This window comes from Neodiprion pinetum, chromosome 6 (genome assembly GCF_021155775.2).
Source record: "Neodiprion pinetum isolate iyNeoPine1 chromosome 6, iyNeoPine1.2, whole genome shotgun sequence".
NCBI lineage: Eukaryota > Metazoa > Arthropoda > Insecta > Hymenoptera > Diprionidae > Neodiprion > Neodiprion pinetum.
Genome location: NC_060237.1, coordinates 28,832,661 through 28,943,441, shown reverse-complemented (window position 1 = coordinate 28,943,441; position 110,781 = coordinate 28,832,661). Strand labels below are relative to the sequence as shown.

At 47.3% G+C, this 110,781-nt stretch overlaps 1 protein-coding gene across 2 annotated transcripts; it reads right to left on the bottom strand.

Annotated features, from left to right (window-relative positions):
* Positions 1-2,156: 2,156 nt before the first annotated feature.
* kn (EBF transcription factor knot) lies at positions 2,157-68,739 on the bottom strand. Of its 2 annotated transcripts, XM_046631908.2 has the most exons (15): positions 67,922-68,739; positions 60,451-60,604; positions 57,604-57,667; positions 53,358-53,413; positions 46,325-46,398; positions 45,653-45,721; positions 10,455-10,536; positions 9,223-9,355; positions 8,929-8,970; positions 6,074-6,228; positions 5,852-5,978; positions 5,457-5,756; positions 4,995-5,228; positions 4,125-4,276; positions 2,157-3,437 (listed from the first exon to the last, which is right to left on the bottom strand). In XM_046631908.2, exons 1-14 carry the CDS (start codon positions 67,990-67,992, stop codon positions 4,146-4,148), a joined length of 1,692 nt encoding a protein of 563 aa, XP_046487864.1. In that variant the 5' UTR covers positions 67,993-68,739; the 3' UTR covers positions 2,157-3,437; positions 4,125-4,145. The 2 variants fall into 2 exon arrangements, with proteins under 2 accessions (XP_046487864.1, XP_046487863.1); XM_046631907.2 differs by lacking the exon at positions 8,929-8,970.
* Positions 68,740-110,781: the final 42,042 nt, after the last annotated feature.

The following is a 110,781-nucleotide window of genomic DNA, read 5'->3' as shown; positions in this document are numbered from 1 at the left end:
GTTCGTTTTTCCTCGTATCTTCTTTCCCGTTGAACCCACGCTCCTTTTGCTGCGTTTTCCGAGATCCTTGGGGTCCAATTGGTCGGAAAAGAGTCATACGAATCAATTCTGAGACGAAAAATTTTTTGGTCAAAAAAAAAGTAAGGTTAACCCTTTTGTATTTTTGACGAAAATTTTCGCGATTTCCGGAAGTGCTGGAATCAATTCTTTCAGGCACTATTTCGACGTAATTTTGCGAGAGAAATCGATTGGGCGCAGTCCCAATACGCTGCGATCAACGCATGGAAAGTTACAGCCAAAAAACGAAAACCTGAATTTTCGGCATTTTTCAGCGGGTGCTTTTTTCCTCGTATCTTCTCTCCCGTTGATCCCACGCTCCTTTTGCTGCGTTTTCTGAGTTCCTTGGGGTCCGATTGGTCGGGAAAGAGTCATACGAATCAATTCTGAGACCAAAAATTTTTTGGTCAAAAAAAAAGGAAGGTTAACCCCTTTGTATTTTTGGCGAAAATTTTCGCGATTTTCGAAAGTGCTGGAATCAATTCTTTCAGGCACTATTTCGACGTAATTTTGCGAGAGAAATCGATTAGGCGCAGTCCCAATACGCTGCGATCAACGCATGGTACGTTACAGCCAAAAAACGAAAACCTGAATTTTCGGCATTTTTCAGCGGGTGCTTTTTTCCTCGTATCTTCTCTCCCGTTGATCCCACGCTCCTATTGCTGCGTTTTCTGAGTTCTTTGGCGTCCAATTGGTCGGGAAAGAGTCATACGAATCAATTCTGAGACCAAAAATTTTTTGGTCAAAAAAAAAGGAAGGTTAACCCCTTTGTATTTTTGGCGAAAATTTTCGCGATTTTGAAAAGTGATGGAATCAATTCTTTCAGGCGCTATTCCGACGTAATTTTGCGAGAGAAATCGATTGGGCGCAGTCCCAATACGCTGCGATCAACGCATCGAAAGTTACAGCCAAAAAACGAAAACCTGAATTTTCGACATTTTTCAGCAGGTGCTGTTTTTCTCGTATCTTCTTTTCCGTTGATCCCACGCTCCTTTTGCTGCGTTGTTCGAGTTCCTGGGGGTCCTATTAGTCAGGCAAGGATGATACAAATCGAACTCGAGACCAAAAATTTGTTGGTTCCAAAATGAAAACAGAGTAAGGTCAACCCCTTCGCATATGTCTCCTTCAGACATTTGACTATCTAATCAGTATAATAAGAGTCTTTACGAGTCGTGGATCACAATTTTTCGGTTGAAATAAAAGCAATGAAGCACGTTAGGGACCCTACAGTTTGAGAAGCTTTCTCCACATGGATTTTCATATATATCAATTTTTCACCTAAAAATAGTATAATACTTAATTCAGGTTCCGGTTATTGAGTTGAAATAACAGCTCTTTATATTTTCAAGTTGAAACGGTCAACTCCGTTAGAGTCATCGCTGATAAACGGAGAAACGACGATGTATGTTTTTAGTCGTGGATCAAACAATATTCTTGTTATTTCCTCAGAAGTTCACCAGTCTTCCGAAGAAAATACTCTGCTTAGGATCGCGGTTGATCGAAATGAATATTGGAGAAATTTCCATCGTACCGTATAATGTTGCAGTCTTAACAACGTAAGGATACAGCTATCATCGTCAGGTTCCAATTCGCGAATCAGGAACGCTTTGATTGAAGTAAGCAACAATAATACTCATAATTAAAATCCAATCATGAATATCTTCATTACAAAAATAACAGTATCAGTAATGATCGTTTTTGTAATCGTTAATACATAGCGCTAATAATTGCAATAAACTAATCTATACACTGATTTTCGTATACATCTTACATATGATAAATCATAAACAGGTTTCGTCGACAAATGCGTCGGAAAGTTCTGATGTCTGCGTTGAAAAATAATTTCTCCAAAATCGAACGTGCAATCCAACAGTATCCTTGAAACTTCTTGTTTGCTGTTTTGTATGCAATCAATTGATTGTACAATGCAATTCACAAGAATGGTTCATATTGGCCTGCTCTTAACGAAGAGGGGACCGCCATGATTTTTGTTAAAATATTTTTCGGCTACACAAGAGTTATAGGTGGAATAAAATCATTTACATCTATTTATATGCTCAGAGTCAAGTTTTATTTTTGAATCCGTTAATTAGCGTCATTCGAATCTACAATCGCTTTTATTTAAATTCACCCCCTCCCCCCGTTTTCCCTGCCCCGTTATATTCATTTTTCGTTGAGTTGGAAATAATTTGTACATTGTAACAATATTTACACGTATTTTACAAATCACATCATAATATATAATTACATACGTATGTGTATAATCTACCTAACTATGTATAATATATGTATATTTTAAGGAGTTGTGTTGTACTTACGGAAAGAATAATTTCATCATTTCGAAATCGATAACATTTTTTATTAATTGGTTGTTTTTTTTTTTTCACCAGTCTCTCTTTCATTATGTCACATATTCATTTGGTATTTTTTCTCTCAGATTGAAAATTACCGTGTTTCAAAAGCGATATGTCTCCGACTACACAGCGTTTCACAGCTGTTTCAGTCATTTTAGAATTCAGTTAGAAATATCCATTCCGTACAAATTGCGTAGCTATACTTATCGTACGTATGCGTCATTCAGAAAAACCTTTCTCTTTTACGAATACAACCTATCAAATATTATGCGGAGTGGACGAATTAGAAAAAAAACAAAATCACGACTCCCAGAGAAAGAAGAAACCAGCAGAGAAACGGTACTGTAATAATTGCGTGTAATAAAATTATGATGCATCATATACATACATTGACATATGTGAATATATCTTTCTGTAAACCTATGTACATACATATCTGCATACATATTTGTCGATACAATAAACTATTGGTAAATACTAACTCCTCAGTAGCTGCGATATGTATATTCCTTATTTCTTACTCGCTACTATATATAACGCTTTATCATTATACATGTGTTGCTTCTTATACTTCTAATAAATTTGCACTGGTATTCTTCGAAATAACGTCGATTTAAAAATTTCGTAAAACAAATGAAAACAAGAACACAGAAACAAAAGAAACTTTCCTAGCTATCACTAGCATAAATTTATCATCTTACTGGTCACTATTATACATAAATACATGTACCCATAAATTCATACATAATATGCGTATGCCGAATTTTTCATTAATGTGTACACATTCATCGCGATGGTCTGCTCCGGGTACTTCATCTTCTCTCTTCATCGCTCGTTCACCATCTAAGCTTCGCCTAGGTCAGCGATCCACCCGGAAGTCGCCACTCCTACAGGAAGCTTAGATTTCGTAACACTATTTACCGGAAGTTGACAGCAGAGGACTACCAGCGGCTGAGTAGCCCTGGCTGCAGGTTGGCAGCATGAACGGGTTCATGTTGAACGGCGAACCCACGACTCCTCCTAACCCTGCAACATGGCCACTTTCAGTCATACGTTAGGTGCTGTCCTCCCTTACGAACTTGGGATAATACATCGCTAATGATCAGCCGTTAATTCACGGAGGTATGAAACGAGGAATGTACATGCCTAGTGCTAATTTTCCATACCCTTCCGAAAAGCACATTGAATTTGGGTAAAAAGCGAAAATTTATACTTCACGATCAATTAAAGATAGAATAAGCGATGTCAAGGTCAAATTTACCATTGCAACGGATATCTATTACTCGAGCTCTTCACACTCAACGTCAAATAACTTGATTATACCTTTCGAATGGACGTTTTGTATCCATTGACTAAAGGGAAATATCGAAACACGAAGGCTTCGACAAGTTCATTATACAGCGAGTCGGTCAAGCCACGGTGGTAAAAGACAGTAAGTAATTCAGTGAATACTAGGGGAAAATCTTCGCGAAACAAAATCATATCATTCCTGATACCCATCTGTATTGAGGACTTATTACACGAGTCAAACGTGCGGTTCCTGTGGCGTCAAGTTCTACCTGCTTCTACGTTTCTTGATACGAGTTTCCCCCGGACTTGGTAAAATTATTCCAGAATCGTTGTGCATGCATGCTTAAGTTTCGAGCATAACATAGACATGCGGGTAGGCTGCAGGGTAGTTGTTGCATTTACGTGTGTGCCTGGTATACGTACGTTGTTGAATTAGTATATCGGTTACTGTGCTGCGGTAGCGAGGTGATGCTGGGTGGGCCAGTGCGACGGGACCGAGGAAGTCGGGGGTCTCAGGACCGGGGCGAAAGCGCTGGCGTCGCCGGACGAATAGAAAATGCCGTACTGTTCGTGCGCTAAAACGAAAATCATTCGAGAAACGATAAGTGTACGTGCAGTTAAAAACAACTTAAATAAGCGTGTCACTCGCGCTGCGGGTGGTTTTTCGTGAGCTCACATAATCATGCATTCGTCTAAAAAGCTTTTCACTTCCTGCATTTATAGCAACGGGTATACCAAAACGCGAAATATATGCTATTCAACATCGTGCAGGTTAGGCGCATGCAATTAATTATGTTCAGCGTGATCGATGGTGATCATTCTGTTCATCTTGACATTTCTCACATGATTCTGTGTTTCCACTTTTATTATTATGTTCACAACTGTGATACAGCATTTTGCAATATTACCAATAAAATTTAGTAAGACAAACCTACATGGGATTTTGCTGCTCATTTATTGCTGATTAGTTGCTATAACTGAATTTGGATCTCAATAAACAAAAAAAAAAAATTCATCACTGTATTTTTTCTCGTTTTATAATTTCTCTAACGGGTAACCGTGCCACCCTTATTCAATCTGATACCCTCGTGCTTTCACCGAAGGGCCTTAGGAATAATTCCCTATATTCGTCTGAGTATTATACGTGAATCTTTCGGTGCTGACTGACATGTACATATCAGGAACTGCAAGTATAAAATTTGCACCGGGCGACATACGGGAATGGAAGAGGCCGGACGAAGCGTCAGTGAGAGAAATAGGAATAAAGAGTGCGCGGGGATTGGAAATACTTACGGGAGTTGTAGAGGGTCGGACTTCCGGGTAGGGGAACCGTGTAGGGGTTGGTAGCGGCTGAGTAGCTTCCGGCGGTACTGTGACTGTGTGGGGTGCTCGCGCTGCTCCCACAGTAGCCACCGCCAGTGCCACCCCCGCGGGGGCTGACGCTGCTGCTCTGCCGGTAGGCGTCCGCACTGCCCCCGACGCTGCCGCCGCCACCTCCCCCGGCTCCCGTCGTCACCGAGCCACCGTCTAGAAATAGAAACCTGCACGTCAGATCAACGCATCAGTATCCGATCACTCAGCTCGAAGACGTTGCCTCATCAGTACGGTAACGAAGAATCGATCAACCGCGTCGGAAGGTTGTTTGTGATTGGGACGGAAAATGTTACTCTCAACGATAGATTGACAAGTTCGAAAAAAGCGACGAAAGTTCCGCACTCCGGCAGTTTGGGGAATTGATACGAGACGCGAACTTACCGTCGGTCCATTTAGCGCTACCGTTTTCTTGCACGGTGACGGCTAGCTGGCCTGTATAAGAGTTGAAGGCTGTGGCGGAGGTGGACGTTGGCGGTGGCGGAGGATGACCGGAACCCGGGCTTCTGGGCGCCCCGGTGATGCCCGCGTTCCCACCCCTCGGCATGCTGTACAAAGCTTCTGCCAGGTCAGCCGCCCTCTTCAGTATTATTTCCTTCGGAAGCTTTTCCGGGTCACCGGGATGCCTGGGGATGAGTTTCTGCAACCTCTGGAACCCGTAGTCGATCGTTGGTTCGTTCAGTGCTGCGGGGCGGGTGAGAAATGGTATTTCAGAGTTGGTTTTCGCTAATTCTTAGGTCGACGGGAGAAGCTGATTGTGAGAAGCGCAGGATACTCACAAACGTAGACAAACCGGCCCGGTGCTCCTTTGCAAAGTTGTTTGTTCTTATAAGATAGCGTCACTTCGACGACTCCCGGTATGTGCCGTGGTGGCGTCTGGACCCTGATGGCGTGCGGTGTGATCAGCTGAAATAGATTATGGTCTTTCAACTCGAGACATTCTTTCCTACGACATACCGGCGGACGATAAAAAAATAGTGTACTTGAGGCGTGAGGCTTACCTCACTCCAGACGAGCATGGTCCCGAAGACGACCTGCAGTCCGTCGAAGAAGTTGTCACCGACGATGATGACGGTGGAACCGCCGGACGTCCATCCTTCGCTGGGCGATATCGCCTTGATGCATGGGCTAGCAACGGACACGGGTTGATAAAGGCCTGAAAAAATAGAGAGTACCGTGTCTCGCGTCGTAATAGAAGTGCCCTCGTCGGAGAGAATTATCTGAATATTCTGTTTATTCGTTTGAGGTAGGGTGCAGGCAGATATATTTTCTGGCGCGGGGTTCTCGGGATGGAAAGAGGACTACCGTAGAGCCGGAGAGAGGTACTCCGTGAGATAGAGAGACTAAGAGAAAGGGAGGCAGAGAGAGAGAGGGAGAGAGAGAAGAAGAAGAGAGACGGGACCCACAGTCAGAGAAGGGTTGTACCAAGAAGGAGAGGGCGATCGGGCCGGCGGTGTCTCTGCTTGGAATTTATAACCCAATGATATCATTTTGTACCCCGGCAAAGCCAAACCAGTATCACCCTCCACCCGCCCGTTTTCTTCCCCTCTCTCTCCCCCACCTCCTTCTCCCTCCCTTGGTCCTCCGCGCTCCCGCTGCCAGAGCCCAGCCACGCCGGAGTGGTTGACATCATGGTATATTGCCCTCAGTGATTCTCAAACACTTTCCTCGAATCTAATAAATCTTTCACCAACGCAAACAGTACCGCTGTACTTTATCAACCCGTGGATACACACAACGTGCTCCACGGATTCAGTCGATTCTGATGGTCCGTGATCAGGCTGATGGTTGTTTTTGGAACTCGCGCTCGTTTTTCCGCTGGTTCAGGCTGAATCGGGTCCGTCGTCAACGATATTTTGGGTATTCAGGTAGTCCATTTATACGAAACAACTTGAAGTTGCTGATCACTGTGGTGCGTCCTTTCATTTCGTTGGTAACCGCCTGGCTCTTTTTTTCTCCTTTCTCTCGTTTGCAGAGGAGGTAGGGAACTGTCGTGCAGGGGTAGAAATGGTTGCAAAGAGGGCGATGGAGAGACGCGGTGGTTGCGAGGGGGCTGTGGAACCCGGAACAAGCGTACCGTCTCGGAATAAATAAAATCCTCACAGTTCTTCCCCTCGCCGTTCTTTCTCCTCGTGGATCCCAGAGGCTACGATCTTCGGCTCCTCTCGATTCTGCTCACCGCCGGAACGCGCGATTAACTATGTTCAATTGCAAATTTTACGAAAGATTTTCATCTCTGCACAGCGGAGACTAGATGAATGAATATTACCGAAAAGAAGAAGGAGAAAGAATTTGCCTGAAAATGGGATTCGGTTTTCACGAGGTAATGGCTTGAACTCACTCGGACAACAAGTGTTTGGTTCAATCCTTGATTGGCTTCACAGTTCCAACTTTTCGGATACCAACTCAGTGCGCATGTATGCGTAGCTGGAATTCAAGTGTGATTTATTTCTCTCCAGAATCGGAACAAGGCTTGTTCTTTTCCCTTTTTCATGCGGCGGCTGCCTGCGTTGGGGTGAGATTATAGCGGGTTGAAAAAAGCACGAAATGCCACTTTGTCTCATTGGTATGCCCGTTTTGCCCCGGTGTATAAGGGGTGCTCTGTGTGTCTGTACATTATACATGGGGAGCTAAGCGTAGTGGGCGCATGCACGATCGGGGGATGACGGTGTTAGTGTCCGAGGGCACGTGGCAGTCCCAAGATAGCTTAGACTCAGGATTCGCTAGGCAGCGGGTCTTGGGCAGCCAATTCAGCAACGTCTTTGGGCGACTGTAGCCAACCAGACAAAAGAGGAAAAGAAAAGGGAGACGTCGGAAGACGAAGAAAGAAAGGAAGAACAAAAAGTAGAAAGCGGTGAGAGACCGTTTCCTCCTTCTCCCTTCTACTTTCTCTTCCTCTCGCTGCCATTGATTTACATCTTGTCTCGCGTAGCATTGGGAGCGAGTTGAGGGGTGCTTCAACGATATCGGCCGTTTGTATGCGCGACCGACGCCAAACTTTGCTGAATTGCCTCACGACTTCTTGTACTACCTTATAGGCTCCGGTACGCCTTGTGATCCATCCCAGACACTCACCCTCTTCTCGTTCAACCCTGACGCATTAATTCTCTAACGATTAATTTCACCCGTATACTTTAATCGTGTGTGAACTGGGTGACTTCGAGAGGATTCATGCACGGATCACGAAACCAGCCAAGTAAAGATAGGGCGTAACTTTACTTGCACCGGAGTAATGATTCGTTATCACCCATACTATACGAACTCCTGAAGGATCAAACGAATTTCGAGAGTTTAATGCTCCCACGGTATGGACATCCGCTTCGGTAACCATTGTTGAAAAGAGTTGGCAGTCCTCCTGCGTAATAAATGTGCAGATTTGTAACACGTGAGTTTTTCGAATGTCAGTCCACAACCAAGAGTAAATTTTTGGCTAATATCGCTTTCTCGGGGATTTGAACGGTTGTTACTTTTACTTGAACTCACGACTTACTTCGTTACACACAATGGCGAAAAGATTTACTAGTGAGATGAAAAAAAGGGGAATGAATTCAGTTGTTGCCCAGTATTCAGCAAGTTGGTTTCATCTGAACTTGGGTGGTTCCAAATGGCCGAGCCATTTCCCAAGGTGCACCTCATGGTCCATAAAGGAAATTTCCCTCCGAGTGGCACTCTCATTCTAAACTTATTCTCGGCGGTTATACGAAAGAGAGTTGTTACATTTCGGTGAACTAGAACGCGTTGGGGCTATGGAAATTCGGGTGATTTCGTACATATAATGTATACCGTAATGCAATAGTTAACGGCCGCTTAAACTCGACTACCACTGGCGTATGCTAGTAATAATATTTATAATCACCTTTGTAATGCATCACTCCGTCAAGGGCACAGTACATCAATTCTGCGAACACACCGAATTTAATTATAAAATCAATGCAGGTCATCGGACTATTTACTAGGTAATTCATCTAGCCAACTATCCATGGTGCCATGGGAAGCAAGTTTAAGCGGACTCTTACTGATCAGACTAAGTGTTCTTTCGCTGAGCGAATATTGGACCCGGTCTTATCGAGAGCTCGGCGTAGTGTTCGCTGGGAAATCAACATCTGTCGGTACGCGGTTACCTAAAAATCTGTAGGGTTGATTTACTTACTGTTGTACTCGCCGGTCTCGCCCGGGTTGAGGCGTTTCGCCCTCCGGCCGTGTTTACTGTTGTTGTGGACAAACATATTGTCCGAAACAGCTAGGAGAGGCCCTTCGACTCCGATTTGGGTCGAGATGATCACCTGCCAAACGTGAACGAGCAATTAATATCCGGCGAGTGACTTGCTTGGCACTCGCGAATTAAGGGTGGCAGGGACGGGAGAGTCTGCGTTTTGCAAAGAAGAAGAGTCAAAGTAAACGTGGCAGGATTTGAGGAAACCGGTAGACCGAAGGCCAGCTGCGCCCTGCGTATAAAACTTTTCTCCCTTTCCCGACGCTTTGTCTTTTCTGCCCCTGGGTTTCAAGATTTTTTGAACTTGCGGAAAGCTGCGAGTGAAACTCGACGTTAAAATGACATGAACTCCGTGGTGGGGCAGGGGAAGTGCAGAGTGCGGTGAAAATTTTCCAACTTAGAGCACCCCGCCCCGCGTACATTTCTGCCCTGGTAAAATTTTAATCCACAACTTTTCGGCAATAAGCAATTTCTAAACAAATTCAAAACTGCAATAAATATTTTAATTCCGGTTGCGGCTTAGCCGAGCGGAAAACAGGGAGAGCTCAAGTGAAACAGGAACTGGGGATGAGAGAGAAGAGAGCGAAAGTGAACAACTGGATTGCGGGGTGGCTTGGTTTTTGGTAATTTATTTTTTAATTCTGTCTTTTGTTTCTGGGGCGAAGGGGACGAGATACTCGCGGCACTGTGCCGTCCCGTTGCCGCTGCCGCCGCCGCCGACCCACCTCGGTTACAAACGGGCGGGATGAAAGTGGGGGTTGTTATAGAGGATAAGGGGTGAAACGGGGTTGTCGGTTGATGCCGAGTCGGGCTAATTGCCAGCCTCCCGGATTACAAGTCCTCCCAGAACCCACGGCGCTCAACTTTCAACAACTTTTCCTTAACTCGAGTGCTCGACTAACGCCACGCTGCAGTATCTGGTGAAATTTTTTCTCCCCGCAGAAAAATGGTCACTGTCTATAATACACTTCCTCTCCCCGTCCCACCGCTGTCACCAGCTCCAATTTGACCAAAACAGAAATAGAGAGAAAAAAGAAACTCGAGAGAATGGATCGAAAGCGAAGGAGACAAAATTCCTTGAATCATGCTGTGCTTTGTTGCAACGCTTGCGGTCGAAAGATAATTGAAAGATTCTGTGTCGTGGATAATTGGGAGAATTTCATGCTCACCTGAAATCGCCTCATGTCTCTCGGGTTCCCGGCGTTCTTGAGGCAGTTCTGGTTGCACTTTAGAAAGAACTTGAGGAAAAACCTGCAACCGAAATACGAGATTTTTGGGTGTAATAAATTAATTTACAAGGTGTTAAACACTCCTAACGTATATTCTAGAGATTTAATTAGGTTACCGGGTGGTAGAAGAGGAAAGGAAGAGAGAGGGAAGGAGGATTTGGTCAGGGTCGGCGAGGCACGCGTGAATTCTGCATGTACCAATCGCAACCCTCTTCTCAACCATACATTATTCAACATTTCTCTAGATTAAACCAGCCACGTGTTTAGGTCCGACCGCTCGAGGTGCGGAACCCTCGACTTGCAGGTCTGCTTTGTTAGGACAAAAGCGAAAACAAGTTGAAGAGCCAGCGAAGTAAGAAGAAAATATAGTTGCAGAGACCCGACGATTATCGTTCCGAAAAACGCAGCTTCCTCCTCACCCTTCTTCTCCTCCTCGGCGGTACGTCTCTATAAGGTATCCAAGAATTACCGCAGGAGGTCTTACCTCGTCGTAATATTACAGATTTCGAGGGAAAGTTCAATCGAAGATAAAATCGGGGAGAGATCGAGACCGAGATTGGAAGGCGCGCAAGCCTTCGCCAGCTCAGCAACATCAGACGGGATAAGAGGCTGACGGGAGGCGTGTAATCAATAATTTAAGCGTGCAAAGTTCGAGGAAGAACGTAGTCTCTATATTTTCTTAAATAGTTAAACTTCGCAAGACTATTTCGATCCCCGCGGCACGTTTAATTTCACATACCTACGTATCTCGTCTACGTATACGTACCACACGCAGGAGCCAACGATCAGCCAAACTGCGAATGATCAAGCGAATAGAGTCCTGACCATTTTTCCGAACACTCCGTTGCCATACGCATTAAAATTTACAACTCTGTTAATAGAAAGTGTAAACTTACATTGCACCTGAGAGTATCGCTATCGACGAATAAATTTTTAGTCTTGATCAGGCAAACGGGAAATACGTTACTCTAAATTCACATTTCGGCGCAGGATTTGTTAAGTTTTTAGCTGCTGATGACAGTGTTATGATTCCTCGAGTTAAGTGGATCAAAAAAATTCACTATCGAACGTACATCCAACATTTGAATTCGATAAAATCAAATGATACGGTGTGAATGTTCATCTTAATTTAAATGATTGATTCTTTTTCTAGACCAGCATGGAAATTATAAGCAATACGGGGGGTGGGGGTGAATGATTTCGTCTGATGGGAAGAATGTCTCTCAGAGTTTCTTTCAATACCTGGTTGCCATTGGAGTAGGAATAAGAGTAGGATCAGGAGTAACGGGTGACAACCACGAAGCAGCTGTGGGGCTGCAGAGAGATAGGTATAAGGTGTATAAACCGAACGTCGGTCTGGAATCGTGTGGATATTCGTCGGTAACGCGTAACGGGGGGCGGCGAGGGGGGCAGGGAGAGTCGTCGACACACATAGGTGGCACAGCCGAGCGTCGACGAGGCAAAGAGCCGGCGGGCTCAATTTTCATGAATTATGTAGGATATCGGGGGATATTGAATTCGGGAATTTTTTGGAGAGAACAGGGCGATGGCGTTTCAGGGTGTAGTAGGTATACCGTTGCAAACGCGGGGCGGCTGCAGGAGCAAAGGGGGAAGAACGCCGCGTCGACGTCGGGAGATTCTCGACGGGTGTGCGTGATGCCATGGCACACGAGTCGAGGACTCGTGTGCGTTATGCGTGAGGATCGCGGGAAGGAGGCGGCGGAGGCGCAGCGGGCGACGTGGATTGGAGGTGGAAGAGGGACGCTGCGTAGGAAACAATCAGGAGGGCGGGATGGGGGATGAGAAAGGAGAGAAAGAGAGGAACAGGGGAAGAGAGGGGCTGCTAGTAGGCCTTCCCTCCCCAGGGACGCCATTGTCAGCCCCCAGCGGAGAACGTCGCGCGCTTCATCCCTCTGGGAACGGAATGGGAAAAATCAAACGTGTACTTTTTGAATCAGCCAACGTTTTATCAACACAGGTTTATTATATGCCTGCACACCACCTGACTTCCCCGAAAAAGTTGGACACCATTCGCCGTGTCGTTTCGGGGGTGTTTTTTCGTCGTATACCAATTATTATACAGGCGTTGAAGAAGAAGGAGGATCAACGATTTCGACAATTTTACGGACAAATGTCGCGTACTGCGTTACTATGTATTTTAGAATACCGAAACTTGTTACGAAAGTTGTTCCGATTACACTTATGCCACCCTTAATCAAAACAAACACTATCATTCAAGTTATCGTTCGACCAACGTTTCTAGCCACCAGTTAACATCGAAGTCTCACTGCGGTTAGTTCACCCGAAGCTTCGTTGTAAAAGAGGTAAATTTCATAAAACAAACAACGTTAAGTACCCCGAGTTGAATTGGCCAAAAAAAAGTTCCACCCAAACGAAATTAGTATTTTTCTTCGTCACTGTTTCGTCTCGCCGAGGGCTGAAGCTCCGAGTTCTGGAGCTGTGTGGCATTTCGAGGGTTGCCTGGAGGGGGTGGGCTCAGGGGGGCGGAGGGGTGGAATTTAATTTTGTTTACTCTTAGGACGTTAAGATTTTATCGCGATGCTGGATGGGTATTCAAAGGCATTGTACCGGTTATCGGAGGCTCGATCGGCGCTCTGTAAGCTCGCCGTGTCTCTCGCCGAGCAACCGAGCTTCGCGGACGACGAGAAGGGAAACGGAAGGAACAAGTAGCGTAACCTACCTACCCGCTGTTCTCTCTTGCTCGTATAGATAGTGAGCTCCATCACCAGACAGACACACGGCTAAACAGGTGCTCTCCGTCTGACGATCTGTAGAACCGATAGTATCGCGCTTCTAATACAGCACCTCGCTACCCTCTCGGGTATGCCGCCTACTTTTTCTATTGCCGATACGACATGCCTCCTCCTAAATTTCAACCGTTCCCTTTACAAAAAAAAAAACAGCCGTGAAATATTTTGCAGCACATCTCAATTTCTAGACATTTTTCAGAGTCCTTTAACCTGTGGACAAATTTCTTTCGCAAGTTTTTTGAGGTCTGAAGGTTGTGTGTTTTATTAGAAGAAACTTGTTTTTCTTCTTTCTATTCGCAAATATGCAACGTTCGTGCTCGGGGGAATTAATTTGTAAGGAACACTGAGTATCTCTTTGTTTTTGAATGAATTAAATTCGAGCAAGGTGTTCACGTGAAACTTTATCGAATTTTCTTAAAGCGAGTACCTAATCGAGTTTTCACCGAGAGAAAGAATCGTGGTATTGTGATAAGTTATCTCTGGTCACAGAGCGGCTTTAAAAATGTTTGCAAATCTGATAACGTGGAGATTTTTTATTCAACGGAATAAGGTTGTCTGAAAATCTGGATTTCATAAGTAGTCAACGTTAAGTTTTTTTTTTTTCTCAAGCGACACTGAATTCCAAAGTTTTTCACATTCTGCGATAAAAACTAACCCGATTGATTAACAAACGAGCCTTTCTCAAAATTTATTTTCACGGTCGTACTCTGCGGAAAAATCATGGTATCGAATACGCGGTATTGTCGTGCAGTCGAGCCAATTTGTTCGCATCGCGATGCGCGTATCGACGGTATCGGATTGCTCGAAAGGTGCAGAGCGCCCCTTGTTCTGCCACTAACGAATTGACGCGAAATAATATATACAGAAGCCTCGTGGAGGGCCGATTGCAAAACGATCCCCAACCCCTTCAGGGGTGACTCTGCCTCTCCGGTCGACGGTGATAGTGCTTGCCTGTATGACACGAAGAGCTTTTACACAACGCGAATTCTCACAGGTACAAATACCGAAATACGGTAGGCGCGCACCTGCACGGCACGATATCCACATCGGTCCAGCGGGGTGCGCCCCTCGATACTGTGCACGGATGAAAATCAAACAAACAAGAAAAAAAAAAAACAAAGAAACGGAAAAAACAAAAAGCAACAAAACATATACTCGCGGCGAGGCGAGGCGGCAAATGTGCACCGTTTGCTGTTTCGGTATAGGTACGGCTTTTACATTTCGCACGACTTTATCACAGAACGGCTGATCCTTGTACCGGGTGCTGCAGGGTTCGGTTTCGAATCGGAAAATAAAGGCCGGTGATTAAAAAAAAAAGCACCATGGATATATCGGTCGAAGGGGGGTCCTGCACTCGCGGACGAAATTCACCGAACTCTCGATGGATCGTGTGCAAACAAAGTTTGGATAAATTCAATCAAACCTTGCGCGATAAATCATCGACTCTCGTACTGCGGTTTTAGTTTATTTGAAGTTTTTTATAAATTTTTTTTTTCCTAGGTGTGAATGTATTTTCTTGGATCATGATTGGATTACGGGTTGGGTAAATTTGTCAATTAACGGTATCCTGATATTTGCGCTCTGAACGTTTCTGGAAAAATCACTTTTGCCCACCGATCGTAATTCAATTTTCAAGTCTGTTCTCATCGTCCTAAATATGTACGCTGACGAAAGAATCCTTGACAGGAGAAATTTCAACAATTTCTCCGGCCTTGGGAGAGGCCTGAAAACCGACCGGCTGAAAGAGGTCTAGGAAGTCTGAGACTCGGTGTAAGAAGAAAAGCTACGTCGGCGAGGGAAGGAAGGAACGTTTGGTTCTCAGGCGAGGCGAGGCGAGGAGCTGCAGGCTCTCCGTGAGGAAAAATCTAATAGAGTGTGCGAATCGAGTTTGCTCTTCCCCTCCGAGTAAGAAACTAAAGCTCTATCGATGCCGTCGCCCTTATACTATCGGCTTCGGAATGAAATCCAGTTCGCATTTGAATCAGTCTGTAACGCAATCCATTAGCAGCTAACAGCCAATACTTTGGGCCTGAGGAAAGAAGAAGGAATATAAAGCTCGAGGCGTTGACGCGACGTCGCGACGCTCGGTTCAGCCCTGGTGTATCATAGTCGCGCGACGCGGGGCGTCACGAATGATTAGTATATCCGGCGCTCGCACTCGCCACCCCCAAATTTCCCCCATCCGATACCCGCTCACACGAGACCAGCAACGCTGCCGATATTATCCACCCTCCATCACGAAATCCCTTTTATCTGCTAGCTACTGCATTTCCTCGCAGACGTGCCTCACGTTTCTCTATCACTTTTGACAGCCTCGCTCGTGTCTGCAGGGTATTCGTGCTTGGCTTAAGGAAATGCACATCTGCAGCGGGGAAACTCAATGCCCGGATCCGAAGATTCTGCGAGAAAAACGATCATTTTTCTTAATTCTTACGAGAAATGAGAAATTTCTATAACTTTTCATGATTCAGGAGGGAGAAACGAGCAGCCGTTGTTTCTGATGTATTTTTCACGCACTGCACGGGATATTTTTCAAACTCACCGTTCTGACGATATTTTACTCATAAAACACCGTGACTTCTATCGTTTGTTTGTAGCAAAATTGCGATGTCTGATAATAATGCTCAATATCCTGTGCAAATAAAAATTACACGAAATGAACGTCTGTTACCGTTACCAAACATAATTTGAGCACAGAAAGCGTTTGAAACTGGCGATGATTAGTCAAAGAAGCGGCAGAGAATGAGATCGGGATGCTGTTCGTCCTGGCGACAGCGTCAATTTCTGTCCGATAGTAAGTAGCCTCTGATCTAGTAAATATATATCCAGGAAGGGTGGGAGGAGGATGGATGTAGGTGGCTTAGCCCGAGCTTACGCGTAATAGTTCCAAATAGGGTGGAATTACCCGCATCAGAAATCCATTTTCTCTCTCCCGCAGCAACGCGGGCGAAATCTTTAATCATGTTTTGAGGTCCCCTTTGCCGCGGAGCGCAAGAGACTTTCTCTTCTTCGCTGGGGGTATAAGGTTGTACATATATACATAAAACGTTAGTCGGGAGAATATCAACCGGGATGAAAAATGCCTGAGATCGAAAAATGAATTGGGCGATGTGCCCGTATCCTCGGAACCCGCGATTTTCGCCTCTGTTACTTACTCCACCTACGAACCTGCCGGTGGAGCGAACGAAAAGAAAAAGGAAAAGGGAAAGGCTCCGGACGAAGTGGTAATTCATCTTGTCAGGGTCGTTAGAGTCTGCTCCGCCATAACGGGGTGGCAAACTTACAAATGCGTGTTCGTTGCCCTCGTCGTTTATACCGCAGTCCGCGACGCGAGGTTTCCGCTGCGGATAATATTGGCGCGGGCGTTTTGCTGATGGAAAAAAGCCCGAGCAGCGTATACTAACGATTGTAATGATGGCAATAATAACGACGAAGACGCGGCCGGGGATCGGAGATCAATTTCTTTTCATGAATTTAAAACCTATACCTTTTTATCATCATCCTCCTCGTGAATTGCTGATACCGCGTGTATTCCATTCCTGCTTGATGATCTGTAGGTAGATATTATTCCGAGAAACATAAAGTGAGAGAGAGAGAGTGAGAGAGAGAGAGAGAGAGAGGGAAAGGGAAGAGACATCATAATCGATTTGCCATTTCCTATAGGCCGGGAGGTATAACGACATCCTGTACATTGTATACGTTATATGCGCGTGTATAATGACGTTGAGAAAGTAGAAATATTATTCAACGATTCATTTCTTATGGCAATTAAAACCGACGAGGACTCTCGGTCCTGCGGTATATCGAACCCTCCAGCGGTTCGTTCCATACGTCTATACTCGTTTGAGCAACGCCTACCGAAGGAGCCCCTGAAAAACCTTGCAGGATCAGCGTATTGGAAGGCGTGTTCAATCGAGTGGCTAATCACCTATTAATACAACCCGCGACTTTCTAGACTGCTTCGGTGACTGGGCAATTACAATCGCCAAAAGTGATCCTGAAGTAAGAAGGACCACCGCCTTTTCCTTTCTCCGTAAGCTAATTGACACGGAAAATTTTTAATATTAAAGTCTAACATTAAAGTCTCAAAGAAGTTGAGAATCGCGAGAATTTGGAACAAACGGTCAAAGGACTTTTCAGCGACGCTTCCAACGTTTTCGATGTACAGAATCCCAGATTAGCTTCTAGTCCCGAATGCGTTATGCAGCACGGGGATCGGCTGATACGTCAATTAATAAGAATGTGTACTGTGGTCCGAAGTCCGCGTAGTAGGTATATTGGCCCAACTGGCGAAGAGCGGTATCCTTGAGGCCCACGTCGCAGAATCTACACGTACCTACTTCGAGTGTGTGTGTGTGTGTGTGTGTGTGGATGTGTGTCTTGCATAAACTTGAACAGGGGTTTGGGGGTATGGTCGGGTATCGCAAGGGATGTTTAATGTTTAACCAGTCTCCATTACGTCCAATCCACTCCTCAACCCGCCTTGTCCTTATACCCTTGCCACCTCCTAGCTGCTGAACCAGCTTCTCTGTGCGGATCTTACGTATCTCCGAGTGATTTTGGGCGAAACTAACGATGAGTTCCAATACGCGGATCGACAATCATTGACGTTGTTACATTGTATTGTTACTGTTATTATTATTATTATTATTATTACTTAATACGGTATGTCTGACCATTCTCCATTTGGCGAATGAATGACATGCACGCTGGTATGAGATACGTAGACATAATATAATATAACGTGTCGTACAAGCTTCTGGACGACGGAAGATACTTGGGAAAATAAAGTGGAAAAAAATAACATTGTCACACGACAGGTTCTGTGGGTGGAAGGTGAGCCCGAGGATGTAGAATTAACATTTTCCGACTGCGGAAGCGGCTAAGATAACACGTGCCTCAACGACCGTTCCAATTTGTTAAAGTCCTCTGCATTTGACGTTCTCTTCAATATTTACTGACAAAATTTTGCTAATCTGTAGCTGAGCAACGGATGATAATGAATTTCAGCACGGCTAGGTTTACACTTTGTGTTTCCTACGAAATACAAGTCGTGTTATTTATAGGGTTCGATGGTCGGTAATGAATCGATCAGATGATTTGAAACCAGCTTCGTCATCATCGATCTCCGAACAATACACTCGCGTACACGTCCGGGCAAATAACGTGTTAATTACTTTTGCCCTGAGGCAGAGGAAGCGAGAATAGCGGTGAACCACCCTTGCAGTACCTCCGCCTCCGGAAGGGCCCAAGGTACCTACTCGCGCTAAGTCTATGTAAGACGAGGTTCAGGCTATTCACCGGGTCCGCAGAGCCACTACCGATGCCTTGCATAATTCATAGCTAAGTAATACGTCTTACTGGATGCCGTATTATACCTGCGAACCGCGTCCCAAGCCGCCCTGCCACGTTTCCGGGCTGCCGCGGCGGAAAATCGTAGCGGAAATATTTTTCCACGACGTTTTCGAGTCGGTTTTGTTGCACGCGGAGGTAGAGGTGGGGAGTTTCGAAGCGTCGAGTCAAGTGCACAGGTATTTTCCCAAGTTGGAAACTCCTCAAAGTGAGATCGTGCCGACAGGGAGCCGAGTTCCTTAAGCCAGTTAGGGGGCAAGTCACGAGGAGCGGCGAGGAGTCGCGACTCAAAGGCAAGAGGCAACGTCTGGCTGTGTGGATCACCTGAAATACGAACTCCCGTATACACGTATATATACACACGGGCGCAGAGGCGCGGGGAAATATGAAAATCTCGTTTAAGCCTCATTTGAAAATTTACACGGGGAACGAGGTTAGTCACGATTAAGTAAACCGGGGTAAACGCGTTTGCTCGCCTCACGCGCGGTTCTTCCCACTCTTTACTTTTCCTCTCTTATTTTCAGCCGGCTGCTGACGCTGCCCTCCGTTTCTTGCCGCGGCTCCTTCTTTCTCTCGGACCTTTCACTCTGCGGGCAACAAACTTTCACCGATATTTTTACTCGCGAAACATCTTTGAAATTGGAAAAATTTCATCATTCACAGGTCTGATAAGTGATCCGGAATCACTGAAACTGGAAATAGAATTGAAAGTACAATGACTTGAGTTTGTTCGGATACTTGGTTAATTTGAAAAGAAATCTCTTCGGGCTATCTATCACGAAATTTTCTAAAATAATGCAAATATTCAAAGATTTTCAAGTACCGTTGCGATGAATGAAAATTTGAAAAAAAATTTGCATTCATTTTTATTCATGAATGGCGGATAAGTGATGGGGATAAAATTCGATTCATCCTCTTCGAATGACAAGTGACAAAGTCATCAAACATTGAATACAGCTTGGATGAAAAAAGACACGTGTCAAATCTTTTACGATGCCGCGAAAATCCGGCTTATCTGTCCCGCTTGTTTTCCAACGATAGTTTCAAGTGAGTACTAATACTTGTAATCTACGTGGGTCTTCCTCTTCCGCCGGGCCACGTGTCACCCGGAGGCGGTGCCGCGGTGACGTATGACCGTTTTTGTGAATGTTTGACGCGGAGAACTTAAGAGGGTGGTTAGCGGTTACCGCCTGCATTATAACCGAGAAATTCCCAGGGGTTTAAGCCTTATCTAAATACAGACATTACTAAATCGTTCTCTCGGAGTTGTAAGCGAGGCGGAACGCGTCTATGCAACCGTCGCGTCGTTACTTTTTCGTTTCGAGCCTGCACACGACGAGCCCGTAAACGCAGGAAACGCTGGGTTTCAATTAGTTCGTAATTTGAATTTCCCGCGCTCGGAGATTTCCAAGTTCGAAAACTCCACCCTGCATATTCACCCCTCGGGGCGTAGGACGCGCTTAATTTTTCACAATCCTCTCCGCGTGCCTCGCGGCTACCCGGCGCCGGGGTTTCAGGCAATAACTCGATTTTTATCGCGGGCTTTATTAAAAAATATTTCCTAATTTTTTACCTGCAGAGTGAAACGCTTTTTTAATTTTCTCCCCACGAAACGGGACAATTACATCTCATTGTCGGTACAGGGTCTGCGTATAATAATAACAATAGTAATAACAAACCCTACGGCAATTCAGAACGTTTTTACTGTAACTCGAGAATCTTTCTCGCCGCGACAATTTTCATTCGCTTTTATAGTTCACGGCTTCACCCTGATCGCTTCTCGCGAATCATCGTGTAAAATTGAGACAAGGAAAACAAAGAAATCTAAATTATAGACGTGACACGACAAAATCAAATTTTTAACGAAAACAAATCGCAACTTTCCAATTTGATTTGCACTTAGTAACCGAAAACAACGCGCCTCCTCGTCCTTCGCTCCAGGTATAGTCAAAGCGGCTCAGGACTTTCGCAGGACGAGGTTAGCAGTCGCCATGCTGGCAGGGCACGCGAGCGGCAGGACAGGACGCGGTGTCGGTCCGCGCGCAGGGGTTGCTATGACGACGAAGGGAGCAACGAGGGGAGGAAGGCCGAAAGCCCTCACTCACCCTCGCGGAGGACGAGGATGCAACGAGCTTTCGGCGGTTCGGTGGAATCATGAAAGCATGATCGGCGGATTCGAAGTTGCGGAATTTCCACGACGGAAAGGGATATACCGCAAGGAGCGGGTATTTATCGGCGGAAGAAAAGGAGGCCTGCCCTGCTCGAACGAGTCTTCGGCGCGAGGTGCGAGTCGTATTTTTTCTTCCTCGAGGAAGAGGCGACAGCCGTCTTCGGCCGGAGTGGATCGTATTTTCGGTTTACAACGTCCACCGCCTGCCGGAATACTCGAGGGCGTACCTGACCGTTTCGACGGGTTCGACGCGCCGGCGGAGAGCCGACGCCGTGCAGGAATACCGGTCCCAGAGGCGTCGTTACAATTAGACAGTGCCACCGCTCGCCCGCCCGCCAGCCCCCCGATGGCCCTTCGCCGCGACCTCTAAATAACTTAACGGTGCTGACAACCCGATCGCGCGTGACTTTCACACTATCCTAGCCGCTAATGCCTGCGTCAGAAGTTCCGGGAGGACAATGAAAGGGCGGCAAGGGGATGTGCTGAGGAATTCAAAGGAAAACCTGCCGATCCTCTCCTCGATAATTATTTTACATCGGTATGAATAGGGATGTTTCGGGAATTGTTTCAGCAATTCAGTTTTGGTTAGTTACGGTAAGCAGAATTTGATCGCGTGTTTTTATTTTTTCAAATTTGAAACAGCGTTGAGGCAGATACGACAAGTTAGATACGACTTCACCGACGCTGTACATCTATGAAAGCAGTGGAATTCAATGACGTATAATTTTTGCAATAATCGTTTCGATCAGAGGAAAAAAGAAAAAAAAAAATGTTGCCAAATAATTTTTAGAAAATCTTACTTTTTGACTTGCACATGAAAAACGGATCTTTTATTTTCAATCAAACTTATCTATTGATTCTACCTGCAGCTCATACGGTAACTATTCAGACCCAAATATTATTGAAATTTGAAATTTTCATAGATCTCTAAAAACATTTTTTGTCTGAAATTGCCAAATTTTATCGATTACACGTGACGAAAGAAATGTCTGCGTGTTTTCATCTAAAGTAACGTATTTTTATGAAACGAAAAAGTAATTTTATTTTACTCAACGAATCATTGCTTCCGTAAGTCAACAAATCCCGGATATCGCATTACCGAATTATTTTGGAGGTGAAAATTGAATTTTTACTATTCTTGCCAGTCAAGTCCCGAGAATCTCTTAAAAACAATTCCTTGATTCCTACTTCCAAGCACACGTCGAGGGTGTTTTGCTGACGAGTTTAGACCACTTGCGGATGTCGGGTAAGAATGGCGAACACCGAGAGCGAAAAGGGGGTTACACGAGGAGGAGGAGAGAAAAGATGAGACGAGCCGTGTACCACTTACTGAGCCTGTCTGACGGGAACGGGACTCTACCACTTGGATAAATTTATAATTCAGGTGTCTCTGTTGTTACATTAATTGCCTTCAACGTAGCTCGACGAATCAACGCCGTCCGAATACTTCCGGCTCTTATTTGCAGCCGAGTTCTTTTCGAAGCAATTCGTAAAATTTCATCATAATTTTTCATTTCACTCCTATACTTTCGTATATTCAAGACGTAGAAGAGCCTGAAAAAGTTCAAAAACTGTCACACAGTTCTATTTCAGTACATACCGGTATCGGCGCTAATTTGTTGTATCTTTTGAGAGCTGTACGGCTGAATCGCGTTTCGGCGCAGTAGTGAAATAAGGGTTGTAACTTTATCCGATATTTTTACGGGCGGATGCTAAGCGGCAGAAAACACCTGTCTGACTCTCGCCGTATCCCTTGTACGATACAAGCCGTATAATTTCGTACAATCTTGGAAAGCTCCCTTCGCCCTGCCCCGCATTGCCCGCTCGCTGCCGCTCTCCTCTCTCCTTTCTCCTTTCTCCTCTCTTTTCCCTCTTCTCCTCGTTGCGGCGCTCCCGAGCGACGCGAGCAAGCGAGAGCCAGAGGCTCCCTCGGGACTATCGACTGCCAGGTCCCGTGGGGCAAGTCGATACTCCAGGGACACTCGCCTCCTCTCGCTCTTTCTCCTCCGGGGCTTTGGCTTCTAAACATCTTACGCACGCGCGCGCTTCCCCGGCCCTCTTTCTCTTTCATTCTCCCTTTCTTTCTTCATCCTCCACGCTGTGTTTTACCGTGGATGAAAACACCGGAGAGGAACCTGAAATTAGTTTGAGTATAACTGAATCGACGCGGTCGCGGTTAACGCTCTCGCCTGGATTTTCAAACCGACGCGACCTTGACGAGAATTATCCGCCAGCGAAATCTTCGGGTCAACTACTTTCCGAACTTTTTATCCGAGTCGAAAAACCTACTTTCTTGCGCGGAGAAAGCGATCCAGTGATAACAATAGAGAGCGAGAGGGAGAGATGCGAAGAAACAACAAGGACATCGACCGGATCAGGAGTTTCGATAGAGGTGCTACTCAGTGTCGCGCATCTGACCGGAAAATCTCTCCTAAAGGTCTTAACCAAATTTAAAACTTGCCCTAATCCGGATGTATCCACGTTCAGTTTTTTTCTTCCCGAGACGATATGGCGTAGCTTACCGATATACGAGCGAAATTCATGAGCGTCAAAAAAGCTCGCTGAATTTGACTCCTCGTGAAACAATGTAGACTAGTTTCTTTACCGCTTCTTTTGAAATAGCCGCGGTAGTTGTTTTCCGTCTTCCCGTCAATCGGAGTACTCTCATCATTCGCATTAACGCTGAATGGATTTTACGCTGGTTAAAATCGATCCGGATGAGCCGCCGTAAGATCGAGGCGTCGTTTGAGGCGCTGCGCAACATGAATTATCCATAGTTCCGTGTCTGCACCCTGCAAGTAGAGAAGAGGCGCGGTACCGCAGAGGTTGTGGACCTTCTATGAGGGCATAGCGCGGAGGGTGGTTAGGGGTGCGTTGGTTAGGGTAAGGAGGTCTCCCCCGTCCTCGTCCTCGGCGTCCCGCACACCCTTGCCTTGGGCAGGGCGGCGGTAGCTCGGCTCTCGGCCTGGCGTAGGTATACGGCAAAGAAAGAAGTCATCAATATCGCGTGGCTTTCGGTTGCGCGGCACTACGTTTCAGGGGGACAAAACTTCAGCCGTGGGTGGGCGGAGTCAGGCGTAATCCCCCAGAGTCAAAATGGAAGTCTCAAGAGACGTTGGCCGGGTTACCGTTGTCCCAAGAATCGGTCCGAACCGACCCCCGAGTTAACGGCGGACAATAGTTTGCCCTCCGCCCTTACTTAGGTATTACCAAAGGGAGGACATTTTGGGATTTTCTTCTGTTTTTTTTATTTTCATTTCTTACCATCTTTTTACTTTATTTTTGTTTTCCGTTACCTTTTTTACTTCGGGGCAGAAAACTCCGTTGCAGCGGGTGATATCCGAGGAGAGGGTGCCTTCTTTCTCCCCCTTCGTATCCCGCGGAAACATCGCCCGTGCCGAGAAAATAGAGAACTGGCTGCTTTCCATTTTTTATTCCCCCAAAGCGTTCAGCCATTTTGATTCGTTCCTCGCAACGCGTATTGCGAATCACGATTTCTTCAAATTTCACTCACGCTGCAGCAGAGGAGTGGCGTAAGAACTTCCGTTGTGGAAGATACAACGAGACCCTCAACTCGCGGTTCCTCGAGAGCAATTTGTAAACTGGTGCAGGAAGGTGATGCAGTAGTTGGACAACAGCGTCATAAGTCGGGAGTGGTTCAAGGGGTTGGGGGGCTGCTCGCGGGCTCCCCAGAGGCGGCGGGCTAAATATATCCACCCTTGACAACCCCCGAGGGAGAATGTCAAGACAACATGGCCGACGCCCGACGCTCGACGCCCGTCATCCGACTACGAGCAGCGACTCCGACCCACGAAACCTCCACCCTATGTGTGCACTAGCCTTGTATTGGACAACCCTCGCCGTGGAAATCACCCCGGTATACCTTTCGCGTATATAGGAATAGCGGTGTGGTCCTCGACCCTCGCCGCCTTCGCCGCCACCGCGCGTGTAAGGCGGACGAGAAATCGCCCGGATTTATACACGGTAGAAAATTTTCCTCCTCTTTCAGAAATTGAAATTTATAAGTCGGGAATCAGATCTGTGTTACACACACACACACACATAGAGAGAGAGAGAGAGAGAGAGAGAGAGAGAGAGAAAACGCTGCAGCTCCCTTTATTTCAGCCATTTTGCAAATCAACCGCCTCCGCACCGGAGACTAAACTTACCGGGGGAGACACGGCGAGGGGGTTGAAATTAGCCGCCTTTAAGATTACACTGAATTAACAAATTGAAAAAAGACCTCCTCCTCCTCCCCTTAGCCGCCCCTTGAATTGTTCTTAAAGGTGGCATGCCGGGCGCCTGCCGCCGCGGCACTTAGCCTTAAACTTAAAGCGAGATCCTGCGCAAGGATATCACCTCGACAAATTCATGCAAATGTTACTGCCTGCACGGTACATGCCTCTCTCCCTCTCCCTCTCCCTCTCGCGTTTCCTCTCTGCACACGACTGCCTCTGTACATCCTCGTATAAATTATGGCCCATAGTACGTGTATGGAGAGCTTTACACCTATCTGATATAACGGTAACTATAGGTGGCAGGGCTGCCACCTTAGCCTCGCTGTAACTGTTACTACTTCTCCTTTCTCTCCCTGTCACATACGCCTCTCCATGCGAGTACATCAAACTGCATATCATCGCGCTTACCGAGATGCCGTCTCACAGGTAAATATGTACTCCGTTTCTGACGCTCCTCGTCAATTGTTCTTCTCGATACTGGATTTCACATTTCCATGGATGTATTCGGAGATTTTTCCCTTATTTTTTACACCATGAAATTATCAGGTTCGTGAAAATAACTTCGAGACAGTGTAACGACGGTGAAAAATCTGGCAATTCGTGTCCGCTGGTTCAATATCGAGAGTCTCTAATGATGCACAGGAGTCCTCTGAATGGTACGATTTTTTTTTTTTTTTTCACCGTCAAAATCGACGCATGCATTTTTAAGAGCATATTTTTCTCAGCTTGGAGCACATAAAAACGCTGTTGTGCGTCGCTGGTTTCCGTAGCTCGTGCGTTATTTTTGGAACTCGAGATAGTATAGGTTTGAAAAAACTTTCTTTATTCTTTCTTCCTTTTCTTTGTTCACTTTTTATATTTTTTCTCTTCCGTCGTCGTTGTTGTTGTCGTTTTTTTTTATATCGACTTGGTTCGCAGCGGAACCGGACTACCCGTGATTGTTTTTAAGCTTCGGAAAGCCTTGGGACGTACTTGAATAATACAACGGATTCAGTGATTTCTTTCTCTCTTTCTCTCTCACTCTCCTCCCGGATTCTCACCCCTCATCCCCCTTCACACCGGTATTTATTATTTCTCAACAATCAGGTGAATAAGTAAAATAGGCCTGTTGGTGTGCGAAACAATTCGGTGAACAATATAGAAAAGACGAGTAAGAAAACTTTTCGGCGACCCATTTTCGCGTGGTAGTCGTTTATGCCGATCTGGAAAAAGAGCCGAACGCGAATATGGTGCAGGGCTGCAGACGATGAGGAAGTCCTTTGTTATTCTTCTATTTTTCTCTTCTTTTTTCGTTGGTCTCGAAGAATCAGCCTTTTCGCAGAGGGTGTTCGGATGACGGGGTCCGACTTCCTCCCCGTGTCTGATTGGCGAACTTTTCGTATCGATTATAGTCCTCGGTGATCTTATGCAACCCCTCGGCACCCCCGCAAGCGCCGGTAGAGTAGCTACTCTAGTGGCTGCGAATGTAAACTTTAGGGGTTGAACTTCGTCCCGGTGGCAGGAAGGGAGAAGGAGGAGAGAGATACGCGTATAGCGACGACACGGAGAGTGAGTGGCAGTAAACTCAGGTGTCGTTTGCGTTTTCTATTTAGCCGTTTCAGGGTTGTCTGCTATAGGTCGGCGTTTTACTGCCTCCAGGAGGGCAGACGCCAACTTTAACTCGATTTGAATTGAATTCTGAGTTTTACGTCCGATGGGCAGGCGTCTCTCTTACATTCTCCGTCCTCTCCTCTCCTCGCCTCACACCGGCCCTTTGCTATCACTATAACTCACTCGAGATTTCAACCAATATTCGATTGGTCTACCCACTCGGACACAACTCATCGTCACCTGCACCCGCAAACTCGATCCAATCTCACTCGAACTCGACCCTGACTTGTGAACTTGAAATTTGCACGAGTGCAGAAGGATTGGAATGCAGTTTTTTCCTCGGCGTTTTTCGTCGTTGGAAGTACAACGTTTTTCGTTAAATTCTCGAGAAAGAAATTTAATATCGTGAATTCTACCATGTCATAAAATTATTTTATATTCTTCTCTCGGGAGAACGAACGATCATAATTGGGTTCTGTAGATCTTTAACACGCCTCAATTTCTATCACGTAGCGTATCGTTCAGTAGCATGGTCGTTAAGGAACGTAGAATTTTTTTGGGATACGCTAGGATATAAGAAAAGGTGAAACTAAAAGTTGGAAAATTTGAAAGAATCGTTTGAGAAACGAGAGAGGAAACGGTTGAATTCTGAAAGTGTTTGCGTGGGTTTTTTGCCTCCAAGATCGCCGCAGCGCTTTCGGGCTTTCGCTCTCCTTTTCCTGAATATTGTATTGTTCAAAAAACATCGTCGGCCCTCCCACGCAGGGATAGGAGCCTATCGACAACGGCGTTCCTCGTACATTTATTGCCTCTTGGACCCTCTCCCTTGTCCCTCCCCCGTGCCGTTATCCTGCCCGGGTTACGACGTTATATTTGATATTGGATAGACTCGGTATACGTATCATTGATGTCGTAAAACCTGCCGTAAATAATATTTAATAAATGTAATACTCGGGGCAAAATGCCGTTTAGCCTCCGTACCTATCGCCCATAACCCCCTCCCTTTTTTCTACGCCTCGCTCACGTCATCCTCAAGAACCACCGGGTTACACTGCGCCATTATTATACTCGCCCACACAAAACCCCGTAGCGCATTAACATTCACATCGATCACCCCGATAAATCGAACCGTAAGATTGCAATAAATTTAAAAACATCCCAAGTTCGAGCTGTAAGCTTACTGACCGTACCTCTGCAATTATTTTGCACCTTTTTTACTTTTCCACGTTTTTTTTTTTAATCTTTAGATCAAATTTTTCATCATTTCGTCATTTTTTCTCTCCGAGCTGAGAACCTCGGTCAAGCCATAGCTCTTTTTCACTCCGTTGTTTTTTTTTTTTGCTATGATTTTTGTTAACTTTTAATGCCGTTATGTAACGAATCACCGACTAGCCTCGAGTCACGCGATATTTTACTCGATAGACCCAATGCTCTATAGGAGCAATAGAGCTTCAGCAAAAAAGCACAAATTTGTATATTTGTCTGATTGCAAGTATGGAAACTAAGAGATCCCAAGTTTGATCTTGATCAATTTTCACATCTTTGACATCACGGCTGGTTCTGTTTTACTGTCAAGTCGGTTAAAACGTTGTTTACAAAATTGCAATACAGATGTAACGAGATGAACGAAATCATCATATTGCAAATTGGAAAAGCTTGTTCTTCCTCTGGCTAACCGCAGCTGGTCTTCCTTCCGAAGAGTGTCGGTTGCTTTCGAAAATGTTGGAGTCAATCCAGACACCGTTTTACAGGATGATTTGAACGATTTGTAAGGCGACACCGGGTCGTAGGCGTTGGTCGGTCGCCTCGAGGAAGCCGGGCTTCAGTAAAAACGTATAAATATAGGAAATGTCTTTCAGGGACGAAACGCAGGACACCGAGAAGGATTTCGGTTCCCTCTAAAGTCCCGGTGACTGTGGTCGGGAAATTTTGGTACCCGTAGTTGACCAGACGCGCATTTGTCATCCAGTCTCAACGCTGTCTGTCCATCCGTCTCTCGGCTGTATCTCTCCTTCGCCCGTTGACAGCTTTTTCGCGCCGTCGAGGAAAAAGGGAGGAAAGCGGTAAACAGTCACACCCACGAGGAAATTAGTCGTTAAGTGTTTTATGTATCCGGCGAAGCGAACACGCCCGAAACCGAAGTCACGTGGCTCGCAGCCTCGGCGTCGAGACGTCCTACGACGGTTCCAACCGACGGGAGAACACCGGCTTCCAATTTGTGAACGTGTGAACAATTTATACACCGGCTCCGCAGCCTTCCAGCCCCCTTCGGCCCCGCGCAGACGCCACCTCCGCAACCTCACCGCTGCCCCAACGAATTATCGTGAAACAGTTCCCTCTTATCACTCCGTACGAACCGTTCCAGGAAATGCACGGTCTCCGTTTTTTCGCTATTTGTTCCAGACACGCGCGACGTCCGAGTCACGTGACATAGGAGCTTGATTTTTTCAATTCATATTCTGCACTTTTTCGTTTTTGCCGCTCAAAATTTGTCTGTAAAGTTCGATTCATTTGTTTAGAAGATTTGCTGCTTCTTCACTGTACCGTGTTCACATATTGAAATTTATGTTATGGACTACAAAATAACCAAAACTGAATGTCTTATATTTCCTTGACACTTTGATCTCAGAATTTTCAACGAAACTGCTAATTAAATATCAATTTATTGAATACTTATTGCCTACTCTACACACTTCACCGTTTAGAATGAACGTTCACCCTCGGAGAATTGAGTTATTCCACTGGTTGACGTATATATTCAAGGATTTGAAATACATTTCTTTACAATGTTTAAGACCGTGCATTCATTAGTCGCAAGAGACCGGAGTGGAAGTTTTTATTAAGTAATTCAATCGCGATGGAAATTATTTCACGAGACAGCAATACTCATATTTGCAGTTTTTTTTTTTCTTTTTCTATTTCTCACCGTAGGTAATGCAATCAAATTAGTAAATGCGGTTCTGTTTTGGATTACATGTTATTCCGTCAAACTATCAAAGCGAATTGGTAATTATGAAAAACATTTGAGAATAAATCGTCGTAAAAAAGAAAATATACGGATTTACTATCGTCCTCATGACTGCGTATATTTGAGGTAAATAATAAAAAGCGAAACCTCAGCGTGACGAATAAAGCGGCCGTGAAACGGCGAAGATCAGAATACAGAAATCCGTCAAAGATCGGGCCTGGCGTATAAACGATGGCAAACTATCCCCGCATCTAATGCATACATAAGAGTAAAGGGATCCGCGAGTTACCTGCCGGAACCGATCCGCGGACCAGGAATAGCCGCAGGAACGTGTCCGGCGTCGAGGAAAAGATTTACAACCAGTTCTATAATCCGCTATGAGGATATCGGGGTCGACCTTCAATCGCGTCGGATTAATGAGGATGGAAAGATTCGACTTCGCATCAGAGTCCAACTTATAACAGCGTCGCGACGACGGCGTCGTGCCGCCTCCTGTGCGGGCCTGGATCTCGACGTTAGCGAGGTGAGGCCCGGCTCGCTTGGTTGTCACTAGCGGGGTTCGGGGACTTGTTTTTAGCTCGTCGGGCCCCTCGGGGCCCCCCGTCATCCGTCGCCCTCGGGAGCGCCGCGCGTTTCCAGTTTTTTCCCTGGATCCAGCTTCCAGGCAACAGCAGCAGCAGCATCGAGCTCGATCTAATAGCTGAGCAACTCCTCGGCCCGTCGAAGACGTCGGCGGACCCGACGACGAGAGAATATACCAGCCTCGACAGACGTACTCCTCGGGATCGACCTAATGAGGATAATTCCTGCATTGATTGCCGAGCGAATGGTGCACTGGCTGCTTGGTTGGCTGGCTGGCTCGCCTGCAGCCCAGAGCCGTCCGACCAGGCGGTAAATCATTCCTAATTAAACGATAGATATTTAATTAGGAAGCCTGCAGGATTGAGTTAGTTATGAGGTATTCGACCGTGGCTAAATAGCCCGTTATCGCAGTGGGAGGCTTCGGATGGACGCATGCATGCATGCGCGCCCATCAGCATCGACACGATCGGCGCGAGGAGACGCTCTTGGCATCTGGCGAGATCGGGGGCGTCTGCGACGACCGGCGAGGAAATAAATAAAATTACAAGAAACAACACTCTGTCAAAATAAAAATATAAGGAGCAATATCTCACGCCGAATCACTCGCTCGTCGCCGTACCGACGAACCGTTGCTCGCTTCACTCGTTTCGTTATTCGTCTTTATCCCAGACGCCCGACGTTTTATCTCGACACGTGTACCGATCGGTGATACGAAAACGCTGAGCTTCTGAATTCACGAATAATCCAGGATTTGGTCAATTAACGGTCGAGTTCTCGCGACAAGTCATCGACGTTCAGAAATCACTGTTTCAAGAATGGAAATAAATCACGCAAGTTATCTGTTGAGGTACGCGGCACTGCTCAGGTCTGGCGCATGGGATACTAAACAGCACACCGTGATATCCGAGAATGATTTGTGACCGTGTGACTATGCACAAATCTGTGAATGCACGGGCGGTTCACATATCCGTACAAGGAGAGCGATTCTCGTTTATTCACGATCGATTTTGGAGCGAGAATTTCCGGAGATCGGAGCCTTTGGCACTTCTCGAACTCGCTCTTTGCCACCTGCTGCAAGTATATTTCAGAAAGAGCCCCGATGTCGCGTGACGTATAACGGCGCGATAACCTCACGGCGGCTATTCTAAGTTGCCAAATTGAACTGGCTCGTAAATAAATATGGTTAGTGGGCAAGCCTAACCGTACAGATCCCTTTTGCCTTGGGGCAGTGTGGGGTAACTGGTAACCAGTAAGTGCCTGGGGCGGCCATCTGTGCCCTGGCTGTTCCAGTGCAAGCCACGTGGGCCGGGCAGCAATGAGTATTACCATTTACACGGCATTTGTTGTACCGTTTCGAATACATTAGACTCGCCTTTGATAAATCGTGCCTCTTTAACCGACCCCGGAAAGAATGCCGGTTATACCGAAAGAACAGAAGCTCGGGACATCAGCTGGAGCGGTACTAAAAGAGAGTCGGAAATGGAAAAGTGATTTCTAACGTAAACGAGGAAACTTTGATTGAGATGAGAATCTTGAAGAATTGAAATCGAACCTACACTGATAAAATTTTAATATATATGTACTACACAATTATTGCATAAAAGAGTTATGAATTTACGACATCAGATTACAAAATTACAAATTCGGTGTAGAAACGTAAATTACTATGCATTTCTTTTAAATTCACAATAAAAATTTTTGGTTTTACTAAAATTTAGAAGAATAACACAAAAAAAAGTAATTTCAATTTACTACGTTGTGTAGTAAATTTATTGTATTTGTAAATCCGGAAACTTATCACAACATGGGTCATTAAAAAATTGTAATTTTTTTAATTTCCGTGTAACTATATTATCTTCTATAACGACATTCTGTTTCATCGACACAACTGTGCCGTCAAGTTTTTTACAAAACAAGAGCATTGTAACAGCACGCCTGAATCAGTGTTTTCCCCATTTGTCAAATTGAACCGAAGCCGTTTCCTTTAACGGCGTTCCGATCCTTTTGTCAGATTGCTCTTAGGCCCGTGATGGGTCAGGGTGTATACTGTATAGATGGAAATTCAAGCCAGCTGAAAGACATTCGAGACCAGTTCAGTAAAATGGCATCAGAAGGGTGAGTCGACGATGGCGTTGGCAAGGGGAGGCCTCGCGGTACGTCGGACGGAACAATTAACCGAATTTGCATTATATCTCTATCAAATTACTAGATTCGTATTATTGATAAAATTGCCAATTTGAGGGTGAAGTGTGCGGCGGTATCCGTGCCGGGGAAACTGGGGGTCGCAGAATGAATGCTCCTCCAGTGTTCATTTTACGTCGATATATATTCCGGGGTGGCTAGCTAACTCGGGAACGCTATATAGCAGGGGTGGACTTCCTTTTACACCGATTACGAAGGGCCCCAAAACCGGGGGGCGCCTGTAACTCTTCGACGTCAAGATTCCTGATCACGTCACACTTACGATTTTCTAAATCTTACGATATTTTTAAAACGATGGCAAAACTGTCCAATTAAAAAAAAACTGCGGTTGTTGAAGATAAACGAACCAAAAATACAATTATAAATGTCTCGGACCAAGCATTACAGGTTTTTTTTCATCATTCATAGCCGACGATGTTAAACACTTGTTTCTGGTTACTGGCCGGATCTTTTTTTTTTTTTTGTTGTACTTTTCAGAAACTTTCGAGCATATCCAGGGTGCCACTGGCGCTAGGGCCGGCTCTGACCACTTGGCTAAGCTATCGGATATACAGGAACGAGATCTCTCAAGCCGGGTAGGCCAGGACGATTGTAGTGTCACCGGGTTGTAACTTGACACCCTAGCGCGCATACGCCCCCCCTCACACATTGCAGGGAACGCAGTCGACGGTCTGCGCGCACGTCAACATTAGGATTAGTGGTGGTGCGCTATCAGCGAGCGCACGGCGCACACGCGCGCGTTTCGTTTTTCTTTCTCTTTTTTTGCTCGTGCTTTTTCATCCCACTTTTCGTTCGTCATATCCCGATTTGTCCGTGTACGTACAAATTAGTCACGAGTTAGTTCGAGCTACGAAACGAGGTAGCCGCGACGAGAACGAAGGTTGGGCAAAATTTTTTCGCAAAACCAGATGGATTGGAATACAAAGAGGCAAAAAAAGAGGCCGTTAATCATTTCATGATAATTGATTAAGCTCCTGTTCCGTACCCCGCGGTGATCGCAGACACGATTTTTTTACTACCGGATAATTACGCGCACAGTGTATACGCGTCGCGTGAGAGTTAATCATGATCAAAGCTCGCGCAGAGCGACCAGCGACTGGCTACTCTAGAAGTTTATTAAATTCGTTTTTGTTTTTTCTCCACATTATTTTCACTCTCTGTTTTCTAATCGCTCGATTTCAGGCGCAGTGCTCGTTTAATTAACCTGTTACCGTCGAGACGAGGCAAGGCCCACTCTTCGTGCAAGCTCATCAATTTTCAACCGTATAATTGTAATGTGAAATAGAAAGAAAAATGAATTGTGTTCAAAAAGGATGGGAGGAAAATGAGGCAATAATAATGAAACAAAGCTCTGCGTCGTTAGTCCGTACGCTTCGAAACCTGCGAGCACGCATGCCACGTAAATACGGAAATGAAGGGGCGCCTATGCCGCGCTCACGTGACGAAATGCCCGCACGGTGCTTTTCATAATTAAGTAATCAATCCTCAAGTAGCTCCTGAGATGAGGAATTAATGGCTACACGTGGCGAACACTTCACCCTCCGATCTTTCGGTCGCAAATTGTTTAGCGATTGTGTTTTTTTCTCAAATTTTATTCAGATATCTTCGGGATTTTTTTAGTCTCGAGTAACCTTGACACTAATTTTGAAAAATAATCGTACAAAAAATTAAACAAGGATAAAAGTATTTCGAAATCCCAGCTCCCCCTGATTCCGAAAGCTAAAACTCCCGAGCTCGGGCAACTTTTTCTATCAAATTTTGGCCATTCTTAAAGTGTCCCTGCAGTCAACGGGGTTTGCCCACCCCTGGAGCCAATAGAGCCGTGTGCCTGCAGGACAGGGTCGAGGCATTGGAGGCGAAAACAGGGACTATCCGAGACTTATTATTTTCCTACGGCTCATTGGATTTGTAGCGACACTGTGGCACTATCAATTACACGAGGTTCGCGCACCCCGACACGCGGGAAACTCGTGCGTACCAAGTTGGACAAACGAATGAGAAGGCGCATGCGGCCTTCGGTAGCACATCTGGCACCCCTAGTTCTCCTCGTATTTTGCGGGGCAGAATTACCGTCGGAGAAAATTTAGAGACAGAGAGAGAGAGAGAGAGTTGGAGAGAATATTTCAAATCAGATTAGAGTCCGAGAAACGAACGTGAACTGCAGATCCGTATATCGCGGATGAGAAATTGTGAGGTTGTAATTTCATTGAACGATGGAGCAATAAAACTCCCGCGTCTCTGAATTTATAATTCAATCCATACGCCGAAAGCACCGCACGGGAGAATATTGCATTGCCGTAGCTGCACCGGACCGAGGAAATCGAGGGATGAATAGGTCAGGTTAATCGGAAGCTTCGTCGAGATATTCCCCGATGCACTTGGGTGCACCCTGCAGTGCAAATTGCCGGCCATCCATGATTTAGCGAGGAGTTTCGTGCGAGCACGGATCATCCTCCTCGGTTTCCACCTCGAAATTACACGCAATGTTGCCGATGCAAAACCAGGTCCGTCAAAAATAACTATTTGCCAAATTCCATTTGCAGAAGCTTTTGCTTCGGTGTCAATTTGTTTTTCTGCAACGGCGAGAAAATCGAAAGCACAAGTGTAATCGGAAAATAGTTTCAATCTACCAGCCAGCTTCGTCTTCGAGATATAACCCTTACACCGTTTTGAATTTTCCTACACCCGCAAAGCGTCTGTCAGCCAAAGTGTCAAAGTCCTTTGAAGATAAGCGTGGTAGCTCCGGTTGATCCCCGCCGGGTTCGCCACCCCGTCACTCGCGCCCTTCGTCGTTCTCCCTGATCTCCCTTTCTCTCTCTCTCTCTCTCTCTATTCTCCTCATACCTCTCCGCACGGATGACGAAGTGTCGTTGCTCGGGGGGATTGGCGAAGCCCCCGTTTTCAGATTAGATTAGATTAGTTTAGATTAGCCAATCAAAAATTACAATGGTAGTTCTAGAGCAACGCGAGAACCCAAGTTTCGTCCTTCGGAGGGGTTGAGTCGTGTACAGTTCTTCGGGGGTGGTTCGCCTTGACACTCGATACTATGGACACTTTATTAGATTTAGTTCGGCGGAGCACGAGCAGCTGGGGAGATCGAACGAGATCCTAACCCAATCGAACTAATTGACGAATAATTGTCTGCTTATTGGTTCCCCGTTTTTCCCACACCGTCGACGGTAACTTGCCGCTCGCAAACTTCGCCGCGTCCTGTAAATAAGTAATCGAATCGTACCGGGTTCGGCGCGGCGAAGGCAGTCCGGTGAAGTTGATGCCCCACCGAAACCCTGATTTTTATTACAAGCGCCTGGATAACTCTTCGCCTTTATTTCGCCGCGGTTATTCCTCGCCATCCAATCCGCGGCGTTTCCGACGCAGTTTCGAAACGTGCTACGCCTTTCCGAGTGCCATGCACCCGAGTTCAGAAGTTCAACAGTGCCAGCCTACGGGCCTTTGGATGGACCGGCGCGTTTCACCCTCCGCGACATATGGCGGCGTCGAAAAATGCGTATATCATTTACTGCGGCCATATGATGCCCCGCGTCATTGACGCCCTGGCCTGATTTTCCTACTCTTGTCTCAGGGTGCGAGATAAAACTAGATTAAAGTCGCTCAGACCCGCTATCGACGAACGAGTCGAACGAAATTCAAGAGAATCCTGATCACCGGCTACCAATGGTCTCCATGCTCGTCGGCACGAGTATCTGCCCGATGTAGGCACATACGCAATGTCGACGGTGGTTATACATATTTGCAGTCTGGGTACAACGGCCGGGAGGAGGAGCCGTCGGATTAGGTTAGCCGGCTTGTTGTTTGCCGTATTAATCATAGAATCAACCCTCTACTTCCTCATTCCGAACCCTGTTCCTCCTTGCGCATGACCGTCGTACGCATAGCTACATACACATATGTGTATATTTACTGTTCTCCGTTCCCTGTTTACCGTTTACGGGTTACCATTGCGACCGAAAATTCACGACGACGTAACTCGAGCCGTCATTCCTTCGCCTAAAATGCAACATAGGGAAGAATTTTCGGCGGGACGTAATTGCCCGTAGGAAATGATCAATAACGAAGTGCGCGTATTAACCGACTGCGAAAGGTAATTAGGAGGATACTTGTTGCGGACGATGGTATTGGAGCGGGAATTTACGGTGAGCCCGGTACGGTCGTAATAAGATTCCCTCTAATAGCATTACACGGCTCATTGAGACTTTCGAAGTCCTAAACTCCGGCCGACTTTGCATCGGTGTTTGACTTAACCGGAACTTCCCTCGGCAGATTCCCGCGTGTAGCCTGTCGAACGGAACGGTCGAGATGTTCGAGACGTACGATCGGGGGGATCGAGCCGACTAACCAGATAACCAGATAAGTCGCGGGTGACTCGAGTAGTCGGTGGATCGAAGTTGGTCCCGTGATCCAATGCACCGCCGTCGATCGGACGAACGGCCGATCAGAATTCAGCGGACGTTCCTTCTTAATGCCTATAAGAGACATATGCCCGGTTGAAAAAAACTTAAATACACACATTTAATAGCTTAATTTATAATTCTCGCGGTAAGAAGTGGAGTCCTCGGCCCCGTTCGGGAGACAGTCGAACCGCGCTGACGACGACCGACGGAGGAATCGTTCCATAATGCGAACAGTCCTGGTGCTTATAAGGAGCGTCATCGCCGTGGGTGGTCCGTCCCTCGCCGATAGACACCGGCCCCCGGCTCTCACGAAATTTCCCAACCGTCGAAGATGACGCGGTGAGAACCGCTTGGGCCCAGACCAAGGCGAGGCGAGGCGAGCCGGACTAGAACCGACGACCCTGCACTGTTCCATAATCTACGCGGCAAGACGAGCGAGTTCGAGCAACGACGCGCACTGAATCACTCATCGAGGACTGACCGATACCGTCGAGTCCTCCCCGACTCGGGCCTGCTACCTATTAACTCCGGATCCGGTGTACACCCAGCGTTCTACAAGATTACATTATTTACTACACCGTTTCTGTCCGCGGAAACTGATTATCGGGCACTCGGCGATGGCCTGTATAGGGCACGACACGTTCCTATTGCTCACTCCGTAAGGCTACCAACGCCTTTTACCGACTATCCGGTACCCGGCGAGGTGCGTGATGGATGTGTCGTTTTCAACGATGGTGTAATGTACTCCCGGTGTTTCCCGCGGATTTCTTTTTTATCATTCTTATTCTTATTATTCTTACTCCTTTTCGTCGTGAGAGGTGTTATATGCGTACAGGTATCCAAGCTGTCCATACTTAGCTCTGCAGGTCGAGGTTTCCAGATGGAAGGTGCTCCTGTTCGAGTGACGTTTGCTGCTTCGATGGTGCATCGCTGGAATTAACGATCCTTCGACGATGCCGGGTCGTCCGAGTGTCGAATCGACTCGCAACGTTTCGGTTCCGCATATCCGCGGAAGAGGTTCGAGGTGGCCGAGAGGAATGCGTGTATTTCTTGCCGGGATTCTGGCCATTCTCTAAAATCCGGTGATTCTTTCGGGCGTCTTCGGGGATGATATTTGCCCGGATCAATCCATATGGTCGCCATGGCAACCGGTCAGCGGCCTTGCTTGTCCACCCCTCTTGGCTCGGCTCTGGAGGCCAGCCGAACGAGAGAACGCCGAGCGAACGCTGGACCCCTTCGAGTCCCGCATGATTCCTCTCTTATTCGCCTCCTCTCTCGCTCCCCGTCCGAGGGTAAACCGCTCTCCCTGAGCTTCCTCTCGCTCCCTCGGCTAGGAACTTTCTCCGCGAGGTCCGGGGTGTCTTGGAAGGTCTTGGAAGGAGAGAAGCTGCACACCGTCGTCCGAGGCGAGCGAACGAGCGTCCGGAGCAAATGTATTCATGAGGCTTTGTTTGCGAAACTGTCTACACAGCTCCTTTGTCCTTTCCATCTCGACCCATCGCTGGGCGTCCCCGCACTCCTTGCCGGCACTCGATCGGCGTTGTTGCGAGACGCCGTCGTTACAATCGGACAAACTCCTCCTCGGCTCTTACTCCGATTGAGTCGTTCCTCCGGAAAGAGGGAAGAAGGGAGGGTGGCTGCCAAGTTCGAAAGGGCCGCGCCGATCCTTCCTCCTTCCTCGGGCCGCCGCGGACGATCGGTTGCGGCTCGACGGATTGCTCGACGAGGAGCTAACGAACGAGCGACAGATGCAACGGACCGCGGTAAGAAACGTATCGATTTTGAGGGGACCAGGTCGCCTGCAACACGCGGCAGGACTCTCGGAGGACGCACGGAGGACTATGAAAGGCGAGCTATCCGTCTCGTGAGAACCTCCCGGCTCCCCACGCCTCCGTTACATTCTACATGCAAATTTATAGAGATACTTCGGACAGGATATGCGCGAGGGTGTGTATCCTCAGGGGAGTACAAGCCAGGACTAAGAGCTCTTCCTTGTCCCGTCACTCCGCACCGCAACGCGTTTTCCAATCAATCGGTGTAAATATCGAGGTATCGATCCGGCTTCCGGTCACCTGGAGGAAGAACGGGATCCTCAATCGTCCCGGCGATTCGTATCCGTCAGCCTCCGCCGGGGTTCACCGACCAAAACTAACGGCTCGGGTCCCCCGGTTTTACCGACTAATTTGTGTCCCGAATCAGCGATTCTATTCGCGAGTTGCCGATTCGGAGAAACCCGGTGATTTTCCGCCGCGGTCCGATATCGATGCGTAAAAAGTCGAGGGAACGTGCCGTAATTGGTGAACCAATTACGATACTCCAATGCCGAAAGCGGCCCTTACGAACGAAATCGGCAAATCGGTTGCGAACGTTCGCTCGCCCCCTTCGGCTCGGCTGTCTCCTCGCATAGCTTGGCGCCTCGCCGGTCGTTCATCACCTCTACGTGCTGCCACCGCCTCGCGGAGCGGACCGTTCGACGGCTCGCCGAGAAATTGCCGAGGTTCCTGCCGTGGTTTATACCGGGAACTTAAACCGGGCTTAGGAAAAACGGGAAGTCTTTGCGCACTCCTGTCAATCAGACGTCGCCGGTTTTGCGCCATCCGGTTAATGATGATCCACTGCTCTATCTCGCCTGACTTTTGCAGCCCGTCGCGTGCGTGTGCGCCTGTTGTACACAACCGTAAAGAGAGAGAAAGCGAGAGAGAGGGAGAGAGAGAGAGAGAGAGAAACTGGACGTGTAGGTATATTCCCGCTGAGTGGAAATCAGCTTTTGAGAAATCCCCGTGATTGCTCGTCGCGGTTTTTCACGACCCCGCGTTCCTGGGAGGGTTGCACACCTGTCGATCTTAAGACGTGGTCTCGGGTAACGCGTGTTGTTCGTCATCGAGGAATGAGGTCCCGTCGACGGACCATAAATCTCCGCTGTCCGATACGTAACAATTATCCCACGCTTCCGACGACCGACGAGCAGCCCGCGTTCCTACCGCTCCGTTCCGTTCTCCCGTACAGTCGATAAAGAACAAGTGTAAACAAATCCAGGGCGAGCATGGTCCCCGCCATCCGTATGTTACCGGCTATCGCAAGGGTTGCGCAGTCTTCACAATCACTGTGGGTTCGATTCAAAGGCCCCGGTGCGCCTTTATGGACGCTGCCACTCAAAACAGGTGGTTACCAGCGGCACCGAGGGGTGCTGAGAGCCTCCCTGGGGTGGGAGGCACTCCAAGAGTCGCGTGCGGCTGACTCAATTATTATCATCTCCCGCCAAGCTCGCTAAATATCCTCGTCGTTCCATTGTCACGGCTCATCCTCGCTTCTGAAAGACATTTTTTTTTTCTTCACCAGTGACAGTTGCATCGTAATCTGTCGTGTCACGTGTCCGATTCGCACTCATCACTTCAAAAACAGCCTGATAACTCCAAGGGTAATTGTAATTTTGCAGTATGGAAGATGGTCTTGTACTGTCCTTTGACTTAAGTCCGATAACGGATGAGTTTGATTTCAGACGTATAGATGATCAGACCACCGCACCGTGCCGATCGACAGGACAGTCCAAATCTCTGATACTGGTCTCGGCACTTGGTCCTCTTCGCAATAACGATACTCCAAGACTTTCAAATTGATGGTTTCAGCTACCCTTGTTCAACTAGTACCTGGTCTGGATAATAGAATTAAAAGATCAAGTCCGAGGCGCCAGTAAAAATTTGATCGTTGTCGTTTAAAAGGACGCCCTTCCTTCTGGTCGGCGACGACCCGTGACGTCTGACATCTGTTCCGTAGTTCCGTCTCCGTTCCTCATCAGCTCTTCACCCTCGTTCGCGACCCCCGCTCCCCTCGCATAGGCCATTCCGGTGAACCACTGGCTCCATCAAACCCCGGTGCAGTTTCGTTTTCTCGAAGAGTCGAATCACGCAATTCTCCTTTGGCTTTCCAAACGATTTGAGCCGGTAATCGGGCGGAAACACTCGGTTCGCGCCCACGTCCCGACTTATACCCGCGCCGTCGGCGTCGGCGTGTCCGCCCCCCGAGTAAAGTGATTTGATATAAGGGTATAACCACTCGCTTGAGCGAATTCCGCGATTCGCTAAGCGCCCGCCTGCCAAGGTTAACGAGATACTGTAAATTTAAGACTCTGGCAGCGCCTTCTAAAAATCGGTGTCTTTCTTATCCGTTCGGCTCCGTTCATCGTCGGCCATTGCCTCGCCGCAATTGCGATCGGTTTTCCATTCGAGATAGGCGTCTCGTTGTTCCGTATGAACATTGCACTACAAGCATCCGAGTGTAATGGAATCATGTAACGGACAAATAATCTACCGATAATTCGGATCGGCGAGTCATTTACCACGCGAAGGATCGTAAAGCGGCCGGTTTTTAGGGGCTGTTGATCGGCAACTCGGTCAGCTTGCAGTTTCTTAAGAATTCAGCAAATGGGGCCAGGCATTAAACGGCCAAAAATGGCCTCGCGGACATCGTAAATTCAGCCAATTAGGGAAAGACGGAAAAAAAATTTGCGATCCCTGCCACAAAAGAGGGGGGCTACAAGCGCGTGGAGCCTACGTCAGGAATGTGTATTCGATATTATCGATATATACGTATATATAATCTGGTTCCGATCTATTTCGCTTGCTAATGGAAAACTTATGCCGAATCATCGATCCATTATGTATCAGCTACGGAGAGCGGTGAAGAACCGCAGAAAGTGCGGGGGCCTCGAAACCGTTTGGCACACATTACCGCAAAAAGTTTGTCAAAACTCCCGCGACGAGAATGAGGCGAACGAACCATTTCTACGGTGAGTCTGCGCTGCACCGCCAAATCGGACGAGTGCAAATTACGGCGACCGTTCAAGGTGTAATTCCGCTACTAGACGGCCGACGAGTTCTCTAGGTCATAGATGATAGCGGCAGGTTCTGGCAGCTTTTCAAGAAACACCCCCGAAAGCCTCGTAACCCGTCTTGAAATCTTAACGCCCAGCCTCCCCCTCCCCCCCCCCCCCCCTCTCTCTCTCTCTCTCACTCTCTCTTGGTACCACGGCGTCTGGACCGATCTTGTTACGGTTATTTCGCGTCGAGAATTACCCTGATATGGGGGTGGTTCTACCCCAGCCTATGCTATATACGTTTCCTCGGAATATCTTAACTCGTCTGGTCCTCCGGTTCTCCGGTTCTCCGGCTGCTACGCGTTTCTGTTTCGCCGCTTTTCTCCTCGCTCCGCGACTGTGGTTTATTATTTTCCTTTGTACACCGATCCTCGCTTCTTATATTCTCGTGTGTTCTCCTCTCTTTCTCGTTATTAATGTCCCGCCTCTTCGGCTGTCCTTGTTCCTCTTCGCTTCCTCCCGCCATTCACCCCATCCTCACCTTCGAGGCAGATCCTTTCCTCGTAGCAGAAACTCAATAGAGGGCCGATCAGCTTAATGCATATTGATGCGCGCCAAACTAAGTGAGTGAAAAATCGCCATCGATCTGTCCGGGGCATATATCCCTCTGCTCCGCAAGGGTATACTATACGTCGGGCTTCACTTTATTTTATTCATTCGACATTCAACCTTAGGTATTCATTTTCTCGGTTATCCTGCAAGAGATCCCGAATTTCTCTCAGTCCCTCTATCCCTCGGTTATATCCACCGCCCCATCTCTCTCCGCTACACCATAATTGCTTTCGATTTATCCTTCCTCATTCGTGAATCCGCGCCTTGACCCCGATTCCTCCTTCGATTCTCCCCCTTTCCCGGATTCGCAACAAATCAACGATATTCACGGCGCGCGACGCGGTGACTGGAAGCTAAAAAAAAAAGGAGAATTTGAAAAAAATGAAAACGAAAAACGAACGAGTCAACAAATGAACGCCGAGCGTCGATTGAAAGTATCCCAGGAGGGAAAACCGTCGGCCCTTCGGCCCTGCGTGTGGTTTCATCATATATTGACCCAATTTCGAGATTGGGAGAAGCAAAAATAATTACCCGGACAAATATCGGGCGATGTGGTTATTTATCCGACGATTTTTCGCTCCGGCGAGCCTGCGCGGTCGACGAGCCGGCCCCCGCACACTTCGGACCTTTTTATTTTCGGCTCCTTTGGCCGTAGGGATGCTGCAGCGCGACAGACTTGGGGTTGGTTCGAATGCATCACTCCCCGCGGTATATCTATACATTCTCTCCGGACCCCCGGGGCCCCATATGCTACTCGCGACGCCCAAACCCATCGCACCAGCTGAGTGTGTTTTGATTTCCCTAATAGACAGACGCCGGGGACGCCAGGCTTAGGTGACAAAGAAGGCCTGTCGGTGGTCGGAAGCTTGCGGTTTGCCGGAGAGAATATGCCGCGCCTACGCGATGCTCAGTTTTTCGAGAAATTCGTCCAAGTTTTTCTTTCTTTTTTAAAACTTTTCCTGAAAATGCCGTAACGCCTTTATAAATCAGTGTACTTTGTGTACAGAAGATATTATTTTCTAGTATATATGTAGAAAAAAAACAAGGATTTCAAAATGTAACGAGGCAATCGCAAGTTATAATACTATTTTCTACGTTGTTACATTATATATTTCTCGCAAATCGAATCGGTCAATTAGAAGCACGGGTTATAGTAGTCTGTATCAGTATTATCCGACGTATTAGGTTCGCGTGTCTATCCCTTGTCAAGAGCTGGGTAATATCAGATGTTGGCAAGCACGCACGACACGCGTTAAAAAAAAAAAAACAGAATGAAAAAGAAAACAAACGGAATGTGAAAAAGAGCGGAGCGATGCGTCGATATAACGTCCGGTAATGACGAGCAAGGAGTTATTACTCAACTCAGGGTAGATGGCGGGAGGGGGGGGGAACACCCTCCTCGTATCGCGCGACCCGTAAAAATCATTAAAATTACCCGCGTGTTTCGAGATAAGCCAGGCTTGCGGGGTACATCGGCCGACTAATGACAGGTTTGCAGTGTAGTGTGGCATCGTGCCTAACAGATGACACAGATCGATAAGATGAATCTTATCCAGGCGTATGTGTGTATATGTGGTAATGAATGCACACAGGCGTCCGTCCAAAACTGCTTCAATCAACCTAAGTAAATAGGCATCGCATGACTCTGGTCGTCCTCCCCCCTCCCCCCTTCCCCCTTCCCCCTTCTCCCCCCTATAATCCTTCTCCTTCTCCTTCTCCTCCCATCACTCTCACTCTCGCTCTCTTTCTCTCGCTCTCCGTAGTTCACGGACGCATCACGAAACCACACGCGGCCGATTGTAGGTGTATAACCTACTGGTGCCAATACACGTGACGGGATGGATCGGCTCGCGGATTCCGACGGAAATCGGACGTCGAACACAGTGTCGGATGTGATTTGCATTCATTAACTGCAGCACAAGCGGGGACTGATTGACAATCCGTACGTCATTGTGACGTCACCCTGCGAGCCCTCTGCAGCCCTCGACCAATCGTAATCAATTACGATAACGATTGATTGTTACAGCGCTCGCGGAATTTCCTCCTGCTACGGAATATCGTTCCATCGAATCGTCGCGTTATGCCGGCAGGTTCGTTGCCGTTTTCAGCTCTATGTGAAAATCGAATGCATAAAATTAATGAACCGGCGTATGCGGCTATTCTCGCGAATTGTTCGCAGGTGCGATAACGATCTAGAAAGTTTAAGGGCGATCGTATCGACGACGGTGAGGTAGGTACGACTGGAAGATCGGGACCAACGCTAGGACCAATTCCGACGGCAAAGTCGGTTACACAGAAACCTGTATATCAGAAGGGATGTCAGCGAGACTGCAAGGACGACGGGTTTCATTAATCTCGCAACGTACAGGAACAAAAGAGTGTTGAAATGGCGTCGAACATAGGTACGGAGAGTTTCGTATGGTCGGTTCTAGGGTTGGTTGTTTACCGGGCACTTAACGAGACCTCGAAAAGCAGGAACGAAATTGCGGTGCGGTGCGATGCACGCCTGGATGAACACGTCACAATCGACCGTGGCCGTCTCAATCAACGAGCAGGCATTGATATCCATCGCGGGGCTTTGTGAGGGATGTAATAAAAAAACAAAAAAGAAAAAAAAAAACAAACAGCAAAAAAACAGACGATAAAAAGAAAAATCAGGGGGGGTGGAATTTCCCACTCGAGACGACGATCGCGAACCGTCCGCATGAACAACGGTAGGTACCAAGGCAAAACACAACAGCTTGTCGCAACTATATTGCACCGCCGGCAATAGCAATCAATGTTGAGTGTGTCTACTAAATGAAGGGCACTAGCGAAGCCGGGGGTTGTGGCGTAAGGACACGCGACCACCCCTGCACACGCCGCTGCTGTTACGTACGTCGTCCTTCCCGCTGCTGCTGCCGCCGCCGCCGCGGGGGCATTTTCGAGATTAATTCGTGTATCGCTTACCGCCCCTCGACTGTCCACCTCTTACGTTCTCAAGGCTGACTAATTGAGTGGACGGAGAGCCGGAATACGATCGGTCCCGATTTCCCCGCTGCATCGGGACACCGGACGGCCGCGATGAGCACCGCTGGCCTCAAGATGTCCTCCTCAAGACTATCTCGGCTATTCTCCCCCGGGAAAAGGATCTCCTTCCCTGTTACCACCCCCAGCTACAACCACCCTATCTCGGCCGCTCCATGGCCCGGCTATTCAAAGATACCCGTACCTACACAGCCCTGCTTTTGCCTCGGTGCAAACACAACGGGAAACACGTTTTCGACGAACGGATCAAACCTGGTGTTGGATACCGGTTGTTAACGTATCGCCGGTCCGTCAAGTGCCGCGTAATCGGCTACAGAGGAGTCACTTTTTTCGAACCATCTCCGGAATCCGGGAAAGGTGGAATATCTTAAATAATGTAAATGAAAATAGTTGTTGCTCACCGATCGATTATCACCGGATCGCTCGGTGTTTCGTTTCGGTTTCCGCAGCTCTTCTTGTCGCAGCACCGACTGTAATCAGAGAAGGATAAAACTCGTTAGCGAAGAATGATTATCTCGTCAGGTTTACACCGTTGCGTTTGAACGTCACTCGTCCCATCCACGCGATTATTCGCGACTAGTTCAAGGCTGCGAAGCGTACACTTCGAATGATCGAGAAATGATCTCTGAGAACCTGCTTCCCCGAATCTGGATCTTAAGAAGTTAAACGCGTATTGAGATGCCGAGAAGCGCTGCATCGGCACTTCATTAGCGATGCGGAGGAACTCTGGTCCCTGCGTGCGGCATGTGCGGCATGTGCGGGGAACTAGATCGAAAAAAATAGCGAGTTCCCGTGGGATTCGGAAGGGTATCCCCCGCGCTCTCTACCCGCCGACATCAAGTCCCACGGGCCAGTGACTCAGCCACCCCCGCGCAGCGCACGGCTCGTTACGTTTATGGTTTACTGCTGCAAGGGTGGCTCGGCTGGCTGACTGGTTGGCTAGCTGGCCGACGGTACGACGCGCCACCCCCTCAGGAGGGTGTGGAATTATTTCGAATGGCGTTGGGGAGTGACGCGTAACGCAACAGCGTATCTCCGAAAAGCGGAGCGCGTAATTCGCGGCTTCGACTCACCTGCACATCACTTCGTGGGTCAGCAGCACCCTGCACATCTCCGGGTTCTTGTCCTGTCCCTCGTACATGATGGCCTGAAACAAAAAATATACAAGAACGTCTTACGAGATCTGCTTTTACGAGAGAGAGAGAGAGAAAGGGAGAGAGTGATAAGAAAATTAATACGATTGTTACAATTAATAAAAAGGAAAAAACAGAAACAAGTAAGCAGACGGAAAAAAAAAATAACTTGAAATATGTAGTATCAGAAAACAAAATAAAGACCAGAAATTAAAGCAGATTACAGTGGAGAGAAAAATAGAGAGAGCGAGAGAAAGTATTTGTTTTTCATCAACGACTATAACTTCACGTTTGAACAAATTCATAAAAATGCCCAATAATACTTGCTCAGTTAATAGTTTCTAGCAAAATTAACATTTATATTCAAAACGAATTTTCTTTAGACGAAGAATACAATTAGTCATGAAATCCCACACGGAGCAAATTATTGTCGAAAGAATAAATATTATCCTTATGAAAGAAGTCGTAATTGTTAATAAGGCATTCGGTAGTGCTAATAAAATCTTCATCCAATTTTCTGGTCTTTTTTTTCCATCGTTAGTCGGAGAAAGAAAGTGAAAGATGGGAATATCGGAGAATGCCTTCTCGATGTTTCGGGGGTGCCAAACTGTTCTTTCGGCAATTACTGCTTCCCGGAAGGACGCGAGTGCCTGGAGAGCGACGCAGGACCCCCACCGGAGCCAGGACCCGCACTCGGCTAAGCCGGGGGCGTTACACGCAAATCCGTTAAGCCTACTCCACGATCTTCTGATTGATTTTTATTTAATGACAACATACTTTGCTGTCCCGTATATTCATGTATTTATGTATAGAGGGCTTCGGCACCGGATTAGCCTCTCCTGGAATAATGACGTTCCGAGGGGGGGTACAACACCCGAGCTTTTGACGTTTACAAGATAGTGCTTACCGCGGAACTGTGACCCAAGAGCTTTTTCCCCCCCTTTTTTTTTTATTTCCATCTCGAAAAATTGTTTTGACGCGCCGGAAGAGAGAATCGAATGGTTGAAAATGTTCCCTTAAATTCATTCCACCCCGCAACGCGGCGTTTAGGCAAGCTGTATAATAACGAAAATTTCCGTATAGATGTTTCCGCTGTGATAAAATGTAAATAGTTTGAAATACAATATCCAAGGGAGTTTGTGCGCGAATGGCGCGGCTGTGGGAATGGCTGGGGCGAGCTACGCCGGGGTGGTGATAACGATATCAAACACACACCGCGAAAACCGGGGATTTAACTTTGCCCCGGGATTTTGCGAAAACCAGTGTCAAATATTTATGCCGCTGATATAACGAAATTGCAACTCAAACGTACAGGCGGGGGGTCGGCATCCCTCCTCCTCGTTCTCCGCGCAGGTTAAATCAGGGATCCTCTCGGGAGGAAAGGACGGAGAGACGAGGCGAGCCGAGGCGAGGCTCTCGTGTGGAGAGATACTTACAGGTATACCTACCTGCGACGAGAATTAGACGTACCTATACACTAATAGGAAAAAGTCATGCGAGCCTATTTGTTCTTTGAATAATTAAAACTAGCAACCACGATGCGTACGTAAGCTGTCATGCCCCTTGCATTCCACGCTCCAGGCGGACTCTTGGCGAAATAAATAAAAGCTCACGATCTATTACGTACCGTGTTTAATTACCGCCTATCCACGATTCCGGGTGATTCGATGGGGAGATAGATTCGTGAAATTATCAAAAAAGTTGAAAAACAAAAAAGAAAAAACAGATTAATAAAAACGCCCGGTGTCTAGGTGCGGACAGGAACGAAGTTTAAACAAAACTAATTTCCCCGACGACCAGGCGGATCCGGTGTGTAACATCGGGAACTAGTTCGTCACTGCAGGCGAGTTTAAAGAATAAATAACTACGGTACTGCTGACACACTCGATGTACGGTGTATAATACTCGCTGTGCAAACATCAGTCGCGTGTCGATTCGGTGTCACCGAGTTCTTTCGACCTCTCGTGGTTCAGGGTTCATTGTATTCCGTGTGTTTAACCGGTGATTAACCTTCCGAAGGTCTGAAAAAACAGCGGAAACGCGTGCGGTTTCTGTTTGTTAACACGCGCCCGCCTTTCGACACCTTAAAAAACGACCGATAACCTCATAGGTGCTTCAACCCTTCGATCTTCCGCCGGGTCCAGAGGCACGCGATGTTCGACTGGGCCCCGGGGACCCGGAAATGAAGCGGAGGTGGTCCCCAGGTGCCATCCTAGCCCAGACGATGTCTGGTGTTTGCGATACCGAGACAGATCCACCCGCGCGGAAGAACCCGCGACGTTGACTACACGACGTCCTCGTTCTGAGGGTGCGACCAGTCAGCAACGTCCCCGTGGGGCTGACTTCCACTTCCGGCAAGTCCCAAAAGGATTTCTTACACTTTGCCCCCCCCCTCGTATAATTCCCACGGGAATTACCAACGAAGGACTAATAGCGATAGATCCGATTACGGTTTTCGTTTAGTATTTTACCAATCGCTGCTGGATGCTGTGCTCCTCGCAACATTTTTTCTACGAGGAAAGAAGTATTCTGTCAAAAAAAAAAAAAAAAGAGATTGAGAAGGTTTGAAAAGTTCCGTCGGACTGAGCTCTCTTTTCACTGAGTATATCAATTTTTACTATTTTAATTGTCACTCTAGGCAATCAAAAATTTTTTCCAAATTGACTCGGGAGATACTGATAATCAATAAGTTGCTGGTAAAAAATTTGCGATTGACGAAACATGTTGTTGGAAAGTGAGAAAGAAATGTGTGCTGACTCGAAGCTAATGAGTTATGACAAATGTAGATAAAAAAAATTGCACTTTTATTCAGGGTGAATTTTGTTTAAGGAATCTTCGTTCTAGAAAAATGAATCTGAAAGCAAATATAAATTGATAAAAATAACGTAACAACGGATGATATGTTGATTATTACACAAAAAAAAAAAAAATTATCAGAACAATATACTACATGTTCAATAAATTCAACGACCGGCTGTCGCCGTACATAACAGAGTCAATTTCCGACAGCATTTCTTAGTTAAAGGGTCTACAGTGAACGTCGAAGTCGAAACGCGGGGTTGATTGAAGTAAAATAATTCAAGCAGCCGGTAAAACCTTCGAAAATCGAATCCGCGGAGTATCTGGAGGGGTTGTGAAATTTCGAGGCAAACTTCTATCTCGATAAAATTAAGAAGAAAGGCCAACAGACGACGCAATGCCAATACAGACGGTGAGAAGAGGGTAGACGCGACAAGCGTGGATCTGTAGATTTACACACTCTCAAACACACAGGCACAGACAAACGCGCGCACAATGAAGCGGAGGAATAAAAGAGCCTCAGATAAATGCGGAGATAGGCATTCAAATGCGGCGTAATGATTTCTATCGCGAATCGATTCGGCTATCCCCTGGGAATCGCTCCTATCGGTGGACCAGCCCCTGCACACTCCCTGTCCCTGTAGAACACGCGTCGAGCTAACATCGACTACAATCCTCCCTCCCCCTTCACCGTGTGGCGCCGGTTTGGGGTCGCTCTTTTCTTATCTATCCAAGGATTAACTTATCTCGAGCTTATTATTTCCTTAATCTATAGTTAAATACTCATATTTTAGCATTAGCCTTGCATATGGGGCGCGACGCCCCGGGCCTGAAACGACACATACGTGATCTGATGAGCCTACGTCGGGTCTGACTAACTTGTGTCGTCCCACGCGAAGGAAGTTGCGAATTTGCTTTATCGGGCCCTCGAGACGCTGAGAGCTCTTCGTTCGAGATTCTCAAGCTTGCGAAATAGTTCCGTCAAACACTCGTGTGAATGAGAATTGATATTTGAAATTTTTAACACATTTTCAGAGAAAATAACAGTAATTAATAAAAATTTGCACCCAAGTTGAACGATGTATAAAAGTATTAATCAACCGCGGCGATTTTTTTACGATTACGAAAAGTTTATTACCGCATAAATAACTTCGAGCTCGTGTAGATATTATTATTACTGTTGTTATTATTGTTGTATTTAACCGCAGAGCAGAGATGCGACAGGGATTTTTCAATGCGTGACAAAAATGAAAATCACCGATTAAACTCGTGTATTATAGGTGCGGGTATACGTAATTATTGTTGTTACTTTACGCTGCGATACTTTGCGCGATAAAGGCTGTAAATTTTTCGCCGGGGAGATAAAAGCTTATACGTGTGTCCTTGCGTGAAGCCGTTTGTTTCTATAATTAAGGACTTCATCCCCATATCCGAATGCTGCGAGAAATGCAGAGCTATAGATATTCTATACGTGGGTAGAAAATGAGACATGTCAATTGTTAAAACAATTAAAATACTTCACTGCCGGGAATTTTTATAATTATATTTATTAATGAATAGACCAAATCAGTTGCCTCAAGGAGGATTCCAAGACAAAAAATATATCTACTATTCAAGACGAACGCAAAACCTAAACGGCAAAAAAGGTTTCAGTAATTTCAAGGAATTGTGGCTCTTAAGCTTGGAATCAACTACAAAACGCATCAGAATTCTCTACAGAGCACTTTTAATTATCGAATGATTAAAAAAAAAAATTGTTTTTTGAATATAAAAATAAAAATGACAGAATGCGAAATAAATTTTTGATCAAAAAATATGACGCGGATCGTACGTCATTCAATTGAAATCTATTTTTGCAAATATCGCTGGGACGGGAATTCTTGCTACATAAAGTTACGACAGTTCAACTACTCGATAAAAAATTTATGGAGAAATGGAGCTGGTCTGATCGTCGGGTAGTTAGTTTATTATAATAAAGCCTGCCGTTGTTTTTATTCGAGCTGGCAGCAGCGGTTGCAAGTCGTGTAAGACTTGCGAGTTGTGCTATATACGTACATCTGTATCTACAGAGTCGAGAACGGGGAGCTGAGCAGAGTAACACTGTTACAAATTCTGGTACAATTTCGCGTTGTTCATTCATTTAGAATAACAACGTTACTCCATCCCCCACCATCACGCCGCTCCCGCCGCGCATCTAGACTATAAATGTTTTGCCTCCCCCCTACCCTCTCTGAAGTAATTAGCATTTAACATTTTTAATTTTAAAAAAAGAAGCTAAAGAAAAAAGTAGTAGATGCGAAAAAGTAGATAGAGAAGAGAGAGAGAGAGAGAGAGAGAGAAAAAATGTCTTTCAACATGTAACAATTCGCTAACCACGCGTAAGTATTAAATTTTAAACGCATGTCCGTGTGTCTCCTTTTTTAATTTTTCAAATATCAATTCCATGTTTTTCGTGCTCTTTGAATGTTAATATTCGTATTCTTCTCTTAATTTTATCCGTTTTTTCGATCGTTGCGAATTTATGTATACCTAGATCGAACGGCGAAACGGGAACGGGAAAATCGTATACTATGTAACCGTGCAAAACTCATTATTCTTGCGGTTGATAAACGGAGGGATCGAGAAATCCTGCACTCAATTATTACAGATTTACAACCGGCATTCTAATTCAACACTGCGTATCCACAAGGCTCGAGCCTTCCAAATGCGGAAAATTTCCGCGGATGGTAGGTATAACCGAGTTCGTTACTGCCTCGCCGACACAGGTGCCTGCCCACCTTCCTACCTATCCTATACGTTGTATGTGGCCACGAACGACAAGATAAATCGCTGTCCGTCCCGAGCCGTGGAGAGGACGATTTTTGAGGGAATAAATCCCCCGAGGTAAACTGGATCTGCAATCGCCGTTCCTTCTTGCTATTCGCGGGAGTTTTAGAAAAGTGTCACGAGGCATGCCGAACTCCCGTTTCACGGACGACGAGCCCGTTTGTTTTTTTTTTTTCTCTGTTTTTGGAGCAAAAGACGTGAACATTTTTTTCAAATTTACAAAGACGTTTTAGTCGATCATGCAATCTTGTCTCCTATGAATTGCACGGATATGCGTGAATATTTTATTGAGACTCGAATCTACGGCGAATCGAACGGAGTGCGGGCAGGAGCTACAGGATGCAGAGAGAAATACAGGATATAGGAGAGGAACAACGAGGCGGGAGGCACGACGATGTTAGTTTTAGCTGATTAAATTACTAAGCCGTGGCAGTACTGCGCGGGCATAGAACGCTTTTCAATTCGCGAATCCATCCCGTTTATTAGTCACGTCAGGGGGTAAAAGGACGGTCCGGAAATCGGGAGGTTCCACGAATTTTATCACACATGCAGATCACTCAGGGTGGCAGGTTTTCGAAAATTCTGATATCGTTAAGCGACTTGTAACGATTGGTTCTATTGTTTCGTTCGCATGATTCCACCGGCCGAAAGCTGAAGAACATCCTTTTGGCGTCTGTAGAAAAAGGTGAGATTTCGGGGGGAAATAAGGTTACTTTTGTCTTGAGGGAAACGAGAGTCGGAGGCTGAGGTGCGAACGATTTACGCCAGGGCTTCGCGGCTTTGAGAATCCTGGTGATATCCTGCCGCCACTACCACCACCACCACCACCGACACCGCCCTTCACCCGTAAACCTCTTATCCGTTGCTCTAATCTGCCGGCTTTATTTGTGTTTGCTCGGAAGGTTATGATCCTCCTTCGCTCCTATCTACTCCCCAGGATCTATCCGCGCAGACCGGGCCGACGGCAGGATACCCGGTTTGGTTGACGCCACGTGGCTCCGATAACAATACGCCGCGACGCAGTGCGGCATATAGTCCTGCGGAAATCGCGGCGGTCAAATTATTGAAGAGAAAAGTTCTTCCATCGATTCTACTCCGCGCTGATTAAATTGATAAAAATTACAAACATAGATGCAATAATATTTTGCTAGGTATGAGCAACTAGAGGAAAAATTTTACAGTTTACAAATTTATCACTTCTCTCTTTATTCCCTTCATTTTATTTTTCTTAGACCGATCCGTGGAGCTGGGATTTAAATCTTATTTAATAGCTGAATTGATTTTACCGTCTGATTTTTTGTGCGATGATATTTCGTAGGACTAGTTAAAATTCATGGTCGTTGCTCACCTGCTTGGTGACGGAGTCGATCAGCCTGACGAAGATGTCCTGTTCTTGCCTCACGCCTGAAACATAAATTATTGATACATTGTTTTGTAGTACTTGCGGTGGATCAAGCGAAAACGATAATTCACACCGACGTGCAAACACACTGTATGGGACTTTGTCTGATTTACATGGAATTTCGGTTTCCACGATCAATATTCTTTCTCTTCGTCCGTCTGTGCGATAAAAATATTGGAAATCAAGTTTTGCACAAAACCGTGATCAAACTTATTCGCTTATTGAAATCAACTATCAGTATGCATCTATCACCTATCTCGTCTGGTTTCCGTTAAAATCTGACAAGAATTTGTTCGAAGGACAGAAAATTCAAGGTAATACCATCTCACAATGTGTACATATCGAATCAAATCCAGTAATCTAAGGTAAGTGAACCTGGTATTGGCACAAGGAAAAAGCGCTTTCGAATCCCTAGAATTTCGGGATGGTTGAAACGAGCGTTTGGCAAAAAAAAGTTTCCCATTAAAAACCGTTTACGACTGACCGCAGACTCCGCGGCAACACGTCTCTCTCGGGACTTACGCGTGCCCCATATCCCGGCTCGTTTTTCACCATGTGGTCACTCAAGAGGTCCCCCTTATACCTCGAGACGTACCTCCGCATAAAATTATGCCTCCTCTTTCTCTCGGTGCACCAGAAAATCACTTTTTCTCTTCACCTTATCTTCGTTGAACGAGAATTCCTCAACTCCTGGTCGGAAACTTATAAGATGTGACCGAAAACTGACCTTTGATTAGGTAAAACAGTTTTAATCGCCGAAAGAGGTCCTGAGAGACTTTCGCATATTTTTTCGTCGTTTATCCTGATAACGTAAATTCAGCCAATCCGCCGTTGGTGTGGTTGAGCGTGCTTTTATCGGAATAAAAACTATGGCCTGTGCTCACGGGTCCCGATTCGACCCTAGCTTAAGCTGAAAATCCGCGGACCACGTAGCACGGACTTGTAATAAGCCGCGACGGGTTCTCGAGGTAATTTGTGAGCTAGTTTGGGGCCAGATATAATAATCCACGGCTACATAATGCTGCTCGGTCTGGTTCTACGGGTGTACATCTAGCTGCCTGCACGGGTTCTCGCGTTGGGCTCCTCTAGACCAAGTGCGGTTGGTTCAAACCTGTAGAGAGATGAACGCCCTACAACCGCCAGCCAACATCCTCTCCTATCCTACGAAGCACACCGGCGAACAACTGGATGCTGTCCAGAGGGTGCAGACTACGGGGCGCCAGTCTTATATCGGGATTACAGAGGGTTTAACGGACACCGCGGTATATTCCAAGCTTCGAGTGTAGTCGGGCTGCATCGAAATTACTCACCCCAAGTCGGTACAACGTGAGGAAGAATAAGAATCCGGGTACGCGAACATTCGAGCGTTTTATGCCCGAGTCTGTTTTCTGGTGTCAGCGGTGGGATACGGGAAGTCTTGTGAACGGGTAACTACGTAACTACACCCCCGAAATTTTCTGTTGCCGACGTGATTCCCGGTTTACAAGCGGCATATACGAGATCCGGGAGCCCCGCTACACGGAAAAACCGTCGTAACCCTTAAGCGCCTGATCCCTTGCCCTTCCACCCAGCTGTCGTTCCTCTCGACGCAGTTCCGACCCGCAAACCAAGACTGATCCTGCAGTTCTGAAGTTCGTTCGAAAGTATTTTAGTCCGATGAGCAAATCGTGCGTGAGGGAGTAAAAATTGCCATTTTTATATCAAGACGCCGTTTCGGATAGTCCGCGAGTGTTTCGCCGTCTCGACTCGTGCGTGACGTTGGCGTAAATTGGTTGTGAAGATAAGCACGGAATAGGTACTCGTTTCATGGAATAGCGCGAAGCGGAAAGTCCCGAGGATATAGTTCTCACTCCCTGGTGCAGTGTCCGGAGGGAGGAGGACCCGAAGATAGTTGAAAAGAGTCTGACAAGTGCCTGAATACACCGCGCTTACACTCGCACTTGCCTACAAGTTTGTCCTTCGCGGTTAGTGTTTAAGCAACAGTTTCCCACTTCGGTACGTTTACTCTGCGCTCTTCTACCGTTCTATAGATATCCCATTCTCTCGAGCATTAAGTTCTCAGCGTCTAATCGAAGCCACTTTTAACGCTGGGATGCTATGTACCAGAATCACTAACCGATCACTAGAGTCACTTTAACCAATGAATGAAACTCTATGTTCTACTGATTCCGAAGATCCATTCCAGATTTCGGCATTGTCGGTGAGCAACAAGTTTGATCATCAATATATTTTATCATCGGTTAACACGGGTCATGAATTTCAAATATTGATTGAAAAATCAACTAAGTTGGACTAAAAAAATGTACACCATGTAACAGCTGTATACAAGATCTTTTGAATGCGGTATGTTTAGCTTAATCGACACGAATAATACAAGGTCGTAAAATTGAAGTCCGTGGAGATGTAGATTAATATTACGATGATCGAGGTCAGTGGATCGTTTTTTATTTCCAATCCTTGATTTTTTTTTCCACCGTCACCTTGCGTCTCATTCACGTACGTCCGATCGCCTCTGAGAAGACAAATTGGCGGTGGGTTGAGAAGCGTCAGGTGTCTGAGTCCGTCATCGCGTCACCATCGCGGCAGGCGAGCAATAAATCGATAATTAAATAATAAATAAGGAGCGAGCGTGGATCAGCGATGCTGCGAGGATCGAACGGAGCCGGCGGGCGACCCCCGAGGCTCTCCATATCGGGGCATGGTTTTTGCCCCCGGAGAGGCCCCGGAGAGTCGGTCGACCGACGAGACGAGTGAGCGAGAGAAAGAGAAACAGAAGGAGTCGGTGATAAAAAAGGAGGAGAAAGATGAGGCACCAACGATCGAACAGGAGTGCAACCGATTAAGGATCGAGCCGATCGGCGTACACGATCGTCCTGCAGGGTGCGGTCGGTCGAGTTTTTCCCAAAGTATCACTTTTGAACGCCGTCCCAACTCCCGGCGGCGCATTACGGGCCCAGTTATGCTAAACTTCTGACAGGTGATTAACTAATAGGGATCGGACCTCGAGGCGATCACGCGGGAGTCCCGGAGTCCCGATCCCGAAGGACTAGGACAAGGAGAGCCACGGCTACCGGGGGCCGAGAGTCCTGCGCCGCAGGACCTAACAGATCACCTTCGCGTTTCTATCTTTGCAACACAGTCAGTTGTTTCTTGTCCGCGCTGTTGGTTACACGTTTTAGTTACCGTAGATGGAGGGGAGGCCTCTCGATCCCCCCCTGCGTTGCAAGAATCACACATTGATCGATCGGAACTCGGTATGAAGCCGATCCGGACCCGAGAAACTCGAGGTCGCTGAGTATGGAGTGCAAAAGATTTATTCTACTTATGTTTCAGCGTTCGTTGCAAACGGAAACTCGAGTCAATAGCGAGTAATTTTCAGACCACCAAGACACCAAGAGCCACCTAACCATACGAAATGGAAACGGACATGCGTGAAAACAAATTATCTACGCTCTTGACAGGATTTTGGGAAACCGATCAAGCACGGCTACGATCATTCTTACTGGCAGCTAGCGTCAATCGGGACATTTTCGATGCGCAAACGTGAGGATTTTGTGGTCATTCTTCACCTGCAGGCATTTCGTTCGAAAATGCGAGCTATTCTGCTGCACGGACGTCGCAATGTGCCTTTTTGCTCGATCAAACCGCAACACCCTTCTCCGATGCGGGGTGACGTAAAATATGTCTCTGTTGCGGCTGGTTCTGTCCGTCGGAATGACTGACTGACTGACTGACCGAGTCGTTGAAAGTTAGAGAGGATGAGAGCTTTTTAGAGCCTATAAGATACATAGATATGCGACCGATCGTCCGGTGTCCGTGCGGAATGTTGATGGCCCGTCTTGATCTTGGCGTCAACACTCGATGATAGCTCCCAACTCTTCCGTTCAGGTTCAGGTGACAACTTTAGGCGACGATGTATTAATTTGTATAGTCCGATGGATCGATCGTCCGATAAGTGATCGAGATAATTTAACAAAACGAATCAAATAACACCTTGGAAACTCAGATCTACGAGTCACAAAGAAAAGAAAAGTATGGTTTCGAAGATGTGAACTGTCAAAATGTGAAAACCTATCTTGTAATTGCATGAAGGATCTATGATACAGTTCTGCTATACCTAATCGTTCATAATCGATGAGCAGAATAGAAGTCACAAACTATGAAAACAGCATAAAAATGTGGTTTTCTTTACCATTTGCGTAGAGCAGCTGAAGCCGGTACTGGATCCCATTATTCGTCTTCTGTCCCTCGGTTTCCTGTAACAAAAAGATGAGAATAATTTATCAGCAAGACAATGCATGACTGGAGTGCAGGAGGATAAAAACCCGAGTATATTGTCCGTGATATCGAAGGCCTGACAGTGCACGCATAAACCGTGCCGTTGTAGCAAGGTTTTACAAAGATAGCGAAGAAGCGTGCGGTTTCAAGTAGATCAAGATGATTACTTTGCCAGGAGTAGGAGGGGGTGGCCCCGCCTCGAAGCACTGACTGCACTTAATTAAATGCATTTTGATGTATGTATGGGACATTGTACGTGTACTACGCTCGTCTAACGTCACTCGCTAATTATTAATTCCTTGATGAACGCGTATATAAGAGCTTCTGGCTGGAGCATAGTTACGTTATAGTTACAGATATAGATACACGCGGGGTATGCGGTCGTACCTATCCTCGCGTGGCGTGCGATGCATAATTATCCCCTATGCGCTGGCTTCCTGACGAGTCACGCGTGCATTGTGCCATATGCCGTTGTACGGAGCGGAGCGTCCTTAATGCATTTTCAACAACCCTGGACGCGCCGCTGCATGTGCAGCGGTAAGTAACGCACGTTGGGCGGGGGTAAGATATCAAAAAACTTTTATACCCCGATCGAGTAGTATACAAGTATTTCTCGAATGGCAGTTACAGCTCTGCGAGGTGAATTACAAGCGGCGTGCACGATATCCATTTCATTCCAAGAGATGCGCGGACCGGACGAAAATATGTAAATAGGGGATGATAGCTCGCGACGCCGGCTCCCGGCTCATACTCGCTTCGCCGTCCACCTCGGGGGTTGATGTATGCCCTCGGTGCATGACCCTAATTAATAGGATACCACGCGATGCAACTGTCTACCACCCGTGAATTATACAGGCCAACTGCGAGCGCACGTGCATAACTACGAGCTTGCTGCTCAGCGCCAATGCGCTTTGCCGTTGTTAAACGCGAGCACACCAACTTCCGTAATTAGTTAAGTAGGCTCGAGAGTCTCGGGGGTTGATTCACACGTCGATGCGAGTCGAGAGCTCGTTAAGATACTCCGACAATGCCGTACTCGGACATTTTTCGAAGCGACCAATCCTCCCCTCTTACACCCGTCGCGATTGGTGCGTAGAAAAAGCGCCAAAGATAGAACCGACTCTCGACTAGACTTCGGGCCCTTATTGCTCCTCTGAGGGTGAACTTCCGGAGATGCGTGTACGCGGCTTACGCTGTGAGATGTCTTATATTTAGACGCAGGATCCCTGCACGTCTCGTCTTGAACTCGAAGGTGAAGTGCAAACTCGTAAAACATGTTTGACTGGAAGTTGCGCGATTCCCAGCAATTAAAAGGCAGAATTTAGTATAACTGATTTACGTAGTGGGATTTTCTAAGAAGTCTGTCACAAAAAATTTTATCAGAAACGACCTGCACACCGAACCGTAAAGCCGACTTTTCATTCACCCGCAAGATCTCGGACGAGAAAATATCAGAGGCTGACTGGGACTCGAATTGAAACGAATGCCTGGAGCTGCACCGGGTAAGGAAGACGGAGATGATCCTGACGCCTCGGCCAGGGTGTTCCATAGATAAATGGAAAGGACAGGTGTCGGAGGGGACGATTGCCGATGGCTATCAATGGACAATAACAACCGGTATGCACGCGTGTCGATTACGAGTATCGAACGCGCAGGTTGCGGCTTGATTTCACCAAGCCGGTACATCAATAATAACCACCACCGTATATACGAAAGCCTTGTATTGCAGGGATGAAAGGCGGATATTTATTAGTCAGCTTTGGATCACGAGTGGCTGGCTTGTCGTTACGACATTTTACGAAGGGCACTCAACCGACTGACTCCACCACCGAGTTCCCCTCTGTCCCTCTCATTGGTCACGCAACTTAATAGCACCCGATAGATCAACGATGAGCTGTGCTGATCAAAGATTACGCCTGGTGTATAAGTCATTCGTTATTCACCAATGCTCAAATACGGAAAGTCAATAAACAGGTAGTGGATACACAAGGCATCGTGCTGGGCGGATTACGAGCATTTATTTATACACCGTAAAGAAAACCTCGGTATATTATTTGGATTCAAATTTTTTTTTCAAATACTGTAGCCCGAAGCAATTTCCTCAGTTATTATCATACAACATTGAATTTGAGATAAATTCACGGTGGCTTTCCAACAACAGCGATGTGCTTCGAACGGAATGTATAACAATTTTTTAAATAAAATTCCACGATGACGTATCGTTGTCAAGGCTTGAACTAATCTAAATTTGCACGTCAGTTGCCTTCGCCGCGAAGTCATAAATACCAGGTACATTATTTTTCTGAGGAGCACATGGCCATGAGCATTGATATTATTTAAGTCCAGATAGATATATCTCACAAATAAAGGCGACACAGCGGCGTACGTTATCTAATGTTCGGTTTAAACTGCATCTACAAACTTCACCGCAAGAGGAACCATAGTAGGATGAAAAGTAGGCTTACTCCGGTGGTGTAAGTCGAGTCATGGCGAAGAGTCAAGTATACGTCCTGCACGTTGAAAAAGGTTCCTTCGCGTTCTGGGCGTTTTGTCTTATTGTTAGAAGCGGTGGTTAATAATAATAAACACCATGGCTGCCGGCCATGTCGGCGAACGTATCGTTTTGCACTATCCTCGTCCTCCGTCTTTGCCCATCCTCGCATATCGTTCAACGCGGTTTATCTTACGCCTGATGCCGTGTACCCACGACACAATTGCAGCAACAGCTGATAGGGAATCGGTGTAATTAATTTCAGCTTACCTGATCCTTCTCGACGAATCCGATGAAGGCCGTCCTCTCAATTTCGATTGGCTGTCCCGCCCGGTCGTAGAGCGCGATAACAAAATGAAAAAAATTACTCTTTCTGAGGTTGCTTGGTGGCTGGTGTTCGAAGTGGGCTCTGCCGACACCGACTCTGTAACAAGACGCAGAGATGCCGGATCAGATATAGCCACTGGCAACTTTCCTTCCATCGAAATGAATGAAAAGTGATCAAGATACTACGCGAAAGCGGATCCAGAGGCTCCGTCGAGAGGGAAGAACGACGGAAGTATAAAGGAAAGACAAACGAGCATGGATGGGGCAGTGCGCAGGTGGCCTCAACGCCTTAAAATCCCATTAAGGTCTCATGTGCCGAGATTAGGCCGCCGGACTCCAGTACCATCTTTGAGTAATGGCACGGAAAGACCCCTTCGCTACGCGATATAATAGCCAAAGCGACTGTACTATCGGCCACGGGATTCGGTGTCGTGACAATGGCGCCAGGGTCCCAACTTTGCCCGGATTGCCCGTAATCCTTATATACAGCATCGCTAGCTCGAATCCGCTGTGGAACTCGATCGCTCTTTCGGTTTCAAATTTAGAACTCGTCACCGCGCCGCAGGTAAAGCCTAAATTTTTTGTAATAAAAAATCAGCTTTTCAAAATTTTACGATCTGAAATCATCGAGAGCTGGAAGAGTTGGCACGTGGCGTTGTTTTCAAAACGTTACCGCTCAACGTGCCTCGACTGAACCCGAATGTTTAGATCGCTGTACGTACGTAAACAGCCGGAGAGCCACGTTGGCTCTGGATTATTAATTGAGTGCGGCGTTAAACGCGTGTTCACCCTCTTTACGCAATCAGTCAGTCACTTCAACCCCATCATCGCTCATCCGTCCAGCTGCGGGTAGTCGAGCCGGTTCAACGATTTGTAAATCAGAATTCCGACGTGTCAGGCATCGAGTTGTTGCTTCACATCTCGAAGCGCCCTATACTTCGTCGCAATTTAATACCCGATATATTTTATTGTTTTTGTATCAATTTTATGGGGGGATGAAGAGGAGTGATCTGGCGGTTTGTTCGCTTCTTTCCACAGAAAATGCCCCCCGTCTTTTTTTTTTAACACCTTTCATTTAATAACTTCGTACACCGGTGATCATCGGGTGTAATCTACGTACCTGCAAACACCTGTACGTAAAACGCATTATGTAGAGTGTGAACGTCGCAATTACGTATAGGCATGATTAATTGGCAGTGTGAAGTTATTTCACCCAGAGGAATTTACTAATGAAATGGACGCGTTGGACGGATATCATTTTCGTTATGCCATAATTTAAATAGCTGGGTGTATGTGAAGAGTGAGCGCGGATAGCCGTACTGTAAAACATGCCTTTGTTCCGCGGCGTAAATTATGCCTATTAAAACGACAAATTGGTGAAAATAATTTCACTTCCAGGTGCGACGTTCCCGTGCCGGATATTTTAAGCTCAAGGTAAAGAAGAAAAAAAGGACAACCGAAAGTTCCGCGTAGAAGTTAAGACGATAAGTTCTCTGTACGATCACCTGCAGACGTCAATACCTGAACGGCGTCAAGGGGTTCAGAATATTTTGACAGGTTGAAAAATTGTTGCCGCAAATCCCATGTTTCGAGGGATGTTTCACGTATTTCTACGGTCAGACGAGTATACATGAAAAAATTTTCGCCTCTTCCCCTTTTCTTTGCAATTGTGTTTCCCGAAAACTTAGAAACCCGGCTTCAAGTTTCTCCTACGGTATATAATGTATACCTATGTGTGTGCGATACACGTGCGAACGGACGTTGAGTGATGGGCTGTCCCTCGTGATTTTGAGAATTTGCGGTAAGCTCGGCCATGCTGCACGCCCCTTTTCCTCAGCGCGTGGAATTCCGATTGAAGAACCCAAGGCGCGGTTTCGAAAGTGAAAAAAGCGCTGGTGATATAACAGCCGTTTTTCAATTTCACCCTCCGATCGTGAGTCTTGAATCCTGCAAATCGTTGTGATGAAATTTGCAAGACCACCGCGTGATTCCGGTGCGGTTTTTATTCGTAAAGAGATTCGTGCAAACGAGTTAACAACGTCAGCGAGAAGAGTAAACGTACGGGTACGATATTCTGGAACTACCCGCAGGATCCGCAACGCCTGCGAGAAATTCGCAAAGAGCGCGAATCCTGTAGACCGAGGTATATAAACGGAGTAGATTCGTGTTGGCAAAGTGTTAAATATTCAACCGGGTAGCTTAATTGCGGGAAAAAGGTGACAAGAGTCGGTTGGCCCTGGTCTAAAATGCTTTACTCAACTCTCTCTCATCTCTCCACCTCCGGGAAGGCGCAACACCCGCTTCTGTGTAGGAAAAACCCCCGCGAATGAGAAATTATTCGCAAATCGCGCTGCTCGCCTCGTATTATCATGCTGAAAATCGTTTCAGCAATTGTTGCTCTGCTTTTCTTTTGGTTTTTCGGCGATTTGAGAAAATCAAGTATTTTTTTCCGTGCGGAAGTTCGTTATCAAGAAATCGATAATTATTATTTATTCGTTATATTCAGTCATATACTGAGAATTTATGTCAGAATACTCATGTTTGTAAGCTACGAAGAACTCTTTGAAAATACAAACATCAAAAATACAGGAGTTAGAAACAAAAGCTTGGATATCGATGCGTCGTTTCAAATCACTTCCAAATGGTTGAAAATCTAATCCATTTGTCAGATTTTACTTTACGTTAGCTAATTTTATTTAGACCACTGTTCTCCACAAAATTACTGTAAAAGATTTTAATTGAACATTGCAATTTTCCGATCACAATCAATACCAGTGTAATATTGTAAAATTAAATATTGAAAAATACCGAGACGATAAAAAATATGTTTCAGGAAAAATTGACAGAAACTTTACTCTTCTGGACAAAACGAGCCATCGTTGATTAAAGTCGATTAAATTCTACGAGATTTTCAACAATTTCGCAGCAATTTGAACTGAACCACTGTCGTCTAAGCCTTTGTAAATAACTGGAGTATATTCTATTCTTGTATCTTTGACGTCTTGATCATAGTTTTCGAAAACAATTATTTGACTAATACTCAACGTGGAGCTATCTCTCAGTAGAATTAATAAAACGGTATCGACGTTCGGCCAAGCAGCCTCCTCAATCCGAATAGACGCGGCGTCCGGAAATGAATAGCTCGAGTTTTGCAGTAGATTTGTGAAATAAATGACGGGATCGGAGGTCCGTTTGTCACGTCCGGTCCGCCGGTGTATTATCGGCATGGTGATCCAGGGTGGGCCTTTAGGGGGTGTCAGGCTGGGGCGGGGGATACGAGGAGGGGTGATGTACGGCCCGTGTCGATAATTATCGGTGGCTGATTAACCGGCCGCCGGTTCGCGCCCCATAACTCTCGATGTCCGATTATTTTGCCCCGTTTGCCATGCACCAATTCCTACCTCTATGTACCCCGAGTTCAGCGCTACCCCGAGTTGTCACTGCGCACCTGCACTACACTCACGTACATAGGGTTCATACCTGTACTGATTTCCGAATAAATGATATACAAGTTTGCATCTTGCAGGGAAAATTTGATGAGACCGTATACGTGTAATCAAATATGCATGTATCACTTCCGTTCAATCGATTTTAAAAATGTATCACTGATCTTTTTTTAACACTGTTATAGTTTTATCCATTTGCTAAGATCGTATTAAGAGGTGTCCCACCACTCAGAAGAAAAAGAAGAAATACCGTGTTTTATTTATTTTTTTTTGAATTCTCGCGTTTGAAATCCGAATAGAGAGATTGTTCTAAACATACTTCTGCGTGTCTAGTATTGTAATATTCAGTTTGTAATGTTAATTATTTGAAATGTACTATGTTTCTATTTTGAAAAAAATTCATCGTGTATCTACGACATTCTAGATCATACTTTTCGGACATAAAATTCACTTCTTTGAACCATCGAGTCAAAGTAGTAGTTGGCGTTATTTCAGAGCGGACTGTACAGTGACCTATACCTGTTTCTACAGGCACGCATGTGCTTGGCGAGTATCTAGGTATCGGTACAGGTTGTACATACATCCGTGCACATAGAAAAGCAGGTAGTTGGCGACACAGCGAGAGAGAGAGAGAGAGAGAGAGAGAGAGAGAGAGGGAGAGCCGTTGCACATAGAGGCAATTTAGCAGCACGTCGGAATAATTATAATCGGCCACAGGATGGTGCGGGGGTCAGGAATGAACGGGGGGGGGGGTCACCGTCAATTCTCGCCAATATCCCTCTATTAAATGGCTGTTTTTCGCGTCATTTCATACCGTCTGTATATCGTCGTACTCATCGCCCCCTCGTAGTCCCCCCCCTCCCCCCTGGCCGTTATGGTTATAGACGTGTCGAGCGCGTTATCGAGTGCCTATCGCCGTTGTTTGCCATCAGCCTCGCTCACTCTTCTTTGCATACGTATTATTGTATATGTATACACTCGCGTTTATGAGTAAACGTAGGTATACGAGTACATGTATGGACCGTTTCAGAAAATACCGCTCAATTCAAATGCTCGAGTAAATTTTAAAGGGAAAGCTCTTTGAGGGAATTATTTAGTTTGGAGAAAAAAATGTCATACTGTCAAAGTAAGTTGAAAACCCAGGATAACGCCGATTTATGACTCCATGCACAAAGAGTTGATCAGTTTCCGATTCTGAGAATAACCCATATATTATACAAGGGCAAGCTAACTCGACGGTATTAGACTCACACAGTGTCAAGAGCGGTGCAAAGAGGAGGGAATGTGTCATGGCGGAAGGAAGGGAGGAAGGACAGTGGTACTAATTACGAGGTTGATTCACGCCTGTCCCGAAATTCGCGATAATTCAGCCGGATTACGTACGTTATGTAGGTTGTGTCCTTTGGCTCGAGGCGTTTCTGACAGTATCCCGCGATTCCCGAATCATTATACCCACAACAGGATGTAATCTAACTTTAAGTCCATCACGGCCAGGCTGACAATTGGATGCATGGTACGTTGATTTTATTTTTTAATTTTTATTCCTGTAGTTTAAGAAAATCGAAATCACACCCAGAGGTTAAAAAATAACTGATCGTATCGACAATTTAATTTTTACTCCTGAGCACATTCCGAGTGATTGAAATTTTCAATTAGCATTCGGAGACGGAAGTAGAAAATTTTGAGTCTCAGATGCTGAGAGAAGAATCAAACGGCAGTATAAACGCGTAATTTCGAATTCCCGGTAATCGTTGCGCGCACGTGATCCGCGACGCGGAGAGCTAATTCCTAGTCTGTGCGGATGATCACAATTTGCGGTGTGATAAAATATGTAGGTGTGGTGGGCGCAGAACGCTCAGAGCCCGTATAAGCCATTCGTATAAATTTGTTATAGCTAGTAATATTCGGATACAGTTGGAGATATCCGAAATACCGGGTTACACAGTCGGTTGCTGCAGCGTTCCGGAGCGGATTTTAGTGGATAGGTACGCGAGTAAAATTGTTGCGGATATCGCGGATTATACACCCGTGCAGAGGAACACCTATGCGCACTCTGAGAATAACAATAAATAGACGGGAAAACGCCCCCGCCACTGTACAGTCATGGAAGCTCGGAATTCCGCAGTTATTATACGACTCGGTTCTACGAATGCACCGGAGTCTGTTTACGGGCTGCAGCCACGACTCGATTAATAATGCCCGACGAGATAATGAGCAATTCGTTACACATCTGGCTGTGAATCCCCGCGCGTAATTTCTGTACTTCATCGTCGGATGCGACTCTGCTATTCTTATCGCGATTGCCGATGCACCGAGAAATATTCGTACAAGAATGCTGATAAACCCAAAATTTTTGAGTATATTTGAAGGGACGTTTTTTTGCTCGTGCATATACGTGGTTTTTTTCCCGCGAAAAGCGTTTGTGGATCTAACCGCAGAGGGAATCCGTCGGTACAAGGTAAAACGCGGGTCCTGTAAAAGGCGGTAAAATTCTCAATTACATTAACTTGATTTCGCTACGTGGGTCGTGACACGCCGGGAAGAGGAGGGTTAGTTAAGGGAACCGCTATTGGATTAGAGGTCCGACCCCCAGCGAAAAGCTTCGGTATACCTTAGCCGCCGTCGTCGCTGGCTTTGGCACCTTTGACCCTGCAGCATCGTCGCGGCAAACCGTCGGTTTACACGTCGTACAAATCCGTTACAGAATTAAGCTCCGGCGTTCTTCCGATATTTTCCCCGCTGCATGTGCGTACGTGCGACCAGCTAGGATCGTCAAAGACTGGTTTCAATTAATCCCGTAGCCGTCAATGAGTAGCAGGTGTCCGATTCCGAGTCAAAAAGAGTGGCGGAATTTACGAGGAGCGAAAACCAATCGACCCTCTTCGTCTTCTGCGGGCTTCGACGAGGGCCGGAAGACCCGTTTTGCGGAGGAAAGAGGCAACAGGGGGGCGTGTTTTGGGTAGGTACGTAAGAGGATTAACCTCTCTTAATTCGGTTTAAAGAGGATTACCGGCATGTTTCATTTCCCCGTGACCATTACTCCCTTGGTTCTGGGTTTAGCCTCGCGCGCCAAATTTGTCACAAGAATTGCAATGGCATTCGAATATTGTCTTTGGACTCCCCTTCTCTTCTTCGCATATTCCCGCGATTATTATACCTAGGCATATATCGCAACAGAAAAATTCGTCCGCAGTAGTCGAGCCCTGGCGCCGTCCGACGGAAGCCAGTAGTGAGAGTCAGGATAGGCCTAGCCCCTCAAAATCGGGCCACCACCTCCATCGCGACCGAATAACCACTGCTTGAGATGAGGAACGAAAGAGATTCTTATCTTATTGTTAGGTCGAGGAAATAATATCCCGAATGCCATGGTAGGTGGAAATCTAATTCGTCCAAGAACTTGGCAGGGTGTAAAATGCCTGTTCTTCTCACGCGCTCGACTTTATAAAGGATTCAGGAGGACCGTAATACATATTCTCTGATAACTCACATCGTTCAGAATGATCCTAAAAGGATTCAGCGCATCGGTATTCGTTCAGTGTTACTAGTCGTGTTTTACATAATCTGTTTATAATGTCTCGCGGAGTTTGTTTTTCATTGAATGCTCGGTCTGCGACTGTTCAAATTGTTCCTCAGTCTTTAGTCTTGTTTATTTTCAACGATTGAACGAACCTGATTACGACGAAACAAGACTCATTTTAATAATTGACAACTATGACACCGATGGTATTGCAGGTGGTTTGAAACCCCATTTTCGTGTGCAGTAACGTCATCGACAGTGAAATACACGGAATCAAACATTGATCACAGCTCAAAGTCGCTAAGTTGAGGATCCATCACGTACTGTAACACTCGGGTGACATGCAGTTCAAAGATGCCTGACCGTAAGGGCGACGGTTCAACATTACAGAACAGACTTCTAATATCCCAAGTAACGCGTGTACAGCATTGACAGGTATGATTCGACTTACGTTCCATTGTCGGCGATGGAAGGCTGCGACCAAGCCCTGGGCACCGGTTCCTCCTTAAGGGTCTGCCTCATGTCCTGAAGAGGAAAGGCTATCGGTGCCCTGGGGTGATGACGGGGCGGCGGTGGCGGCGGGGCGACGCTCGCCCCGTACAATTTCCGCCCCCAGTGACCCTCGAGTTCGACGGGACTTCCGCCGCCAGTCGTGGCTCCCGCACCGCCGCCAACGCCAAGACCGAGCCATGGTGACCCGCCAGCACCCACGATGGTGGAGCTGGGCAGGAGTCCGGACCACTCGTCGGACCGCGTGGTGATGCCGTGCGTTATCTCCTGGGGCAACAATTCGCCGCCGCTCAGCTTCTCGCCTCGACTACTGGCCTCGACCTCGACTACTGGCTACCGAAAACGGAGGAGTCGCGCTCACTGCACATTCGTCGAATAGGATATGTCTCTGCACCCAACGAGCTCTGAGCACCTTGAGCTCGAACGCACTACGGTGCCTTGTTCACTCTGATCTGCATCTGTCCAATCGTCGCGACACTTTTTCCACGTGCCTCTCGGAGCGCGGAAGAAATCACAAACGTCACAATTGTATCACTTGTTATACGTCTTTCCGGCGGAAAAGTCGCACTGGCCTAAGGAGCTTCGAGTCCCGCACGCCTTGCGGTTCTCGTTCTCGTTCTTTTTCCTCCTGACGTCGTCGTCGTTGTTGTTGTTGTTGTTGTTTTTGGAGCCTCGGTGTCTCGCGAGAGGACGTCTCGCGTGGCCTCGTCTCGTTCTAGCCGGAGGTCCCTAGCCGCGCGTTGCTTCCAGTTACGACGCCGCTTGTCGAATGTGTCAGGGAGCCGGCGAGCGGCGTGCTCCTGACTCCCTCAGGGTTTGTCGGGAGGCCGGGGGCGGATCCGAGCGACACCACGTCCCTCCGAGTGCTAACCGGACGCCGGGCCGTGTTGCCACCCCCGACGCTCGTTGGCTGGCCAACCGTTTCCTAGGGAATCCACCAATCCCGTTTCGACCACGTGACCGAGGAACCGCCTCGAACCGGATGGCGGGGACGGTGGCGCTCTGGTGGTAGACCAACGAGGCTGTCATTACGGCGGATGCCGTCGTACCGTTGGGGCTGGTCGTCGATGTTCATCCCTTAGATACCCCGTGCTTGACCGATATCGTGTGTCCTTTCCCGCTGACCGATGATTCAGTCAAATTTTGAAAATCATTCTCACGGTCCATGATTTGGAATCTGATTTTTCCCTTCGATCACGCGTAGAAACCAATTCACGTAAAAATTGATCATCAAGGATATATTTTGTATCTGAATTTCACGGAGTGACAGGAAATAAAGTTATTGCACTGGCTGATTATTTTAACAACCTATCTCATAATTGAACCATTTTGTGTGATAATTTTCACCTCTCAAGCTCGTAAAATAATGTAAAATAAGAAAATATGTAAAGAAGCATTCTAACAAAATTGTATTCCATTGTCTCATTTTTGAATATTTCTTTAAGAACAAATTAACCGAATGTATTATACTGTAAAAGTTGAAGCATAAGATGAAATCGAATGAATAAAAGTTAATATATCCACATATTTTCCCTTGTAAAACAAAAAGTTCACTAGCTATAGCAACAAACTTTTTTTTAGATGTATTACGAACGAAGGCAATGGTGAGCTAAGTTGGCACACACGGTTTGTCACCGAGGTTTCTTCTACTTTTTACTACTACAACAGATCGAGTAATTATTTCAGAACTCTGCACAGATAATTTGTAAGATACAGAATTTACGTTTTTAATAGGTCGATTATATAAACGTGCAGAACGATCTCGAGATTAGCTTTTCGAAGAATCTTAATTTCCCATGCTTAATTAGGTCGAGTAAAGAAGTGAGTACGATATATTTCCAGAACGAAAAAGCAAAATTGAGAACAGTAGAAATGCATACTAAACCTTGAGGCATAAGGTTCGAAACATTATTCAAAAAATGCATCCATGAACAGGTTCTTGTACGGAAGAAATAAAATATATTGAAGTATGACCATATGAGGTACAGTCTTTACCGCAATCATATGAGTAATCCACAATTTACGAGAGTTATCAAACTTCAAGACGTACCAGCTACATCAGGCATCCCACGGTGTACAGGATCTAGTCTATCTAATCCGTTCTTCGAATAATTGTCCTAGACCGAAATGACCGTCTTACATCTGGAATCATCTACGTCACGTATCGCAAGTAGACACCTCACTTTGCTAAGATCGGCTCGGAGCGGCATCTGGCCCAGTTTTTGCAAGACGCAATCAAGTACCGGGAACTGGCTGATCTCTCCCTCAGGACCAGCGGATGAATCCTCGACGTCCGCGGCCAGACGGTGACGCGGTTGCGGGTTTCTGTCGTTCTCTCTTAGCCGCGGTGGGGACCTCTCTTAATTTCTTGTCAGGTCGGTCGGGGGCAACGATAGGAACACAAGCGATCCTTCGTCGAGGCGAATTTTTTTCCGGGAAAAAAGAATTACGAGGTGAGTATCGGGGAACCTCAAGGAAGGATATCCACGTACACGTCCATAATTCGCAAACACGCGTGTCGAAGCATCGGTACCGCGCTACCCGCGACGTTATGTTGCGTTATGCATAAGACACGGGCTAAGTGATGGATCGGAGTTTTCGCGACGCCGGGGACGGCTCTGCTCTGGGACCGAACAACCCCCAACACGAGGCCGCACTCGCATTCATTACCCTGCCGCGCGAAACCGCGCCTTAAGACACCGTCGGGTCTGCCGTAGCGATATGGCGTGTCCGGCGGTGCTGGAACATCGAATTTACGAAGCCATCCCCACGAAAGTCCTTCAAGCAGACGCGACACGCCGTTAGGTGAAATATCGGCTCATTTTATGCCGTGGGACACGTAATTGCTATGTCGAATAAAAATGCTAAGAGAGAGAGAAGAAAGCGGATCGGGGGTGGGGGAAGCGGCGGTGGAAAAGGAGCAGTGACACGGTCCATAAATCTCGAAAGAGAGAGAGAACGAGGAGCGAGTTAGTTTCTTTCGAAAAAAGTAATTATAGAATTTGTTTGAATAAATTTATGGTGGCCGACGGGGGCTGCAAGTATAGCAATCGCGAATTTAGGAGGGAAAATGAGCCGAACTGGTCCTCGTCTTCAGTGGCTCTCCCCGTGACTACTTTCCTCTGTTTTATCGCCCACTTCATCCCCCAATTCGTTCTTTTCGCGGAGGAAATCGACTGAGAACCACCCCCTTCTTTCCGGGGTGGTACGGGGGTGACAGCGAGGGTATATCAAGTGGAGATAATGCGTTCTGCTCCGGCTAATTTCGTGCTGGTATTTCGCCGTGGCACCGAGCGATTTGTATTTTCAAGAAATTCGATGATGCGACTTGATCTGCACAGCGGTTCTAAACCGAAGTGCGGATATCCTCCCATGTCCAAAACCATGAAAAGACATTTTTGGAGATGAAAATTTTCTCGGTACATAACGCGAGCGAAGACCTCGAATATGGTTTTAAAACTGCAGTGTTAAATTGCTGCAGGATTTATTGAACTGGGAATACGTCCGCGAACGTATCGTCCGTATATGGTAAGCATATGGATCGAAAACTCGAATGCGGTATCGAGGAGCCGTCGCGAGCGGCGCGTTATCATAAACCAAATTATTTTTATATCCCGGGATATCTCCGAGGGCGTGAATTAGTTACGAGATGGGGTGGACACTCGGTCTTACGCCGGACGCTCTCGAGCCTGGTGCCGTATGACTGGTACCACATATCGCGTGCCTCAGTTGGTCATCCTAATCGAATTCGCGATGCGAGGGAGATTTGCAACGGCCATCGACGGCTTATACTTCGCCATTTACACGGGTCACTACACCCATGGAAAATTTCGTTTCCATATTTTTATCACGTCCGCGTCGTGGATATATCTCACACTATGATCAATTACTCCTTAACTGAATTTGTTATTCCATTATGTGAGCCCCTTCGGAGTGACGTGAAGACGTGGATGTTGTTTGCACGGAACTCATCTACTACATAGAATACATATTTTCACAGATTATATTTAAAAAAAGACATTTTTGGTTAGTTATTCTTCCTTCACAACTCTAGCGATCCACCGTAACCAATTCGCAGCATTGTTTGGCATCGATGCGTCTCACCATGGTGTGTTATACCTGTTCTCCGGAAACGGTAGTTTGTCACAGGTACTTGTACAAAAATGGTAAACAGCAGCAGAAGCCGCAATATCGAGAGCGAAGGCCGGGCAGTAGGTACACGGTTTAGCATTTGGCAGGACAATACAGCTGATCAGCGCATCGGTGCACAATTATAATGATAATGGGGTCCCCTTCTTTACTGAGGGGGTGCAGCATTATCATCCCCGGTACTACGTCTATGCGTCTGAGAGAATCGAATAGGGGGGCTCGAGTTTTTGGTAGGCGTACAGATGTGGGACGGAAGAGGCCCATTTATTAGCTCAGCCACCACGAGACACCTACCCATTGAAACCCCCTTGTCCGCATCCCTCTATGTGTCCATCGGGGTCACAACAGGTTCTCGGCCTCAACGTCATTAGGCGGTCTACTTGTTTTCTTTTTGATTTTTACCAGCCCAGTTTAGCCAACTTGTGAGCTGGGGATCCTTCGTTCATAAAAGGAAAATAACTTTCGGACTGGAATGAGAAATCGAATAACTATAGTAGCAAGGACTCGATCAGTTGGACCATGCATAATTTGTTGCCAATGTCTTGATCAGAAATGCTGATTCACAGTTTTTAAACACGTTTGATTGTGTGGTTGCTTTCACTTCGATGATCTATAGTTTGCTTTTCGGGTACTCAGTCCAGGGGAAATGCTGGTAAGTACGAACTATGAGCAACATCTTTTCGCGTTTACACAACGGTCGTTGTGTCGAAGGAATATAAACGTTGGTCCACAGCGAGGGGTGAAGGAAACGAAAATAATCAATCAAGGAGCTACTCGAAAATCATATTCGGGCTAAGGTAAACAAACGTGGTCATTGAGTTACAGACCGTTATATTTTAGCGCCCGCCTTGGGACTACCGCGTTGGAGAGAGAGAGGGAGAGAGTGCGTTAGTTCTCCGATGTGCGGAGAGTTCGGATAACGGTGATGGGCATGGCACGAGGGCCGTTCACCCCCTAAGCAATGCATATGTCGACCCCCTTATGCCGCGCACCATCACTGTACGAAAGGGAGACGGCGGATAGATTCACACACAAACGTATCGGGTGGTGTAGTGTTACTGCACCGTTACACGGAGCAAGTGCGGTGAAACCCTCCCGGTCCTGCCGAGTCCTTTATAGTGTGCGCGCCTGTATCTGTCCATTTTAGATTTCAAAGAATCATCCCCTCGCGTCGTGTAGAAATTGAATGGGCTGAACATCGGCAAGCTTTTTAGTCGGGCAGGTCCTCTCCGACATAGCTTCGCGATCTACACGCACCTATACTAACCATATTTTCCGTCACTGCATTAGCACAGACACAGGGTGGATATTTCGGTGAGAAATATCACGACCAGGGATAGTTTTTACTTTCAAACCATGAGGGAACTGTACGAGGTAAGTGCGTTCAGACCTCCGGTCTGACGTAGCTCGTTCGGTTTGTAGAACGAATGCTCATTCCTAGCCCAATCAGGTATTCATCCGTAAATCAGCACCTCTGCATAAACAATCGCAAGCGAAGTATTCCGTTAATCCGATGTCAAACAGCGTCAGGGTAGCTAAGCGTCCGGGCAACGTGGAATGAGCATCGCGCTGAGAGCAGGGTAAATCCAATTATTCGTCAACCGCATATGTCTCAATGTTGTCGCCTGCTGTGGTAACCGCAGTCAGCTAATCCGGACCTATATACGACCTGCAGACCAGCTACTGCCTAGCCACTGATCCGAATGATCTCTTCCATCCGAAGTTCGTTTGACATAGTTTAAGCTTATTACAATTCTATGCGATAACATGCACCGCCATGAGGTACGCACCTGTGTTTGCAGAGCTTCCTCATGCTTTCACCACATGTCATTCGAAGGCTGCAGTGCAGCAATGTTGTGGCTGCCGATAGAACAGTACTCGTCGTTTAGATGATTAGGAGACTCCAAGTTTGAGATATTTTCCCTATCCGGAAAGAGAATCCGTTGTTGTCACCGTTAGACCCACTTTCATTTCGTTACTACGACCACCGTAATGACAGTACCAATTGCACGTTCATCTATCTAAGTATTACTGAAAATTTGAAATCACCCGGCATCAGAATGGCTTGTTAAAATTAGCACACGGCATTTCCGTTGGGGTTGAAACCGTTCGCAGTGGTACAAATCGGAATCTCCCCAAATGACACTTTAGTCCTTAGTAATTTGCGTTAGTTAATTGCAAACAGGTCGTTACAGCGACATTTTCGGGTGTAGAAAGACTTTTCGTAGTCTTTGGGCTTCAACTTTCGCCTCGAGACAGGTATACTCCTATCCCTATACCTATAGATGAAGCAGCGAGAGGAGATCGGCTCCATTTTTAAATGGGGCCGCGTCGCAGCCATAAGGCGGCAATGTTACAGGCCGTTGGGCAGCATCAAGAGAGGTTCCATGAATCACTGCGAAGAACGAGGAACGGATAGAGAGGGCGTGAGGCGGTTAGGGGGAATAGATGGGTGGGAAGGAAAAAAATATACAACGCGGAAAAAAGTAAATGAAAAACGTAGGATCTAAAAAACAAAGAAAACCGGTCTGGCACGCGCGCTGCTTCTCTTCCTCCTCGCTTGGCGCTTATTATAATAGATACTTTATTATCCCCACTGCCATATGATGCTCCTGGTAAGAGTCCAGAGTGAACACGCCTTCCTCTTTATGAGATGCAGGCGGGAATGAGGTGATTCGCTTTGATTTTTCATATCCTCAACAATTTAGTGCAACGATTCTTGTTTTTAAGACATTTTACCTATCATACGTATACTAACGACGTTTGAAGCCTTGTCAATCATTGAACCAACTTTGATTCGTATAGAATTTTTACAACCGACATCCAACTCTGTATACTGAGTCAGAGCTTTTGAATCAGATGATTAAAATTTTACGTCTCAACACAGCGCCAATGGGATAAGGAGATGAATTAGTTCATGATGGGTATAACCCATGTGATGATAAAAGAGGCCCAGCTGATTATTATGAAAAATTGAAGGAGTTTTAGCTACCTACTATACAGAGCGTTATCAGTTATCTGGAATGGCGGCGTGTCCGCGATCCACGGAGTTTAATAAAAGTTCTAAACTCAACTCCAACGATAAAAAAGTATTCTCGAGGCAAAGCATTCCCGAGTGCATGGATGGATTAGGATCTAAGAAGGGTAGCTAACGGTTACCACGAGTTCGTTCTATACGTGTGTATCATTTGGGCCAGGGTCTATAATGATATACAAAAGCGCCCGGTTAACCGGGTGGAGGTTGCAGAGGGTACGGACGAAGGGCAGGCTAGATTTATGCGAATTTAACACATCAAACCGGATACTTGTACCCTTGGCTTCTTTTCTGCCGTCTAATCGACAGCGCGTGGCATTCTGGGTCACGCTTGTTGACTGCTAACACTGGCAGCGGCAATCCCGCAGGTTTGAGACTGGAAGAGAAGGGGTGTGCTCACTCGGAAAGGTAGCTGCTCAATTCGGTCTAATCACAGCGGGAACGGGGTGGAGGAACGGAAGGAAAAAAGCTACGGAATCTCGTTTCATTCACCCGCTCGGTAGCGGATATACACCCATCAGTTCCCCGCATCTTCCGGAAGTCGTATTAGCTCACCGAGCGCGAAAGGCGTGGGTTTCCTAAAATAAGCAACATTTTCCCCAGCTGTGTGCGTGCTGGTGAACCGATGCGTGTGCCGACTATACAGCTCTCCAGGGTGCCCTACCCTGGTGGTCGGGCTTCTTCCACCTCTCCTTGCCACCCTCGTCTTTCCTCTCTCTCTGCCACCCGATTTTTCTACCCCGCCCACTACCTCGCTCCGACCTCCTCTCTTCACCTCTTCGCGAGCTTCAATGCCCTCTAACCTGCAGCTCCAGGACCGTTACCATTCACCAGAAAAGCTATTCCCATAGGCAGAAGGGCACTATCATCCAAGGATTATTCTACAGGGTCTAAGGTTCTAGTCACGATTCCGTCAGATTCCAATCAGACGACGCTTATGAATATTTGGCTGTCACAAGCAGAAGTACGCTTCCAAATTATGTCGTGGAAATCATTGCGGCAGTTATGAGAATGATTAGATTGGCTGTTTGCTTCAACGTTCACGAATCGTTCACGACCGGATTTTCGTAATGGAGACAAATGATGATGAAATGGAAGATGATCGTGATGACAAACATGTCGCAATTTCAGTTGAAACGAATCTCGGCCACGTGTCGCCGACGACGCGTATATCTATGACAAATCCGCATTGTGTCTTGTGCAAAGATTATTTGCTGGTATGTGCGATGGATTGATGGGATTTGGGAAAGGTGGGTGCAGATAGGTAACCACGGCAACCGGTGACTTAAACCGATTAACGAGTCGGTGGCTAATAGCCTGAGAAAGTATCCTTGGCGGATTGGCGTGCGTGTGCCGTCTAAATTAGGCGTGGGTTTCTCGATATCTTTTGTGGTTTACCGGGCAGCTGAATACTTGTCTGTAACGAAGAACGATACTTATACCTTCTCGAAGTATCTAGGCAACTTCGTGCACCTTAATCGCGTCATTCGTTACTCTCTTCGCCGGGAATCGCCTCCTTCGCTTTGCGCAGACAGGACGATTAGCCGAACACGGTAATTTTTCTTCGACTTCTGAGCACTCTTGTGGATACGGGCTCGACCGAAGGACCAAGGATCGCCAGGACGAGGACGAAGAAAGGTGTCGAGGGGCCGTCCGCCGTTGGATCGCGACCGGCTCCCTGGGGGCCGTGCGGCCATCTTGAACGCCTGCGACACACTCTGGTCCTGCACGCTTCTCCTTCAAGCCCATTTACATAACTTACCTGCCGATGATGACGTCACGCTTTTCATACCGAGGAAGAGAGCTCGGACGGTTCGCAGGATTCAGCGATCGATTTTCCGTCGGACTCCGGGTCCGCTTTCGCTCTCGGAGTTTTTTCTTCTTCGCGATTTAATCCACCGGTTGCAATTACAGTTCCTTCGCGGTAAAAGAATAACAATAAAGCCTCGGGCGTTGGGCTTCTTGATGTTGCCGGTAATTTCGTCGCGCCGTAAAGGTTACCGTTTATTGCCGGCCACGCTGCAGTCGGTATATATAGGTAAAGCCGTAATGCGAACTCCTGGAAAAAGGCGGTTCGCAGGTTACGTGTAAGTGAGCGCTAGGGCGAATGAGGATGCGCGATTTTTAGCCGATATTTGTAGTCGCCCGGTAATTTCGTCCCCGGGTCAGCCGCCCCTGTACCACTCGGTGTGTGTTTCTCACATTAGTATGTTTGTTCAGGACGACTGCATCCATGCTCCCCCGCAATATCCTCTGTTTGCCGGCCACAGTAATTCGAACGATCTAATTCTTGCCCACTGATCTATTGTCCGACGGACCTTAACGCCCGGCACGTGGGTCGAAATTTTCATCAATTCTTGCAGGGTTTGGGATTGGTACTATTTTCACGTGTCGGAAAGCTGTGCTGTGCGAAGAAAAAATTGAAAAGCGTAATTTCCGTTTCGTTATTGAGTACGTTCAATTACGAATAAATATGCGCATGGGGTATTTTCGCGTTCTCGCGTTTTGGGGATACAGCGAAGGATGCAGCGTTGCGTCGCGTCGGGTGTGCATCCAGCAATTTACGCAATTATTGGATATTACAGCCCTGGGCAGCTTGCAGCTCTGCTAATAAACGCATAATCTGGTAATACCATTGATTTTCAATTTGTTATTTACCCCGTTTCAAGGGTTCTCAATTTTATCGCCAATCGTGGGCTAAAATTTTCCGACCCATTTGATGCAGGTATTCTAAGGCTCAGACTTGGCTGAAAAACCAACAACGATGCACGGAAAATTTTGCGGGGTGGCGTTGCCATTACCATTTTTTCAATCACCAAAGAAACTTGCAATTTATTCCCCGCAGTATCGAATCTAAGACGCCACAGGCTTCTCCAATTGTTTGAAAATCGGAATGACAACCGCAGAATAATCATGCGACGATAAAATCGTAACGACCACCAGTGAGAATCACGCGAGGAATGTAAACGACTGTTTACTAATTACACAACAAAATGCTACATAATACCGCATGTCTCTGCGGGTATATAATATGCAGCAGAGCGGGCGACCCCTGCGCCATATAGTACGAATCGCGGGGTGCAACGAACACAATCCATGCGCACGTTATGCGTCCATTAATTATCACAATTACCGAGGACGTTGTTATTCCCTTATTTAATAACTCGTTTTCCGAATCGATCGCAAAATTTCTCATCCATGAACATATCGTTCAGATTATCTCGAGAGTCTGTGACGTAAACAGGTTCGGCGAGGAGAAATCACAGCGAGCCAAGATATCAAAACGTCCATTCAAAGGAATTCGAATTCAAACAGTGGCGTGACTACGCGGCAGGATCAAAGTCCGCGTGGTATGAAGGATCGGTTCCTGAAGTGGCGTAATCTGGGCACGACGCCATGATAATAAACAGAGATAGGTAATTGGCCGACTGTTGTGGAGGATCACTCGGTTAGCCAGGAGCAAACAACGGGGTGTTCAGGCTGGCAGGTATGGTCAGGTATTTGTAGCTTGTTACGAAATGCAGATGTGTACAGTAGGTACGGATGACTATGCAAAGCGAATGTATCATATCACACTGGCCCCAAGGGCTGCATTACAAGCCCGATCATACTCTGTTTCCAACCCCGTATTAATACGACGGGAAAAATATCCTCCTCTATCGTCCGACCGACTGCCGAACTAAACTGCCCCGTTAATTCCATTTGTGTAAACGCATTCCACCCTGTGTTTCACCTGTGTCTGACTACCTGCACACATCGACATGTCAATGGACCCTCACCGCGTGACGTCACGGAATATTATGGGTATTGTTCAAATACAGCCTCACGTATTTCACGAGTGGTTAAATCTCTATGCTCTGTTTGAGTTGAAAAAACAATTCGCATTCGAAGCTACCGACGATATTCTATACTCGATGAAGTCTAATTTTTTGTTAATAAAAATAACGCCATTTTGAATACAGCTTTTGTCTTTGCCCGTCTTCTCACACTCGAGTACAGGCAGAAAGACCTTGGGAATAAGTTCTATCGGCAGCTAATTTCACACGAAATCCATTCTCGTCGATAATTAGTCGACCTTGGAATCTCCAGTGTTCGTCCAACCGAGTGTAGAATCTGAGAGCACCCCTCGCAGTGCCAGACAGATGGGCCAGGGTCGTCATATTCTGACGCAAATCCCCGGTAAGTCGTCTCAGATTTCGCGGGGTACCGCAGCGGTAGCTGCACGAAACAACTTGCTGCAGGAATGATTCATATCTGGCGAATTATGATCCTGACGGAGATTGACAGGACTCGACCTCGCGGATGTGTTGCATACACGCAATCAGACGTTCACACACACACTCAAAAATTTCCCTCACTCTCAGAGCGTCGAAGTGCGCCAGCATGTGGCCCCAGGAGGTGGACGACCCTGCAAGGAACATCTGTACACCTCGGCTTGGGCTTCGCTCATATTCGCGCAAAGAACGCTCGTCGCCTGACGCAGGTTCGATTTCTGCGACGGCAACCCCATCGGGGAAGAACCCTTTTCGACTACGGTAATTCATAGCCGGGTGACATCTCGTTGCGTCGTAACAAGTACCATTGTTCCGTGCATTGTTAGCAGCTCGCTCTGCAGTTTCGACGACTCGAATCTCGACTCCGAGTTAACAAGGCTCGCTGCACCTGGCCAGAAAAATCACCCGACAATTTTTGGCCTCGATGAACACGGTCTAGTTGTTTGAAAACAACTACCCCCAACCCCTTTCACTGTACCGCCTTCTGACCCAGTGAACATCGCTGATTGACTGCTTCTTCTTGGCCTGCCTGATCATGCGGAGCCTAAAAGCGGTTGCGGGATCTGGTGCGAGTTGACTTTGGCTGGCATTAAAAAACACGGATTTGTCACGTCTTGATTACTTCGTTCGGAAACGGTGTATTTTTCAGAGCAGTGATGAAACATTCTTACATTCAGTTTGGTTTATCGATATACATATAATTAGGAGTTCTCGATGGTTGTGTACTCGGTTTTTTCTATCAACAAAATAATGGGAGTCTTGAATTTTCGTATCAAAAAAGAATTCCGTTTACGTGTTCAAATTTTCTGCCCAAAACGTACACGTTATTGTAAAAAAATACGAATCGATGTTTTAACCGCAGAAGGAATGAGCTTCCTTTGTTGAACATTTTGGGTACTTAATGTATTCAATTGAAGTCAGCAGCCAACAATTAAGTCACTCTGCTGACGCATGGTAATTTTTTAATTTTCATACTGATACAGATCTGTTTTCTTCTCAGAAGTTACGCACATACCTGTCATCTAGATTCTCAACAAGGTCATAAAACAAGGCGAAACAGACTGCGGGCTGACGAAGTATCGGATGTACTCATCTTCTCTACGGCTCTTCGAACGCGTACCTTGTTCAACCCTGTGTAGGAAGGTAGGGTAACACATGGCAGTCGGTTACGGTGGATGGGCGCCACCCCATGTTTGGATTATAGAGTGGATCGACGATGTGCCAGTGTCTATAAACAGGACGAATACAGGGAGCGAGAGAAGAAAAGTCTGCAAGTCTGGTGGTGTCGCGACCGCTATGACAGATTGAGAGGCCACGGGGCTTTGGTGATCAGCGAGGCGTCGCGACTACTGCCCAACAGCACAAAGGCACCAACCCCTACGAGTCTGCACGGCTCGGTACCGACAGACCATATCACCTATCGAGTATTTTAGCGATACTCGCAGACGATTCATGGGGTGAATACGAAGTCCCGATATTTTGGCATCGATGACTGCTTGGGCCTCATCGTTTACCTAACGTGCTCATTGCGCGTTGAGGTACGAGTAGCAGAGTAGTAAAGAGAGAGAGAGAGAGAGAGAGAGAAAGAGGCTAAAGGAAGCGTAGAAGCTATCGAAGAACTCGATCGGGGGGTGCAAGTCGTTCCGCGGTATTCCCGCAGTTTTACTTGCCACATAACCAGACATAACTGGGCATAACAACGCCTCGGGACCGTAAGGCGATACGATGACACCGATGGTGCGCTGGCCTGCCCGTTACGGTACAGATATAGCGAATGCGGGTTCCCTGGATATGGATACGAAACGACAATACAGTCGGAGCAAACGTGCGGTTAGAGACACCTAACTGCGTTGTCTTATTGAAAACATCGCGTCTGCTTACTCTCAACGACCTTACACGGTTTATCTCTGAACGAAATTACCCCCTCGAACGATCGCCGAGTTCCCAATCCTTTGTTCTTTCGTAACGGTGTAACCAACCCCAGTCTTGAATGGTTGGTGAATTTTCGTTATAATCTTTGGTTCGCAAAGAAGCAGAAACAACGCGAAGGTGAAGGATGCACGGTAGACTAACGGACGGCGGATCAAAGCGCGGTGGTAATCCAATTTTAAACGTGATCCCCCGAACAATGCTTATACACTGCAAACCTATAAACCTAAATCAAACCACTCGTTTCAATTGCAAACAGATGTGGCTGGGCTATCGCAAACCCCTCTTGGCTATCACTCAAATCCACTCAATAGAGATATACACCCTGGACCTATACACCGCTGCAGTTGCACTGCACCTACACCGCACATCCCGCCGCTGCATTATAAAGCAGAACGTGATACTCCGCTATCGCTATCGCTTCCAGCTAGCGGGGAGCGAGCGACAGATTTTAGAGACCGCAGAGAACCCCGGGATGGGGCAAGTGCGGTAGCTACTCCTTTGTCCGCCCATCCCGGCACTATCTCCCTGTCTCCTTCAAAGAGCAACGAGCCGTGAAGACCCCGTCATATGTGCGGCGTCTCGCAATATGTGAGTATACGCGACGGGCAAGTCAGAGGCACCTTCTTCTGGTCGAAACTGGGTGGATGGTTTCAGAGTACCGATTGCGTTAAAGTAGCAGGGCTGTGACTTTGACTAACGTTGAAGCGAAGTGCCGTCATCTTTTCCGGCAAATTTCGTCGTCAAAGAATTCACCCACAAGTTTTACGAGGAGTTGAAACGCTAAAAGTGGGAGGTGAAGATGTGACCGAGACAGGCACCATAAATCAGGTAACGGTGTTTACTCAAAACCGAACCTCAGCCCGAGAATGAATTGGCAGAAAGTCTGGTAACAAGCAAATAATACCACGTTGTACGGACAATGAAAATACATCATCCCTGCTAATGCTTTCACGGTCAGGGTTCTAGGTTTACAGAATATTCGATCATCTTCCGTGTAGGCAGAACCGTGCGGACCGATGATACTGGGAGTCATTCGTTTCGGGATACAACCGGAACGAGGACGACAAATGCGATTAGCCTCGTGCAAAGAGCAAGACTGAACGTTGAGAATAAACGCCCACCGTTCTAGAGCTCAAGGGTTTGATTTTTGCAACTCAGGACGAATAGTTCAAGGCTCGAGCCTTTAGCACGGGAGCGTGAAAAGTAAGAGCATTTATATTTTTCTTCGAGTCTGGTAAATAAATCCTGGATTTCCTGAGAGTGTAACGTAACGGTATAGGTATCCGAACAATTAGCCTGGCGGTGCTTAAAGAGTTTTCCCCCGCGGTCCCAGAGGTCTCCTCGATGTTTATACGGTTCCTCGGATGGGAGAGAGAGTCAAAGTTTGACTTGATGCGTACGGAGGGCAGAGCGCGGAATGACGCAAGACTTAGGAGGCAGCTGGGAGACATCAAGCATATTGTCACGCCGGCATTAATCGGGGGAGGGGTGGGCTGGTTCCGGTATAACCGTCTTCAGAAAGCGTCGTCCGGGTCTCGGAGTGTCTCAGGGTTCGTAGCTTCGGCCCGAAACCGGGGGCGGCTGGATGGGAGGGCGAAAGTCACTGCACAGCCCCTGAGGGGGCCACTAGACGGCTTCGTGCTGCTCCTGCGAACTCCTGTTGCCGACTCGGCTGAAAACTATACAACACGTCCCACCCCCTCCTTCGAGCTCTCCATTTTCCGACCTTCGTTTACACCCCAAGACGTTATTACAAGATCGCCGAGTCGAGCAGTTGACACAGTTTCGCGGAGAAGAAAAATTAAACTCAAATCCATCCAGGCGGAGCGAAGGAGCCGGAATCCTGATTACAACCACCGTGCATCGAGTTCAGGAAACTCGGGCTAATCCCGTCTGCTAGTCAGACTCGAAACTTTATCAATTTCCTTATCAAAGACCAGGCGGGACTGCAAACTTCTCAAGCTGAGTATCGCGTATCAAGTTTCAGGATGTGTTCTGTTCTGTGGTCGAGGATTGTTCACTGGTATAAGGAGTCCGGTTTGCTATATCCCGAGGGTGCAGTGGCTGGCCTGCAGGGGCTTTCCAGAGCTCGACGGAGTTCGTCTAGCCGGCGTTTATTTCCTTATATATGCGCACCGAGGATTGATAGCGTCGGAAAAACCGGAGCGGAAAATGCTCGGGAGACAGCGCAACGAACAACGTGCGTAATAAATCGAAGGGCCTTTGGATTCGACAAAAATCCATCTTGGATACAGATACTTGATTACGAGCTTACTGTCGGTGACGCTACGACCTTACCATATCATGACGTCGGTGGACATGACGACCTTAAACCCATTCACCGCGTCCATAAAAATGCGGGCTGCATCTTTCATACACTGGCGGTTATAACGACGTACCTCACGCCCTCGGAAAATTGCTAAATTAGGGACTGCGTCTTTCGCCGTTCGCCGCTGTCCGTACGGCGAGCTTTTATACACCCTTGTCTCGATAGGAATTTTTCCCCATTTTCGAAACAACGAACGCGGGCTCGTAATAAAACGAACCGCACGTAACGACCAACTGCGGCTACGAGACACTCCGATCCCGTCACCGAGTCGGGCTATATTCTGATTATATCACCGGTCATAATTATGAATTATACAGGTAAGGTCTGTCAAGGGACCAACGGCGCCTGCAGGCGACCAGAGGTGAGAAGCCGTGGGGTGAACGAGGAGCAAAAGTGACTGCGAGGAAAGCACAAGTGGCGTGGAGAACTTTTTACCCTCTCATTCTTCCCCCCTCAGAGCGTCGAGACTTGAAATTAGCGAAAACTCTGATCGTGCTTTGAACATGAGCGTTTCGTTTTACTTTTATCGTATTTCTGGAGGAAGGAAGTAACTGTGAAAAATTATCCGAACTACTGAGAAAAGTCAAGTTGTCGCGCAGCGATGTCGGATTTTCATAACCATGCGTAAAACACTCCACTTGATCCGGATTCAGCATAAGCGGTGCGTTACGTCGTTACAATTTTATGAGCCAACTGTCGCGCCGCAGGCAGGGAGGCGGTGCAGTTTCTGTTTATAGGCGTGAAACAATTTGCAGCATAGAAAATCACCCGTCGCATATGTAATAATATCGTGCCCGGTAAAAGCATCGCTAACCATTGGGCGTCACGGAGTGACGTAGCGAATGTTCGCTACACGCTGCAGCTAGCACTCGTTAGCCGGTATTCAACGGCCGTCCCAACTTCATTCGACGCTTTTCTACTTATATGATCGTCTATTCAAGTGGGAGAGCAAATAATATGCAACGTTTCGATTGCGGATGGTAAACGGGTGCAACGCACTTTAGGTAATGGAAAAACGAAACGCTGCGAGATCTCGAATCGGCGTCGAAAGAACTTGCGTTACATGTATAGTTTTCAGAGAAAAGCTGACCGAGAAAGCTCAAGTTATCCGCTGCGAATCGGGGCTAAATAGCATAGATCGGAAGAATTCAGTTCCACCATTCCGCAGACCGTAAACGCTCGGCTGTAGCGTAACGCATAAGCGTATTCATCGAGCCGTAATGTATCGTTGACTTAGCTGCGGGGGGTTGATACTCGGATCTCGACGGGTGCCAATTTGTAAGAGGACCGAAGGACCGCACACTGCGCAGTCCGCCCGAGGCGCAATATGCTCGAGCCAATTGATTAAAAACAGTAGGCCTGCATGTAAGACGCGCCCCATAAGCGGGACGGGGAGTGTCATGTAGCCAAATTGAAAAATGACGTAGTCGCCGTTTTTCACCCCTAGAAAAAGTCGTTCGAGACGAGAAAGATTAAATAAATAAATTCGAGTTTCGTTTCACCGATGGACATGCTATTTTCGTCGATAAGGAGAAGCATCAACCTGCGGACGAAAACACGTATACTCAAAAAATTGCAAACTCCAGAGGGGGGGGGGGGGGGGGGGGTGGAATAATCAAGACAAAGTCTCGGGCAGGGTTGATTCAATTTGATTCCTGTGATCGAAACAATTGCGAGGTGAATTTTTATATCCCAGAAAGGAATACCGGCTACCCGTTCTCTAACATCCTGTATCGTTCTGAGAGAGGGAGTCGACTCGAGGCCCCTGGCCTAAAATATCAATGAGGGGGGCGCGACTATCAATTATTAACACTTCCATCTGTTGGTGTATCTTGAGCGCTGCGCCCCGAGCCCCCGAAACCCTCCTGTCTCTTCCCCCTTTCCCCGATCCCCGGGCTGGACCGCTTCCTGCACAATGCTCCACTACATCATATTATCCGCTGCAATGGACCGTATGGCAAGTGCACATTGTGCATTTTTCCTCCATCGAAAAGCTCGGCTGAAAACGAGCTCGATTGTCACCGTGCGAAGGCTGGAGGATGCGGGAATGATTTGTTGCCGGCATACACGTATCGCTCCGTGTAATGCGCAAGCCGGGCTAGAATAGGTCAGAGAATTCGATAAAATTTCCAATTTCAATACCGATCGGTCGTCAAATTCTCAATTCCGCCGACAACAGGGTCCCGCAAATTTAACGAAGGAGGAATATAAATCATCACCGCAAACTTTCGACTCGTTCTCATTTGCGGGTTTCTCCTCATCACCGGCAGCCCGCAAACTAGCAGACACTACTTTACGCTTTATGTTCACGGATGGTGCTGGTTTAGCTTACACAAGATCCGGGGGCCCCGGTACCTGCCGTTACTTAGCGGCAATACACGCCGGTAAGACAGTCGGCATAAAGCCAACCACGACGGTACTTCCTCGCGCTGATATCCCAGAAGTTTGCGGGTCTCCGCATCGTCAGGTCGGAAGTTTTGACCCTGCCCGTCCCCTTACTCAACTTAGCATTCGACCATCTCTGTGACCATCATCCCCTGCCCAGGATCGTCCTTAGCATCGGTTTTACCCGGTCGCCTTCTGCCTAACTACACATTCAGCATGCCAGGAAATGAATCAGGATTCGACTAATTTCTAAAACTATTTTCTATTGTTAGTGTTAAGGGAACGGATGTTTTAACGCTAATAGAATACTGTGATATCGTAAAAAAATATTCAGAATCCGACATCGTAGTTTATGAGAAAAATCTCACCTTACGGTACCCAAGTTTCCCAAAGATAGATAATATTCGACGAATCGACAAGTGTTGAAAAAAATTTAACGACTGTTCAGCGATTGAAGTGGAACGATGCCTGAGAAATTTCAACCCTTCAAGACGTCACTGGCTGAGCGAGACGCGTAGCGTTGACCGTTGTCGCGTAAGGGAAAACGAGGGGTGTGTTTGGGGTGTGAAAAGGGAGTCCGGTACGTGGGTACGTCGGGCGCAGGACATAATGGACACATTAGTGCTTGGCCTCCAGTTTAATTAGTTTACATTACGGCGGCATCGTCACCACCGCAAAAGGGATGCGGAGGCTTCGCCAAGCCTCCCAAACTGCACGGACTCGGAGGCAGCTAGCCAGCCACGAGGCTTCGAGCTGGTTGATTAATCGGGAAAGTTTGATGCGAGGTGACGCTGGCACTAATCACACCTCGTTACGAAATTAATAGCGAGCGCCAACCTTTGCTATTCACGTTTCTACACCGCGCAAGGCTACGTTATAAATCCGATTTATAAGTGCTCGTTTTTTCTTTAGATTGCAATTTGTACAGGCGAATATCGGTTGAAAGTCAAAAGAAATCATGACAATGATGGTGAATAGAAATTTGCGTATACTCAGTTAGGGTTTTCGAAAAATATCCTGCGCCGTTTCGTGATGGATATAAAAAATCCAGGAACTTTTTCAAATGATCTTCCTCAAAGCAATAATCAGTAATGTTGTAATTGTTACGATGACTTCGATAATTCGTTGTAACGAACACTCAGATATCAATTTTTCAAATTGGTCGCCGTAAAATGGTAAAAACAAAAAATGGTATATTTGTCCGACTTCACTCTGCGATGACGCATTTTATCCAAAAGACTATTTACTACAATCTCACTATATGTAAAAGGCTTTTTTGCGACTGTGGTGTCGTTGAATATATTTAAATCTTCAATTGATAGTGCCGACGTTAGTTTCATCATCCGATTAAGATTTAAAATTAAAAATAAACACCTAAACTCTGGTTTTCAACATAAATTGGTATTTTCTTATGATTCACTTTTAGAAAAAAATCATCCTAGCTATCACAATACACGATAAATAGTAAAAATGATGAAAATATATTTCTGTATAAGAAAACTGTTTGTAAAATATGCCATCGCACTTAAAGTATCACGTGGACGATACAGCGAGTATCAGTTCGCGGGTTAAATCGTATAGCCGGGTTGCGTCGCATAATAATCCAGACATTATTTCATTTAATTATAAATTCCATTAAAATGAATGCCAGTTTGAGAAACAAACAGCACTATATCTGCATTAAACATAGAGGGCAACATGTCTTAATCAGGTTAATATAAATATGAAATATGCAGTGTTGTAGCATGGCTCTCGACTCAGCCGCGTACGTCTGCAGTATTATACTCACGTAATACACACGAGAGAGGGGGCATGTTATGTGTAAAGTGTGAGGGGCCGCGTCCGCAGGACATACGTGGCTGAAGGTAGAGCCGGGAACGTGTGACGCCTTATACGACTCCTGGGGGGCGCCTTTGTATTAACCCTTGCATATTAACCGCGTGATAACCGCGCCTCTCCCGTATTAAACTCGTTCGCGCCTGTGCCTCGTGGCCGCGAACCGTGTTCCAGAAGGTTTCGGACCTGACGAGAGACTTTCGCGCTTTCCGCGGGTATCTTACAGGGGCGTTTACGACCCGGCCGCATGTAAGGACGAACAATGATAACCTGGAGGATTTTCGGCCGCGTCGTGAGGCGCGAGTTGGCCAAAGTCCAGCGGGACCTGCGGCCGTCCAGAGTCTGGAATTAATAGGATTGCCCGGCCAATCAAAGTCCGCGCGAAACTGAGACGCCGGCGTGGTTAACCTTAGGTAATAGGACCGAGTTCCTCCGGGGTATAGCTGCAGGATTTCGTGCCCCAGGGAGGCATGGGAATTGCGTAGGGTGCGCCGCGTTATCTTACCCGTCCATCGTTTGTTCTTTTAAATTTCATTCCATTCTCTTTGTTGTTCCGGGTTTTAATACCGGCGTTGTTTATTACCGCGCACCTGGAGAGCAATAGCCGCGTTGAAAAGGGGGCTGGGGGGTTGATTTCGGGGGGATGCCAAAGGCTCTCTCGTGCAACCGCGATACAACGGAATATATGACCTAATTAGGTCATCAAACGCGACGCGAGTCCGCTGCCACGTATAAGTCTAGCTCGCCGAGTGGTCTGTAAATTTTCTTTGTAATTAATGAGTCATGTGTCGGTCAAAAATCGCCCTCGTCATGTTTTTGCGTTGCGTCGTAATTAGACCATCGCTAAGGGATGATGACGGGCCACCGTCACCCCGTCGACTGACACGTGAATTCACTTTAGTCGGTCAGTAAAAACGGGATTCACAGTCACCCGTCGCGTCGCATTATACCTACACCTCCACCTCACAGGTATATCACGCCATTCCCGGCATAAATGCGGGGTAAACCGCCCCGTAATTGAACGCCCCCCGCCGCCCCGGCAAGCTTCGCGATACGGGGCGGAATAATGCGTGCCGTTTTACCCAGGTTGAAATTTTTCGAGTGCGGTGGGACAAGAACAAAAAAAAAAACAACCAAAAATTCCGGGTCGATGTATCGGCCAGTTTTTCCGATGCAAAGATAAACGGGGTGAAAATATGACGATCGAGACTGATCCGAGCGGTTAATCCGAGCCTCGCTGGGCGTGACGATCCCGTTAAAATTCGTCGTATTCGCGGTCTTCTCCGTCTTTCTTAGCGGTTGGTGAGGCAGGTTTCTCGTAATCGACAGGCGTCGCGACGCCGGGGTGCCCGGTGGAGAGTGACGCCGTCCCCTGGGACGCGAATCGGAATTCAGGAGCGGCGAGGCGCTGCAGTGCAGACGCAGCTAGCATTCCGTCGGACTTTTCCGCTCGACGTGAAGGGTCGGGGTGAAAGTCGGTACCACCGACTCTATTTATCAAATGTACGTTTAATTTTTTCGCGAGCACAACCATACATCATCCCCGCGTATACGGCGTGATCCAAGCGCCTTCGAGAAGCTGCAGAGGGAAGGAGGGCGATACCTTGAAGAAGGGGGATGGGAACGAGTCGGGGAGGCGAGACGTGGCAGGATTACCACGCGAGAAATTGAGCGAAAAACCAAAAGCCGAGAAACTCACCTCCCTTATACCTTCCATGTATGTATGGTATATACACAACGTATACGTAGGCATGGTTCGTTGTTTTCCTTTCCGGTTTCAGTGGAAGGGATGATCATCCAAACGAAGTCCCTCCCAAACCGCTCGCGACTTGTTAATCCTCGGCTAGATTTCTCGCCGATGATCACCTCGTTATCCCTCGAGGGAGGCAATTGGCCCCCTTCGGAGGGCGATGAGGATACCGGAGTGAAAACAATCGAAAAGAGTATCGATAGAATTGATCGAGTTTTTTACACAACAAAGTATCAGTGGCTGCTTTACAAGACTTACAAAAGTACGATTACAGCCGTATCAACTTACCGTTTGAGTTAATATTAAATTTGGATCTAGTTGAAAGCTCCGAGCGTCGGCAACATCAGCCGGAATCATCGTCCTCGATTACTTTGGCCAATCGGACGTGGTGTCGGGTGTTTGGATAAGGGGATAACAGCTCGGAAAGCCGTGAATCGGCGTGAATCTAGCAAGACCAGAGGTCGGTCGTGCGGTAGGCGGCGTTCGGGAGAGGAGAAGAAAAGAGAGAAAAGAGGCGGAGAAGAGAGGAGAGGTATCGGCGGGTGGAGGAGGCAGTGGCTCAGCTCGAGGAATTATGGCTCTTGTCACGGCTGTTCATTTGTAGATGGAGTTTTTGCTCCCTGAGGAGGCTGCCCCAATCACGAGCCGCGGAAATTGCAACCCCACCTCTTCCGACTTCGCCGCGGTCCCCGGTTTCGCCCCCCCTCGGAGCGCCTTACACCGGCTGTAGGTAACGCGGGGATTTTATTGACACGGGCTTTTTGTTTGCGGAGTCGCGCCTCCTTCCGAATTGGTTTCACCGCGGCGTCCAACCTCGAGGAAGGCGTCCACCCGTCGTCCGGATCGCTGATCGTCGCCGCGGGCGTCGGTCGCCGGTCGATCGGTGCCGGATAAACCGGCGCGATTTTCACCGTCAATACTTTTGCAATCCAGCTCGAGATGCCGAGGAGCATCCGGGCCGTAGTGGGGACGGTGAAATCGCGCAATCACGACCGACGCCGACCGTCGCGACGCCTCAACGTAAGCGGAATCACGAATGCGTTCGTGAACTGCCTGACGAGCGCGGCCCCCGCCGCCCTCTCGATTACCCGAAACGATACGAAAACTGACCGTTCTTGCTGGTCTCACAAAATTTCGAATGCCGGTCCAGAGTTTGAGCTCACGCGAGATCAGGCTTTTTTGGAAACTTGCCACGAGCCTGCGGGTCTAAACGAGAAATCATTTGTTCTTTCTTTTTACTTTACAGGGGTTTTTTTAGTTCGCTGAAAAACATCCCGAATCAGGTTTTTTTTGGTATTTTAAACAGGATTACGCCAATCGATGATAGCAGAGAATAGAAATGATTTTCCGAATTTTTTGGGGAATAATTTATATTGAGTTATCTTAAAATCGTTACTATGATCTTTTAAAATCCTTTTTCGCAAATGACACTCAACTGTAGTTACCTTATAAATTCGTTTACCAGCGGCATAAAGAAGTAATTGCAAAACTGCTGTTATGGCTATTTTCGTACTCCAAAAAACAATTTACATTGTAAGAACAGTTTTTAGCTAAGAGCTTTCGAAAAACCGTTGCAAATTGAAGAAGATTACGATGAAATTCTGACTCATCAACGTAAGTGACAGGTTTTCAACTTTACGGGTAAATTTCATACCCGTTTATAGGTGTTCAAAAAATATGACGGGTATTATTTATACCGAGAAAACGGATCGCTCAGAATTACGAGACGACGGATGTAAAAAAGAGGAGAGAAAAGGCGTCTCGGAGATGAATAAAAACGTAGGAAAATAGATGAAAATGTGTATAAAAATGGATGAGAAGATGAGGGTGGATCCATCACGTAGGCTCGGCTGGTAACGAAGGCATCAGCTGATGACACATTTTAATATCTTAAAACAAGCCCCCGTTGGCGGGGGTACAAAGGCGCACCTCTCGCGCATTATCTCGGCGTATAGCAGCGTTCGCCCGGTTTATCGAGAAGAGGCGAGAACGAGGGGTTGAAAAAATCGCGGACTCAGCAACGGTGCCGCGAGAGTCCCAGGTGCCCGCGAAGCGATGATTAAGCCAGCATTTTAATCAAAGGACGGAGTGAAAAGTCTTGTAGCTTGGTGGCGATAGGATTTGTCGCTTGATAAATCAAATCCAGCAGCGCCCGGGACTCGTAATAAATTTCCTCCCCGTACCAATTTCATATTCGATCAGTCGATGGATTTTTCAGAGAAGCAAGCTGGAATATGCGCGTCTGCGGCAGCTCTTTCAGCTCCCCTTTTTTCGCCAACCCGTCACCGCTCATTGCAGATGAAAGCTCCTCGAAATCGCGAGCCGGGTAGTTCCCAGGAATTCCATGCTCCCAGTTCTCGAATCTCCGCCGAGCGACCCGCGAACTTTAATCAGCGTCCAGCGGGAGCCTCAGAATCAGAAATCGACGACTTTTTCTCCTCTTTTTCAGCAGCGGTCCGATATTTTTCAATAACCGAGATCAACCGGGGAAATCTGGGGCGGTCTCTGGCGAGTTTCTGCAAATACCAACCGTCAATTAAACGGGAAGTCTAGGCCTCCGGCTTCGTCGGCTAGACGACGGAAAATTCTACAACTACGTCGGGATATCGCGCGGCGATACAACAGGGCGAACGGAAAACGGCCGCGTGTGCAGGCGTCGCGACGCTGCCGACGGTGTCAAACAGTTTGGTCGTGTGTGCGTTCCCGGTCCCAAAGTCCCAGAGCCGATCCTGCCAAGTTATTTAAATTCAAATTCGAAATATCGCTGAGGGTTGCTAACATATTGTTTGTCTCGCGGTGGGCCGCGTTATTCCGTCTGCCCTTCTTCCTCCTCCCCCGCATCCATACACTTCGCCTTCCCACCCCTGCGTCGTTCTTTGGCTCTTATACTCCGAACGCTGGACGCTGCTGGATGCTCGCTCATTTGCATTCACCGAGGGGGGTGCGAAGCCTCGCTATTTCCACGTCCCGTTTTTACAAATCCAAGCTGCAGGGTACATTAGGCTTATTCGCCGAAATAAGACGTGACGAACATTCTTTCTCGTTGATAGAATTGGAGCGGATATTCGCTTCGCGCAACTTGACAAGATTCAGGATCAACCGATTACTCGAAGGCTCGAAATCGGGATGGTTTTCTTTTTTCGTATTACAGCAAGGATCACAATCCCAATAATGATTATTATTTCGCAAAATTACGATCTCCGCCAATCCCAATCCTCGTCACCTAATTTCGTGGCCTATAAATCCGAGACTGCAACGCCTGTAGCGAACGGGAGGAAAAGTCGAGGCGACTGGCCAAATATCTGGCCAAGGGTTAATTTTCATTCTGAGCTATCTGTCCCTTATTCGGTATGATAAATTCCCTCCTTCTTTGGTGTACAAAGTCCGTGCCCGAATTTGGCAAGTCCTTATATTTCCGTCAAGCCGGAGCGACGGATGCGAGGAGTTTAAAATCTCGTAGTTAAAGTGCGTCTCCTGAAATTCGTTGCAGATCACCAGGACGCGAGAGGGGCAAAAACTTGATTTTAATATCTCGCTCCTCCCGCCGCTGGGCGCCGGTAACCTCTCAAGTTTTTTCATCCCCACTTGTGAGGGTTGGTCAGACGGCAAAAAGTCTTAATTAATGACCGGCGACCCGCCGATGGCAGCGGTAGAAATAAGCGTGAGTGGCAGCGTCCACCGTGAGGCGAGGACCGAGATGACGGAGTGCCCTCCGAGGAACGACCCTCGATGCAAACTCCGCGTATGAATATGTCTCTGCTAATTCAAACCGAGTCCCAGAGGCGAAGGCCACGGAGGCGAGTCTGCGTACGTATTCGCTTCGCGGTGTCCTACAGGATGAATATTAAATACAAAGTCGGGGGGGGGGGGGGGGGGGGGGGGGGGGTGGTGTGGGTCAAGATAGTCGGCAGGGTATAATAACCGGCGATGTGTTAATTGGTTGAAAGTTGATTAACGATCCGGCGTAATGACGGTAGGTGAGAAAACCATCGCGATTCGTCGCGAAACGAATCAGTTCCTTTTCGTGTGAAAAAATAAAGAGGTGGAATAAATTTTTCCACGTGATAAGTCGTCGCATTTTCAATAACCGTATAAATAAAATACAGGGCTGCAGGGTGGAAAACGGCGATACGGTGCAAGCAGCCACTTGGCGGAGTTCCGAGAACCGCGGAGCGACGTATACGGTAACGTGAAGGAAAAAAAAGCGAGGCGGGGTGGCGGGGCGGGAAAAGATATGACGTAAAACCGCCCTTACGGTGCTCTAACTGAATTGTGTATGTCTCCACGGCACCCTTACACTCTACAACGCGTCGCAGCTCTCCATCCCGTGCCTAGGTTTTCCTCGCCCGGCATCAGCGGCAGCACCAACAGGAAGAAGAAAATGTGTCGTAAAATTACCGGGGCGGGAGGGGGCGACAAAGGGGAGCAGTAAACGCGCGGAAAAGAAAGGCCGCGCGTTAAGGCGTTGAATTTTCTTCCTTACCGGGGCCCGGAGGATCCTTAGCTATTACGCGGTCCATCCATCTCCTTCCGACGCGTCATCGCTTCATCTTCGGGGGCGTCCGACTCACCGCGGATTATGGCTGCAGGTATATTTACCGAGCCACCGTTTGACGGATCGTCGAGTCAGACTAATTTCCACATCGCATCCTGCACTTTGCCCCAAAATTAACGAGGCTTGCCTACCAACCGAAAAAAAGCCTCGGCCGCAAGCTTGGCGTCGTTTCTCGAACCTGGGTGAGATCGAGACCGTATAATTTCCCATTCCTGGAGGTCATCGTCGACGTGGCCGACGGCGATGGCCCGTGAGAGTGGATCGAACAGACCCCCATGGAGTCGTGAAATCCATCAGACGTTCCTCTCACCTCGCTCGAGATCCTGCAGCGGAATGGAAAAAGGCGCGCGGGGATTTTTGAGGTGAGTTCGCTTCGAAGGCGAGTCGGTTTCCGGAATCCTTCGGATCGGGATCGACGTGTTCTCCTTCGTTCGGTCGCGGGTTTCCGTATACCGGTCGAGTTTCATAAACTAAATTATTATAACGGGCGCATGGAGCGACCCGATGGCGCGGAGTTTACGAGTCCCAGCCTTCTCGTATACCAAGGTTACCGGTGCCACCTCTCGGCTGCACGGCGGCCTCGTCTATACATTATGCAAGGACTAATGCTGTTTTTATTCAACGCCCCCGCCCGCTAACTCTCTTAGGAGACACTAAACCCCCGGGCATCCCCCGCTTTATGACGATATAATTTAATTTTTCAGATTTAACCAGCGCCTCTCGTGCACCTTTATTATTATACCTACATTCAGAGAGACGCTTGCAGGAGGTTGGAGCTTCGATTGTCCCGTCTGCAGAGCCGACTGCACTCGTAAAACACGACGTCTTTCTTACGTTCTTCGCATAATTCTCACTTTTCCGCCCCGACGAACGAATTCGCGGCTGAAATTCGCCCGCGATTCCTCGCTCAATTCGCAATCGGCTAATTCGTTGCTGCGGCAAGATCCGAACGGATCGTTCGAGGGCCGGCCGAATGATCTCGGAACGGTTATCGGTCAGGGGTGCGTTACGGGGGTTGGAAATGGCGCGAACGGGCCACTTGGGATCCCGCACAGTTTTACCGTGAACTTGACGAGACATCGGCACGCTTTGATTATCTCAGACAGCGATCGGGGATCCCTTAAACGGCACTGCAGGGTCGATGCGGCGATCGCGTGCAGCCGCTGCGATTAACCGCCGCAATTATTTCGCGGAAAATAAATAAATTTATGTGCGTGCGTGCGTCCTTTTTCGACGCGTTTGATGCGGAGGTGAATCGTCGGTGCCTACTTCGGTATAAAACCCGTCGAAGCCTGAAAATACCGTCGATCAATGAATCATTTAGCTTCGTGCAGCCCTTTTCTGGGTGTTGTCGAGTCGTTAATGGGCGAGGCTGCCAGGTGCTGCCAGGGTGTGATCGGGGACTTTTATTAGCCGGATAAAATGATCATTTCATTCGAAAACCGACTCCCGATCAGATTAGGGTCGTACGGCTTTAGCTGCTCGAAACGCTAGTTACTCCCCTGTTGATTATCGCCCGTTAATTTATCCGACACTTTTCCCTCGCCGAGGTGCTGGTACATGCACATTATACTGACCGCTATAAAACAAACCGCCTGCTTACACCTCAATTAGTAAATTACTAAGAGTCTTCTTCGGTCTGCTGCTAGGAATTCTGTTCCTACTGGATCGCAGGCTTCAAAAGAGATTTGCGATCCTCGGATTTCGTGGAAATGTTTCTCGTACTCTCTTCACTGGTTTCCATCGTTTGCTGAAGTTTTCACGATTCTTCTGTACTTTCGTATACCTGAAGCTCGATATTCATTTTCCACTAAAAAGACACGTCATTTTACACATAATACTTAACACATAAATTTTTTTCAGCATGAACCCGGAAATTCACCACAGCTGGAGAAGATTTTCATTGTTCGATTGACGAACTGCTACTGACTACTTGTTGGCAGAATTGCACACCCGCACCGTTTGCACAAACCAATGGTGCATCTTTGCTAATTATGTTTCAGATCATGGTACAATCATTTCTTGTTCAAAAATGTAACCTTTTTTCAATATATTAATAATAAATGCGTTGTTCACCAGGTTTGCGTTGTTTCAAAATCGTCAACGGAAAATTCCTAAGAAAACTAAGCTACCGAAGTCGTATATTCGCGAAAAACTAAGAACAAAAAAATCAAGAGAGCGTTATCCTTTCCTCTCTCGACCCGATTCCTCCTCTCAGGTTCTTCACCGAGAGTCACGTGACTCGGATAGTGAGGCGGAATTCCGAATCTTCCACAAGAGCATCCGGCGCGTTGTGTCATAGAGAAACGTCATGATCCACTCTGCGTTACCGATACCTTATACCGGATGCCGAATGCGCGGTGCCGGCATCCACCCTCGGAGCGTATCCGAAGTGCTGCTTCCATAGTAGGTATAAACCTTGCACAAAGGTCTCGTGAAGTATATCAAAGCGTATGTAGATGGATAAATGGAACTCTGTGACGTCACTTCTTCTCACCTCTCACGAGAACGTCCGGGTCTCGGGAGACGGTGAGCGTCGCGACGCCTCCGTCGAGAAACACGGGGCTTAATAATGCATCGCGAATATATCTGCAGGCGAATTTTTTCGCCGACAACGTTGTCGGTATACGTGTGTAGGTGTAGGTACACAACCGGAACTCTTTGACTTTTGAAAATCCACCTACGTGCCGCGTGTAAGACTATAAACTTATAATGAGTGGTGTAAGCTCGCCTATTTTCAGCAATCGACGAGCTTTTCAACGGATTCATACCCGCAGTCGAGCGTCGCTAGTTTTCTAATTCGAATTTCGAAATCGAGATTGACAATTAATCGGTCGTCGGCAAGATGGCAGCCCAAGCGGGAACTTACCGAGTTGCAATTTGGACATAAATTATTCCCGTCCGAGGTGCGATAGCGGTTTGCCTGAATAAGCGGTGCTCCTTTCTCCTCGACGTCGGCGGCAAGTCGGTGAAGGTGCGGGTGCCGCTCGTTTCCCGGGGATATTAAAACGGTATGAAGATGAATACTGCCGCGGCCGTTGGAAGTTGAAAAACTAAATATTAAATAATGAATTATGAAGACGTGCAGTTGAAATACGACTTGATTAGCAACCACGTCCCAACGGGATGTCGCGACGCCGTGCGTCGCGGCGTCGTTGACGCGCAAAACTTGCCTACTCGTTACGTCGGGGTTCAGAATGACGAATAATTACACCCTAGCAGAGAAGATTAGGCGAATCCAAGAACAAAATTCTCGACTATAAGCTTATAAGAAAACAGGAAACCGACTGTTCCGCATCTCGGGTGCTTAGAAAACGCTAAAAAAAAAAAAGAATCTCATACTTTACCGTACGAAGAGTTTACACACATGCGAGTAAGAACGTGTGCGATCAAGAGTCGCTGGAAACGGTTCGATGAATTTTCAGCAAAGTTTCGGTTCGAGACGCGGTCCGACTGGCAGGTTTAAGGCATACCGTTAATTAAGAGAGGCCTTACCCAGCTCTCGAGGTAGGAGAGGAACGAGAGAAAGGAGAGACGGAGGCTGCAGGACGTGCCAGAAGACGGAATCCAGGGGTGGTTGGCAGGGCGTCGCGGGCACGAAGGCGGCGCCGGACACGCCCCTGGCGGCTGTCCGCGCACCAGGTCGCGCCTCACCCGTTCACCACCATCCCCTGCGCCCGGCCGATCCTTTTTTTCCTTTTCATCCCTTTTTTCTTTTCTCTCCGGTAGAACCAGGACCAAGTCGTCCCACTCCGGCACCTCCGGAGATCTTTTCAAAGTCGTTTATTTGGAATCATGAATTATTTTCATACTATTCATTTTTATTCTAAATTCCAGGGGTGTGGGTCAGAGAGTAGAAAGGTCACGGTAGCGAATTTATCAAAGAAGCGAATGTGTCTAGTCCGTACAATTTGAAAATGAAGAAAGTCAAAGTACGAAAAAATGAGAATATCAAAATCAGGTTGGATCATAGAAAGTTGAAACATAGAAGTGTCGGTTACTTTTGTATTTTGGCAACTTATTTTTAGACTCTTTTATTCCTCGGCTTTCTAAATTCTGATATTCCATGAAATGGGTCTTCGCATCTTTGAAAATTCGATATTCTAACCTAAGATAGTGCCAGTCTATTTTTCATACCATGTACCCTAAGATTAACTCTTCGTGTGGCGATACATTCAAAGTCTTACGATGTCTCCAAGTTTTTGAATCAACCGTCAAACCATTTAATGCCTGCAAAAGCATATTAAGTTACTTGAGGCGGTTTTCAGTCTCTAAAATCGGTGAAAAGTTACATATCAGCAGTTTATTCCGGAGTTGATCGTACTGCAAAAAGCTTTTTCCACTGATCTGAGAATGCGGCAAGAATTCCAGAACTGTTTCTGATCTCTTGCCGGAGTCTTAAACCAAATCTTCTTCCGAATCCCTGGATTCGTTAAGCCCCCATTTTTTTTTTTCTCCTGCTAACCCATTAGATCGGGATAACCGAAGGTTGGCCGGGATGGGACGGCGGCAGATCATCGATGGCGGAGATTGATACAAATAACGTCGAGACGAAAATCCGAGGTGAGAGAGTGATATTCCCATTCCTACGTAGTCCGGAGAAGACCATGCATCGATAGTCGCCGCGTTGGGGCGTGGAAAAGATAATTACTGAGAGTCGGGAAGTCTGGAAGGCAGTTCGGTCATAACTTCGGAATTCCCCCGAGGCGAACGTGCAATTTGTTGTATTTGTAGGGGCGCACGGGGGTTGCGAGGAATCGAAAGAGCGAGGGAGAGAGAATCGGATAGACGCACGCCGGACTCCCAGCTGCAATTATTTGGGCCGGCGAGGGTGCAACGAAATGCAAACATCGCACCATTGCGTCGGAACCAAGCTCGCGTCGACGGTCCAACTCTTCCATTCTCGCGTCTCTTGGAAAATTCAAACCCTTGAAGACGACGTTCCTACGAGCCGTTTCAGACGAAAAATTCGCCAGCAAAAACCGCTCAACGATGCGCGCAAAGAGATGCGAAAAAGTCTTTTTTACCCCTCGAGTTGCGGGGCAACTCCGGGCCCCGGGGACCAGGAACGGTATTTAAATTGAGAATCGCTCCTCGCTGCAATTCACCCCTTGCTGTGCAACGGATAAACAAATTAAGTCGTAACACGAACTGCAGGGGAGGTCATCGAGCCGTCGTGCCGCGTTACAATTCCAGTTTTTTATCTAGCCTGCGTGTTGGAGTATGCGTGATCCGCAGATTCTAGAAAGCGCAATATGTCCGGAATATCGATCGAGCAAGTTTGATCCAAGACCTTCGTAACAAGACGATCGAGTAAATGAAGCTTGGTCACACAAGCTATCCGAAAGCAGGAAATTGTGAACTTTAAGCTGCGTGTTCGACTGATTCCTATACAGAACTCATAATAAGCATTGAACTTGCGTTTTCGATCAAGCTTGATCGATCTGAATTTCAAACACACAAAGCAGACTAATCTGTGGAAGGAAAACATGTCGGGTACTGGACCAATTCAGCCTGCAGACTGAATTTGAATTCCGATCTTTTGGTCCGGCGATGAAATGTTTGCTACCAAAAAAAGTATTTATAACCGAGCTATAAATCAGAGCGGTATAACAAATACTTGAGGGATTTGGACGCAGAGTTTGAACCATGTACGTTATTCCTACGGTCGCTCACGCGTGTATCGTTCTCCACTTTTCCCATTTACGAAACGTTATTTTTTTCCCTCCATTTCTTCTTCCACCACGATACCAAGCAACGCATACATCCCGGTGAAGTTTTGGAACCGCTAAGCGATCCCGGGGAACGAAACTGGAGACGCTTGGTGGAAAGTCGAATATGGGCAAAGAAAAGGTGGTAGGCGGTTTCGGAAGGCCATCCGAACACAGCGACAAAGAAGCCGCTTGGCACCGCGAGGGTCCCGTGAGATGCGAAGACGATTAATCAGCTGTTGGCGAGGCGGAGGAACCCGTCCCTGGGGATGAGGCGCACAATATTCGTCCTTCTTTCGTTCGTTCGCCTCGCACCCTGGCACCGGTCCCCGGTTTTCTTGGCAATACACGCGGGGCGAAGAGCGATGCGCGTGTGGCCGACGATGACTCGGCTATCTGTCCAAATATTTGAGTCCCTGTGACTCTTCCAGCTCCACGAATCTGTGTCCTTGTACCTCTGGGAGTTGCGGCCGCTGCAGCAGGTATCCTCGACGACGACGCCCTCATGCCTCGCTTTGAAGCCGCTCACCCATAAACGCCCGGAAGGTAGGCTCGGCCCTGTTTCGACCCTGTGTCAATCCGTTCAACTCTGCATTATTCAATGATTTTGATTCTGTCCTAAACCGCCGTCCCTTTACGCCTCCGAGTTACTCCGAGCCGCACTTACAGCACTAACTTCCGGTGCTCGGTAAGCAAACGTAATTTTTCCCTTGTTCATTTTTCTCGATAGGAAATACGGTTCGCTAAAAGCACTGGTCTTCTGAATTATTTTCCATTTTCTTTACACTCCACATCGTTTAGAACAGGAGCATCATTAATTTCCGAATAATTGAGACCGCAGATGTTTTCATCGCTGTTTTTGTCCTCGGTCTTTTCATCTTTCATCCGCACGAGTTACACGGCAATCGTGCTTTTACTTAAATCGAAGAAAATAAAAGTGGGGTGACCGCGTACGTAAGCACAGGTGAAAAGTCGTGGAAACCGACTGCAAAGTTCGGGCGGTTCGGGTCCGCAAGGCTCGCGGGACATAAGGTGGAATTGCGAATATACAATTCAGAGAGAAAAATCGCGTTGTCTCCAACGCACTCGGGCATGTATGCGGAGACCGCAAGTGAGGCGAGATATAGAAAAAGAGAGAGAGAGAGAGAGAGAGCGAGTGGGGGGGCGGTATTAATAATGCAGCCGCAATCTCATTCCATATGATAATCCGTGGCCAGACGAAATATTCATCACGTTCACCCGTGCAGTGTGCGTTTCTGTGTGGCTGTTTCTTCTTACAAATTCTTGCGGGTCCGCCAGCGGTGGCTGAAACGTATCCTGCAAAGCAGCGTGCCGGGTGATGCCTCGACGTTCGTCTCTCGAGAGTGAAACCAGGAAAAGAATCCCCAGCGACCGTCGGCTCGTGATAACGTGATGCATGCCGAAACATTCTCCCGGGTTTTGGATATCTCTAAAAAGTTGCGGCCGCTTCTTTTTCCACCTCTGCAGCACCTTCTTTCTTTCTTCCCATGTACCAAAGCGACACGCCTTCATGATCGCGAGAAAGAGAAATGAAACGGCCTCTGGCAGAAGTGATACCTGCTTCAAGTTGGACACGTCGAGTAAATGATGGATAGCGTTTTTTCAACAAAATACTGATGGAACACGAGAAGAAAAAGAGAAAAAAAATATATATCGCCGGTCTCGGTTCGAGGTCTCGATATCGTACCTCTGCATTTTCACGCTCAAGATAATTTGCTCTCGGATCAGCTCGGTGAAAAGCTTACGTAATCTCGATGGTAAAAAAGCTCGAGATCGCGATCCTTCCGGAGAATTACAACCTCCCGGAGCCGCATTATTGTACCGCATTGACTAAATGATTTAAAAATCTGTAGGAGCTTTTTTTTTTTTTTGTTTTTTGCTACACCTAATTTTTTTCTCTTCAGCTTCTCCACTTCCATCGCAAGGACAATAGACACGTATTGAAAAGATCGTATGAATTCTAAATTAGCGTCGAGTCCCAGGCGTCGAGCATAATTTGAGTTAATTCTTGAGCCGGAGCGGGGGACAGGAGACTTGATTAAAAACCAGGGCTCATTGTCTCGCGGTATTTGCCCCCGGCACACGTCGAACCTCGGTACAATTTCAGCTCGCATAACACGTCTCGTTGAATAAATGACTAGCATAGCGGGACCACCGCGTCCTTCGAGATGGAAAGCTCGCCGTTTGCGGAGACGCCATTTTGGCACGCGAGAGAGTCGATCCCGGGAACGATTGGAAATTCTCTTTCTACCTTAAACCGGAAGGTGTCCCATCGGGGGTAACAGAGTCAATGAAAGATGTCCGGACTTGGCCCAAGTCAGCTCCGGGGAACGGCAAGTTCTGACCGGCCGGAAGGCCCCCTCGTCGTTTCCCGGAAGTCGCCGAGGAAGTCCGTCCCGATTGGCCGGCGCTCTCGACGTTGGCGTGGTCCCGGGTGACGCGGATCCTCTTCTTCGAGCGGGTAACGACTCGCCGCGGAGGGGCGGAGGAAGACATTAGATTCGCCAGCTGGTAGGCAAATACGGTTAACACTGTTTGCTCCGAGTTGAATGGAGATCAAGTGTGTGCAATCCTTGGTCCCTTTCCCCTCTTTCTCTCAGCTCCTACCACCGAGTCGTGTGTACACATGTGTGCACCGCGAGACCGTCGCGAAGCGAACCGCGACAACCGAAGTTAAATAGTATAATGGCCAATTTAAAATGTCTTTGGGTAGGTATATCTTAGATCCTGTTTGCTCGCGAGCCGCCGACTCGTTTCAATTCCGTACCATGGCCGTCCTGCAGATGAGGAGGATTGTGCTCGCCCGTCCATATCGCGCCCCATCCCGTGGGTAGTTTCATCAGAGAGTGGCCTCCGGGACGTGTCCAGGAGCAAAGGCATAAAATATTCAGTTAGGTATGATCTACCGGAGGCTCACTGCCCCGAGCAGAGGAGCAAGATCCTGTAACTTATTCAAGCGAGCGACATCCCGCAGGTTCGCCGATCGAGAATTATCCGAGGTGTGCGAGAAACCGGAAAGGATACCGAGACGATTGTTCTACGTAGTACGTCGCGATCCGACGGTCGGCTGATACTTCACGGGTATTCGTTCGCCGTATCCTCGCAGCTAGATGACGAGAGCCTCGAAGAATACGGCTACACGAGGCATCGGCGGCAGCAAGAAAGGATACATCCGGTAATCCGAGAGGATATCTCTCCGAGTAGCCTGCGAGCGAGGTGTGGAGGAGAATAAAACATCGCGTTTCGCCCCCCGCGAGACATCGGGGAATGATTTGTGAGTGGAAACAATAAACGGCCCCTGCAATATTCATCACTGGTTGAAGGGGGGCGAAGGTGTCCGGCTAAAAGTTTGATGGGTTGCTGCTGCTGCTGCTGCCTTCGTACTCGGGGGATCTTACTCGCGGAGAGCGGTCGCTGGGCGCATTGGTAGGCGACTCGCGCCTCTGCGGCCACCGCCTTCGACCTGAAGGATTTCAGGATTCTATCAAACTGGACAATGCAATAATGTGAGCGTGTTCGCGGAAGGGGGTGACGAATAGGAGCCGCCATCCAGTTCAGCTGGATCTCTCTCGCTCTCACTCACTCTCACTCTCTCCAGTTCTCTTCACTCTATCTATCTCTGGGGAAACGTCGCTCCTCTGTGTCCGCGGAGAACATATTTCATTCCGCAAGCCCGCATCACGAACGCCTCGACGACGATGGACAACTCTTAGTTATAGAAATTTTCACCAACTTTATACATTTCGAGACGCGAAGCCGCGGACGATGTGCCAATTTATGTCTTTACTGGACCGTTTGGTTCCTTTTGCAATGCCAAAAATAAGCTGCTGTCACGTACGATTTCGGATTCGTTCCAGTCAAATTAATTAATCGAGAATTTTTTTTTCACGTTCGTCTCATCGATTTTGTATATTGTCAACCGAGTTTCCGTGGATATCACTTTTCGAAAATGACGGCATTTTTTTTATCTTTCCGCTAACAGAGAAAGTTGGTTACTTTATCGGTAAGCTTTTCGTACAAAAATTCTGCACTTGGTTATGAAACACTCTTTCGAAGAATTTTATAGCTATTATTAAGTTCATAAATTGAGTAAAGGCTACTTTTGAAGATTTTCTCCTTCGCCTTCGTTTATGCGAGGTTTAATATAATTGGTTCACGCGATGACAGCGATTAGTATCAGAATCGAAGCGAATGTGTAAAATATAATATCGGCGAACATGTCATATTATCGAAGCATTTTTCAAAACCAAAAATAATCTTAACCTCAGAATTATGTCTTTCTCACAACTCTTATGGGAGGGGCTTAAAACTGCCCCCTCCCCCCCGCCCGTCCGCCCCTTCCGCCAAAAGACTACGCGATTTACGGACAACCCCATAAATGAAAGTGAAGCGACCATTTGTAGGACATTTTCAATTTCGACAACATGATTATATTTTGTAGCTGAGTTTCGATGAATATGCCGAAATTGGGTAATACGGTCTGATCAAAACGGGCGATAGCTATTTAAGTAATCGAAACTTGAGCGTTGATGATCGATCTGCCAACTCGACTCACATCGAATCGTTTTTATCAGCGTGATAGCCAGTCGGCTCGGCAGAGGTCAGAGGTCAGAGGTCGGATCGTGGCGAGGAATAGAATCTGGTATAAGCAACATATGTTCCCCTTACCGTAGGATCTTATATACCTCTGTAGGGCAGCTCGACCTGAGTTTTTCGCGAACCGTACACAGTGAGCGGCTATATGTATCAGCGGGAGCGGCGGGCGACCCTAAATTGAATTTTTCCGGCGGCTCGGTGCTTCATTATTTAGCAGCGGCTTCTGTCTGTTATTTGCAAAATTATTGTTAGGGAATTGGGAAGCTTCTTGGGCGAGGGCGGGGGTGGAGGTGGAGGTGGAGGGCGCGTATATCGGGGCCGGGAGTAGATACAAATTTAGTTCTTTCCTGCGCTTGCAATTTGGACCGGCTCGTAAACTCGCGAAACTTATGCGAGGGGGCGGCGAGGCGCCCCGCTGCACGTCAGTAGTTCGACCGAGATCTTTCTCCCTCGCACCGGGAAACAAGGCGACGGGAATTCCACCCGTTCCGGAATCGAGTCCGCGAGGGGTCAGCGAGACGCAGGACACGAGGAGGACCCTTTTGCCCTTGGATCGTCGACGCCGGGCGGCCCCGAATTTCCTCGCTCCATCTCGAGGTCAAGCAAATAAAAATTCCCGTCTCTAAGAGAAGCGCCGCATTCGCCACCCCAAATTGGATATTCAAACGTAATATTCAAATCCGCTGGCCAGCGAACTAGAAATTTGATTTCTCTGGCAGGAATCAGCGGGTGGATGTACGAGACGATTTTCCCCCTATTTTTCGCTTTCTATTTTTTCACGTTTTTATTTTTCATTTTCCCAGTCCTTTCCTCGGTGCGAAGAAAAACTTTCTAGCTTCTATTATCCTTTTTCAATCCCCCTCGAAATCTCGAATTGTCGAGATAAACAGACCGCGAGATTTTCGTGTGATATTATCCGAGGAACGTCTTTTTCCTTATTCTCTTTTCTCTCGTTTTTGCCAACTGCAAGCGATAGTTAACGCTCTCCAACCGCACTCAAGATTAAATTGGTCGTACAGGATTTTATTAAATTTGTCGGCGCACGGTGCCCGGCTCGTTTGCATTCGTTGATGAGTTTTCGGTACGTCGAGTTAGGTTTTTACCCAAATTTGCATACTTTTCACGGACGAGCTGCGAGCGCGTTGACGCGAACATTTCGCCGATGTGTTAATTTTTTCGTTCCTAGTCCCATGGCCGTTTTGCCGATTTCGTTACTTTTTTTTTTTTTGCATCGCGAGGCAAAACCGAAAACCCCGGTTGATACATCGAGGCAAGAGGTATAAGCACCCTGCGGACGAGTCAGCGAAGCAGCGTTTATAGCTCGAGAGACGCTTGGTGCGCTTGGATACAATGTGGGATGGGATCGGAGTCGGCAGTAGATCACTTCTGCGGCTGGCTCAGCATCTCCGGGGTCACATTAGCTCACCCCCCCCCCGCAAACAACCCTTTTTGTCAGTCCTTCTTCTACAAATTACCCGAGCGCTTGCCTCTCGCAAGAGTTTAATCGGCTTCCAGGAAACAAAAAAGACACGGGACCGAGTATATGGCCGATGGATGCGGGGCCGTCTGGGGGAATATGGGAAGCGAGTAGCTTCCGGAAGAAGAAGAGCAGCCATATCTCCGCCCTTCGACTTCATTCAAAACGTACGTCGCGGCAGTTTTTATTGCTGATGGCGATCAATTACGCGATTTATTTTCGTCCAGCTGAAGGAGAAAATGCTTTAATCCGCGTCACGTCGTGCGTTTCGGTGTCTGAGCGCGATAAGTATAAGGTAATACATTTGACACAGTGGCTCACGCTCCGACTTGTGGTTCTCATTAAAGTCAGCGGTGCGTGATATCTACGGGTACCCATCAAGATGACCACGTCCCCGTGATATTGCGACGCCAACGGCTCTGCCTCTCTCGTGGCTGAAACGAATTCGAGCGCCGAGTTTGTCAAGCCCTCGAGCACTTTGACCAAACTCCGTGTGTGATCGGAAGATAGGCCTGGGGAACCAGCCCCCGTGCATATGGTTACAGCACCCACTCTTCCACCGAGACTTCGAACTAACTCGGTCGAAAAATTTGAATAATGTCTTTTATCGGCGATGCTTACGACCCCCGTTCCTGTTTTTATCGCGAAAATTTCTAACCGCTTTATCACCATGTACGGGAAAACGCTCTTCACGGCTTAGCCGTATAAAGCGAGGAAAAATTGTGTCCCATGGTTTTGTTGCCATGTGGCTTTTTTTATAATCTCAGAGACTTTGTGCACAAATACTTTTTTTTGCTATCCTGAGCTTGGAACGATGATCAAAAAGAAAACTACTACCAATGTGGACATCCGGGATGAGGATGCCAGTGCAGGAGGTGGAAATTAAATTCCGGTCGACATTCTGTTGGACCTGCGGTGGTGGGAGCTCCCATTCTCTTGGTGGCTACGATGCCCGCGGCTCCCGCCGAGTCGTCGGACTGCGGAGAGCACAAAGCGGTCGGCCGGACTTAACGTGATTAGCAGAGATATTCGAGTAGCTTCCTATTATCCGCGGTCCAGACGCCACCGCACAACCAACCCTTCCACCCCCAAACTCTCGCCTAGTCAGCCCCCCTTCAACCGTCTGATCTCTCTCTCTTTCACTCTCTTGCCCTACGTTGCATCGGCGGGAGTCTAAATATCTGACCACTCCAAAACCCGACACCGACTATATCAATACTCGTTTCTCAAATCCTCCTTCACTCTCACATTTTGGAGATGCGTTGATTTCCTCCTCGGATTCAAAACTGTCGCTTCACGAGGCCATTTGTTTATATTCAAAGGTCAGATTACCTCGTTAATTGTCACTTTAAAAGCGACGTCGCAATATTTGATTGTGAAAGTGTAAAATCTTAATGGAAGCAGCGGTAAATCGTAAAAATTGACTCCAGATGAGCATGGAAGGATCGATCCATTTTCCAAATCGGGTTATCGTGTAAAACAGAGTGTGTAAGTTTTGGTAGATCCCGAATGGTCAAAACCTGCCTGCCCCCAATTTCTTGGTCCGACTGACTGACGAGGCTTGTATGGAAGATGGAGTTCGCAGAAACCCATCCAGCCAGTCGTTCAGTCAAAAGGGAGTTAGGATTAAATCCTTTGATCCCAAGTGACCTCCGTTAAGCGATTCGGGTTAAAATCCCGAACTATCGAAACTGACTTTGCGGGACTGTTGCTTACCGAGAAGGAGACACGGTATAGGTCAAAAGTTCGAAATATCGCGAGCGGGTAAAATCAACGGGCGCGTGTCGCGTAGGCTGTGCACATATGTGGGTGTTTCTGTGTACGAATGTGGCCAGTCGAACAGGCGAGAGACCCAGCGTGTGTATGAAACTCAATTTGATTCCTGCCTCTCCCTGGCTGACCCCTTACTTCAGCGTTTGAGGGAGATGGACGGAGAGAAAGAGAGAGCGAGAGAACCGCTACCGAGGAGGGGGTGGTCCCAGGGGCACGCGACTGACCCGACATCCAGCCACTCATATTGCCAATTACCAACTCCGAGCCCTCTCCCGGCTTCTTGCGGTCTGCAGCCACCGAGGAAGGACCTCGCTACTCCAGTTGCAAGGAATATTCCTTTCCGCTCTTTTACAGTCCGTCATCGATTACAACGGAAAACCGAAGAACCATCGTCACGATGTCAGGCATTCCAAGCATTCCATGTAGTTCAATTATTTCACCTTTACACGACTGAATACTTCATCCATGTGCGGCAGATAATAAAGTAGAATGGCTTTTCTGGAAACATCCGAAAATTAGCATTCAGTGAAGTCCCGATTTATATCCTCATGTACCATTCTTTTTAACATCTGTAGATTGTCCAACGTCTCGGACTAATACGCACTAGAGTGTCTCTAGAAAACAGAGTCCGGACAATCGCCTCCATCTTGGCTGCCATTTTCTGACGAATCGAAATTGCAAGAAGCTGTAAACACATATAAGCAGGTAGAAACGTTGACGTTGTATGATAAGCATATTGCAATTTTAACTTGTAATATGTTTGTTTATTAACATTAACGCCTAAGGATTCGTCAGAAAATGGGGCCCAAGATGAAGGCGATTGGCTGAACTCTGTTTCGTAGGTACTCTAACGCGCACTTATTGGAGAGCCAAAGTCGAGGGGTATAGAAATCGCAATATATCGTGGAGTCGACCCGCAGTACATGGGAAAAGTTGAGTTGCGTGCAACCACGCCCAGCAAGAGGTGAGCCCGCGACACGCGACATCATCCTGCCAGCGAATACCTGTGATAGGCTCTACTCATTAACGAATTAATAAATGTTTAATCAGTGGCTTTCCGTGGCTGCGGTTGAGGTACAACTTGCAGTCAGTCTCCGGAGGGATGACGTCGTGCCTCGAAGTTCCACCGGGGGGTGAAGATTGACCGAAGTATTTTGGGGGTTTTGTTCTGCTCGTAAATGATTGGAGGTTATAAAAAATTTAAGACATTGGTCCTCACCTGTTTTCGCGTGAGGTGGACGAGGTATCGACGGCTGCAGCCAAGGCATTTGGAATGCACCCTCATCGTCCGCTGTACAGCCAGGGAGATACGCCCAATGAGGTAGGCTCGTAAAGTGCGTGCAGCGGGTCCGAGGGGGTTGGAAAAGAAACGAGAGGGACGGAGAGAAAGAGGGGAGGTAAAGAGTGGAGGACCTGGTCGGAATCTTTCGTGGTAATACAATCGCAATGAAACGACAAAAATACGGTCGCAAAATCACTTATCTTTATTGGGAACACAGAGGTATACCTACTGCGTTTGGTAATCGTATAAAATCTATATGCCCACGTATAACATGGAGTTTATGCCTTATAAAGAGCTGGAGGGTTTCAGGCCAGGCTTGTGGATACGCGTGTGCACGTATACTGGTGTATGTAAAAGTGAAGGAGTATTGGGCGAAGCCAGGGAGCGGGGTATCAGGAGAGAAATAAAGGGAGTTCAAGGGGAGAGGAAAAGTTTAACAAATATTGAAGTCTCGAGATGTCAGCTCTTTCTCCTCTTACCCTTACCGACATTTCTCACTCCCTTCCCTGCTCCTGCCTTCCTCGAAAGTTTCAACTTAAAACTTCTCTGTATGTATGTTTATACTTTTTCCTCGCAGTTTCTGTATTTCTTCACTTTTCTGACGTGAACGCGGACGTGCCACCGACCAGTAAAAGATACAAGTTAGGTACGCCTCTCAGACGTATCCACGCCGCTAAAACGTCCGCCGATATTTTCCAGAGCCTTGACACTGTCCGTCGATTTCTTATTCTCCATCCGGTCCCTACTTACCGAGATGAACAAAACGGACCAACATATCCTGCAGTATTCGCCCTCCCACACACGTGGTCTGATCGTTTGATGTGGTTCACCCCGAATTCCGATTTCATCTCACGAATGCCTGTACGGCTTGTGCACGTACGGCACTCGCGCGTCACGTGTGCGTCTTGCGTATCGAGTTGGAGCTGCTTCAACCTCTCACCAAAGGGTCTTGCTGGCTGCATTCTGAATTCAACAATCTACGCGGTGCACGATTGGATGATCGACTAGAAACGCATTCGGCTTTGGTTGCGCCTTGTAACGAGGTGCAAACTAAGTTCAAATACTCGTTCACTTTCGGATCACGACTTTATACCATTTCCGCGCTTATGTAACCACACACTCGTTGCATGACATGGGGTTGATTAGAACCACATCGAGTCGAGCGACGGCTAGCGGGTGGAAACGGTGGATGGCAGGGAGAGTAAGATGTAATTTTCAATACCCAGGAAGGTCCCGGGAGGCCGACGAGACCGAAGGGGTGTTAGCAGGGGGTGAGCCACAATTCTGGGAGTTTACCGTGCGCTGTCGACGTAAAGTCTCCTCAGTCGCACCCTAGTCGCACACTGTAGACCAGGGGGTAGCCAGGAGAACGAGAAACTGGAAGAGCAGGAAGTAGGAAGGGGGAAACCACCACTTATTCCACGACCCGCAGACTCGGTGACTGTCCGCGAAACTGAGAAACTGTTCAACTGCGATTTCGAAACACTGGGAATCATTCGCTTCGAGAAGATGCATCTGGCCGAGTTGAAACGGTCGAGAATCGCGTGAAAATTATCCAGCAAGCACCGAGTCGAAAGAAATCGAGATATCGGGGGAAACACCTGATGTCCCTTCGTGCGTCGGGCCACTAATTTTTTCCCTCGTGCCTCCCTTTTTTCAAGTGCGAACGTCCGTTAGATGGGTCAGCTTAACTCTAT

Excerpts from the sequence above, each read along its gene's own strand:
- kn (XM_046631908.2), bottom strand. The coding sequence starts at position 67,992 with ATGAGGCAGACCCTTAAGGAGGAACCGGTGCCCAGGGCTTGGTCGCAG. Across the intron at positions 45,722-46,324 it reads ACCCACGAAGTGATGTGCAG|TCGGTGCTGCGACAAGAAGA; the intron begins GTGAGTCGAAGC and ends CTCTGATTACAG. Across the intron at positions 6,229-8,928 it reads CGGAGTGATGCATTACAAAG|GCCTTTATCAACCCGTGTCC; the intron begins GTGATTATAAAT and ends CTATTTTTTCAG.